Source organism: Amblyomma mixtum, chromosome 3 (genome assembly GCF_055824585.1).
Source record: "Amblyomma mixtum isolate Tamu chromosome 3, ASM5582458v1, whole genome shotgun sequence".
In the NCBI taxonomy this organism is placed as follows: Eukaryota; Metazoa; Arthropoda; class Arachnida; order Ixodida; family Ixodidae; genus Amblyomma; species Amblyomma mixtum.
Window position 1 is genome coordinate 106,271,559 of NC_143014.1, and position 121,389 is coordinate 106,392,947.

Genomic DNA, 121,389 nt, shown 5'->3' on the forward strand with positions numbered 1-121,389 from the left:
ATGCTTTGGCACCCGGAGAAGAGGCACACTTTTTCTCAATGATTTTAACTGTACCAATGAAATGTAGCATGGAGGAAGGAAAAAGTTCTTTCTTTCCTCCATGAAACGTAGTCACACCTGTCGATACCAGTCGAAACGACCAATATGAAATGCACATGTTAAACTTGTTTTCACTGTGATAGCACCGTAGTAAAAAACGCCAAGAAAATAACGATGTTGGTTATTCTGGTAAAACTAAAAAATATAAACACATACTCTGACATGCATGACTGAGCTGTGATTGTGGCTAACGGTGCGACCGGTGGAACGGGTGGGACACCAGCGTTAGTGGTCGTCTAAATTTGTGCAAGCAACACTGAGAAACATCGACCCATGGTCAAGGCATAGAGTTTCTTACTACTACCTAGAGGGAAAGCTGGCGGCGCTGCACTTCAGCCAACATGGACGCTCAAAGCATCATGGGGCGGTGAGCTACTTGTTGCGGCACAGTCGTAGTTTTTCGGGAACACAGAGTGGCAGTACTAAGGCGTTTCATTCCGAAAACGTAGTTCGTGTGTGCGCAGACGACTTTCGCGCGAACGCAGTGTGTAAAAGCCATAGTAGTGAAGACGCGACGACACACGACGCCAATAAAAGGTTTTACTCTTCCGAAATGCCATTAAAAAACCTCTTAAAGTATCTAAACAACAACATTTTTTCTGAAAACATATTTATTTTTAAAAGTGCGCCTGTTAATTACGAAATATTAGTTTTTTTAGTGTTCATCACTTGGCCAATAGGAAAGCTAGTCATGTCTTATTTTAGGCAAACTTTGCACTTAAATGCTTTTCTGCTCGTTTGTTGCAATCATTAGACAAGATATTGAATGTTAGGACGTTTGTAGCTATCAAACAGCTTTATTTTTTTATTATTTTTTGGCCAAAAGTTACAGTTCCGCAACAAGTAGCTCACCGCCCCATGATGCTTTGAGCGCCCATGGTGGCTGAGGTGGTCACGTGGGGTCTCCATGCAAACTCCCATAGACGGCTTGCCAGCTTTCCCTCTAGGTAATAGTAAGAAACTCTATGGGTCCTTGCCATAGAGTTTCTTACTATTACCTAGAGGGAAAGCTGGCAAGCCGTCTATGGGAGTTTGCATGGAGACCCCACGTGACCACCTCAGCCACCATGGGCGCTCAAAGCATCATGGGGCGGTGAGCTACTTGTTGCGGAACTGTAACTTTTGGCCAAAAAATAATAAAAAAATAAAGCTGTTTGATAGCTACAAACGTCCTAACATTCAATATCTTGTCTAATGATTGCAACAAACGAGCAGAAAAGCATTTAAGTGCAAAGTTTGCCTAAAATAAGACATGACTAGCTTTCCTATTGGCCAAGTGATGAACACTAAAAAAACTAATATTTCGTAATTACCAGGCGCACTTTTAAAAGTAAATATGTTTTTAAAAAAATGTTGTTGTTTAGATACTTTAAGAGGTTTTTTAATGGCATTTCGGAAGAGTAAAACCTTTTATTGGCGTCGTGTGTCGTCGCGTCTTCACTACTATGGCTTTTGCACACTGCGTTCGCGCGAAAGTCGTCTGCGCACACACGAACTACGTTTTCGGAATGAAACGCCTTAGTACTGCCACTCTGTGTTCCCGAAAAACTACGACTGTGCCGCAACAAGTAGCTCACCGCCCCATGATGCTTTGAGCGTCCATGTTGGCTGAAGTGCAGCGCCGCCAGCTTTCCCTCTAGGTAGTAGTAAGAAACTCTATGGTCCTTGCCATGGTTGTTAGCGTTGCTAGGGGTGTCGCGAAAGTTGCACGCGCGAAACAAACAGCGGGTTACCATGCTGATTGTGTTTCTGGACTGTGTTTGACGCGCTTTCTTGCGTCTTGCCGTAACGCACAATAGTTTCCCCGTGTTGATTGGTCTTTCAGCATGTTCAAAAATACATTTCAGAGTGGCTTCTTATCAATACTGTACAGCATTGGAAGCAAGCCGCTTCAAATCTGGGATAAGAAGGTAAGATTCGTGCTCGCGCCAAAAGTTTCCGCGGTGCAGTTTGTAGGAAAACAAAAGGCAGTGTATTCGCCGGTAGAATTACCGGGCTGAAATTCCTCCCGGCAGTCGCCCCTGATTGGCTTCTGGGAGCGGTGTTTGAAAAAATTTCTGGCTTTTTTCAAGGCCCCTGATTTTCGGGGCACTTCGTTTAGCCGCAGCCGGAAGAACTACCAGACTGACCCGACATTCGCTAATGATGGGGTGCATAGCGCAGCTTCAGAGTACTGATTCTGCTGTTTTTATGGCCCTTCTCGGTTACCGAGAACATCAGTCAAAAATTTAAAATATCTATCCCCGCGGCTTGACGCAGCCAAAAGCGGAAGCATGTGAACGATAGTCTGCACCAGGTGCAACAAAAAGTTAAGGTTTGGGTTTGTTTTGTGGGGTTTAACGTCCCAATGCGACTCAGGCTATGATCGCTTGTAAAGCTTGTCTGCTTCCTAAACGTAAAGTTTCATTGTAAAATCCCAAGCGTACTAATGTTATCAAAATATTATTCATCAGTTTTTCTCTTTTCGTAAGGGACATTTTTGAAATGTATATTCAAGCTAGGGCAGTGGAATTATTTATATTCGTTTCCCACAATAGATTGTGAAGAAAAAAGTGATTTCTTTTTCCATTCCTTCAAAATAAACGGTGCTGCTTGAGCATTTTGTGTTCTTCCTGCCAGACAAATTTATCTTTAAATAAAAACTTGTCATGCAAATGCTGTGCTGTTGGTTCAGTATGGACTGCAGGCATGTAATAAACTAAAAAAAAAAATCTTGGTCAAAGGTCTTTTGGTTGCAGTGAAAATTTTCTTGCATGCACAAAAATGGGGTTCTCAGAAAGTGCAGCTTGAAATTTGGTCGCACAATCAAAGTGCTAAAAGGATGCGTTCAGCATCGTTACTTTCATACTGCCTATGAAACCTTTTTCACATGCCTTTATTTTCCTTTTCTTGCTGTCTACAGAGGCCTCAAAATCTGCCCTTGTTCCCCAGGTGTTGTCAGTGATTCAGTGCCACATCACAAAACACAACTGGTGCAGCATACTGATTTCTTTAGAACTTAGCAGAAAAAGGAGGCAACAATGCCTTCACATTGTATTTGGAAAGCAAAAAGCAGCTTTGAAGTTCTGTAAATTAGAAAAACTAGCGTGCATGACAAACTATACAGCTGACGGCAAAGCCAGACAGCAGTGCCACGCACTCAAAATTGAAATATTCAGAAGCAGAAACACTTTATGTAGTATTTACTATCAACTTTAAAAAAAAACGTTTTTAATCTCCTCTTCTTTGTTTTCTTCAAGTTATGCCTAATTTTAGTACTGCAATGGCATGTTTGATGCTGCTTTTAAATATGTTCCAGCACTCCTACGAACATGCCATTTAGAGGATAAGTTTCGTCCGGAATTCTGGTATTTTTTAAGAGCAAAATTTAAAAAATCATTTTTGGTCAATCTTCCCTAGCATCACATCTTAAGCTGAGTTTGGTTTGGTTTGGTTTATGCGGTTTAACGTCCCAAAGCGACTAAGGCTATGAGAGACGCCGTAGTGGAGGGCTCCGGAAATTTCGACCACCTGGGGTTCTTTAACGTGCACTGACATCGCACAGTACACGGGCCTCTAGAATTTCTCCTCCAAAGAAAATTCAACCGCCGCGGCCGGGATCGAACCCGTGTCTTTCGGGTCAGCAGCCGAGCACCATAAGCACTGAGCCACTGCGGCGGCTTAAGCTGAGTTCCTTTGTAGTCTGCAGTGGCATGCAGGTGCTCCGAAACCTCTAATTAACTGAACCTGGCCATTGTGTGCATTGTTTCCTGTCCACATTTAGTCTTTTTGCACTTTATTTGTTTTCTTGCTAGGAGTACCCACCCAGTGGACTGCACTAATTCAGTGTTCAATTTGCTGAGACTCGATGCCACAATTTCTTTACACTGTTTTCATGTATTGTAAACTCTAAATTTTGGCATTATTTGGCTCACATGTAGACGGTCTCAAAAATATCACCTAGATACATTTCTGCTTGCAGTTACTTGCAACCCAAGCAACTGTCATGTTTTTATTGATGAAAATTTGCAACTTTTGTGGCACAAAATCTCTGGAACGTTTTCTTTTTTGAAAGACTGCCATCAGAATACCAAAGTTCAGTCACTATTTCCTTGGAAAAATGTCGCCTGGCTTCCAATCAGAGCCAAGTGCTGGGAGAATTTCAGCTTGGTTAATCTCCTGGCTGCCGGTAGAATAGACACTGCTAGAACAAAATATACCGATTTTCATAGTGTTCTGGTAACATCATAAGCCCTTGATGTTCACAGGTTAGAAATGGCCACATCAAAAGGATCACTGACAACGACATCCAGTCCTTTGTGCTTGAGATTCTTGGCACAAACGTGAGGTGAGAGCTCAAGCTTGTTGAATTTAACTGCTATGATCAGTGCCTTTTGCACTACTGTAATTATACCTGCTCAATTTTGTTGCTGTCCTTGTTCTCTTCCAAAACGTTAGCACGACTTTCATCACGTGTCCCGCTGATCCTAGAAAGACGCTCGGCATCCGGCTTCCCTACCTGATCATGATTGTCAAGAATATGAAGAAATATTTTACGTTTGAAGTACAGGTAACTACCGAGAGTTTAGGCTGTTCGATTGATTCTTGATGCTGTGTTGCACTATGCTTTCTGTGTTCAAACTTTTTCACTGCACTCACTGCATTTATGACTGAAATTGAAATGATCAGCGCAGTCACATTCATATCGGTGCCCGTGCTAGGTATTGTCTATGAGTACTGCCAGTGTAAGTGAAATAGTTGCTCTTAAGGATAGTATTTGTAAGTCTAGCAGCTACCTGCATGTTAAACTACACACTCATAAGTAATAATAATATTTAGCTACTATGTGGCTGGTTATTACGATGGGGAGAGTTTGGATATGAAAAGTAAAGGAATTTAATGAAATCGAATGTGAAAACTAGTTTCTACTGTGCGAATTGGTCATCATTAGGGTCTAAAGCAAAAAAAAATTGTGGCATTAAGATGAAGCCCGCCAGTGGCGTAGCCAGTAATTTTGTTTGGGGGGGGGGGGCTCATGTTGCAGCGTGGCCTCCTCATAGAATTTGTGGAGGGATCAAGCGCAAGAATAATAACTGCATTGCCATTGACAATGCCATTGCGTATTAGATAACGCTACGCACTGTCTAGACAAGTGAGATAGGTGTTTCTTTAAAATAAAGAATGCATTCGTATGTCTTAAAAATTGTGGCATACATAACTGATACCAATGCTTCCATGTTTTTGCATATTTAATAAGTGAAGAAATTATCACACGAAGTCTAGAACTATATCAGTCCGAAACCAGCAAAGCAGTGCATGCCGCTGATATGAAAAACGTAAAGGCCATGAAATTAGCAAGTAGAGGACAAATGTTTTAGTGAATCTTTGTCGTTCAAGACTCCTCCTGTGAGCAATTTTCTGTAAGGACGATGCAGTTTTTTTTTTTTTCTCTCGGGTTGCAGGTGTAAAACAGTTATGTTGAAGGCATGCGGCATTTGTGCTTATGCTCAATTGTGCAGCAGCCTCAGCTCAAGGCAGGGATTGTGCGATAAGTTTTGTCTTCTCGGCTTTAACTTTTTCATTAAGTGATGGAATTGAAAAATGTTGCATTCAAACAATAGTTTGGAATGATGCCTTTCCCAGAAGTTCACCACTTTTCAATATAGTTGCCTTTGGTGCGCTGATCTCTGCATACTGTCATGGGCGGATGAGGGCAGTCATTGACACCAGTAATGCACTGAACCTTACAGCCTGGCCCTCACACCATCAAACTTCTTTCCCAAAATGAAGGAACAACTAAAGGGTGCGCACTTTGCATCCAGCAGGGAGGTCACCAATGCAGTGCAACATTGGCATTGTCAACACCTGCCTTAATTCTGTGAGGGCATGCAAGGACTAGGGCACTGGTGCTTAAAGTGCGCCACCACTGGCAGGGATCCTGCTGCTGCAGAAAGTTAAAAGTGAAGTGCTTCTGGCAAATACCAAACATTCCCAACTTTTATTTGAATGTAACATTGTTCTGTCTCGTAATAATGAAGTTAGAGTCCAGGAGGCAAAACTTAAACAGCCCTCATATTTATGCATCAGTGCTGCACCTAGACTGCAAGGCATGATTTACTGGAGCGCTCCAGATTCATTTTGGCAGCCTGGTGTTCTTCAATGTGTGTGTGTGCAGAAATCTCAGTGCACGGGTATTTTTGCGTTTCACCTTTATCAAAATGTGGATGCTGCAAATTAGAATTGAAACCGTGAACCCAGGAGCATTATGAACATAGAAGCCTCAGAGCCAGTTTTGTAGTAGGTGGAACAAGCTTGCCTTGTTAACCATTTCATTGCATGTAAGATTTGCTTTAATTTTCAACTTCCTCTTGTACCTTAGCATGTGAGATTAGTGGCTCAATATGGTTGCTTGCATTACTACTTCCGCAAAAGGGTAAAAACAAGTTGCACTGAAGCAGTAAACATATGATGACAAGTGCCATGAATTGAGCCATGTGGTGCATGTGTGCAAGAGGGTACAGTGGCAAAAAAGGACAAAACACGAGATAAGAAATGGACAGACAAGCACTGGTCCCATCCATTTCTGGCCTCATGTTCTGCTCTGCTTGCAAGTGTGAACACGAAACTGCAGAGTGATTTCTCTCTTGCTGGATCACAGAAGCGCCTTAGATGAGCTGACATCTCATCTAAATGTTTACAGTGCACTTCTTTGTGTACTGAGGAATTAATTTTTATTACAGCTATTATATTGTCTGCAGCTTCAGCATAAATGAAAGGGCAAATTTTTTAGTGGATGGTGGTTTTTAGGCTGGACTAACTTGACTGCTACACTATTCCCATGTACAAAGCAGCAAAGACATGAAAGTTAACCTTGCTCATGTATAAAAGAGGCAGTAGAGTTGCTATCTGGGCTAGTTGGTGAACATGCATTGTAGGAAGCGGAACTGCGGTAAACACTCGCAAAAAGTTAAGGAGGGCACTTAAGATGACTTATGTGCTGTGAATGCGAAAGCATGCACGCGGGGTGTTCGGCTGCAGCAATGGCGTACCACTCTAATGCAGTGGCCAGCGAAGCTGATCTGTTCACACTGCCCGAATGGAAGTTGATGAAGACGACGATACGCAAACCCAGCGCGAGAGACTGGCAGTTTAGCGCATGGGGTGTTGCGCTGCAGTGATGGCGAAATGCTCTAATGATGTGGTCAGTGAAGCTGACCTGTTCGCGCGGGCCTGAGTTCGAAACCCACTTTGGGAGATGTTTTATTTAAGAAATTTTATTTTTTCTTTTGTGATGATGTAGGCACTGTCGATGATGTCATGAAGTCACGTGGGTTTTCAGGCCGTCTGGTGTGGACAACTACGACAGCGCCGAATTTTCTGCCTCATGAGCCATATAATGCTTTTGCATTAATAATTAGTTGCGAGTCTGCGCATGCCCTGTCTACTTCCCTCTTTTGTCCCATGCCTGCTAGTGCAGCACTGCTGCCTACATTACAGAAGGCAATTAGTGGCCTTTGTTCTTTAGTTTGGGTATTTGTAACTGAAAAGGTGCTTATAATGTAGGCAAGGCAGTCAGTTTCAGCTTGTAAGAATTCGGGAAGTTTTTACTGTACAAAATGCACTCTGCAGACCTAATTTACCAAATGCCCAGCTCGTGAAAAGCGGGTATAGAAATGCAGGTATAGAACATTATGCTGTTAGCTGTGATCTTATGTACACTGAAGTGCTTTCGGGTGTGCCATTTGATGTTGCCTTATTGTACAGATCCTAGATGACAAGAATGTCCGCCGGCGTTTCCGTGCTAGCAACTTCCAAAGTACAACAAGGGTGAAGCCTTTCATATGCACGATGCCCATGCGCCTGGATGAAGGCTGGAACCAGATTCAGTTCAACCTAGCAGATTTCACGCGCCGTGCCTATGGAACAAGCTACGTGGAAACATTGCGAGTGCAGGTATGCAGCTGGCTTCCTTGGTGGCATATACCATGGTTGCAACATCACACTTACTCTTTTCTGTGGCAGCTTATCTCATCCAGAAGAGTTTGGTGAGGGGCTAGTTGTTAAGTCATTCAATAAACTTGAGAACTGCGCGAACGACGGAACTTAATAACTGCGCAAAGGACAACGCAGTTTGCGGAACTTTTATGTTTATGGAGCTTGCTTCAGGTATCAAATTTGGTGTGGGTTTGAAATTTTATAACATGTGGCCTTTGTGAAATTAGTAACTTTGATCTTGCGACTTGTGTTTGATCTTGGTTTCTTGCAATAATTGTGGGTGTTATACATATATGGATTTGACTTTTCAGCTTAAACTGAAAAAAACTAAAAGTACACAGAATTCGATTTTTGAAACTCTGTCTTAACCAATAAAGGTCAGCATCTATGACATGCAAGCTGCAGCTAGTTGGCAATTGAGTTGGAGTGCGACTCAAAGAAGAAAATTAAAAAGTGCAGAAGCTAGGAGAGTGGCGAGACAGTGCACTATTGGATTAAGTAGTGCAGTTGTGTGCTTTGCAGTATTGCTTAGCATCACATGCCTCTGAAGAAAAAGAGGCTCCAGCTCATCACCAAGCATTGTTTGCTAGCTTAGCAGTATTCACTGTCATCAATAAAGCAGTTGCTTGGTTAACCCGTTTAGACACTTTGTACATAACTGAGTATACATTGTGAACTCTCAGCTTTTTCTTGGAGTGCGCTTTAGCTATTGCTATCTTCGTTTCAGGTGAATTTAGCATCCTTCACTTTGCAAATAACAGGCTTTTTTATGCCTCTTAGTGTACACAGTAATAATTATTTCATAAACCAGTAAGCTTGGTAACACATCATCTACCAATTTCTTTCTAATAGCTTTTGCCGCCACTAATGTAATTTTTTTTCTGAATTTCATGCATCATGTGCATCTTCGAAAACAAAATGATTCCACAATTTCTAGGGTGCTGATTTCATAACTACTGGTGATTTTTAATCCTGGAGTTCCCAATTTGACAGTTTGTATTAATTTTGTATGTGCGTGTAAAATCAATCATTGACATTTTCGTTCGAAAGCTAACGAATTGACTTCCATGAGGTCTGTGTGTGCTATGTAGGCCAAAAAAATTTTTTGAAACAAAATCATAAATGACATCTCAAGTATACCCCTGTCACACGGGCATTTCGAAGGCCCTCGAACCGATATTCTATCGACTCAAAGGCCATTGAGCGCTGCTACACGGGCGGTTTCAGTGGCCATCGAGTCAGTGAGCAGCGCAGAACTCTGTCGAGATTTCAAGGGCCTTCGAGCGTTGCCCAAGGTTGCTAGCGTTGCTTCGAGCGGCGCCAATGCACACTGTCATGCGCAGTACAAAAGCATGAACAAATGTTATTCTCCTAAACTTTAATGCAAGCAGAAAACTATTAGTCTGTACAATAAATTAAAAACCGTATCGGTCTGGTTTAAAGCACATTAATTTTATACTCTCCATCGCAAAAGACTGTAATGCCAGTGGTATCAGTGTTGCCAGAGAGTTACAAAACAGACAGAAAATCGTACAAAAGGCGATGTCTTTCAAGACAACGCAACTGGCTTTTAATATCAACTAAAAACCTTCCACAACTCCAAAAAAGTGCATTTCAAAATTTAGTTTAGATTTATAAAAATATTTCTGTTATTTGCGCAAACTCTAAAGTAGCGATTGTGGTGCCACGTAAGCTTGGCGTAAAACACGAGAACCATTTCAATGGCCATTGAGATTTTCCATGTAGCGGCGACACAACTCCTTTGAGTTCGATAGTGATTGAGAATCTCAAAGGCTCTCAACTGAATGGCCATTAAAACTGGCCGTGTGACACGGATAATAGTTAAGCAGGTTTCTCCACTGCATGCACGGACACAAACCCATTCGTAAGCATCATGAAAAAGTGCCATGTTCTGGCTAATGTGACGGTTAAGCAGCAGTTCCATTGCTGTCGTCAACACGCAGACCACTTGTTGCTCTGCCCTTTCCCTCAACCCTGTGCCAGCAATGACATGGCGTTGCACATTTTAGAAATCAACTTCCATTTGCGTTTTTGTCTAACGGTTCCATCACTTCACTTCTGTTACTTTATTTAATGGCAATAGCATTTCCGTCTACAAGCACAGCTATAAGTTCTTTACAGTAACGACCATTTGTGTGTTCATTACTGTTAAATCGAATGCTACAAAAGGCAAGGCAAACTCTGACTTTTGTCCACACAGGAATACCATATTATATCACAGAAAAGGCCAATAATTCATCCGTAGGAAATAAAGAGTTCTCTTAAAAAATGAAAACTGCGTTCTTAAATTAACAAAAAATTTGCCGAATTTAAAAAAAAAGTAACAAAAATCCAATGCCCAGTTATGTACCCCTGACTATTATAGCATAGTAGGAGTTGTGTAAAGAGTGACAACTTACTGGGTGAATTGTTTGTAACTAACTGCAGCTGAGCCATTCCTGAGCCGTGTTACAGAGTGCACAAAAGTTGCCGAGTTTTCCGTAAACCATGCAAAATGCTGTAAAATACAATTCTGTGATTGTTTAAAACTGTCTTTTTGGTCTTTTCAGATACATGCAAACTGCCGCATTCGGCGAGTGTACTTTGCAGACCGCCTGTATTCTGAAGATGAGTTGCCTGCAGAGTTCAAGCTGTACCTGCCAGTCCAAGCCAGGGCTAAAGTTTGAACTTTCTTGTCATGCTTGAGCACTACTGTGCCCACTTGTACAGCTTTCACCATGCCCATCATTAAAGAGGGGAGGAACATTTTGCCACCAAGATTCTTGGCCAAATGATAGCTGTGGCACTGAAATGAGTCATCAGAACTAGCACTGCTTTTATACAGAGATTAGCAGAAAACAATTATTTTAATGAATCTTTCTTGAACCACTTCACCTATGCTCCATCTCACAAGTTGTTTGCAGCACCGTAAATGGCAATCTGAGCCAATGCAAACAGTTTGCACATGCACTGCAAAGAGTGTTCCTCCGTGCCCCTCACCCCACAATTGGTGAGGAAAGCGCAGGAGACTCGGCCAACTCGGCAGACGCCATGTTTAAAAATGTTGGTGCGCCACTTCACAGCAGGCCTCCGCAGTGCTTTCTGCTAATTTAACCAGTGAATGAAATGCTTGCTACGCTTTTAAAACACTATCCTGAACTACCTTTCATTTGCTTCAGTAATTGTTTTAAAAGTAGTCATAACACTGCTGAAATATTTGAGGGACTATTTGTGATCTTCCTTGGCTCTGATTGAACGAGAGAGCACTGCCTTTCATAGTGCTGCAAACAACTTTTGAGGTGAAGAATAGCAGCTCTCCCTCAAAGCTCCAACAATGCTGGATGTGACAGCAAACGTACTGGGCTCACCCCTGCCTATTGCCTGCACGAGTACGTTTTTCTGGTGCTCTTGCTTTGTTGTGCATTCTATTTCGTTTAACTGTCTCGTGTCCACACCTAAAGATCTTCAGCCTGCATCACTGTCTGCGTCTATGTGTGAAGCATCTAGCACAATCCAATCCAGGAGAACACTGCATGCAAGGGTGTGGAAATAAAGGGTGGAAGAGAGGGAGATTTTCAGTAGCACAAAATATAGATTCATCCAGTGCAACCATCATTGCTGTTGTGGGTGCCTGCAAGGGGCAACTTTCTTTCAACCATTTTATGGACAGTGATTGTGAGACAAGCCAGATGTTTAAAAAAAAAATGAAAATTGGTTTTGTGGAAAGGTGCAGTAACTTTTGCTTCTGTTTTGGCTAGGTTGGATTCTTTGTCGCGTGGATGACTGATAACGCATTCAGTGTTGCTGTGTATTCTGAGACAAGCCCTCGTCAGGTATCCACTGAGCGCCTTTTGCCTCATCAGTCATGGCAGTACTACTCTGCAAATTTCCTGCGACTGTATTTGCTTTGTACACACCAGTTTAGTCAAAATAAACAAACTGTCTCACCCTCTACGGACACTTCAGCCATGCTGTGAGGTAAGGGCTGGAGTGAAAAAGAGGCACTGTAGTAGAAAGGAGGATTAATTTTGACCACCTGAGGTTCTTTAATGTGCACCAACATTGCATGGCACACAGGCATCCTTTGCACTTCGATGTTTTGAATTTTGCCTCCATTGAAATGCAGCAGCCACAGCCAGGATTTGATTCCACGTCCTCATGATCAGCAACCTACTCCCATAATCACTGGGAGCCCACGGATGTCACTGAAAAGGCAGTGCCTGAAGCCTGACACTAAGACCTGTTTACCCAACGAAATGTAAACAAAGGTCCGAGCTGCATTTGGGATGAAGGAAAAAGGAAAATATCTTCATCGAACACTTAATGGTGCTGTTCAGCTTTCTTTACATTAGCTAATTATTGTCTCACAAGAAGCACAATGAAAAAAAAAATGCATCAATATTTTGCACAACACCCAACAGCAGTCACATGGTTCCATTCCTCCCAGTGCATGTTAGCTAGGTACCCCGTATAAAGGTCCTGCTGCTCTGCACAGTGGAGAGCAAAAGCCCAATTATTGCAATATCCATATAAAATACTTTGATGGGAGACTTGGCCAAGTTATATTTCTTAGCCACCCTTTCTGCCATCTTCAACTATGCATTCATTGGCATTGCATTGGCCTCTTTTACAGAAAAAGAAGTAGTTGCGCTAAAGCAGAGGATCCCAACTTTTTTGCCTCAAGGAACCACAACAGCCTTCTATATTCGTGTCGATGCTTTGTGTGACAGCTTCATGCCAGCGCTCACACAGGCAAAGCGTCGCAATAGGTTGGTGTTGCTTGTGAGGAATTGAAAATTGGTTTTCGTGGAAAGGAAGTGGTGCAGTATCTGTCTCGCATCTCGGTGGACACCTGAACTGCACCGTAAGGGAAGGGATAAAGGAGGGAGTGAGAGAAGAAAGGAAGAAAGAGGTGCCCTAGCGGAGGGCTCCGGAATAACTTCGACCACTTCGGGATCTTTAACGTGCACTGACATCGCACAGCACACAGGCGCCTTTTTTGCGTTTCGCCTCAATCAAAACACAGCCGCCACGGTCCAGTACGAACCCGGGTACTCCAGCTCAGTAGCCGGGCGCCCTAACCACTGGGCCACCACGGCGAGTCCTTGTGAAAGGACCCTTCGTGCTTTTTTACACTTCACTTTTGTGAGCATATTTATTTGTTTCCTTGCTTTCAGCAATCAATCTCTCTCACTCATGCTCAGGCCTCTAACTCCAAGACGAGAATGCAGAAATATAGTCGCAAGGAAAACGTTCCACCGCATTTGCTCGCACTCAACCGCCTGCACTGAACACATACCTAATCACATGAGGGTTCGCCCGGTGTGCATGCGCAGATCGCCTTGAGGGTGCCAATTGTCGGCCAGCTGTACTCTAGCCAGCTGCGCAAACGCCTGCTATGTCGAAACTAATCAGCGTGTGCGCACTGGCCGCGCTTTGCTAACTGTAGAGACATTATAGATTTAGCACAGCATGATTTGTTTCCGCGGGGAACCACCATGCATGCACAGGTCGACAGATCACCCTGAGGATGCCAGGTACCGGCCAGCTGCGCCTGCTCTGTCTCAACCAATCAGCGAGTGCGCACTGGCCGCGCTTTGCTAACTGTAGAGACATTATAGATTTAGCACAGCTTGATTTGTTTCCATGGGGAGCCACCATGCATGCACAAGTCGACAGATCACCCTGAGAACGTCAGGTACCGGCCAGCTGCGCGCATGCCTGCAGCGTCTGGACCGATCAGACACGCGGAAGCGGATCATGCATTGCTAAATCTCTCTACGCATATGCTGATTGATCCCGACGCGGCAGGCGTGGTGGTGGTGTTGGTGGAAACATTTATTGCCAATATTACAGATGGTGGGAGCGGAGCCCCCTACAAGGCACTTGGGAGTCCTCCCCGTGTAGGAAGGGCCCCCTTACAAAGCAAAGGATAGCCCTTATTGGTCTGTCCTAGAGAGAGCGCTAGTAATGACCTTGTGCTGGTCCCGATCGGAAGTAGGCGCTCGCAGTAATCTAGGGCCACCTCTGGTGTGGGAGGATGTGGGAATGAGTAGTAAGCATAGAAAGTCTCCAGGTTTGCCACAGAGCTTGCAGGTGGAGGGAAATTGATCAAGAAAGCGAACGTGGAGGAGGATGGGGTTTTGCGCGTATGTAGTCTAGCTGTGCCAATGGGCCGCTTGTGTGATTGTGAGAGTTTGGGCGGGGGGCTGTATGTTCTCCTATTTTCGTGGTAGTATGTAAAGGACAGCAGGCCTCCCCAGCATCCGAGGACGCCCGTTCCTCCGCAGCCCGGAAAGTGAGACCTCGGGCCAGGGAGTGAGCCTCCTCGTTACCTGGAAGGCCCGCATGTGCGGGTGTCCAAATAAGGATGACGGATTGTCGGGGTTGCCAAGAACTCAAAATGCAGCGGGTGGTTGGGGACTCTATAGTGTCCCCAACCACGTTCTTGCCATTGTCAAAGTTAAGGACAGCCGTTTTAGAGTCCGAGATGATTATGGCGGCGGGCATGGAGGTCATAGCTAGCGCAATGGCTGCCTCATCTGCCTCGATTATCCAGTTGGTGAGGATTGAGTCAGCAGTGAGAAGTTTTGCATGATTGTGACGGCTATTACTTTGTGATGGCCGATTTAATAGGTGGCTGCATCGACATGCTACACTGGGGTTTTCTCCAAATTGTCTGTGTAAGGCTTGTGCCCTGGCTGTTCTGCGGTTCCCGTTCCTTTCTGGGTACATGTTTTTAGGGGGAGGGGCTGCTAGAATTTTGGATCAAATTGCATGAGGGAGGGGGGTGCCTCCCAATGGGAGTCCTATTGGCGATATGTTTGGTTTTGTTTATGGGGTTTAACGTCCCAAAGCGACTAAGGCTATGAGAGACACCGTAGTGGAGGGCTCCGGAAATTTCGACCACCTGGGGTTCTTTAACGTGCACTGACATCGCACAGTACACGGGCCTCGAATTTCTCCTCCAAAGAAATTCAACCGCCGCGGCCGGGATCGAACCCGCGTCTTTTGGGACAGCAGCTGAGCACCATAGCCACTGAGCCACCGCGGCGGCTATTGGCGATATGTGTAGAGAAGAGAGTAGTGCGTAACTGGCTGGTGTGCACGAGAGGCGGGCCGTCTGGGCTGTGAGCATCGCCTCACAGAGTTCTTCATAGGTGTTATGGGCTCCAGTCTTGAGTATGCACAGTGTAGAAGTGCTGGGAGGAAGGTGCATAGCTGTTTTCAAGCAACTCCGGAGTAAAGCGTTCACTCGATTGCGTTCTTTGCTAGTGAGAGGTAGGTAGGGCAGAGCATATGTGGCTCTGCTAGTAACATATGCTCGGGTAAGGCGAAGGGTGTTTCTTTCGTGAAGGCCTGTTCTTCGATGTGCTACACGACAGATGAGTCAAGTAGTTTGTTGAGCATGAGTCTGGAGGGCTTTGATTACATCTCCATGAGCTACATGAGAATAGAGTGTCATTCCTAGCACTCTGATTTGTGTTGCTAAGGGAATGGGCTGTGTGCTGAGTGTCAGAGTGATAGGTGGGCTCTTAAGGTAAGTGGATTTGGGCCTGTAGAGAAAGAGTTGGGATTTAGAGGCTGAGCAGGATAAGCCTCTCTCCTTCATGTGTGCATCAACAGTGTAGATGGGTCTCTATGGTGGCATCACTGCCTCGGCATGCCCAGACAGTGATGTCATCTGCATAGAGACTGAAATCTATGTCTGGAGAGAGTTGTTGAGGGAGAGCATAAGAGCAATGTTAAAAAGGACGGAGGCCCGCTCCTAGAGGGATTCATGTGTGGGGGCATAGTGTGAGGTTTGCTGTTTGGTTGCTGAGGAAGGCCCTTATGTAGTTATACATATGGCGGCCTACTTGTATTGTTTGTAGATTTTCAAGAATGGCAGAGTGCATTACATTATCAAATGCTTCATTGAGATCTACCCCAAGAATGGCGCGTGTGTCGCGAGTTTCGGATACAAGGATGTGGTGTTTTAGTTGGAGGAATGTGTCCTGGGTGTTGAGATCCAGACGGAAACCAAACATGCAGGTGGGCAAGAACTCCTGTTCCTCGAGGAAGGTACAGAGTCGTATGTAAATTACATTACCAGTAATTTTCCCACACAAGAGGTGGGAGGAATAGGTCGGAGGTTGGTGGGCAGAAACGGTTTGCCTGGTATTGGGGTGAAGACCACTTTTGCCTCCTTCAATTAGTGCGGCAGGCTGCCTTGTTGCCAGCATTCATTAAAGTAATCGGTTAAGGCTGTTATGGACGGGATGTCTTAGTTGCGTAAAGCGTTGGTGATTCCATCGAGTCCAGGAATTGAGAAGGTATTCATGTTCTGAAGCCCTGCCATTACTTGTTTCAGTGATAGGCTGACTTAGAAGGTCATTGGGAGTCCTTGATAGTTCGGGTGGAGCGTGGGTTGGAAAGGCGGGAAGATATACAAAGTCTGTTCTGAAAGTAGTAGGACTTATTTTTTTTCTAAATTTTATTCATGAGAATAGTACAAACAATGCAGTTTTTCAAAGTAGCGCCCTTCCGCTTCTACACACTGTTGCCAATGAGATTTCCAGTTTTCATACGCCTCCAGGAACACCTGGACTGGAATGCTGTTTAGCTCCCTCATCACAGCCTGTTGAACCACCTCTACCGATGCGTGATGCTTCCCATTGAGCGTTCATTTTTTCTCGGGAATAGAAAAAAGTTCGGCGGGGCCAAGTCGGGGCTGTAGGGGAGCTGAGGCAGCGTTGCCACCTTGTGCTGGGCAAGACACTTCACTACGTGGAATGCTGTGTGGCTCGGCGCGTTGTCATGGTGCAGCCGCCAATTGTTGGCAATGGCTGGGCAGACATGAACAATGCGTTTTCGCAGTGTTGTGAAGACTTCCACGAAAAAAACTGCATTAACTATTTTTCCGGGTGGTATGAACTCTTTGTGGATGACTCCATGTCGATCGAAAAAGCAAATGAGCATGGACTTTTTCGTGGATTTGCTCATTTGCGCTTTCTTGGGGCATGTTGAAGAAGGGGTGTGCAATTCTGAGCTCTGCCGCTTGATCTCTGGGTTGTATTCAAAACACCCACATCTCGTCACAGGTCACTACGTTGTCCAGAAAATCAGGGTCCTCATTCACATGATGAGAAAGATCCTGGGAGATCACTTCCCGGCTGGCCTTTTGCTCCTCTGATAACGCTCGTGGCACCAACTTCGCGCAGTTCCCTCACGGCTAACTTTTCTATCACGATCTCAAAAACTAGGGTTTGAGGAATGCTCAAGTCATTAGCAATCATTCTGATACTCATCCTACGATCACTGTTCAGTAAATTTTTCACTCGAGACACATTTTTGTTGGTCTTGCTGGTCAAAGAGCGTCCGGAGTGGTCGTTGTCTTCTACTCTTTCCCTACCTTCTTGGAACAGCTTGTGCTACTCTAAAACACCTTATCTACCCATGGCAGGTTCAACGTAGGCCTCCTTAATCATGTCGTGAGTCTCTTTGCCCGTTTTATTAAGCTTTACACAAAATTTCATTGCGTATCACGGATCGAGTAAACGCTCCATGATTCTGCGTGACGAGGCGTTTCGATGGGTTCACAGTACAAGCGACCTGCTCTCTTCAACGGCCGAGTGCCGACTGCCGATTTTTCCCAGCGTTCCCAATATCCCCTTTCACCGATCCTGCGCGTGCAGACTGCCTTCCTTCCGCCCGTTCGCCCAGGAAAAAACTAGTCCTACTACTTTCAGAACAGACCTTGTATGTCTCCTTAAGTTCCCCAAGCAGCTCTGCTGGCGAAGTGGGGAGGTGTGAATTAGTTTTGTGAGGTTGTGCCTTTGCAGTGTCATAGGATAGGTCTATTAGATGTTGGAAGAGGTTCCATGTTTGAGGTAGGCTCATGTTACCATCAAGACGGTTGCACAGGGACTCCCAGTTTTTACTCGAGAGCGTGGCTGCATGTGTTTTAATGTCTTTGTTCAGTCGAGCCAGTCTGCAGCGGAGGGTTCTGTTCCATCTCTGGGATGCCAGTGCCTTTCAAGGCTGGCTCTAGCTTCCCAGAGATGCAGGAGGTGAGTGCCAACGATGTCACTGGGGCAGTCAGTACAAAGTTGTCATGTGACTGCCTGGACATCTTTCTGTAATTGTGTAGTCCATGCAGTAAAGGCAGATGTCCTGTTAGATCTACTTAGGCAGTAACCACTACATCCTCGAAATCCTACTTGACACTCACCTCCCTCACCACCCACCCAGGGGATCCACTCTCACCAGATGGGAATCGCTTCGGCAGGTGTGTGCACAGCTGACCGGCACCAGGCGTCCTTTGGGTGATCTGTGCATGCGTAGTGCCTCCACGCATAAGCGGATTGTGCTATGATAAATCTATTTAGCATAGCGATCACCCTGAGGGCGTCAGGTTTCGACTAGCCGCGCGCATGCCTACCATGTTGGTACTGTGTGCGCACTGGCAGTAAGCAGCCGCCAAAGATATATGGGCATTGCGCGTCCAATGTCCGCGTTTGGTGAACATTAACATACTTTTCACATCTATTGTTCACGCTGGTGGACATGCACGAGATCATATATTAGGCATCTAGTGTCCATGCTTTGTGGACGTGCTCTAGATTTAAAAAACAATCATATTTTTGACGTCCTATAGACGTCTAGCGTGTCCAAACGTGCCGGTGATCTTTATGATGCACATCTAATGAACGCCCCTTTTAGGACATGACGTTTGGATCTTTCCGGTACGTCGAATGGATATTTCTGGTTTCATTCCATTTATTTCATCCTTAAAGGCCCGAGGGCATTACATAAGGAGGGGCTACAATTGATATAAAAGAAGCATAAAAACACATGCACAATGCACACACTATACAAACTTCAAAAGCTAAAGAGCAAAAAAAATATAGAAAAAAAAACGAAGAAAAAAATTCGCTTGCAGCAGCGAGCACAGATGAAAGTCATTGAGCAAACATGGTAAAAATTACAAGTATTCACGTATTCTGAAGATGATAGGCGAGTTCTGTACGAAAAGACTTTGAATCGTTGCATAAAACTATGTCGTTAGGTAGGGCATTTCAGAGTGTTATTGCATTGGGGGAAAATGAACTATTCATTGCTAATGTACAGGTCTTGATACTGGCTATGGGGTGGCTATGGCTAAGGCGGCTTGAAGTTCTTATCGGGGATTTTAGAAGTGGGTGTCTTGAAGCTGGATGGTGGAAGAAGTGGTGAAGCAGGCAAAGACGTGAGATTATTTATTTATTTATTTCTTGTACACCTCAAATGCCCCTCAATAGGGGTATTACATGAGGAAAAACAATACACAAAATGAATCTGAAATGAATGACATGGGGTTTAAAACAACATTTTTAATGGCTTTTTTAAAATGGACGGGGCTGGTGTGGAGTGCGGCATCGGCAGGCAGGCCATTCCAGTCTACTGCAGTCTAGGAAAAGAAGGAATGAAGGTGCGCAGTGGTGCGTGCGCAGGGGGGATAAATGGCTTTGCTGTGACTGGTGTGAGGGGACACGTGATGAGCTGGTTTTAGATCTGCGAGGGATAAGTGATAAAACTTGTGGAAAAGGATGAGTCGGCAGATTTTGTGTGGCAGCTCAAGGTCAGGCACGTTAGCTTTTGATTTCATGGCAGTCACACTAGAATGATAAGAGTAGTCTGAATGGATGAATCTAGCTGCACGGTTTTGCACTGATTCAAGTGCTTTAGTTAGATAAGAAATGTGAGGGTCCCAAACTGCGCATGCATACTCCAGCTTGGGACGAACCAACGTTATATAGGCGAGAGTTTTTAATAGACGAAGAAGCTGCTGGCAAATTACGTCGTAAGTAAGACAGGACACGATTAGCTTCATTAGTAATGGCAGTGATATGGGTGGACCAAGAAAGATCATGCGATATGTTAATTCCCAGGTACTTACATGTTGATGTCGGAGAAATAACGGAACCGCAAAGTATGTAGCAAGGAGTTGGGTAAGTGCGTCGCCGATGAAAAGAAATTAACAAAGTTTTTTTCACATTCAGGGACATTAACCACGTTTTGCACCAAGTTTCTATGTGTGAAAGGTCAGTTTGGAGGGCATGAGCATCGGCGTGATTGTTAATAGGACGGTAAATAATGCAATCGTCGGCAAATAGGCGAATGGGAGATGAGATGTTTGAAGCGATATCATTTATATATATTAGAAAGAGTAGGGGACCAAGGACAGTACCCTGAGGCACACCTGAAAGTACGGGAGACCTGGAAGAGGCGGTACTGTTAACATACATAAACTGCTGGCGGTTAGTTAAGAAATCACATATCCATTCATATATGTGCATATCAAGGTTAAGACACGAAAGTTTTAAAAATAGTCGTTTGCGAGGAACCTTGTCAAAAGCCTTTTTAAAGTCTAAAAATATGGCATCAATGGGATTGATATTATCGAGGCTAGAACTAAGATCATCAATGAATAATGCTAGCTGAGTGTCACAAGAGCGACCCTTAGGAAACCCATGTTGGTTGGGATGAAAGAAATTATTAGATAATAGAAAGTATACGACATGCGAGTGAATTACATGTTCCATCAGTTTAGAACAAACACAAGTGAGAGTTATGCGGTGTGATTCAAGTGATGGGAGGGAAAGAGAGCATTTGAGTGCAGTGATACTAACTTCTTTGGCATATTCTGAGGTGATAAATCTGACGGCGCGATTTTGGATGGCCTCGATTTCGGCGGAAAGGTATGCTTGACATGGATGCCAGATAGATGATGCGAATTCAAGTTTGGGGCAGACAAATGTTTGATAAGCCAGTTTTTTAACATCTGGAGATGCTGATTTCAGGTTTCGCCGGAGATAACCTAAGACACGTGAGGCATCGGAACATATCGTTTGGACATGAGTTACCCAAGAGAGTGACGATGTCAGATGTAAACCAAGGTACTTGTAGGATGTTGTTGGAGCAATCGGTTGGTTGGTTGGTTTATGGGGTTTAACGTCCCAAAGCGACTAAGGCTATGAGAGACGCCGTAGTAGAGGGCTCCGGAAATTTCGACCACCTGGGGTTCTTTAACGTGCACTGACATCGCACAGTACACGGGCCTCTAGAATTTCTCCTCCAAAGAAATTCAACCGCCGCGGCCGGGATCGAACCCGCGTCTTTCGGGTCAGCAGCCGAGCACCATAACCACTCAGCCACCGCGGCGGCCTGTTGGAGCAATCGGAACCGTGTTAATGCTGCAAGTGTGCTGGATTATAGTGTGCTTGCGAGAGAATGACAAGAGTTGGCATTTGTCAAGGTTTAAAGGCATGAGCCATCGGTCGCACCATGTAGCTATTGCATCAATGTCTTTTTGCAGGAGGTGACTGTCGGTGGGATGACGAATGGGGCTGTATATGACACAGTCGTGTGCAAATAGTCTTAGCTTGGTGTTTATGTTAACTGAAAGATCGTTGATGTAAATTAGGAATAGCGATGGTGATAAGCCTGCACCCTGGGGGACACCTGATGTAACATTAGTGAGGGGTGAGCGGTAACCATTGCTTGAGGTAAACTGCATGCGTCCATTAAGAAATGTCTCAATCCAGGTGATAATGTTGTCAGGAATGCCTAGGGAAGAGAGTTTTGTGAGCAGGTGTGAGTGCGGAACACGGTCGAAGGCCTTTGAAAAATCTAAAAAAATGGTGTCGATTTGAAGGTTGTTGTCCATTATGCGAAGGATATGTCATGTGTGAATTCAGTCAGTTGCGTTTCACAGGAGTAGTGTTTACGGAAACCATGTTAGTGAGGATAAAAGAAGTTAACTGAATCCAGATGGTTCCTTAGATTGGACGATATAACATGTTCAAGTAATTTCGAAAGAATGCTCGTTAAAGAAATAGGGCGATAGTTAGAAGGATTTGTGCGGTCACCTTTTTTAAATATTGGTATGATTTCGGCTATCTTCCAGTCGTCGGGGATTTCTCCAGATTCTAATGATTGTGTAAATATTAGGTGCAGTATCTGGATTGAGACTAGACTAGTGTTTTTCAGGAGTTTACTGATTATGTGATCACAGCCAGATGATGAAGTCTTGAGGGAACTGATTAGATTTTCTATTCCCGTCGCGGTGACTGTGATTTGAGGCATGGGCATTGTTGAGGTGGTTGGGGAAATATTTGGACTGCAAGCAGCTGAGGAGAAGACTGAACAAAAATATTTATTTAGAATTGTTGCGCACTCTTTGCTGTCTATTGGATAACGATCAGCGTCTAAAAGTTCAATTCGATTTGATCGTAATTTAGGGGAAAGAATGCACCAGAATTTATTCGAGTTGGATTTGAGGATAGAATGTAGGTTGGTGGAAAAAACTTTTTTGGCGGAGGCTAATTTTTCGTTATATTCTTTTGTGCATTGGTGGTACCGTTCCCACGCTGCGGGCCGGTTATGCAAGTTAGCAAGTCTATAAAGCCGTTTTTTCCTATTAATAAGCCTTTTCAGTTCTTCATTAAACCATTCGTTGTTAGAATCTGATTTTATGCAAAACGATGGAATGTGCTCATTTTTTAACGAGAGGACAGTGGTCTTAAAAAGTTCCCAGTTGGTATTTACCGAGCGAGTTCGAGTTTGATAAGCAGTCTGGAAGGAGCTGTAAAATTCCGATAAAGCGTCATTGATGGCATCAAAATTAGCATTTTTTGTAGTCGGTGATTACTTTTTGTGATGAGGACCGTTTTATAATGGGTAAAGAAAGACGAATGTGAAGTAGGTTGTGATCGCTAATGCCTGGTAGAACGGTTATACCTTTTACGTCATGGGGGGAAATTGTCAGGAGTAGGTCAAGAATATTGTTTTCTTTTGTTGGGCATGTAATGACTTGGTGTAGGTTGAGGTCAAGTGTTAAATCAAGGAATTGTTTTGAATCGTTGGAAAATGACCTATTGAGCACTGAGAGTAAGGGCCAGCTAATGTTCGGGAAGTTGAAATCGCCATACAAATGAATAAGGGAGTTACGAAATTTATTTTTGATATTGTTTAAGGCACGGCCAAGCATGTCACAGAAGGATGAGTTGCTATCCGGTGGCCTGTAGCAAATGCCGAGAACAATTTTCCTTGCTTTGTCATTCAAGCATACCCACACGAGTTCGAGGGTGTCGTCGGTGCTGTTTTGAGACGATGATAACATGTTCTTAATAGCTATGAAGAAGCCACCACCTTTTCTGTTTTTCCTATTGTGCCGGTATATTGTGTAGTGAAGATTAGGGGAAAAGATTTCGCTGTCTCTGATATCCTCGTTCAGCCAGGTTTCCGTTAGGAGCACAGTATCAGCGTCGATATCAGTAATGAAGCTCTCAAGTGCGTCACGTTTTGGGATGACGCTCCGGATATTCGTGAATGCAATATTCAGATCAAGGCATAGCAAAGGACGCCGGATGAGTATGGATGATAGCACCTGTTTTTTAGTGGGTCATGCCGTGGTTCCTGACGCGCTCTCGGTGGGTGGTCCTGTGTTACATCGCGCGCTAGCTGCTGAGTTAGGGGCTTCCAATACACTAGCAGTGGCAGGGTCGTAAAAATAACATTTATTGCCAACATAAAGCTTGTCAAAAGCAAGTTTAAACGCGCACTTTTGTGGCCGGATGAACTGAAGTAGCTTTGAACGTGCTTGGCAAGTAGGAAATTCAATGTCTTCTCTGATGGTGTAGTTTGTCCCCTTAAGTTTTCGCCCGCAGGACAGTATGTTCTCTTTGGTTTTGAGCTGTGCAAATTTTACAACGATGGGGCGTTTCTTGTCGTCGGAGTGGTTTCCAATTCGGTGAGCATGTTCAATGCTGTTGCTGTCGAGATGAAGATCGAGGTGATCAGCACACAGGGTCACAATTTTTTTCTCCGATTCTGCCCATGATTCGTTGTTTGTGTCATCGAGGCCTAAAAAAAGCAAGTTGTTGCGGCGCATTCGGTTCTTGGTGTCAATGTTTGCAGCTTTCAAGACAGCGATTTTGCGGTGTATTTTGTCTGTTTCGTTTGAGGGTTTGCCAGGGTTCGAATGATGGTCTGATGATTCAAGTTCCTCTAGATGATTACTTAAAGAGGCTATTTGTTTTTCATGCAAGGCTAGAGTGACCTTGAGGTGATCAACTACAGAGTGGATTGCTTCAAAACTTTCTTCTAGCTGTTGCATGCGAGTTTCAATGGATAAGGGGTTGCTATTTGAGCCAGGACCGAGGTTTAGTTCGACGTCATCGGACAGTAACAGCGTCACTAAATATGCGGAAAAAACCACGCCACTTCGAGTCGCGCGGTGTTTTTCGCATATTTAGTGATGCTACTGGGTAGCGACCATCTGCCACTCCGGTGGCAGCTTTTTGTTTGTTTGTTTGTTTCAGCACAAATGGACTCGGTTGAGGCAAAACTTGGCCCCGGCGCCGCCGACACGCTTGAATCGCCCGGAAAAACGGTCCATGCGGGCCACGTACATAGCATGGCGAAAGACCGTAGCCCGCAAACATGGAGGAAAACACTGTGCACTGTGTGGAGGAAGGAAAACTCGGGAGAGGCCCTCGCTATTCGAGCTGCACGCCAAAAGGTGTGCCGGAAGTCACGCGCTTTCGCAAGGACCACTAGTCTTTGGCCAATGGCGCAGCAGCGTCGTCTGCTGCAATGCCTGCTGCGCATGCGCACCGAGATGGCGGCCAAGTATGGGGGGAGCAAGTGGGAAGCGGCTTCAAAAAATGTTAAGTAACCACCTCTTCCGAGTTCTTTCCTTCCTCCATGCCCAAGACAAAGTGTCACCTGACGTCCCACTTCCGCTCCACAAGGTTAAGGCCTGGCTGGCAATACTGATGAAAACAGAGTGGCAAAAGATCGTGGGCATGCCTAATCCGCTTATCGCCACCTGCAAATGCGGAGGAGTGGCAATAATGCAGATTAGACATGCGCGCAGCCTTTCGCCGAACGCGGGCCAGGCGTAGGCGTCATGGAGCGGAACTGGGGCGACATGATGCCTCGACCACAGGCGATTGGTCCGTCATATGTGAATCCACCTTCAGCCTGGCCCGCGGGTTTGCAGAAAGTCTGCACGCATTGCTCTGGATCATCACTCCTCCAACTTTTCAGGCGGCGATTAGTGGTTTAGGCGTGTCCATGGTCTTTCACCGCTATCGCGAGCCAGGCGTGAACCCTGGGGAGCGGAAGTAGACGTCACGTGACGCCTGGTCCGCGGGCCAATGGTCCATCGTGTGAATCCAGGGGGGACGACCAGTGTGGTTGCACGCGGAACAGCCCGCGGAACCCAGGGAATTTAGTTCGCTAAAGCAATTCCCAGGCTACAAGACCATTGCTGTCGATTTCACTACACGTGTTTTATAGCTACATGTGGGACTTTCTCTACGGTACGTAAATAGCATCCATACACACAGTACATGTCATAACCGCAAACTCCTATATTCTCCCGCTGGCCAGAGGAAGTGTTACTCGGGTGGACCTGAGCCACAATCATGCCCCAAGTGAAGTGTGGGCTAGGAATGGGCATTTCCGGGAAACTCGCCCAGATGCAGTTAAGGAGGTTGCCAGAAGTGCACCTACTCACTTGTGCTCGAGCAGAATGCCATGACCACTGAGCTTACTGAGGCACATCCCTTTTGAATACATTATATCACACGACAGGACAGAATGGGCATTTTTCCAGCAACGTCCTGCGCATGTGCCAAGCCTCCTCGTCCGCCATGTTTGCTCTGCTTCACGTGTTCATCCACGAACGATGTTTCCTCAGTAAAGAAAATGACGAAATGCGGGACAATATAATTAGGTAGAATGTTAGCATCTTCTAGGTCCTCGCAGAAGCACACATGGCCCCCACACGCACCTGCTCCAAGAAAGAAGACTCGGACGCAGTCATGTTCGTCAGCTTCCTTTAGTCACAGATTTAAAAAATCAAATGCAGCGCAGAATGTGTGTTCACAGATGATCACTCACCCTTATCTGCTCTGGTTAGGCGAAGCCAACGCTGCTTTTTACAGTCCGCAAAATAAGCCCATCGCACCATTATAAAGGTTTGGTTTATGGGATTTAACGTCCCAAAGCGACTCAGGCTATGACAGACGCCGCAGTGAAGGGCTCCGGAATTCTACCATCTGGGGTTCTTTAACATGCACTGACATCGCACAGTACACGGGCCTCTAGAATTTCACCTCCATCGAAATTTGACCACCGCGGCTGGGATCGAACCCACGTCTTTCGAATTAGCAGCCGAACTCCATAACTACTGATCAAGCTGCCGCGGCGGCATCCATTTGAAAAGGAATTTTCACAGAAATGATGCAAGGAAGCTTTGCCGATCTGACCAGGCAAACGTCTTCGTCTGGCGGCCGCTAGAAAGACGCACTACTGGAAAAAGGTTCACTGAGAAAATTGCCCTTGTGTAACCCACTTAACCATACTGTTGAGGAATGCCACAGCCATTAACTACAGCACTGCCGTCATACACCCTGCCTTACATGTGCAAAAGGAGAAAATTAAAACTACCGCTCCACAGTAGGAAAAGAAAAAAATTCACAAAGTCGAGAGTAGATGTAAGCATGAAATGCATGGCAGGAAAGGCATGCGGTAATTTAGGACAGTGACACATGCGCTGCTCCAGCGGCACGTAGGAACAGGCTAACTGAAAGTTTCGCCAAAATCATTTAGGTTCGCCTCCGCGTTTTCCTCCGTTCTGGCACCAAGTTACCGAGGCGCATCAATGGGAAGCATTTGATGCTTAAATAATTAGCACGCGATCATTCAAATACAAATCGATATGCTGTTATTCGATTCATATCCGATTCAAGAATTTGCGAATATTCGGCACCGATCGAGTACTGCCGACTGTCATGAATCTAACTGTGGCAAAACTGCAGTATCTGCACAAATTATGCGAAGATCAAATATAAAATACCAGGAAAACACTCAGACATCCTCTACGCTTTCTTGAACATTTTCCGCCTGGGCCGGTCACATTTGGACGCTTCTAGGCTTGGAACTCATGCGCCAATTCCGCAAGTGAGCTTTCCCACAAATATGATGAGAACAAGATGGCCGACCACAAGCTTCGAACAATCATGCGATTTTTAGTTTGATCCTTCCATAATGTGTTACATACTTAATGTCCACATCCATTGCACTTGTCCGGTAGCCTTCACAACCCGCGTAGTTTTTGTTTCTGAGCTTCGCCACCCGCTCAAGACAACGGAGACTGTCGGCCGTGCATTTGCCAGCCATCCGAACCAACTGCGTACTACTTTCAGACGCAGACTGTCACTTCATAGGTAATTCCTCTTTCTTTTTAGAAGCAGTTTTGCTGTCCCATGCCAATGTGCGTTCCCCTCACTTACGTCCTCATTGGGCCTTAAGAACGCAGAAACTGTGCAGAGTGCCTGCTCTTTTTCAAAGCAGCCTCCTCACAAGGCTTCATCACATTTTTGGCAGTTTTTTTTCGAAGGCATGGAGGAGCATTTCATAACTCGACCTTCGGATACTGCGGACATTTCTTCCGGTCCGGTCCCTTTTAGTTTCCAGCAGTGTGTCAATTCATGGATTTCATTTTTTTTTACTTATTTTGCATGACCACATTACAGGTTACATACTGTTCCACTGTCTAATCAAAGAGTATTCATTTCTGTACCCATCATTTTTTTTTCCAAAGACCATCCTCAATTTTGAAAAAAAAAAAAAAAAAACATTTGCCCCTTCATATTTTTCTGAAATTTTTTTTATACTGAAAAGTTATTCAACATCCAAAGGCAATTTTTTCATAATATTTGTATTCAATTCGTATTTGAACATTTTAATATTTGCACATCCCTTGAAATAAGTGCATCACCCCTTGCGTAGTCATAGTTTGTCTTCCTGGGTTCGATTGTCCGCTATCATTCAGCATTATTATTGTTTCCATCATATACATATCTTGTATTGAGCGCCAAGGTTTTTTCTTTCATTTTTTGTTTTCGCTTCTACGTGCATGTTGTTCACTGTTAGCCGTGTTTGATCACTTCATATGGTAACCTTGTCTGGAGCTGATTGTACATAGTTTGTCCGCAGGTAGACAAATGAACCACTGTTCTACCAGATTTATCTTTGCATGTGTTCTTGCCGCATTTTGAAATTTCCTTGTGTTGTGTGATGTAGTTCTTGCCTCAGTGTAACTGTTGTGTATGCCCACCTGCTAGGGCCCCGCAAAGGGGCCTGCAGTATTGAAAATAAATAAATAAAATAAAAATAAGACATCGTGTTCACGGCAGTACAGTTATTAAATTTTGTGCATTGAAATTCACACAACACACTAATAAGAATTTATATGTTTATTAAAGTTTTAATAATGCATAACATTGCAAAAACAAAGAACATGCAAAATGCACAGATTCTGCAATAAGAAAAAAAGAAAATCGATACCGCTATACATGGAGGATTGCAGTCTTGCAATTTATTTAAAAACAAAACCAATGCATGCACAGCAGCTCCAAGTAATCACAGTCCTATGGTATATGAGCGGCCACACGGATTGTGAATAGTTCCGACTTCTGGCTTTACCACAAGCCACTCGTACCAAACTTTTCGTTGAGTGACACATCGCCAAAAATGCACCTCCAGTGTTGAGCCCTTGTTAAGACGGAGCGGTTCCTGTTGACAGAAAGACAACTGTGGTAAAAAATGCCACAGAATTCCAGCAGAAATGCCACTGTCCAAGAGTGTGCAGGCAAAATATATTAGAAATCATGCAATCAAACAACCAACACTGAAGTACAGCTACCACACAATTAAAAGCACTGCATTAAATAATATCAAATTGTACAAAGAATTATCTGCAAGCTCTCGTGACTTTCTCACACTGCTGACTTATTACAAAACAACAAAAATTGTTCATATTGAATCCCAGGTCATGAACTTGATTGCCAATACAAACTGATTAGAAACTTTGATGCCTTGAGTAGACCAGTGGGACCGAAGAACACCTGGAGCCTTAGTATGCCAACAAATGCTCCACATGGTATGAAAGCAGACGCTAAACTATAACTATCGAAGTGCCACTGACCGTGCTTCACAAATGTCTGCTTACAGTCGTGATAACCCACCCCCCAGGGCTTCCCCATGGAGCACAAGTCTTAATCTCTTCATCTACAAGGCTCGCACGGGATAGGCTTTCACTGCAGACGTGATTGTCTAATGGCAGTCACCTATGAAAGCCACGCACCATGAGCTTTTTGCAAGCGTGAAGGACGACCTGGAGAAAGAGGCTCATGGCCAAGCGACAACAGTTGTGTGTACAAAGTGTAAAATGGGCGCCCATCCATCAGCACAGCATAGGTTGTGGGACTCACCCGGCTACCTTAAGTCAGAAAAAAGCACCTCAAGGTCACCCCATACCGTGAATGCACTACACCAAGTATCGATCGATGCTTGGGCCCAGCCCATGCTATGCGGCAGGCACTGTCAAATGTAACCGCTGTTACTGCTCGTGCGACTTATAACAACTGGTTGCCAGCAGTGGGATGCTGTTATCCGAGTTGTAACAACTGGTTGGCAGCGTTGGGATCCAAAGACTCAACAACTGTGGATCAGCTGGGGATCTGAAGCTACAAGCGACAAAAACAGTCAGCCAGCGAGAGTGCAGCTGTCTCGGGACATGATCACGTGTGTGGGTGAGTGCTTGGCTTTTCCTCTGATGGGGACCAGGTTCTAAAAGAGGGTTAAAATTTAGAACTGGTAGACACCTGTGCTTAAATCCTAGAGGTCTGGTATTTTTGCATAGTTGTTTTGGAAATAGCTCAGACTCAGAACTACCATGGACCTACAGAAATTGCAGAAGCCGGACCTGTTGCTGTTGTGTGAGGAATTGGGGATTGATACAAGGGGTTTGGCACAAGAACCCGTGATCATTCAGGCTATTACTGATTTGGGGGCAGATGATGAGGAGCTCAGTGAAGCGTGGAGCCTCATCGAACAAAAAAAGGAAGAGCAGCTCAGACAGCAAAAAGAGCAGGAAAAAGAGCAGCTGAGACAGCAAAAAGAGCAGGAAAAAGAGCAGCTCAGACAGCAGAAAGAGCGGGAAAGAGAGGAAAAGAGATGTGAGCGTGAACGTGAGAGTGAAGCAAAATTACTGGACTAAAGGCTGAGCTCAGTAAGTTAGAAATGTAGTTGAGCAAGAGGTCGGGCGGCTGTCCCCAGCTAGTGGTATCTCTTCTCAACAAGGAGGCAGGCGAGACGTGTGAAACGATGCCGCAGCGGGAGATTGAGCTCCATAAGTCAGGAATGGAGTTGAGCAAGAGGTCGGGCAGTTGTCCCCAGCAAGTGGTACCTCTTCTCGACAAGGAGGCAGGCGAGACGTGTGAAACGATTCCGCAGCAAAGCCTCCGCGTGGAGAAAGAAGAAAGGCGAAAACTTTGCGAGGCGAAGTCTAGTGAGAGACGGGCTGAGCGAGAGAAACTACGCGAACAAGAGCTGCAGGAGCTCACGCGTAAAGTTCAGTAGCTAAATTGGGAAGGAGCGAGAGCTCGATTGAGAGTTTTTCGAAGAGGCGAAAGTTTCAAAGTTCATGACGTCGAGCGACTGGATGAGCCTTTTACCCAAGGCCCAGAGCGTTCGTTCTCACTTAGGGCGCTGGTTATATACCCTAAGGCTCCGCCCCTTCACCAGGTGGCAATTCAACACGACGCACAGATCGGCACAACACAACACAACACGGAGGCACCTGGTGCAAAGTCCACGCGTGGGAACTGGCGAGGAGGAAACGTAAGTCTGCACCTCTTTCGCACTGCGGTGCTACATTACTGCAAGCAGCACGTGTCCATCGAACACAGGTGTGGCGTAGACATGCTGGCGCCGCGGCCGCATCTGCGCCGGCTTCCTCCGATTCGTTTCGGTTCCTCTCAGACGTGGTGAATCCCTTCTTCCCCTGTCTTCCGTCCATCGTCGGTCGCTTCTTGCGTGGACCAAAGGGAAGGTCGTTGACGCCGAGCCGAGTGTGGGAAGAGCTTCATCGGCCACTTCTCAGCCAGTCATCCTTTTCGGTGGGGTCATCGTGGGGTCAAACGACCTTTCGAAATTTCCGCTGTTGAATCCGCCACCGTGATCATCGCGGGTCTCAAGCTGAGTCGTGACACTGCCCTGTCTCTCACTTCCCCTCTCCCATGAATAGGCCTTTGTGCTGACCCTCTTTTAAATACTCAATCATTCAACTTACAGCTAGGAGTTTATTTTCCGGAATGCCGACTCTCATAGTAAATGCACTGCAGCAGAGAGTACACATGCCTTGAGAGTCACTGCAGTAACCAGCAGTCTTGCTACTTACGTGCATATCTGTAGCCATCGACTAGTATGCCAGTTCAGAAAATTGGGTTTATTATTTCACACACACACACACAAAAAAAAACTTGCAATAAACTTATTGAAGATAGTCTATAGACTCATAATGTTCAACTTAACACTTTCATATTAACTGGGGCGACTTTAGTATGTTACTACGACTGAACCTGCAGCATAGAGCAAATTCTATTATTAACACCTTCACTAGAAGTACATGGCACCTAACTGCACTGGATGCACCACTGGTACTGCAAAATGCCTTATTCTGTATTTGGGACAGGGCTGCATTACATCTGCTCTATTGAGCAAAGAATTGCTGTAACATATTTCGGGAGCCTGGCAAAATTGCTGGCTCTGCATGAGAGCATGGGAAGGCACAAGAGAAGGCGAAGCGAAACCTCCAGTGGCAGGATGCGCTCCTATATGCACTGTGCCAGATGCCCAAGTCACTTGATACTGCACAAGCCACTACTCCTGTAAACACGGCATGTGAGAAGCACTGATGCCCGCTACAGTTAGGGCATGAACGCCTGAATGTGTGAGTACATCGCAGATTAGGTATCTGAGCAGCACCACTGCCGTGTTGTGCAATGCAGTGGCATTACAGGAAACTAATCGCCAGCGGTGATGGCATTCAACTTCAATTTTTTTTGCCTAAAACAAAAGCATCTCCAATATAAATTGCTGAGTATAATTAAAATTATATTAGCTATAGAATGAGCCGCATTTTGTATTTTTACCTGAAATACCTCACTATAGAATTTAAGGCTGAATATGTGACAAATCACTTTTCTGAGAGTTAGAATTTTTTTTTGCTAACTTATTTCATTTTATTTGAGTTCAAATATTTTTGTCAAGCAGTACATGTCTCAGACAGCCAAAGAAGCATTTTATATTGCTCCCGAATGTCACATACGTTTTCTGAAAAAATTGTAAAAATGGTACTTTTTGAGCTAAACTAAAGAACTAAAAAATATGACTTTCCGGCTGGCAGTTTATTTTTGGCTGATACCAAAGTGCAATGCTTCAACACTGTTCAGGAGAAATTTTGATCACAGAAATAAAAACAATTTTTGCAATTTTTTTTTTACTGCGACCTGGTTTTGCACTCATCTAGAAAATTTGAAGGGCTGTCACATGACCGGAAATTTTTCCAAAAATATTAAGGGAAATTACTTTCGACAGGGCGTCAAAAGGCCATCTATTTTCTAGAAGAAACTGGGGAGGGCTGAGCACAAACTCTGGTGCATTTGGCATGGAAATACCCTGCTATTTGCATGGTTTCTTTCAGCTTTAATTTACTGTAAAAAACAATATTTGCATCCATTTCATCGTAATCATCTTCAACCGGACTATGTCCATTGCTGAAGAGCTAAGGCCTGCCCTTTATAAAGACCTCCATTTATGTAATCGTGACCCATGCAAGCCGCAGCTACTCTCCCAGCAAACTTCATAATCACATCTCTCCACCCAACTTTCGGATCCATCAACCTATCTTGCTTTTTATGCCTGCAGCAGGTTGTCTATCAAGGTGGAACTTTTACAAGACAAACTGCAGGACACACTCAGAATTTTTTTCCGACGTGTTCAGCAGGTTGATACAGTAAAGACATGGATGAAACCAGGAAGCGGAGTAGCAGAGAAAAAGAATGCAAAGCTTCAAGAAAACAAGACACTGTCTGTTGCACTACCTATCCTTTCAGTATGTACTGCAAAGCCTCGACATAGCACGCATATGCGTGCACTTGAGGATTAGTGCCAGATTTGCTACTCTTATACAGAGGAATGCAAAATGAGGTCAAATGTAAATGGAAAAATTCAGGGGGGTACTTTGTTGACCTAAAGTGCGGTGAGGCGAAAGCCTTAAGCGCGGTGTTGCTGCTTGTGTCACTGATATTATTATTGTGATTACGTGGGGTGTGGTTAAGGGGGGACGCGACCTTTGAAAACCGAAAAATCGCGAAAAAGTAGATTTTTGGAAAAGTATATATTCCGGTTATATATGTTATAAACTACCTTTTCTGTAATTATCAATGTCTAATTCACCGTAAAAATATTGAAAATTAGAAATGTAACAAGCCACGGCAGCCCCTGAGCCACGAGCAAGCGCCGAAAATGCCCCAACTTCGAGCGTGCGCAATTCGCCCCATGCTGAACCGAGCGCCGCCATTTTGGTCTTGTTTTGTTCGTGAATTCTTGCGCATTTCTTTGCTGCCGGCGGCGGCGACGGCGGCAGCGTGCTTGAGGTGTGGCTAGATTTTGATTGGGGGCCTCACGGCTGCTTTCGAGTTTCCTGCATCTGAAATCCGAGGCTACGATTGGACCAAGCGCGCGCTCCTCGAGAACGCAGGGGAACGGGTGGCTGCTATTGGCTGCTGCGTGCGCTGACGCGATGGTCTCCGCTGGCTGCCCTCTGCGCGTCGTCTGCTCCGGCTGCTCGCTCTTGTTTGTGCGGTGTGTTCGCCTTTCGTCATTTTTGTGATTGCCGTCTACACCATCTATGGCCGTGCCCTTTGAACAGTGTCGTGCAGCTTGTTGATCGTTTCGCGGTCGGTCACGATGCCTACGACGAAATTCAAGACGCGACACGCGTTTGATGCACGGACGAATTCTACGAGGTCCATCCGAATGGCGACGCGCGCTGCCGACGACTGCATCGACGCTTCCAGCGTCCTAGATATGTAGTACGGGTCAGTCAGCGGCGGAGAAAGATGCCCTGCGCATGGGCAAGGCTGAGGAACCGAATGAAGTGACAACTCAGAGGCGGCAAAAAAAAAGAAAGCACGGAGACAGCTCCAGCTATTCAGCAGGATCATTTTAGACCTGGAAATGTCTCAACTTTCGAGGGCCATTTTCTCTGAATTATTTATTTTTTTCCTTGTATGGCTGCTCATCCCAGCATATCTCACAAACCACACATCGGATTTCTGTGTGGTCTTCTTTTTATCCTATACATAAATAAATTTTGGGGGGCAAGAAAAGCCCATTTATTGAAGATATTGTGTTTGGAATTGTTGATAAATAAAGTTTGGTTAATTAGTGCATGTCTAAGTAGTAATTAAATTCAGTGCTGTGCTAAAATTTTTTACCAAAGAAATTTCGAAGGGCCTTGTTGTTGCCTGAGGGGCCTATTCAGGAATTATCATAAATTAACTTCATAGCGCCAACACATTCTGCAAATTCTCCTGGCCTGTCCCAAAGAACCTATGTAAACCACCTCGATATACTCCTGTAACTTCAGAACTAGCGGGCACAACTCTAGGAAACTTGGTAATTCTTCATTTGCTCATGCTGTGAGCCTACCCTGAAAATTTCATCAAGATATCTCAAGAAACAAAAAGTTAGTGTTCTCTCAATCTTCTAAGGCCATTTTCTCAGAATCAGTATTTTGCCTGGTGTGGCTGCTAGTGAAAGCCATATCTTGGGAACCACTTATCAGAATTTCATGTGGTTTCTTTTATAACATACCTCAATAAATTTCTGAGGGCAAGACAAGCCCGTTTTTTTAAGATATTGTCTCTGGAATTTGTAATAAACAATTAAAATTTGGTTAATGCAGGTCTAATAAGTAACACTACATTCAGGGCTGTGCTAAAATTTTTCTGCAAAGAAATTTAGAAAAAGGGTCTTGTCTTGCCCTGGGGTACCTATCCAGGAATGACTATGCTGAATTTCAAAGTGCCAGCACATTTTGCAAATTCTCCAGGCATGTCCCAAGGAACCCATGTAAACCACCTTGATATACTTGTGTAACTTGAGAACCAGTGGGCACAGCTCCATGAAACTTGGTAGTTCTTCAAGTGTTTGTGCTACAAGCTTACCCTGAAAATTTCATCCAGATATCTCAAGAGTTGATGCTCAAGGGTAGCCTCCCCCCTTAAAGGGACACTGAGGAGAAATTGAAGTTGGCTTGTATCGACAGAATACCAGCTCCTGATTACAAAAACGCCACTCATACTGACAACAAAGCTCTTGTAACGTAGAAAAGAGCAAGAACCAAAATACAGGTATCGCCGCCACAGGCCAAACTCGCAAGTACAAGCGTCATGACGTCATATAACAAAACAGTGTTGCTAGAACCAATGGTTCTAGCAACGCTAGGACACGAGAAGCACAAATCACTGAGGCGCAGCCAATGCATGCGCAAATCTCCTTGACGTCGCCAGATGGCGCCACGTGTCGGGCAGCTACGCGCTCGCCTGAAGCATCGGGACCAATCAGCGCCTGCTCGCCGGCGTTAGGCAGGCTCCCGGTATTCCGCTAGCGGTATCAAGGTACACGGTATGCTAAAGGTGTCGATTTGCGAGAACTTCGTTGACGACTTCGAGAACGAGATCCATCGTAACGCTCGCAAAACGCCGGTGCAAACGTAAGCGAAGCGACTGTAGCGACGGCCGCAATAGCCGATAGATGCCTTCAACGTGCGGCCGGCGGTAGCTTTCTTTTCGGCTGCTGCTAGGCCGCACTGCCGGCCGGCAGAAATCACGGAGTCTGCGTTACGTCATGTCACGTCATGTTTCACGTCACTTAGTCCTCTGTCGTCATAGCCGAATCCCAAGTTTGAATCACAGCGGCGGGAAAAACCTTTTCAACTTCGAATCCAAATTTCTTAGAAATAAATGCATTTTTCGCTGCCGGCCAAGTGGCAACAAAGCCATGACATGCCGAACTATCGGATTTTGCTATAAAAAATATATTAATAGTGCTCTCCTCAGTGTCCCTTTAAGGTGTTAAGCTTCGCCTCTGAGAGCGGAACGCGACAGCGTCTTGCAACGCTGCCAGGGAGTCCATTGAACGCCATCGCCCGTTCGGTTGTACGCCTTGCTCGTCGGTAAATTGGTTTTTGAGGAAAGGAAATGTATCTGTCTCTCATATCTTGGTGGACACCTGAACCTCGCTGTAACGGGAAGGGAGGAAGATGGGAATGAACGAAGACACCGTATTTACTAGACGCGCCTTTGTTCATTCCAAACCGTCGAGCTGGCATGGCAGAGTGGTAGCGTGCTCGTCTCGCACTCCGGAGACCGAGGTTCGATTCCCGAGCTCGACCAATTTCCTACTTGGCTTTATTTATTTATATGGCCTGACTAGGAAAGTTAATTAGGGTGATTGGGTAATTAAGCAATTAACTCAGCTCAGTCCCACTTACTTGGAGCATCACTATACGATCGCTTCAATTAATTGCGTGGTTCTATAGCCAAAGTACAATTGGGCCCGTTTGAAATTCGCGCACTGTGACGTCACGACCGTTTCGACCAATTGAAAAGCGTGACATTTCTGTCGACAACTCCTGCTTACAACGATGAGGCATTAAAGGCTTCCGCCTTAACAATAAATTTTTGAAACGAAACCACAATTCAGTTAGCAATAAACCCAAATATTACTTTCAAACTGCGTTCCTTTCATACTATGTTCAGTATTGAACAAATTAAATCTTTCAACTACTTACGGCATGGATTGCTTTCTTTAGCCTTCAACGATCCAAGCACACGCATGAACCGACTCACTAGATATTTACGCGATCATGTGACGTGAGCGTGCAAGGAGAACGACACTAGGTGTGAAGCTGAAGAAAGCCATGACTACCGTATTTACTCGAGTAATGAGCCCACTTGTATAATGAACTCACCCACCAACTTTTGTCATTGAAAAATAACATTTTTATTTTTAACCTCCCATAAAAAAAAAACACACCTCAACTTCAGGGCCAGTGTTCAGCATGTTCGCGTTATCTCGCTGCAACTGACCAGCGCTGTAGACTAGGGTATTACAAAATCATCGGATCGAGCCAGGATACGCAAACACCTTTTGAAGCAAACATCAGCAACAAAAACATAGGGCAACTTGTCGACCATGCACTTTTTTGTTTATAATGGACGGATGGACAGACAGATATGAAAGTTCGACTATTTGATGAGCTTTGCTCCCAAATCGATGTCAACTTTTCAGGAAAAAAAAAATGGGTTCATTAAGCGAGTTTGTTAAATTTGTAGAATAAATACTTTACAAATTACGCCTCATGAACATGCACCCCAAACCTCTTAGTTGGATCGAATATTTTCTCATTAACCATTCACAGTTCCATGGCAGCTAATAATCTGGACTCTCATGTTTATTCTGGCGTTCCCCAAGCCCTTGGTCCTCTTTTTTTTCTAATTTATATCAACGATTTGCTGATGATTGTGTAGTTTTTCGGGAAATAACATGCAGCGATGACCTAACTATCCTTCAATCAGACCGGAATGCTACTTCTTCGCGGAGTAAAACATCGGTAATGGAACTTAACATCAACAAATGAAAATCCTTTCACGTATCCGGAGCTTGCAATAATACCCCCTCTTATTCTTTAGTAACAGTCTGTGCATTCGTACAAGTACCATGGTGTGCATGACACTTCAACTCTCACTTGGTGAAAGTTGAAGTTAAAGCTAGCATTGTATCAGTAGACACAGCTAACTGCTTTGATAACAATAGCCCCATTCCGTATTTTTTCTTTGTTGTGTTTCCTTTTATGCCTGTAACCAAATCCCTTTCAAATGCCTATGACCCTGGGGGTACAAAAAATAAACAAATAAAAATGTCCCATAAGGAGGGGGTATCACTGTCTTGAGCAGTTGTGTGCATTCAATGCTGCTTGTACTCACCAGAACAAGAAGGAGTGTTGTAATTGATGCTAACTGAATTAGTCATCATTATCAGCCAGATTACGTCCATGGTAGGACAAAAATCTCAATTCCCTCCAATAACTCCTGTCCAGCACCAGCTGTGGCCGCACCTACCACAGTAACCTTTCTGATCTTACCTCTCCAACCAACTTGCAGCGGTTCCCAGCCACATTTTCCTTCCCTTGGAATCTACTCTGTTACCCCAACAAGCCGCGGTTTCTGACCTAGTCATTTTTTCCTCTTGATTTCTGTCAGGATATCAGAAACTTGAGATTATTCTTTCACCCATACTGCTCTCTTTCTGTCCCTCAAGATTACTCCTATCATTTTCCTTTCAGAAATTTAGAACAGCATAGCATACTATGGTATGCAATGCTGGCCTAAATTTAACAATTCCAAGCTTTTTCGTCAGCCTTCACAAGTTTTTGCCCCATAGGTGACTACTGGCAGAATGCAAACTGTAACGCAGCTTTCTCTTGAAGGACACTGGCAACCTGTTCACTCACACGATGACCGACGGACTGGATCACGCCACCCACTCGCACAGTCTAAACCTGTCAGCGGCAGCAGCTGTTCCGTCCAGGGGGGAACGCTAATGCTATTGCGTATACTCTGCTGCATCAATCGCACTGATCATCTATAACTTTTTAAAATTTATTCATTCAGTGAATCGCTAGAGGCTCTCTTCTAAGGACATTGCAAGGGTGGGAGGCAGTGACATTCACAGCAACATGGGATATTAACAATAACCTCATAAACAAAATTCCTCCAAAAAGAGGAATGTATGGAAAATATAAGTTTGGACGACAATGTGCCATTGATGACGCCTAAAAATTGCTCGCTCAAGCAAGAACCCCCTTATATTAGGCAACCAAGGATTTCATTTTTTGTCCTGCTAACAGTTTTCGTTTTCTGCGTGCATATATCCGAAAAAAAAAAAAGAAGAAAAAGCCTCCTCAGTCTCTCTTGCAAGCCTGACATGTTGCTGCTTCATACCTGTCAAGACACAGCCCCAAATCCAAACATCACTCCTAGAAGCGTTGACAACACAACTGCCACTGTGTAGGGCAAGCACTTTCTAAATGTTTAGAAGCACAACATAAAAAAAAGTAAGTGCCCCAATACTGGTTTGTTCAGTATTTGCTTATACAGTAAAAGCTCTTTAATTCGAACTGCTGGCTCGGTCCCGGTCAACACCTAATCAAGTCCATGGCGTCGTACGCTCATCGATTCGAACGCTATGGGTCTAACACCGGTTAATTCGAACGGGCTCCCGAAGAAAGGCCGTGCCCACATATGACCGACGCGGCAAGAGATCGAAATAGCCCTACTCAAAACCTAAATTCTATGCTGCAGAGCCGCTAGCGGACCGCGCACCTCTGACAATGGCGCGTAATGGCAGATGTGATGATGACTGCTTAGTTTCAGTTTCACATTTATGATCTTCGCACCAGCCCCCACTGACTGCGGCTCGACCAGCCAGCTTCAGCCAGCCAGCATCAGCCAGCCAACAGACCTTTCGGACATTGATTGGTACGTCTCTGATGTTTTCGTCCAACCCCCTTGTTTTCTTCGTCCCGCTTCGCTTCAGCACCACTGAGCGTTACCTTCGCTTCCGTCCACGTGGTTTCGTTCTTCCAGTCCACCAAAACTGCACGCTCAACACGTCCTGATCGCAGTGCATGCGGTGAATCCTCACATGCAATGATGCCACTTGTGAGGGGTGTGATGCATTAGCAGTGGAGCTTCACCACGTCTCACCATGAAAGATGCCGTGGAGGCCTTTATGATTTTAGGGCAATTCTGCTTTGACGCTCCCAACTGTATGCCCACAATAAAGCATTGATGGAAACGCGAGAAATAGTGACTGCTGCGGCGTTCTTATCTCAAAAGCAGGCACCCTTTGCAGAGTCTTTCCTATCACTATGTGATTCACTTCTCTTTTTTTTCTTTTTGTTGCTCCAGTGTGTGTGCGTCGGCCATAACGTTTCGCAAAATGTTAGATGCTGTGTTTAGTAACTTTCGAAGGCGGGATTTTTCTTGATTTTTTTTTTTGCGGGGTTTGCTACATGTGCATTTTTCAAATACCAGTTCCTAGCCTTTTTTTTTCCTTTCTCTTATTAACTTGTACCTGCCTTCTTAACTTGTTTACTTCTTTTTCAGCCATTTGTATCCTGTGTTGTAATTTGTTGTTTTCTTTAATGAATCCCCCTTTATGTAATGCCCGCATTGGGCCTTTAGGGTATTGAAATAAAAAAAAAATAATAATTTACCGCGATGCAAGCAGTTGACAGTTTTTTCAGGGTCATTTGATAATTCAAACTTTTGGATAATTCAAGCATTTCTTCTGGTCCTCTAAAGTTCGAATGAAGGAGCTTTTACTGTAGTTGCCTGGCTTTACATATGTCATAAAATGTTGAACTTCTTGTTTTCAAGCACTTGTAAAAATGTGCCTCAACACTATATACCATTTTCGCAGCGAGGAGGAAATCCTCCTCTCTGATATGCGCAGGTAGATGGCGGGCCAAGGCATGGTACGCAGAATACATATGTGCTACGTAGCTTTTTGCATGACAAAGTAGTCGGAAAGCATTTTGTATTTCAATATTGCCATGAATCGAGACTCAAGGCCATCAGGCTAGCCCTACATTTCTGTTGGCTGCAGTAACAACTACCGGAAGCGTAAAAAAAATAGCCATGTGAACTGCATAGACAGTAGTGCCACATGTATGGGTGCAGCTGTTTTATATGCACCTCTTTCCACCGGATGAAGAGAAGCAGACTCTCTGGATTGCAAGCAACAACAGAAGGGATTTGGTCCCATCAGCCACGTCTCGTGTGTGCTCTGAACACTCTGTTGGCGGAGAATGGATGGTCACAAATCCAGTACCCATGCTTAAGCAGGGCTATGAGCGGAAAATACTTGTGCATGTGGCCACGGTGTAAGAAATGTTTCAGGTGTAGTAATAGCGCCTTCGCGGCCGCGGAAATCTTTTACCAACTTCGACGCTTCACCGTGAGATGGCGCTACTGTACAGGAGGCTTTCCAATGTGCGCCGTGACGCGTGCCACGGTGTAAGAAATATTGACGCGTGCTATCAACAATTCTAGCGTTGTCGGTGATGCGTCACCTGTGCGAAATGAACTTATTTTATTTTAATGATACTTTTCAGCGAGGCTGGTCAGCTAGACTTCCAGGTTATGACCTGATGTTACTTTAAAGATGCGATGGCATCTGAAACTGCGATAATTTTTGGTGTGTGGTCTGCTTTTCCTCAGGCAACGAATGCCTAACATGGCCTGTTACTGTGTAGATAAAAAAGCCCAATCAAGCTGCAACAATTATATCACAGCTAGCCATGTCTACCAACATCCGCTATTTCGATCGCCACTTTTGCTTTCCTTGTGTGTGTGTAGAACAGCTAGACACTGATGTACATAGCTTGGTAACAGGTCATCATTCTTACAGAATTTAGAACCAGAGGTATTGGATGTAATACTGCCGCCCACAAAAGTACTGACAAGTAGCATGTGTGTATATTTTTTCTATAGCGCACAAACGGCTTTTCACTACAGGTAGGTGTTTGTAGAGCTCGGGTTAAAAAGAGGGAAGCAGCTGCAAGAATTTAAAAGGCATATAGAACGCACTTCAATTTATTCTCTGAAAACACAAGCAATGAAACGCACCAATTCATTACGCAGTTATGACAACAAACAGGCCCTGCGGGCGGTACTTCACTCTGTGACAATGCAACGAAAAGAGAATACTTCAAAATTTCAATGAGGATAAAACAGTTTTAAACTAGCTTCGATAGCTTGCGCAGCTTTCGTGTTTTGTTTTCAGCATTATTTTTCAGCTGCTTGCAATACTGACGCATGCGTAGTGCTACGTAATAATGCACGACTTGTGCCATTATGTCGACTTTATGCTCACTGCATGGAAATTACATCTTATGATTGTCTAGAATGTAGTAGACAGTTATGTCGTAGACATTCTTATCAGAAGCATGTTTCTGAAACTGTTTCTCTATTTCATTTAAGAGAGAAAATATGGCAACATTTGCATGTAGCAGCCCGCCTCGTGTTTTCTGCAAAGCTAAGGCTGCTTCAGGCCTGGTCACGTTTGCAGAAGCCGTTAGCCCAGTTTTGCACGCTGAGCAATCGGTGCATTTCAGCAGTTTCCTGTATAGAAACCCGGTCACATAATAAATTATACAATCGGTTACACTACCTGAGTCGGGTTCGTTGTGAATAAAGTCCTCACATTCATTCTCTTTCTACAAGACCATCAAGTTTGGGCTTCAGCTCATTGATACGTGGCTCGTAAGGTTCTTTGAAGGCTAGAATCATGCCGGACAGGCTTATCAGACGCGAGTCTTCATTGTCATGTACCGTCTTTGTGAAAAGTAACTAGGCTTCATGGTTTGCTTCTAGCTTGTATAGTTGAGCCCTTGTGGCTTTCCTAAAGACCAAAAGTTGTTGGAAGGTAAGAAGACCCCCAGTCCTTCTCTTTAACTGCCATTTGAGCTTCAGGGAAGCTGTAAGGGTTCCACTGTACGAGCTAGAAGCAAACCATGCAGCCTGGTTAATTTTGACAAAGACAGTACCTGGCAGTTACCATACCTTGGAGGTTTCAACAAGCTGTACACAGAAAGCATACTGTACCGCTGCAAGAAAGTTGATAGACACGGGTGCTCATTTTGCCCAACTGCTTGGCGGATAATACCAAATAATTTTTCAAGCACATCTTGGTTAAACTTCGCAGTTAAAACATACTTGAAATTGCATTTCTCCAACAGGCACTTGGAAAGTTGCATGCTTGAGAGAATAGTCACTCTTAAGCCCTCGGCAGTTGAGTTTTACAGAAAATCTCTGTGGTCAATACGTCCTGCCTTCACTTTTTTTTTCCATTCATTGAGTCAATTCAGAAAAGATTCCAGAACAACAAAATCTTGACTGTGCAGTTTTAACCCTTCCTTTGGATGTTTCCGATTCAATGCATCGAACAAATTGTTCATTTTCACAATAAAATCAACAGTGCCTTTGAAATTATCTAGACCTGGCGTACCTCTTTTGGAACAGAACTCTAGCCCATTGGCAACACTGAGGCTGAACAGCTGTGTTGCCAGTTTCACCCGCATCTTTTCAGTATTTGTTGGGTTTAGATGTGAGTATGAGAGTTTAGGACAAACCCTCAATTTGCCTTCATGCTTAGTGTCTGCAACGTATAGCTTGTCATAGTGTGACCAGAAAACACGGGTACTGTTAACACAAAGCACTTTTTCCCCATTTGTATAGCCTTCAAAGAGACGACTTGACTACACGCATGAAGAAGATAATCCTTGGCAACCAAAACACCACCCCACAAGTGAAATCATCACGAACAAAGCAAGACACAAATGTGAAAAGGAAGCGCAAAAGCAGCAGGCTACGAGCACAGCGTAAGGTGCCAAGCCCCCTCGGCCCTAATGCCATCTGGTGGCGTGGGAGGGAAATGGGTACTGATTTTCCTCTCTGGCCACCGTGTGGACGGCGCGGTGAGCTGTAGCACCTGAAATATTTCTTACACCGTGCATGTGGCTATGCGAAACAGAGTGATTTTCTGGAAATCTCGAATCCATATTAAGCTCGCTGGAAAATAGGCATGCAAGAAGGCAACTTTCGCTCAGGCCAAAATTGGCAAGAGACACGCACTTATGTCTCGACGTCTATACGTTTTGTGCATGCCTCCGCATCGTGTTCTTCATAACGTTTTCCATGAAAGATTTCAGTGCATCCTTTTGTCACTTTAAAATTGTGCCGCCATATTCAGTTCACATAAATATTGGCCTAGAGCTCATTGCCCACCATTGCTGCTTGTTTGTTTCAAAGAACAGAGTTGTATTCTATACTTTAAGCCCAGATCTAGAGTACCATGACTGCTTGTGCCTTATTTTCCGCTATGCCATTATTCGGCACGACTGTTTACTTGTGGCTGCAAGATTTATATCCGGAGAATGATGCCACAGGTGAGATGTAACTTGTCACTTATCCGTGTTGGCATTCACGAAACAAACTCATCGCCGTAGCAACTCCTATAGCAAACTAAGTGTATGACCACTCAGCCCGCTCGACAAATATGTATGACTGACGTCGCACTTATAACAATCATCAAGAAACGACTAAGTCTGCTAGTTTTCAACAGTCCTAGAACTTAATCATCATCACCAACCTGACTACGCCCATGGCAGGACAAAGGCCTCTCCCATATCCATCTAATCAACCCTGTCCTGTCTCAGCTGTGACAACCTTATTGCTGAAAACTTCCTAATCTCACCCGCCCACTTGACCCTATAACGCCCCTTTACCTTCCCTCTCTTGGAATCCATTCAGTTACCTTAAGGGACCATCAGTTATCGCCCATTCGCACTACATGCCTTGCCCACACCCATTTCTTTCTGACTTCTAGTATATGTCATTAACTCATATTTGTTCCTTTACCCACTCTGTTCCCAATCAGTCTCTTAGGAATACACCTATCATTTTCTTTTCCGTAGCTTAGCTCAATTTTAGTTCAACCCTTTCAGAACTCTTTTTGTTAGCCTCCATATTTCTGCCCCATAAGTTACTGCCGCTAAGATACAGCTGTTATATACTTTCTCCTCTTGAGCCTTGAGGGATACTCCTAAACTGCCATTCATAATCTGAGAGTACCTGCCAAATGCACTCCACCCCATTCTTATTCTCCTATCTATTTCACTCTCGTAGTCCGGATGAGCGGTCACTATTTGCCATAAGTAGATGTACTCCCTCACCACTTCCAAGCTTCGCTGCTTATTGTTACCTTGGCGGCGCTCATCTACTGAACCAAAGCACCCGGATTCGAACCTAACTGCCGCGGCCGCGTTTCGACGGAGGCGAAACGCAAAAGGCGCCCATGTGCTGTGCGATGTCAGTGCACATTAAAAATCCCCCCCCAGGTGGTAGAAATTATTGCGCAGACCCCCACTACAGCACATCTTTCTTCTTTTATTCCTTCCTTTATCTCTTCCCTCACAGTGCGGTTCAGACGTCCACTGAGATAAGCGAGACACTTACTGTGGCACTTCTTTTCCTCAAAACCAATTTTAATTTTTTTCATTTTCTACCCAACTCAGTCTGATATCATGGTAAGTAGCTTTGCTATTGCTCTGCATCGCTTACTTAACTGCCATTGCAACCACTGGTACACCACCGCTACTTTTCACCACATGGATTACATGCAACTCGCAGCTTCCTTGATAAAACAGTCTGTACTCTCTTCTATATTTCCCCAACATCAAACGGTATTCAAACAGGACAGAAATTGTCAGTTCGTAAAAACTACCCAGTTACCGACTATGAAAAATGAAACAAATGAACACAGGTACAGACAAAGCCGGCAGAATTCCCTGATTCTTACATCACACTCTTCTATGCCTCGCGCTTGCAGTTTTCAGTTCTTAGCATTATATGCTAACCACAACTGCTAAGACTGCAAGCAGTAGTATTGTAAAGTATGTGGCACTCCTGCTCTGCCGAAAAATGTAAGACTTACCTTGAGGGGGAAGAATATGGGAAACCAGCTGAACATGTCAGGTGAATGAGTATCTGGGCAAATACCTGGAAGGGTAGGAAAGAACAAGCCTCAATTTTAGGGATGTGCGAATAGTGTTTTTTAGATTCAAAGTGAATTTGAAGCGAATACCAATTTTCTCTGAATAATTTTGAAGCAATTATTTTTAATACTTCTGGCACACAAAAAAAAAAGTGGCAGTGTTTTGACCTAGCTAAAGTGAGTAGACGTGAGAGAGCATGTGTTCATTCTTCGCCTCTTTTTCTTCTTCTCCTCCCATTGGCTAGAGCTGGCTCAGAGGTGCATGAGCTTCCTCCTTTGGCTTCACCTTTGCGACGCTCCTCCGAACTAACCTGAGCTTCCCCGACAAGATAAGACGAGATGCTTGCTTGGGGTTGGTACATCTGGAGTAGTGCTTTCGCACGAAAAGGTTTCGCACAATAGGCACTTCCATAATAATGTATTTTTCAAACACGCAAAACCATTACATGAAAAAAAAAATGCATAGAAGCTTTGTCACACTCATTGAAGCTGTGTCGACTTTCTGCAAAAATGGTCATCGAAAATTGGGGGAGCCGACCTGCATGTGGTGCTGAAGTATCTGCAGGGTGCGAGACCTATATGTGGGGCCTCCGACTGCTGCTCTTGTGACTGCGTCGGTGCACGGCTGTTGGTGTGCACCGACGAAAAGAACGCTAAAGGGAAACAAAAAGCTACGCTAACTTGATAGCTCACCCTTTGAGAACTCAACAGGTGTACTTTGCAAACAAATAGATGGCTCTGTTACTAAGGAAATCATAAATTTAGTCTAATTTCTTTCCACACTTACTACCCACACTTGAGGCAAATCAAAGGTGCCCGACAGCAGAAAGGCAATCTAAAACAACACTGCAGTGGCAAAACAAACAAGAAGGCCCCGACACCAGCAACTACAGTGTGCTCTTCACAAGGACATTAAAATAAAGCTCTAGGTAAACAAGCTGGCTTACTCTTCACTGACACGAGCCCTTCAAAGCGCAAGATACTCCTGAGAAACACCTTGCTTCGAAAGCTGTATACAAAGGCATCCCACAGGCAGCAAAATGCACAGCCAGCAGGCCCTTGTACCTCGCCTTCGCATTACATGCCTCTCCGTTTCTTAACGTTAGACCTATCATTTTTCTTTCTATACCTCACTGCATTGTCTCCAACTTAAGCTGAACCCTTTTCGTTAGCCTCCACGTTTTCTGCTCCATAGGCGAGTACTGGTAAGACACAGCTATTATATACTTTTCTCTCGAGGAATATCGTATTGGTAAACTGCCATTCATGATCTGAGAGAACCTGCCAAATGTGCTCCAACCCAATGCTTATTCTTCTAGTTATTTCACTCTCGTGATCTGGATCTGTAGTCACTACCTGCCCTAAGTATTTTACCACTTCCAGAACCTCACACCAATTGTGAACTGCAGTTCCCTTCCAAGACTGCTGAACGTTCCTTTGGTTTTCTGCATATAAATTTTAGACCCACAATGCTGCTCTGCCTGTCTAACTCACTGATCATGTTTTGCAGTTCATCTCCCATGTGACTCAGCAAGACAAAGTCGTCAGCGAATCGCAGATTACTAAGGTATTCTCCATTAACTCTAATCTCAGACTGTTCCCTATCCAGGCCTCTGAATACCTTCTGTAAACAGGTGATGAATAGCATTGGAGAGATCATGTCTCCCTGCCTGACACTGGAATTTTATTGCAGATTTTATGGAGGACTATGGTATCTGTGCCCCCGCTATAGATATCTTCCAGTATTTTTACACAAGGCTCTTCGACAGCCCGATTCCACAATCCAGAGTTTTCCTTCCTCCATACTGCATGTCGTGTAGTCAAGAGAACCACATCAGCCTCTTCTGCACCATAAAACACGAGCTGAGTCTTTATTTGCTGCATCAAAAAAATGTGCACTGTGGGAAAGCCAACTTAGTCTTTAAATGAACTTTTTTCATGTTCAATACCTTGAACCACAATGTTGACTCAGAAATTCTAATTTCACAATATAACCTTGCACCTTAAAGCCAATGCAGTGGGGGCTTAGGTCAGTGCATAGACGGCGGCAAAACCACCGCACCGAAACACAGTCCCTGGCCTGTCAGGATCAGCAGGCTCCCGCTCCGAGTGATCACAGTGTGGCTAGACTTATGCCCTTCTTCTTCTCACCAAAAACAAAAAGTTGGTAACTTAATTCTAGCTAATTAATCATCTTTTACTTACACTTTGTCACATACATGCTTGCCTGCCATGCATACCATGTCAAAAAACTGCACTAACATATCTTTCCCATTTTCCGGAAGAAAAAAAAAAAACACTACGTATCACAAAAGACAAAATACTTACTCAGAGTGACATCTTTGTACAGTACTGTGTCAAAGTAGCCTGCAAATCCATGCAAGATGTAGTTGTTATGGACTTTGAAGCGCAAAGACTTGTAGCGACTGTTGTCACGTGTCTTGTCTGGAAATAAATTAAACAGATTTCTAATCAGCTTTCTACTTCTCATCACAGCCTTAGCAGACATGCAAGGTTTTTCCATTCAAATACAGGGTGATTCAAAATTATTTAGTTATACCTTGCAATGCTCTAATGAGTGCAACACACTAAAAAAAATATGGTATGCCATGGCATGTGGCGTTCGTCCCAAAGCTGCACACAGACTATGAGAGACTGTGCAGTGGAGGGCTCCTGATGAAGTTTGGCCACCTGTGATTTTTTTTTAATGTGCACCGACACCAGACAGTACACGGGCATTCTTGCATTTTGCCTGCGTCGAATTGCTGTCGCTGTGGCCAGGCTTTCATCCTGCAACCTTGGCCTCGGCAACTCAACACCACAGCCACTAAGCCACCACGGCAGCTGGTAGCATAAATATTCCATTGTAAGAAACACTTCGAACCCATTAACTCCCGCCTCAAAGCCATGTCTATGTGACACAGCTTTCAAAGCGTGCCATATTAATGAAAATAGCAGCAATAAAACAAACGAGTCCGTGCGTGATTGTAAGGAGATAGCGCCATCCAGCGGCGTTCGTGAGGAGAAGAAGACGAAGCACGAGGAGCGTGTGCGGAGGGGAACGCGGGGCAGGTCGAACAGGATTACGTGGCAGAGAAGAGAAGAGCGCGGTGGGCGACGGACGTGGACGAGTTCTGCTGGCTCCCCGAGTTCCGGGCTTGGGCCTTAGCCGCAGACGTCCGGGCCACCAGACCTGGACATCCATCGTCGAGAGCCTCAACCACCAGGCCCAGGCGCCACTCTTCTCCGTCCATCCGTCAGCTGCTCCACACAGGCCGCTTCTGGCGCCTACGTGACCTTTTTCCGGGATACCAGACCTGGGAACCGTGCCGGGAGCCCACGAACGCTGACGCTGCGGTAGCGTTTCATCGACGTTGGAACGCCAAGAGACTCCTTGACTGCCCGACACCCAGCCAGTCCTCCCCGCTCGTTGCTCGAATAAGACAAGTAGTGTGAACTTTCCTCTTTGACTCTTTTTCCTGCATTTATCATAAGCACTTTGTTCTGTTCCCCCGTGTGTTTTTCCCGTGTATTGTTGCGTTGTTCTCTTGTTCCTTTCCTTTCTTCTCGCTCATATTGTAATTGGTTTCCTTTCCGTTAAAAGCCGCCTCGTTTATTGTTTGTACTTTGGTGTTTGTTGAAAATAAGACCTGCAATCTCACAGAGCCCTCACAAATTTGGCGTCCACTACGACAGGACGAGGTCGGTTATTATTTCTTTGCCTGTTGTGTTAATTTAGGCACAGTATGAGCGCGTCAGATTTGGTTACTTTAGGCGAGCGCATGGGCTTGTGCGGCGCGGAGTTACGAGCGTGGGTGGAGGACGAGCTTCGTAAGGCACGGGAAGAGAGAGCCGCTGAGCGTGAAGCTGCGAAGCAGAAATTGGAGTTAGAGCGAGAAGCTACGAAGCAGAAATTGGAGTTAGAGGCACGGAATTTAGAGACGGAGCGTGAAGCTGCGAAGCAGAAATTGGAATTAGAGGCACGGAATTTAGAGACGGAGAAACAGAAATTGGAGTTAGAGGCGCGGAACTTGCAGCTACAAATAAGGCTCATGGAGGGTGGCGCAAATCCTCCAAGTGACCGTGGAGAGCGTAGCGTCTCATCGACCAGCTCCATTAACCCGCACAGCCTCATACCACAGTTTAATGAAGCGCGGGATGACCTCGATGCCTACTTAAAGAGATTTGAGCATGTGGCCACGGGGCAGGGTTGGCCAAAAGAAAAGTGGGCAACGGCGTTGAGCTTGTGCCTTGGCGGCGAAGCACTTAGGGTCTTCGGTCGGCTCTCGCCTGAGGATTCCGTGGATTATGATAAAGCGAAGCTTGCCTTGCTTCAGAGGTTTAGGTTCACCGCGGAAGGGTACCGAGAGAAGTTTCGACAGAGCAAGCCCCAGGATGGAGAAATGGCCTCGCAATATGCTGCCAGGTTATTTAGCTTCTTTGACCGTTGGGTCGAGATGCGGGGAGAAGGCCGCACTTTTGAGGTGGTTCGCGAGATGGTCGTGAGCGAGCAATTGCTGAACAACTGTCATTCTCGTTTAGCCCTTTTCTTACGTGAGCGGGAGGGCAAGACAGTTGCCAAGCTGGCGGAGGCTGCCGATCATTTTCTTGAAGCACAGCGGCAAAATAACTTGTTGTTCTTCAAAGAACAGGGGGAGCATACGATGAATAAAGCCAAGGACGAGGTTTTAGGTTCACAATCTCGCCTGCGGTGTTTTCTTTGCGAGAAGATTGGGCACAAGGCGGCGGATTGTCGGACGAAGCCGAAGCAATCGTATTGCACCTGGTGCCGCGAGGTAGGACATGATGCCCAGTCGTGCAAAGCTAAGAGGCCAGGAGACCGTGAGGAGTCCTCCTGTTGCATGACACCTCGATATTCACATCCCGATAGCACTGCAGTGGTAACGCGCGTAGAGGGCCAGTTGGGGGAGATGGTCTGTCCTTCCAACCCGGTGGAAACTGCTATGCCCGTGGCGCACGGTGAGGTGTTCGGCCGGCCTGGTTCGGTTTTACGGGATACGGGCAGCACCGGCATTGTTGTGCGTGAGTCCCTTGTACCGGCAGCGGCGCTTACAGGGAAACAGGCTACATTATTCTTGGCCAATGGGACTCGTGTAGAAGTTCCGGAAGCGGAGGTGGTGATTTCTTCTCCATACTTCTCGGGTAAGGCCATCGCGCGCTGCTTGTCTACACCCTTGTACGACATTATAATAGGCAATGTCCCCGGGGCCAAACCTCCATTCCCGGTTGACCCGCCAGTTCTCACTGATCAGGCAGTTTCCCTTGCCATGACGGGTGCGGTCGATGTTCCTTCCCTTATGGTGACAGCAAAGGTTTCAGAGAGTAGTAAAAGCCCCACTCTGAACACACTCCACTTGTCACGGCCGGAGTTTCGCCTCAAACAGGAAGAAGACCCGACCTTAGAGGTGTGTCGCAGGAAGTTGGGGCAAATATTTCATGGCAAGGGACAGACCGCCCACTCCTTTGATACAGATGACGGTGTTCTTTTCCGGTCGTACCAAGTGTGTCCCGGCCAGGTCGTTGAGCAAGCGGTGGTACCGAAGGGCTTACGCACGCAAGTTCTTAAGTTGGCACATAAGAGTGCATTATCCGGCCATCATGGAATACGGCAAACAAGAGCTAGGGTGCTCAGTGAGTTTTACTGGCCCGGTGTACAGGCTGACATTAAGAGTTATGTCAGATCGTGTGACATGTGTCAGCAGACTGTGTCGAAGGCAAGGGAGAACAGAGTGAATAACATCATAGGACGGGAACATGTAAAATCATGGTGGAAACCGAGGTCGGTTTGGAGAAAACGGTTTCACAAAGGAAAACGGAAGTACTAGCCGGAAAAGTTCTCGCGACGGTGAAGTGGTTCGATGTGAACAATGGAATACGGAAGAATGTAGCCCACACCTGTTCTTGTTGGAATTGTTTTTGTTTGTTCATGTTTGTTTTTGAGTGTCGGCTATCTACTTTTTATGCTTTCCGTGTTTCTTCGCCCTCTATGGACGCTTTACGTTGACTTTCCATGTGCTCTCTGTGCTGTGTGTGCGAAGGTCTGTGAACGCTTCGAACATTGACGACCGTCGTATTGTGTGTGGTGTGTAGTGTGCGCGCTGTGGTGCGGTGTTCTGTGTTGCGATCGTCGAACGCGTCTGGTGTCGCTCTCCTGAAGTTGAGTTCTTTCCCTTGGAAAAAACTTCCGAAGAGGGGGCCTTCTGTAAGGAGATAGCGCCATCCAGCGGCGTTCGTGAGGAGAAGAAGACGAAGCACGAGGAGCGCGTGCGGAGGGGAACGCGGGGCAGGTCGAACAGGATTACGTGGCAGAGAAGAGAAGAGCGCGGTGGGCGACGGACGTGGACGAGTTCTGCTGGCTCCCCGAGTTCCGGGCTTGGGCCTTAGCCGCAGACGTCCGGGCCACCAGACCTGGACATCCATCGTCGAGAGCCTCAACCACCAGGCCCAGGCGCCACTCTTCTCCGTCCATCCGTCAGCTGCTCCACACAGGCCGCTTCTGGCGCCTACGTGACCTTTTTCCGGGATACCAGACCTGGGAACCGTGCCGGGAGCCCACGAACGCTGCGGTAGCGTTTCATCGACGTTGGAACGCCAAGAGACTCCTTGACTGCCCGACACCCAGCCAGTCCTCCCCGCTCGTTGCTCGAATAAGACAAGTAGTGTGAACTTTCCTCTTTGACTCTTTTTCCTGCATTTATCATAAGCACTTTGTTCTGTTCCCCCGTGTGTTTTTCCCGTGTATTGTTGCGTTGTTCTCTTGTTCCTTTCCTTTCTTCTCGCTCATATTGTAATTGGTTTCCTTTCCGTTAAAAGCCGCCTCGTTTATTGTTTGTACTTTGGTGTTTGTTGAAAATAAGACCTGCAATCTCACAGAGCCCTCACAGTGATCCAGTTTCATCAATGTGAATATGGCCACGACACATCTGCACTGTAGAATGAAAGCACAGGGTGCTCAGAGTGTCGGCGGTCAGTACGAGCAGCCCAAAAAAAGTACAGGATGCTTATGTGAACAAAGCAGCGCAAGTGAGTGAAGTCTTAGAGAATAGCGTTACAGTAATCATTAAGTGCTTTCAATGCAAGCCATGTGTGTCAGTGGTGGTGCTGGTGCTAGAGTTAAACTAGTGCACCTATAGACTACAGCTGGGTGCATTTTGCGACAACTCTTGAACATGAGGTCAAGCAAGTCTTCATTGTTCCATTCATTAAAAGGTCCCCGTCCTTTAACAAATGGCAGAAAATTTTTAACGACAGCTGTCACAATCGAGTGACTTCACTACATTCCTCTCTGCTGCGCCCTCTCCAAGGCACAAACAAGGTGACCAGCCTCCGCAGGCAAAATGTCCTTTCCTCCTCCACATTTAAGGGGAGGCACGAAGTGGGTCGGATGCTGATGTCACAGCCATACCCATTTTTTCTTCCTTTTTGCTACCTCCCACATTGCTGGCAGCCCTTCCAGTGGCACTCACACAGGTTGCCACCCCATGGGGGCATGATCACGTGACCAGCCTGTGCACATAGCCTGTGCCTTGTGCCTCGTTTTAACCTTCCCAAAACATACGCTAGCTGTTTAGGTGAAGCTTCCCAGGCAACGCGTGTTCGTTGTTGTCATCGTAATCATAAGTGCAAAACTAAATGAATTAATTAACCATCCACTAGACGCATAGTTGCATTATCATAAATCGCATTGGCATTTAAGCAACATCATTTCATCATGGTTTCGTTTTATTGCAGTAGCATCTTTGTCTGCAACCATTACAGTCGAGCCCACTTATAACAGCCGCAGATATAACGAACGCTCGCTTAGTACGAACAAGGGCGGTGCTACCGTCAAAATATATATTGGGGCAATGGCACAGTGTCTCACATAGAACGAACTGTTGTGGCCTCAACACTCGGTTAGAGCGAACGCGAAGCTGTCGGGCCCCCGTAGTTGACCGAGCCGGCGGTGTTTGGCGCGGTTTCGCTTGACTTCGAACCCGCGGCATGAGAATTTCGCGCACTTTGTGTTCCCCTGACACGACGCGGCAGTGGCATGGACGGCAGTGACCGGCGGCTCCCTTTTGTCATCGGCAAGTCACGTAAGCCGCGATGCTTTGGAAGCTACGTGCCCGTACGCTACAGGAACAATACAAAAGCCTGGATGAGTCGTGACTTATTTGCCGAGTGGCTTGTCGAGTTCGACCGCGACATGGCACGAAAAAAACAGGAAGGTCCTGCTCGTGCTGGATAACTGTGCGGCGCACCATGTGCAGCCTTCCTTGAGTGCGGTGACAGTGCTCTTCTTGCTTCCCAATGCAACCTGCAAAATTCAGCCGCTGGATATGGGCATCATTCATGCGTTCAAGGTGTGCTACCGGCGGCGCGTCATCCAACGCTTGTTGATCGCGATTGATGCTGCCATGCCAGTTCGCATCTGCTTGCTTGAAGCCGTGGAGATGTTCAAAGCTGCGTGGATGGAACTCACCGCGGAGTGCATAGCAAATTGCTTCCGCAAGGCGGGTTTTATGGGCCCAGGCACTGAGGACGCCATAGATGACCCACCGGAAGGCCGGTCACACGAGGACTTCTGGCAACGCGTCGTTGACACGCAGCTGGCCGGACCTGACGTCGCCTGGGACGATTTCGTTTCTGCTGATGACGACGCCGACATTGCGGAGCCATGCACTGACGAAGCTATTGTGCGTGAAGTGCGAGCCCTTCCTGACTGCCCAGAGACCGACGAGGGCGATGACGAGGATGCTGCTCTACCGCCGGTTGCTGTGAACCCTTCAACCGCGATCGGTTACATCGCGTCGCTTAAGGAACTGGTGTGCAGCAGAGGCCTTGGCGATGAACATATTACGGCGCTGGAAAAATTAGAAACGGCACTGATGCGATCAGCTTTGAAGAAGCATACATGCATCACTGACTTTTTTCAAAAATAAAGTAAACTTTCGTCTCGCTTGCTCTTTTTGCCCGTATTATAGGTGGTCCACTTACTACGAACTTTGGATACAACGAACAAATGCCGCGTGACGATCAAGTTCGTTATAAGTGGGCTCAACTGTATTGCATGCAACTGATCATAACAGCAGCATAGTAACACACAAGACTGTGTGCACCAGCAAGCATGAAATGAATTGTGGTAGTAAAAAAAAGGGGGGGGGGGGGGAAGACAACAGTGTCTGACAGAAATGCAGAAGGGACAGAAAGCAAAGCTAAAACACTTTCTTTTCAATGATGGAAAAGTAATACTAGAAAATGAGCATGGGTGCAGACAGCCAGATGCCGTAGACATGCTAGATATCACCCGTCAATCAAGATAATAAGCCTTATTTGGTCGTTCATGCTTTACAGTCTGCTGTGCAGCAAGCATGCCTGTTTCATTACTAGAGATCGGCCACATTGACAGGGAGTGTGTGTGAGCGTTGGCTAAAATTATTATCGCCTCTCGCAGTGCACATGCCATTAATATTTTATGGTTTATTAGGGTTTAACACCCCAAAGCGACTCAGGCTATGAGGGACGTAGTATAGTGGAGGGCTCCGAAAATTTCGACCACCTGGGTTTCTTTAACGTGCACTGACATCGCACAGTGCACGGGCCTCTAGAATTTCGCCTCCATCGAAATTTGAATGCTGCGGCCAGGATTGAACCCACGTCTTGGCTTTATTTTGCAGAGACACCCAACCTAAACATAGTACCTGTTTTTTTTTTTAAATTCCCTAACCTGGTAACGGGCCTAGTCAGGTAAAATCTCATTAAGAGACTTGACTATACTATTTAAATGCAGTACTTAGAGAGCGTCATTTCACCATTTCACTTTTTCAAGCACTGGCGGGGACCCTGGCTGTTGGAAAACAATGACAGAGACCAATAATACATGCTAGTTAGCCTGCTTCGAAAGGCCAAGTCAGGAATCAAAACATATATGTTGATGTATAAATCATGCAATGCAATGCATGTAATACTAACCTTTGTTTGGGTGCTCAAAAGTAAACAAGCGCTGATGCGCTGCCAGCTCAGTTACATTTAGTAGACGCACCACATACGGCACTTCATAGGCACTCTGGAAATAAAATCCACAGAGAAGGTCACTGTCAATCTCTCAATGCAGACATGCAAGCTGCAAGACCAAATATAAATGAAACATGTCAGAAGCCCTTGCCAAAGTGTTTAAAAATTAAGATAAAAAATGATCTTTTTCAGGACTGATGCCAGCCACGGTGAACAGAATAAAATGGGTCGGACACATTATTTAGCAAGCTTAGCCCCAGTATAATGCCTCAAATAATGCAGTTAGGCAGTTCACTGCACTGTAAATTCACTGCCTCCCATCAATGCACGCAAGGTGAGTTTTAATGCGACAGCATTAGACTCATCAGGAAAAAAACGTGGCATCAGTTGTAAAATTCACTCATTGGTTGGATGGAAGTGACATCAGCAGACTGGATGAGTTCCCATCAGCTGGAGGGAAGCAACGCCACAGACCGGAAGTGAGACAAGTTGCGGTAAAGGCATAAACAGCTTCCAATTCTACTGCACTGCCAACGCAATGTAATTAGGTGTCCCTGTGAATATTTTAGACTGTGAAACATGCAGTTACCCTAGGTGCTGTAGTAAAAGGGAAGTTGGCACTCTCAGGGCATAAAGCTGAAACTTGGCTGGACTTGGCGGTCCACTCATCAGCAGATGCATATCACGACAACGCTTCCCACACGCCTCGCTAAGACAATAAGACGTTGCCCACAATAACCCACCTAGATTGGGTCTCTTCAATTATCTACCCATAACTGCCTGCTTTTCTTTTCTTCACATTCTTGGGTTGCTCAACCTGCAACCTCCATTCTAGTGGCTGCAAGAATGCATTTGTTTACAGGGGTTGGGTGGCCTCTGACTTCCTACAGGATACCAATCTTGACAGGACAATATCAGGCCAACAGTGCTCTGGCAGCTAGCAGACGAGAGGTGGCATGGACTATTTAGCTGGACTAGGAGGTGCTTTGAGCGCAGTTTCGTTCTCCCTCTAGCGCAATGCAGTCACATGTTTTTGCTTTTTTACAGTTTATACCGTCGTATGTTATCTGCAATGGCTTCTCAGGCATCTCTCGCTGTTTATTTCGAGCTATATCACCCCGTCTTACCAGTAACAAGCACAAACTCTTGCTTCAAATTGAATATATTAGTGGAACCCAAATGATATTTTTGTTTTCTTTTTTTTTAACTGACAGGAGAAAGTGTATTATCTGTGAGAACTCATCAAAATTACTCAGGCTTTGAAAAGTGTGACTCAACAATGAGGTATAAAGGCATATACAGCCATTTCCAATCATTAGAAAGGCCTGTCAGTGCATTTTGGCACAGAGCCTGAAGGGCTTTTCTGGTGCTTGCAGATTTCTATCCACATTTGCACCATACTTTGCATGAAAGAACCTTTGAAAGGTATCTGGTTCTGCGACGGCAAGGGTGAAAGCAGCTAGAACCTCTTTGCACCGTCATCACTTTTTAATGCTTTGGCCCATCCCACTCGTGTACCACTTACGTAAAATGTGCCAGTAAAAAATTTATAGAAGATAATATTCTCACGCACGCACGCACACACAAATGACAGTGAAATAAGCACCTAAGAAAGTCCCCTGAAGTTAAAACATAATAACCGAAAAATCCAGCCCCTACACGCAACGTATCAACAGCCACATGCTTGCACTGCCATGTTGTGTTTTACACACCTATGTGTGTAGTCAGCTGCTTGTTCTGCAGTTTGCAACCGCCCTCTATAACTTGATGTTTCTTTGCCACCCAAGGTGCGTATTTTTACCATACGCATGTACTGCAATAGGACCCAGCCACACATTATGTGGCAGATAGCTACTGCCTTCAGGATGGCTTAGGCAGCCTGCATCCTGGCCACCACAATGGCTGACTGGGCCAACTCACTGGGGTTCCAGTGGTTGCCAGCCCATGCGACCATGACACAACTTACTTCCTCTCAGAAGCAAACTTGGTTAATCAAAGAACCCTATAGTCATCCACTGGGCCAATCACGGTATGCTCCAAAGGCTTGCTACAAATTCCTATAGTTAGATATGAGCTGCCAAAATGTATTGGTTGAAAAGTCGAATGGCAGAACTTGGTGAATTAACACCCATCTTTATTCCAACATTTGCGATGGCTGACACCGTGACCATGAAGAGAGAACTGTTTCACCTCAGAACGCCTATGTATAAATATTTGCCGAGCTTTTGCTGAGACACTACATTTCTTTTTAGCTTATGTTAAATTCCAATGGCAGATTGCGGGCATTCAGCAGGATCGCAAGTGGAGCACAGTGCTTTGCAGGATACTGCGCACTTCAAATCTGTGAATGGAATACATACGCTCCTGTGGGAGCACCTGCTAGTACAGGAAACTGTCTTGAGAAGGAACGAATCTGAATGTCCAAATGTTCCTTCTGTTTTTTTGTTTTTTCCCGATGTTCCATAGGTATCCTGAAAATACTGTACCACATGGGTAGATTAAAGATGAATGCCAGCCCAGCAATGACTGTGCCAGTAACTCCACGATTTTGACGTGCCCATAAATGCAAATACTGACCAATTTTCGTACTTGGCATGTTTAAAAAATGATCCAAATAATCTGACAATGCGAAAAATCTATGACTTTCACTAAAATCACTTGGCTGCAGAAAACCAATTACAGAAGAATCGCGAACTTTGCCATTTCCCACTTTCTATTTACAAGGAACAATTTTAGACTGTATCTAAGCTAGAGTCATGCTTCTTTGTCTGCACCACCTCACCTCAGCGATACCAGACTGTGCTAAGAGGCCACAGGTCGTGCCACGAACATGCCGCAGTGTATACCCCACACTGCTCTACGCATACCACGAGACAGAGACTGCTGACAGGGGCAGCGACGCTCACGAAGAACAAGGAAGGGAACCTACCTGGAAGAAGCAAAAGGAAACGAACACCTCCGACTGTACCCCCACCCCCATGTCCCCCTATTAGTCCCGCACCTCGAGCGGCATCATATAAGCTATGGCAAACGCTGCAGCTGTACCGGTTTCAACGTGATCACATGCTCTTCTTTGTAGGCCCCCTCAATGGCAACGAAGAGTGTGAGATTATGACTAGAGAGGCAACAATGAGGAAGAAATAGCTTAAGTATCCTACATGACAGGAGCTAACAGTCACTGAAAACCAAGGAGCATAGGGAATGTCTTTTATTTTTTAATCTGCGGTTTTCCATAAATGGGAGATTAATAAAAGTAGAAGGAAAAACAGCCACATGCCTCCGGTGGGATCCGAACCCATGATCTCCATATTTCGTGTCTGGTGCTCTACCATCCGAGCTACCGTGACGGCTGTCGAATCTTCTGCTTTCGGGGGTATTTATGTGTAGTATAATGTAACCTTGAAAGTGTTCACCAGTGCCACCCTCATCCATAGCAGTGGGCTTAGTACATCCTGTATAACCACGAGTGCCACACAGGAACACAGGAACCTTGAATCTGGCAGTCTTGATGCCATAGATAGCATAAGGGGGTTCTCATACAGCTTCCACCCTCGCCGTTTGACCACATTCCTACCTGTTCAAGTCTACATTAGGTAAGAAAACAAACTTTTGGTAAAAAAAAAAAAGATCTCCGCAGTAATGCTGGCGCCTATTTTAGTCCAGAAAATTGAACTTTTGGACTCCATAGAGCCCGAAATAAGAGTTGTGAATATGTGTATACATTCCTATGAAGTGCACAATGGTTGCTCAGCAAAGTCAGATACTGCACAAGTTTGCATAACAGTGGACTGAAAAATCGGTTGGCTACTGTATTTCTTTGATGGTCTGTTTGCGCTAGTGTTCACAGATGCAGGTGCAAAGCAGTTGTGAACGCAGTGTCCCAGCTGCAATTTTCCACTGGTAAAGGGCTCGGAGTTTGCTCTTTATCCAGCATCCATTACCCACAATCGAGCTCTTTCTTTTAACAAAGTCTTCATTACTGCCAAAGAAAAGAGTTCGCGTAATAATGAAAACTAAGAACGTGAGGCAACCGCTTCTATTTCTGGGTGGTTCCACATAAGATCGAACAAAGGGTGGCTGTTGCCAAATCACTGGAAAGGAGGACAGAGGATAAAGGGGACAAAGGACCAGTTTCTGCCAGTTTCCTCTACCCCATGTGCCTGCCTAAGGACGCGAAAACTAACTCTCAATGCATCGCCAAGTAAAACGAGCATCTGGGGTGCGCGGGCGTATGCATAGTAGCCCCGCTCTCATGGCCGCTATGGAGACAAAATCGTCTCGATATTGACGCCCTCAGTGCCACCGACACCTTTTTGCTACTCCATATCTTTTCTGAAAACTGAGATCCAATCCTCCCTGCATTCTATAGACATAAAAGGCAAGAAATAAAATGCACCATCATTTGCCAATCCTTGCTCAAGGGTCTCATTGGAGGAGTCGTAACTACTAGAGAAACAAAATTATGCAACATGTTTTTAATGATTTCAAAATCTGATATAAAGGAGAACACGTGAGCAAAGTTTAAAAAATATAATTTTTTCTTTACTGTTGTAAGAAGTTTTTACTGTTCTGTGTTTTCTTGAAGTTAGCGCGATCATATCTCTTCGTCAAAAAGACAAATATCAACTTCAGCATTTTGATATGTCTGTTTGCATAGATAACGCATAAATACTGCCACTCTGCTGCAAGCCGTTTTTGATATACAGTCGACGACCGAAAATTCGGACGCCTGATTTTTCGGACGTGCTTGATTATTCGGACTTTTTCGCGGCACCGCGACAAGGCCCATAGAGCCAATGTATAAGAGCGCTTGAAATTTCGGATGCACCGCAACTGACCACTCAATTTTTCGGACCTCGTTCGCACTCACCGCCAGTACCCAAGCCGCCCTATAATGTGTAGAGTGCAACCTCATGAATTCAAACTGCAGGAGAGATCGAAAACTTGACCAAACAAAACGAAATTCAAGCTTAAAGGGAGCCTCTTAACTTGCGATGCTGAAATTCTGTGCGAGTCAGCACATTGCGCCAGCGTGGTTTTGAATTCGTACTGTTCTTGAATGTCTTCCGCCGCACGAACTTGAACCGGAGTCAGAGTTCATGGAACTCATCTGTGCCGAGACTTTCGTCGCGAATTAGGAACGCGAATACAATCGCGGAGTGCTTGATCACAGAGGCTACATGCGCGCCGTGGCCTCCGCGATTGAAGCGCGATTGAAGCGCGCTTTTGGCGCGCCACCGGAGCAGATCCACGGCGGCCACGGTGAGAGCACAGGAGCTTCCAAGGGCCGTCCATGAATGGTGCCCCAGGCCGTTATCATCATCAACAACTTTTTTCTCCGCCGCAATTTTCCGCTATCCACATCGGTATCAGTATCACCAGCTCCAGCCTTTTGTGGCGTGTTAGCGCGTTCGCCGTAATAGTTGTGATTGTGGCTTTCACGTGCTGCCGCCGAGCTTTGCAGTTTTAGCACATTGTGCAGGCACCTTAAGCTACACGGCTGGGAGTTAGCTCTCAAAACACGATAAGTGTGCGGCGAGCAGGAAACTAGACGTGGCCGAGAAGTGCATCTGATGATGGTGCAACCAACAGAGAAGCACAAGCTGCAAAAAGCGCGCTTTCCAAGGCAAGCCGTGCGAGTTTCCCAAACTGGAAGAAGAGCTCCTCCTCTGTGTGATAGAAGTGCAGAACAACGGCTACGCGTTGACAGCAGACATGCTGCCTATGTGGCCACGCCAGATGACTGTGGCAAGGGGGTGGTACACGGCGTCGATGGATTTGGTTTGGTTTTTGTGGGGTTTAACGTCCCAAAGCGACTAAGGCTATGAGAGACGCCGTAGTGGAGGGCTCCGGAAATTTCGACCACCTGGGGTTCTTTAACGTGCACTGATATCGCACAGTACACGGGCCTCTAGAATTTCTCCTCCAAAGAAATTCTAGCCGTGGCGGCCGGGATCGAACCCGCGTCTTTTGGGTCAGCAGCCGAGCACCATAGCCACTGAGCCACCGCGGCGGCACGGCGTTGATGGAGAATTTACGCAAGAAGACATCACGAGAATGCTAAGACACAAGGCGAACCCCGAAATCATCGGGGTCAGAAGATTAGGGAAGGACTCCACGTCAATACTAATTCTTTTCAAAGAAAGCAGAGTACCAAGAACGGTCGTCCGAGGATAGGCCCCACACAGATGCTACCTATACCGGAAGAAATATGAAGTCTGCATGGCCTGTGGCCTGGTCACCGGATTGACGTATGTCTGGACCCAAAAAACGTCAGATGCCGTGGCTGCGGGCAGGAGAACCCTCCCGAAAACCACTCCTGCACGCTGAAATGCCAACTCTGCGGCAGAGACCACATACTCGGAGACAGCAAATGCAAGCTAATACATCGCACACCATACGAAGTCAAGAAAAGATACTGGGAGAAGAAAATGAGAGGAGAGGAGGCCGCGGCAGGAGCCAGCGACCGATCGCAACAGTCACGGGTGCACCAGAGCCGCCCACGCACTAAACCAGGCAGCAAGGGAAGCGGCTATACAGTTCGAGACAACTCCTTTCCGAGGCTAGGAGGAGAACAACGACAAACTTCCCGGGGACGGAGCGCCTCCAGAGGAAAAAGCAGATCCAGGAGACGTTCGAGCTCGAGAGACCGGACCTCCAGCCGGGCCCGGGGAGGATAAACGGCCTGGGGCGGCGAAAGCAAAGGGGTGAGTTTCGCGAACATGGTCTCCCAGAGCGATGCCAGCAATAATAAGAAAGATAAGAAAAATGAGGAAATAGAAAGACTAATGAATATCGTTAAAAATATGAGTGATACGATCTCCAGTCTTAAGAGGGAGATACAAAATCTAAAAACGGCCCTGACTACGGCAGAGGCTAAGCCAACGGCAGCTGTAAGCACTCCCCAAACAGGGACACCATCCCTGGTAGCAGTTAGCTGTAAGCACTCCCCAAACAGGGACACCATCCCTGGTAGCAGTTAAACCACAAACCTCACTAAATAATAGCCAGGAGAGCGAAAGTAACATGGTGGTCGAGGATGCCGTCCCGCCCCCATCCAAGCACAGAACCAGGGAAGAGGCAACTCAGACCTCACTGTGGACAAAAAGCTAAACAAACTAGAAGCCAAAATGGACAGACATTTAAAAAATTTCGCAAAGGAAAGGGATAGAAAACTAGAGGATTTTGCTAACCAAATCCAGAACCAAATGCAGAACCATTTCCATTTAATAACTGAGGCACTTCAGCAGCTGAGGGGGGAAAATGCCGTCATACATGCAAGGCTCGCTAAGGTTGAGGAGAATATCGTCGAGCTTAGCAATGGACAGACCGCGCAGTAGTACCCAAATTTGGCAGTGGCGCTACAAAGCGCCTTGTCGATGCTCGATACAGCCCCGCTAGCAGTTGCGCTGCAAGAGACCGGTGGTCCGGCTAAACTGCAGGGTTATCAGGTTTTCCATAGCAAGAGGGGAGACAAATCAAGGGTATCAACATTAGTCAAGAGAAATGTAGCAACAATATAGCACGATCTAGAAGACAACGTAATCGAAAACGCCTTCGTGGAAATTTTAACAGGAAAGAAGGGAGAATCAAACACTTTTCTCTTAAACATATACAGCCCACCCAACAGAGGAAGGTTAGATTAAGGCAGATAATTAACAAAGCACTTAAAATAGCCGAAAACCAACCCCTCGTCATAGTAGACGACTTCAACGCCCATCACCCGGAATGGGGGTACCTGAAAGAAGACCCAAAAGGGAGACAATTATGGGAGGATATAGTACACAATCTGGGACTTACGATACTAACAGATCCGGAGCACCCCACACGAGCCGGAAATAGCGTCAGCGTGGACACTTCGTTAGAAACGTAGGAACCTCGTTAGAAACGTAGGAACGGCGAAATGGATTAACACGGAACAGAACTTAGGCAGCGATCACTATGTCATAGTAACAGAGATAAGAACCAAGAACAAACAAATAGGCAAGAAACAAACCCCTACAAAGATCACAGAGTGGGGCCACTTTAGGGAGCCCAGAGGAAACAGAGACGAGACAGTCATAAATAATATCAGAGAGTGGGGTGCGAAGCCATTAAGAAGGATGCCAGAAAGGTAACAAAAACGCTAGACGGGGAAAAAGCCCCCGAGATAGCGGACAGCCGACTCCTACACATGTGGGAAGCCAAACAAGGCATGGCGCGCCGACTAAAGAAACAGGGAAGGAACAACCGCAATCTCAAAAGAAGATTGGCGCGGCATAATAAAGAAATAGAGGATTACGCGTTTAAACTGTGCGAACAAAACTGGAATAGCAAATGCAACGAAATGGAGAGGAGCATGAATCTCCCCCAGACGTGGAATATTCTTAGGCATCTCAGAGACCCAAAAAAATCCAAGACGCAAGCAAAAGTTACAATGACCAAAGTTAGACACGCGTGTGGGGAATACGATGACAAAAGCTTCATACGTAAACTAGCTGAAACCGACATAGGAGACACAGACAAAATCCGGCTTCCCGATTATGAAGGAGCTCCGAACAAGGCCCTGGACGCACCCATTACAGTAGCCGAGGTAAGGGCTGAAATAGTCACACTCAAAACCAGATCGGCTCCTGGCCCAGACGGGATTACGAACACAATGTTAAGGAACCTCGACGACAACTCCATAAAGGCCCTCATAGATTACATGCAGGAGTGCTGGGAGAAGGGCGAGATTCCCCCGCAATGGAAAACGGCCACCGTGGTCCTAATACCTAAGCCCGGGAAGCAGCCGCAGATAGGGAAACTCCGACCTATATCCCTCACATCGTGCGTAGGAAAACTAATGGAGCAGGTCGTCCAGACCAGAATATCGAATTACATGGAAAAGAACAGGAAGTGGCCAGATGAGATGTATGGGTTCCGACCCCATCTCAGCACACAAGATGTCATGCTGCGACTAAAACATGATATCATTGACTCCAGAACCAAGGATGCAAAGGTTATCCTAGGTCTCAATCTCAAAAAGGCATTTGATAACGTCAAACATGAGGCAATATTGAAAGGACTCAGCCACGCCGGAGTAGGTCACAAAACCTATCGCTACATAAGAAACTTCCCCACAGAGCGAGCATAACTTCCGAGCATAACTGCGAGCATAAGCTTCCAGGAGATTAAATCCGGGGAAATAAAGCTGGGAAGCAAGGGAACCCCTCAAGGGTCGGTGCTATCACCCATTCTCTTTAACATGGCCATGAGAGAACTCCCGGGTGAACTTGAGAAAATTGGCAACCCAAACTTAGAATATAGCCTGTATGCGGACGACATTAATCTATAGATCAACCGAGGAAGTGATGCAGAGATTAACTCTTTCCTGTCCGCGTGGAAAATGGTGGTTTTCAGGTCATATCATTAATATTTTTTTTTCTTTAACAAAACTTGCTTGGTACAGGAGTGTATGGTACCGTTGTAGAGGAGGAAATTCTCTTCACATTGTTATTAGTCACAGTCAACATGTTTATTGAGTAGGAGATGAAAAAAAAATTTCAGAAAGAAAATTGTAGTTACAAAGAAAAAACAGACAAAAACATCGAAGTTTCATCACAAAAATAAAACAAAAAAATTTCAAAATATACGTTTTTTACAACAGGGATCGATGCAAAATTGCAGCAAATTTTAGTTTGCCGCGAACAGTATTAGCTGGGCTAGAAAAGGAAACAGTAGTCCTAGTGACTATCGTGCCACCGCGCGAAACAGTTCCTTGTTGCCGTGAAGCAGAGGTTGGCCGCACATGTCTCACAGAAAACATTTGTTTTTTGTTCCACCTTTTTTTCTTCGTAGCACAATTTGCAGTTCCGGTACTTTGCATTTTCTGCAGCTTGTGCTGCAGCCCCTGAGGTGAATCACGAGGCGGAAACAGAGGGCGAACATTGGGGTCCTCAGGATGTGGCTCATCAAATCCGAGGAGTTGCTCGATCAATTCAAGTCTGAACGCGAACTGATCAAATCTTGATGTCCTCGACAATTCTGGCGCTTCGGGATGCTCCTGGCGATGCGCGTCAAAAAGTATGAAGCTGTTGACGACCGCGCCACCGAGCGCCGTGCGACGCTCCGGCGCGCAACGCCTAGGTCGACCCCTGGCTGTCTTCGAGCCGAAAACACGACTCTCTGCGCTGCCGGCGGCAAGTAATCCCGCCCGAAAGACGTTGACACCCTGCAGATAAGAGTTATGACCTTGAGAACACTGATCTTTTCCGATAAGCGCGCAGCAAAAGCGGAACATTTCGGGGGAGAAAGCGAAACTTACCGAGGCATGGCTGTTGACATTCCGGGTCGGTCTGACGCAGTTTCACTGTCGGTGCTGAAGTCTGAAGAGCCGAAGTCGTCTTCTGAATCCTCACTGCTGCTGTTCTCGTCCAAAAACGAACTCTCAGGAGCATCAATTTCTGTGGAAACGCGCGGTTTCAGCGCAGCAGCAGCGCGCGACGTCGACGCCATGGTGGAAACAAGGAGCGCCGGTCAGCTGACTCCGGAGGGGCTTCAATAATCACCGCTTGGCGGAAAAAGTCAAACCAAAAGCGAAACTGAAAGAAGAGTTCCTTTATTTCACACTGGATGGCGCTAGTTGTCCAGGAACGCTTCAAAAAGCGCGACAATACGAACTTGAAACCATCGATAGCGGGCTATCGATGGGAATAGGCGCGGACAGGAAAGAGTCAATCAAACCCTACAGGCAGCTGCCAATATAATTTCGACGTATGCAGAAGAAAGGGGCTTAGAATGTTCGCCCGAAAAAACTGAAATATTCATATAGTATAACGATAAGGCTCTGAGGAACAAACCACCCTCAAAAATTCAGATTTCTGTAGGAGGAAAGGAGGTACCCAAAGTGGACACAATCAGAATCCTAGGCCTTTATATGCAGTCAAATGGAAAAAACATGATAACCATCAAAAAGCTTGAGAGCCACGTGATGCAGACCCTCAATCTCATCAAACGTGTCTCGAGCAAAAGAGGCGGTCTTAAAGAAAAAAACCTACTTAGGCTCATACAAGCTTTCATAATAAGTAGAGTCAGCTATGCCACGCCGTACCTAAATCTCAAAGCAGCAGAGAGGAAAAAAATCGACGCTCTCATAAGGAAGTGCGTCAAGAAAGCTCTAGGCCTGCCCATGTGCACATCCTCGGAAAAACTCCTATCACTGGGCATACATAACACGCTTACAGAGCTCGCAGAAGCAGTCCATACATCACAGCTAGAGAGACTCAGCATAACACATGCGGGAAGAGCCACACTAGCCAAAGTCGGACTTAAAACAGACAGGGGAGCTAGACAGAGGGAGGATATCGACATGGAGATTAGGAGCAATCTCAGGATTCCCCCCTTACCAAGGAACATGCACCCAGAAATAAACAAGGAAAGAAGACAAAAACGGGCAGAGGTGACAGACCGCATCTACGGTGACAAGCCTCAGGAGGAGGTCGCCTACGTAGACGCAGCGGGTGATACACATAGTCAGTACACGACCGTCGCGGTAGTGAACGGAGCGGGTAGCCTCATTACGGCCGCAACTATCCTAGGGACAAACACTGAGATGGTGGAGGAGGTCGCAATAGCACTAGCTTGCATCGGTTCCAAAGCTAAATACGTCATAAGCGACAGCAAAGCTGCAGTCCAAAATTTTAGTAGAGGGAGAGTCTCTCCCCTCGCTGCCAAAATTTTAAGACAAGCAACATTGAATAGAACAATCAATATAATCTGGATCCCCGCGCACGAATCTGTCCGTGGCAACGAGGCGGCCCACAAGGTGGCTCGAGATCTCTACCACCGAGCTACACACGACGGTCCACCGCTCACAGATCACGGGAGAGAAGGGCGACTAATCTCCTGTCAGGAAGTTACAGAATATTACAGACAACATCGCAGGTACTTTCCCCCGCCTAGCATAACACTCAACAATCAACAGGCGGTGGCGTGGAGGCGCCTACAAACAGATGTCTACCCACACCCAATTCTATGCAAACATATCATTCCAGAAATAGAGGACGATAAATGCAAGATGTGCGGAGCGAGATGGTCCCTCGACCACATAATATGGGAGTGTAGCCAATCCCTAGGCAGGGCAAACAACATTACAGTCGCCGACCGTTTATTCGGACCTCACGGGGACCGCGGAAATGTCCGAATAAACAGGTGTCCGAAAAAACAAATTCAGAAAAAAAAGAGAAAGAAATCGTTTATTTACATGCACTGGCTGATCCCGGGCTGGCGTTGCATATGTCTCCTCGCCCAACGCCGCCTCTCCTCCTCCTCCTCTTCTCTTCTCGCCCAACGCCGCCTCTCCTCCTCTTCTCGTTCCTTCTTTCACCACCTCCTCTACTTGCCTCCTCCCCCACATCGTTTCGAGAGCCGTCGGGCCTCATCGCATCTGAACCGCTGCGTGCTACCACGGCGCTCTCGCGGGCTTGCTGCCGCCGGCCTGGCGTTGCATAAGTCAGTGCTCACGCGCGCTTCAACGAAACGTCTTGATACTGCTAGTCGGGGTTCAACAGACCCCTGCGATGACAAAACGCCGGCTGTAAGCCGCCCTAGGCTAATATCGCATCTCCAGCGCTGCGTGCTACCACGGCGCTCTCGCGGGCTTGCTGCCGCCGGCCTGCCGTTGGATAATTAAATGCTCATGTGACGAACCGTGTGATACTGCCTTGCTGGCGTTGTTACACAACTCTCTCTATAGTGCAAGCATGCCGAGCATTTAGGTACATCATAGTTTTCAGAATTACTGTAAATTTGTTCACCGACTGTCTCTTTGTGAAGTTATAATTGATGATAAAGTGCCATTTCGTGTTCTTAGTCAACTGAAGGCCACTATAAAATTGCTAAGTTATTCCCGTTAAATAAGGATTTCTCGTAAAGTAGTTGGTGGAGCTAGGCGTTTTAAGTTAAATATGAGCTTTGCAATATTGTTGTTTTTAGTTCTTAAGACGAATAAGCAGTAATTTACCCTAAAGAGCAAAGTATTTTGTTCCTTTTTTTTTCGCTAACGCCTACAACACTGTTTATACCTCATTATCACAATTGTTTTTATGACGTGACACGACTGCTCTTACGTCGCCGCGCACGTGAAAGTGCGTGGCGCGAAACGACTGCACCATGTGTCTGCGCATAGGCGACTTGGTGTAGAGAGAGGAACTCGAGTGAGACACAGCGGGAAGCCTCGTGCCTGCATGCTCTGCCGAAGCGTGATTGGTGGCCCCGAGAGGGACCGTTGAAAAAAAAAAGCTGCCAAAGGAGCTTTGAGAGAAGAGGAGGAGGAGAGGCGGCGTTGGGCGAGGAGACATATGCAACGCCAGCCCGGGATCAGCCCATGCACTTATCCGGTCTCGGCAGTAGGCTTGAAGAAATCGTGAATGCGCCGTTGTACCCCGTTCTGTTTGCGTGCGATGAGATCAGCCTGAATCTCGGAGAGGGTCGTGCAGTCAGTATAGGCGGCTGAAAGCACAGTCGCCGCTTGTACAAGCTCCGCGTGCGACGGCAGCGGCGCACTTGGTGCGTCATCTTCAGACTCCGAGTCATCATCGTTCGGCGGGGCAGCAGAAACCTGACGAATGATCTCGTCGTCGTCGAGTTCTGCGCAAGTCAGCACAGCACTGTCAGCATCTGAGAAGGTGTCAAATGAAACAGTATCTGGAATCGCAATGCCACCACTGCGCAAGTCCCGAAGAACATCTTCGGCGTCAGTAGGGAGCACATCGGACGGCGACAGATCCTACAGATCCTGGGGCGCCACGGCATCCGCTTCATCAGGTCTGACAAATCCAGCGTGCCGAAAGCAGTTCTGCAGAGTGACAGGGGTCACCGCCTTCCAGGCATCTGCAAGCATGTCTATTGCCGACAGAAGGCTAACGGCGTACTGCTTGCCGGCGTCGACGCAGAGGATCATGCGGCTCAAGAGGCGTGTCCTGTACAGGACCTTCAAATTTTTTATGACACCCTGGTCCATGGGCTGGAGTATACTCGTGGTGTTGGGCGGCAGGAATTCCAATTTGATGGACTCGAGACCGTGGATATGCCCATGTGCATCGCAATTGTCTACAAAGACAATTACCTTCCGGTTTTGCGACTTAAACTTCCGGTCGAGTTTGCGGATGTACTCACTGAAAAGCTGCTGCGTGATCCATGCTTTTGCGTTGGCTTCATACCACACGGGCAGCGACTTCACGCCCTTGAAACACCTCAGGTTTCTCGACTTTCCTATCACCAGAAGCGGAAGCTTCTCCGTCCCCGACATGTTGCTGCCTATCATTACGGTGACGCACTCTTTACTATGCTTCCCGCCGTGACAAGGATCGCCCGACACAGAAAGGGTCTTTTCGGGCAGCATTTTATAGAATAGAGCTGTCTCGTCGCAGTTAAAAACATCGTCCGGCGAAAGCTGGCACAACAGCGACTCCAGAGTGTCCGAGCGATAATTTGCAACAAGGGTCCGGTTGACGGCACCACTCTCGCCACACATCCTCTTGAAAGCGAGGTCGTACCGTTTTTTGAAATTGCAGAGCCACCCGTCACTGAACATGAAGCCCTCGATGTTCATCCGGAGAGCGAGCGTTTCTGCCTTCTGCTTCAGGAGGTCTACCGAGACAGGAATCCGCTTGGCGACCGTGGCACACAACCACATGTGGAGAGCTTCTTCGAGTTTCGGGTGGCTGCCGTCTCTAAAATTTTTCCTTTCCAGGCTGGAGGAAGACTTCATCGCTTCGCCGAGAATCTTTACCTTGTTGCGGATGTAATCTGAGACCGTCTGCCTCGAAACACTGAATTCTCTGGCAACTTCACTTTGAGACCGACCGCTCTGGACCTGTTGCACAATGGCGATCTTTTTCGCCATTGACATTATGGTATATTTACCACGCTTGCCGGCTTTCCCCGGCGCAGACTCCGCGGGCACTGTCGGCGCCATTAGACACTTATGCCACGTTGAACCAACGCAAACTCGACTCAAACCACCACCGCACAGTCACGCAGGCATAAACGGCACAAACTAAAAACGTGGCCGAACACCAGCGTCGCACGTGGATAAACAAACAAAGCGGCTCCTGGATTGCCTTGAGATGGCTTACTAAGCTGCGGCCGGAACTGGTGTGGCACGCCACCATGCGGCGCGCTACCGAACCACGCGGAAACGATGATGATGAGCGGGAATTTGCAGTAGTGCCACCTCGCGGGGCAGCAAGGAGGCTCAGTTCAAAACAAAAATGGCGTTGAGCGAAGTGAACCGCACGTCGGTGAGCGTCGGTGCGGCAAGTGCTGCCGGTCGAGTTGGCTCAAGGAGTGTCCGAAAAATCAAACGAGAGGCTGCAAGATGTCCGAACTTTCGGCAGTTGTTATACATTACGGTCTATGGGGAGAGTGGCGGTGCCACGAAGCAGTCTGAATAATCGAGCATGTCCGAATTTTTGGAGTCCGAAAAATCAGTCGGCGACTGTAATAGTAGAGACGCCTGGGAGACCTTGCTCCGGAGCTCAGACCCTGAGCTCCAGCTCACCGCCGTCCGACTGGCTGAAGAGGCCGCCGGGATACAAGAGATCCTGGCCAGCATCTGACGCAGCTACCCCATGCGGCCAGATCTCTCCTGATCCTCCTCCCTCAACTGAGGGTATAGGACAGGGGAGGTCTGGATGAGGTAGTCTCATTCTGTTGGACAATAAATGTTTTTCACTCACTGGGCAAAACCAATTGCGGATCACTCCTTTCCAGTGATTAGGCAACAATATATAAAAATTTCAAATAAATATAAGAGGTTGACCAGCCACCCATCGTTCGATCTTACGTGGATCTTACGTTCGATCTTCTATGCTGATCTCATGTGCTGCTCTTGAGGCAATCATTGGGAAGCTATCAAATGCTGTCTTCGATGAAGCAAACTACAGGCCCCTCTCGACAGGCAGGTAGAAAGTCAAATGCAAGCATTTGTAAGCTGCATCTTCACACTCATTGTCCATGTCAGAACTGCCATCACTAAACTTAGTGCTTGTAGCACCAAAATCCGAACTGTCACTATCGGTAAGCGAAATTAGCAATGCGCGGCTCAACACAGTGTCCATGGCACCCATTGATGTCTTGCTCACCACTGGTTCTGATAAGTAAGCAGATATGGGTGAAAGAGATGCATCATATAGGGTTCCTGTGAAATCAGCCATCAGAGTCCATAAACTTCATCCATATCTGCCATAGGGATTCTACATCAGTTAACAGACCATTCAAGAATTAGAAGAGGGGCTTATGAAGTCAAAACATGATAAATACAGCCTTTGTACTTCTAAGCTATGTAGTGAGGGTCCCTGTAGCATGCATGGCAATCCGAACTTTTGGAAGGGCGAGGACGAGAGCTCCTCTCACCTTCAAAAGATTTGGAATGCTGGCGATGCATAACAAGCCCCACAGCACGACCCAGAAGTACTTTAAACTTTTGACAAAGGATGTACATGCATTCAAAAAGTTACTGCCACATTAAAAGTTAAATAAAAAGTTTTAAAGGGTCTCGCAGACAACACTTCTGAAATTAATGACTAGTGTGAAAGTAATGACTATTTTTCTTGGGAGATGTGATCAAGCTCACCAGAGGGTGTTTGTCCTTCTCCCTTAATCTTGCCACTTCTGTGTACAGCTTTTGAGACTGTAGCGGCGACAGGTATGAGGAATACTTGCAGGGAATGCTGATTCCATCATCTTAAGAGACAAGAAATTTTAAAGCCAAAGAAAGTTAGTGATAAGGAATACAATTACACATAACCAACCGTATCTTAAAAAGTATGGGTGTGCGAATATTCGAAGCAAATCGAATATGTTTGCTATATCCAAGTCATATTCAATTCGAGAAATTGATAGTCGAGAAACTTTTAGTCGAGAATTTCTGAATTTTCAGCAGCGATCGAATACTGAGCTAAATTTCATAAGTCAGGCTGTTGCAAAACCACAATATTCAGGCAGATTGTCAGCAGATCAAGTTTAAAGCGTCAGCAAAACAGTACAAGAGCATCCTCTCCGCTTTCTTGGTTGTTTATTACATGTACCAATCGCATTCGGACACTGCTAGGCTTGGTCCTCATGCGAAATTCCACAAGTCGGCTTCCCCACATATCGCGCGTGATGAGAACAAGATGGCTGACAAACCACTTCGAACAATCAAAACGCGAAAGCGTGCAGTTTTCTGTTTGATCCTTCCATAATCTGCTACTACATGCTTAACGCCCACACCCATGCCACTCGTCCTGTCACCTCACAACTGTGCTTACGTGAGCTATGCCACCTTATTTTGGTCTACTCCGAAGTGCAGAAAAGCCCACTTTTGGAATTTTGTATGGAGCCACCAATAGTCGAGATGAGGTGCAACCAGCGGAGCAAGTGATCATGTAAAAATCCCACCTATTGCCTCTGACATGCGTGTGACGGTGAGCGTGACAGGGATAGGAGGGCCCCTCTCGCTATGCCGAAAAGTGTCCTGGCTGCATAACTCCGCTGCGCGCTGCTTTCGGACACAGACTGGTGCGTCACTGGTCTTTGTCTCTCTCTCTCGCTTTTTTTTAAGCAGCCTCACTGTTTCGACGCCAATGTGCGTCGCTTATAACCCTCGCTTACGCGTGCATTGTTTTTCAAGCATGCCGAACTGAACTCTCATCACCGGCTGTTTGCTGTTTGTGCGATAGAGCTGCCTTGCAAGGCTTCACCGCATTTTTGGAAGCTTTTTGTGCGGGTGGGGGGATCTGCCTGCCTGAAGCCTCGATTGGCAGGTGGCAAAGTGGAGAGAGGAAAATCCCCTATGCCACTTTCAAGAGAAATGAGGGAAAGAAAAAGTGGGGGAGGGAAGACGAGGCGAATATAGGGTGGGATGTGGTGGGCAGCGGGAATTTTTAAAAATGCATTGTAAATTATCTGCTTGTTTCTGAAGTCTCGTACGTGGTATGAACACTTGATGGCCTGTACTTGATAGCCAACGAATCACTTTTAATGCTAATATGTTAAAATTTCGATATTCGCACACCACTACTTTTTAGACAACTTGGTGCTGTGTACAATGAAAGTGAAGACAAATGCTTCATTTCTAAACAAAGTGAATTTGTGGGTTGCAAACACTGATAACCTGAGAACAGGAGATGTCGTGGTGCACAACTATTCATTCGGTAGTGCTCTTACTAAAAGGTTAATAAATTGCATTTGGTTCATGCACTTCCTTGAACTCAGCAAAAGCAAAATAGCCACAATGCTTCTCATACAGCATCATGGTTAGACGATGCAATTCGTTTGCTCCACCATCAGGCTACATACTGTAATAATGAAGTCAAGAAGTATGCACTGCAAGTATTCCATAGTTCGCTGTTTGATTTTGAAGTGTTAAGACGAAAAGCAGGAAAGAAAAGAAGAAAAAAATGACACCTTTCAAGAAACGTTGTGCCCCATCCAAACACTCCGGTGAAAGCTCATTGTCACCAAAGGAGCCCAGCAACTCAGACACGAGAATGTCTGCCTTCTCGGAAGGATCAAAGTCCCGCATGTCACATGACACCACTGTGACCTGCTCTTCCCAAGAGTCAGTTCGCTGTGAAAGTAACCTGCATAAAACATAAGGAAGCAGTCTTTTCAGCACACTCCCGATGTTTACAATGTCTCATTCTCAGAGTAATTTCACAAGGTTGAGGGAGAAACAAGAAAGCCAAATTTCTTAAATGCTTGCTCAGCATCACCATAATCAACCACAGCCCCAGCTCCATTCCCTGATGGTACGCCACTGTGCTAACAGGCAACTCTAACACATAGGACCACATGCACTGACTGGGTGTCACTAGGTGACACTAGGCCATGTAAGAATGCTTGCATTATGAACTTTTGCTGATGTGGGCATGTGGTTGAATTGGTCCCGCATGTATACAATGCTTGACTGTCTATGATGTGATCAAGTTTGAGCCAACATGCAATGTTGACACACTGCCTACTCAATCACTTCCTATTTCTTCCCAAAATTGTATCGAGCAGAAGCACATGAAAATTATGTACGCCTTGCTTGTGCTCAGGTAAATAAATTTTTCAGACAACATTTTCATTTGTTAGCATTTTTAACCCTTTGAGGGTTTTTGCCACATATATATATATACAGCTAAGAGCAGCGCCAATAAAGATGGAAGTCAACTTTCGCAGCCCCTGCAAAGGAGTGCCAGTAAAATAAAATAAAAATCAAGTTTCGTGTGCCTCCGTTGCGATCACGCGGTGAAACCGGAACCACGAAAGGGCTTTGCCGCAGACCGCGCAACACACTGAAGCTAGAAATTATATATATATATATATATATATATATATATATATATATATATATATGGCAAAAACCCTCGAAGGGTTAAAAATGCTAACAAATGAAAATGTCTGCAAAACTTATGTACCTGAGCACAAGCAAGGCGTACATAATTTTCATTTTCAGCGTTTAAAATATATATATATATATATATATATATATATATATATATATATATATATATACTGGGTGTTTTTTTTTAGAAGGTCAAAAACTTTTAAAAGAAGGTAAATTGCTTTAGATTTATTTTAGCACTGGGGCTATACTGGAGGCTACGGCGGGCGCCAGGCAAGAGGAAAACTGCTTTAATTAGTTCGCTGATTAACTAAATATGTTAATTAACTTTTCTAATTTTTGTTTTAGGGGATATGTTGTATTCGCAGAATTGGAGATCGTCCTCTAAACAGTCCAACCGAGAAAAAACAATTTTAATTAAAAATTTTTCCCGCACGTTACGAGGCGCGAAAAATTCACCCTGGTAGGCATCTTCACACCGTAACGCAGCGGCGGGAGCGCCTCTGACGTAGTTCACTCCGCCCTGCGCTTTGCGCCACGCGTCCCGGACTGGCGGCCTGCGCTATCGCTGCTAATCTCGCTTCGCTCCGCGGCCTCACGGAATGCCGCGCTGGAACAAAAACGCATTGACACAAAGTGCAGGGCGGAGCGAGCTATGTCACAGGCGCACACAGACGCTGTGTTACAGTGTGAAGCTGCCTACCAGGGTGACTTTTTCTCGCTTCGTTACGTGTGCAAAAAATTTTTTGATGGAAATCTTTTTTCTTGGCTGGACTGTTTGGAAGACGATCTCCAATTCTGCTAATAGAACATATCCCCTAAAATAAAAATTATAAAAGTTAATTAACATATTCAGTTAATAAGCGAACTAATTAAAGTAGTTTGCCTCTTACCTGGTGTCCGCCGTAGCCCTTTAATAATTTTGGACCTTCTAAAACACACACGCACGCATGCGCACACGCACACACACACACGTTTCCCAGCTAAATGTAACCAAGCTTTTAAAAAACACGATGTCCTAGCCGTCTGAGACCAAATGAGGGTTGTTTAGAGTCGCGTGACCTAGTCTGCAGTATTTTTTTCGTTCTTCAAGGTTGACTAATTAGTTAAGATTAATTAACTAACTTTTTAATTATTGACTTGAGGAACAAAGTGTCAATGGAAAAGTTGTAGATCGTTTTGAGAAACAGCTTACTGAGACATTTGCAGCAAAGTAATATTTACGTAAAGTAGTTTTTTTACCGGCCTTTAACCATAACCCGCACAATAAGAATAAGCTTCCACATGACAATTGTGCCACTTCAACGTCCCAAGACGCGCCTTAAAGAATAAAGTCTTTCTGAAGTTTTCTGAAGTCCTCTCCTCGATGGGACTTTGGATGCTCATTGGGGCAGAGATACGAGTGAGCAGCTAGTCACGTGATAACTTTCTTTTAAGGATAATAAATGAAGCTACATAAATCGTAACTTGACGGAAACAGCACTACTAGCAGTTTTTCGAGGCGATCTAAAACTTTTTCATTTACACTTTCTTCCTGAAGTCAATAATTAAAAAGTCAGCTAATTAAACTTAACTAATTAATTAACTTTGAATAGCGAAAAAAATACTCAAGGCTAGGCCACGCGACTATGAACAACCCTCAGTTGGTTTCACTGGACTAGGACACTTCACCTTTTTTAAAAGTTTGGTTTTAACTGGGACACCCGGGATATATATACGGTAGCAGTTTTCCATCCCGCAAGGTCTTTGCTATATGGGAACAGTTTCAACCCTCTGTTTGAAATTTCACACCATAATGACGATGCATGCTCACTGGGAGGTGCTGCCACCTCCTAGGACTTACAAGCAGCGTTTGAAATTTGATTGTGCTACCGTCTTGCAGAGATAAACAGAACTGATTTCTAGCTTCAGTGTGTCGCGCGGTCTGCGGCAAAGCCCTTTCGTGGTTCCAGTTTCACCGCGTGATCGCAACGGAGGCACACGAAACTTGATTTTTATTTTACTGGCACTCCTTTGCAGGGGCTGCGAAAGTTAACTTCCATCTTTATTGGCGCTGCTTTTAGCTTGTTTATCACCAACACTAACGAGGTATTCTTGCTCTTCTTGCTTACTGAGTTTCCTTCAAGTTCTTCAGATGCATGGCAAAGCGGCAATATGGCTGAATGCACTGCTGGTTCTTTTGACACCGACAGCGATGACTCTTCTGACTCCGATTTTGCTCTATTCACCGAGTCTGAATCGGAAGAGTTTTTCTTCAGAAGACTCATGTTACCAGGAATACCACACTCTGAAATACTACTGAACATTTTGCAGTTCTGAATGATGCTGACACCAAAATACTGTACCTGATGTTATTTTTTTACAATTTCTTCCTGACATTACAAACTTTGTAGATTCCAAATCTACAACAAAGTAATTTGACCATCTGGAAAAGTTTTTTTTTATAAACAATTCGACCCTCAAAGGGTTAAACATGGCCCAGTCAAACTGATGCTAGATGGTTCTGCACAACAGTTATTCACTGAATTATAACTTGTCACCTTTCACATGAACTGAGAATGACTGACTACAAAAATATTTTCCTATGAATTTTACAAGTGAAAGTACGGAGCATTTATTTCATGTCTATCGCGCTTAACGTGACTTGCAACACTTACAATGTGAACCTGACACTCCTGTACATGCAGAGGCCACCTTGCTCAAAAACTGAGTGCACTTAGTTTTTTGATCATCAGCTACCGTATTTACTCGCATAATTTGCGCACTTTTTTTTCCTAAAATTAAGGCTTCAAAAATGGGGTGCGCAAATTACACAAAGATTTTGCGAACACAACCTCAAAAATTTTACAACGGTCATAGTGCGCACTGTATTAGGCGTACTGTTGCATATAGAAGGTATGCACTGAAGCCACGCCACCAGATGGCGCATCGCGGCAAACGCGTCATGTTTGTGGTCGTTTCATGCCAGCTAACGCAGTGTCACGGTACGCCTTGAGGTACCCCACCTGAACTGTTTACGATCCGTAACATATTTGCACGTTGTTAAATGCATCAACGTCCACTTTTCTTTGTGGAACGCTTATTGTGCATGAAGTTTGCAGCAGAATTCTTCTGTGCCATGATATAACTGAGCTGCCTACCGCAACTCAGCAGAAAAACTGACCGCCTGCACTGCATGCAAGACTGTATAAGACTTGCAGCTTTTAATGTCAGTTGATAACTGTAAGCTAGTCATGCAGTACACATCGTAGATAAGCAGCACAATTAATTACCGAAATTCCAAAACTGGCGCCGCAGAAACATATTTCCAGCGGCTGCAGTCCGCGAACTGCTGAAGCTTCATAGACGGTCTTTCAGCAGAAAGGCAAAGCATCATAGCTGCCTTATTTACGAGACAGAACAGTCAAGCAAATACTGTCATGCACTCGCAGCATGAACGGCAGACCTAGTGAGAATGTTTTGCAGTTTGATTGTAGCAACGTAGTGCTGCTTTGAATGCACAAGACCTGCAGTCTAGCGCTTTCGTAGCAATGCGATGTGCAGCGATTCCACTAGATTCAATAGTAACACGTCACTTTCAGCAGATAGAGATGACAAGACAAGCTACAGCTAAGCGAACAGACACTTCGAATTACCTATCCAAAAACGACACTTCGGATATCGGCACCCTTATCACGGCTCTTAGGCTCAGCCGCTTGTCAAGAAATTGCACTCTCTCATATGTTTGCAAGCTTTAATTCCTTGGCCTGTCAGCAAACTTAAGCCGTGCACAAGGTGGGTCTTGATATCGGTGAATTCAACGTGCGGCAGCAGTCCTATACGTCACACACCATGTCGGCATCTCCGCATTCCTGCAGGTTGACGTTTTCACAAAGTGGAAGCTTTTCAGAGTGCCCGCTCTTTTCTGTTTCGCGCATTTCACGGCGTATCCACTCAGTCACATGGTGTTACGGGTCGGACAGAAATTATCTGCGGCGAGACGCGAAATGCACTCGCATTTCCCACATCACCAGCGAGTTAAACGCTGTGGCTAGCTACAGCACACACAAGTAGTGGGCATTTCAATAAATAGCAACACTTCTGCCCCCTAAAAAAACTGCAAAGGAGTGGTACATGAGACACTCACGTGATTACTGCATTGGGATTCTTTTCAATCGCATAAAGGCGAACCTTCTGGCCAGCCATTTCAGCTGCAGTCAGTGCTGCTCTCACAAGGGGACCCCTTCCAGCACCAACAACCATTACAATGCTGCAAACAATGGCAAGTAATAAGGCTCATTTCAAAATTCCACACTACACACACACACACACACACACACACACGTTAAGCACTTGACCTTCTTTTCAAAAAATCACTTTACTCTGGCTGAATATTTTCAATGATACCCCCTTATGAAACAAACATGTCAAGCTGCCATAAGGAATAGTTATGCTATTACCAGCTGTGAGCAGAATGTGTTAAGAGTTTGACAGTCACTGTGCTTTACAGCAGCAAGGCAGTGGTAATTCAATACAAGGGAGCAACAAAGACCAAACAAGAACAGAAAAAAGAAAACTAGAGATGGCTTTCAAAACTTAAATGTCTGTGTTACACTCATCCATATTAACAAAATTTTACAGCTGATGGCTGCTCAGACGATGTTATCAACAGGTTACGAATCCAAAACCATGACACTGATGGAAGCAGTTGACTGGCAAGTGGCTGATGGCAGCAGCAAATGAAACACCTTTTAAGGAGGTTCATTTAACGAGGCCATCACACAAATCATCAGCTGCATAAGCACCCCAGTACCATTTCAGCATTAGTTTGATACAAGAACAGCACAATCTACATACACAATGCTCATCAATCAAGGAAGAGGGAATATTGAATTGAAGCTCAGTTTATTACTATTCAAACCACCCATATATAAGTGAGCTAAGTAAGCATACATAATACCCCTGTCACATTGGAAGATTTAATGCCCTTGAAATCAATTTGCATTTGATGCATCAAATATCATTGGCTCTATTTCGGTACTACACAGTAAAATGTAATTTCATTTTCACTGACGATAGTGAAAAAAAATTACCACAATTAAGGGACAACACTGTGCATAAAAGGTGTGTGTAGTATTTTTAAAGTGGGTGAAAACATTTCTGTGCAATATTATAGGCGTCACATGTTAATTCCGGCCATGCGGCAGCACTTTAGCCATCAAAAACCAAGCCAAGTATAAAGTCAACAACAAATCTCATAAATGCGAAAAAACTAAATAAACACTATGGCTGACATGGCGGAGCGTGCAGTTGACATCCAAAACGTAAAGTGCTCAGTTACAACTTTAAGCATCTCCGAGCTAAACACATGTGGAATGCCAACCAACAAGAAAAATGATCAAAGGTTACAGGCAGCGCCGTGCTTCCCGCTCGACCTCTGCAGTTAGCCACTGCTCAGAGTAATAGCTATCCACAACAGCCTCCAGTGCGAATAGTTTCACATCAAAATTAATGTCTTCTTAGCAGAACTCAATAAATTGAACTTTTAACTCGGGCAGTGCACACATTATCTTTTCCTGTTGCTTGTTTCTGTTCAGTATCTGGAGTCCAGAGTATACATTCGGTTTGAGATCAAATACGAATGAATTCCCCTAACTCATTCAATGGTGAACGTCATTTGAACCTAGTGACATTGCATGTTCCCCTGAAGCAGCCAATTAATTAAATTAGATGATAATGCCACTCAATTCAAATTACATCAAATCTGCAAGTGGGACACGGGTATAAGTCTTGGCATCTATGACGCTACACAATTCCCAATGCACAAATTGGCTTTTTTTCAATTAAAATTGCAAGAACTGGCCACTCTGTGCAAAGATCCTGCTAACCATAAACAAACAGCACACCCTCATATACCTTTCATTACTTTGAGAACAACACTACTAAACCAGTAAGTGCTGCCTAAAAAAAAAGTTGCTGATAAACCTGTCTTCATTAAAAGAATGAGAACAGGCTGCAACAGCTCCCTTCTGAATGCCTCAGATAAAATTTACACAAACAATACTAATACTTTTCAAAGAAAGCAGTCGTCAAAGCAAGATTCGAACACATGATTAGTCAACGAGCAGAGAGATTAATAAAATACAAAGGCACTCACATCTCAGTGTCTTTGCCAACCAGCTCGCCTTTGTCCACTAAAGCAAGGTATATAGCCTGCAGAAAAAAAAAAGAAAATGGCACATTGTTTGTTTGTTTATTGGGGTTTAACGTCCCAAAGCGACTGAGGCTATGAGAGACGCCGTAGAGAAGGGCTCCGGAAATTTCGACCACCTGAGGTTCTTTAACGTGCACTGACATCGCACAGCAGACGGGCCTCTAGAATTTCTCCTCCAAAGAAATTCAACCGCCGCGGCCGGGATCGAACCCGCGTCTTTCGGGTCAGCAGCCGAGCACCATAACAACTGAGCCACCGCGGCGGGGCAGAAAATGGCACATAGTAGACTGACTGTGCCAACCAGTAAACTGCATTAGTATATTTATTCAAGACTTCAAGATTTAGGCCCTACAACCAGGTAAACTACAAGGCAACAAAACAGATGCAATAGCCACCACATTCAAACATTCAATTTCCATTGTGCCTCAAGTCATCGGAAAGGCATTGCACTGAAAAATGTGAATAATAAAGTCCTGCCATTGTGCAGGCAGCACAGCGGTACAACAGCATGCAAGTTCACACACCGTGGCCCTCTTACAGCCCGTCAGAGAACAAGTAAAGCAGCGCTGGTGCTCACTTTTGTTTTGAAGGACCAGATGAGCAGAAAGCAGAATCCAAAAATGAAACAACCAATAAAATTGCAATTAATAATACTCCTCACTTTCTGAAACTCCCTTCTGCTGTATTCCTTTTCTAATAAAGCATTACTTTCTGACAAGACCAAAAATATATATCACCTCTTGGCAGATTTAACGACAAAAACTGCTATTAGTAACAGTGTTTGATTGCAAGAATACATATACACTACGTGGTTTTCTCAGCATCTCTTTTTTTCAATTTCCTTCTAGACCCGATATAACACTCACTTTCCACAAAACAGTGCACTACTAATGCAATTACAAATACTATTTTATATCTGAAGTATACTGAAGACAAAGCAACTACAAATTATGTTTTAATACGGCTTCAAAAAGGCACTAATCAGTCAAGAGGCACCAGCCTGGCTACTACAAGCTGGCAGTGCTTATGACAATAGCATAACACTGGTTCAGCACACCAGCAAGGCTTGCACATCAAAGGGAGCCGCTCTATTTAAGCACAGCCAATTTCTATTACTCAACATCAGTTAATTATTCTTTTCTTCTAATCTGACCACAGCCAAGAAGTATCAGCAGCTGCCCATGCTTCTTTGTGAAGAAAGAGATCATTCATTTGGATTTGAAATGTCAAATGGCAGACAATGAAAACAACAGAAAATAACCAACAATTTGACTAAAAGTGCTACTAATCAGGCAAGAAAGGTTATGTACCAGATAACTTTTTTAATTCATGATCCATGTACCAAGACACGTCCCGTCCACTTCAAGTGGGTCTGCACCCATGGATAATCACAGAGAAAAAGCCCCACCAGCAGAAGGCAGGAGGGTACTAACGGGCTGGGACTGAAAGGGTGTGCTACATGACACATGCTATATAATCTTCTCCTAATCAGTTCTAGTGGAGCACAAGCAGTGACGACAACAAAGATGTGCAGATACCGCGACTAACTATAGCAATACACTTATGTCCACAGGCCAGTTCTCTGCACAAGAAAACAATCCATACCAGGCTTCCCACGCGTATCAATACTGAAAACTATACATAAAGCCACGTTTTTGGGAGCGGATAAAGACCAGACCACTATCACAAGACATATCCAGTAAGTAAAAGGCTTAACTCACTGCAAATTTCAAACAGAATTAATACAAACTAGTTTTGCATGTCAAATTTACGGAAGAAGCTTAACTGTTGGCACCATGGCCATGTCCCACGGTAAACGCCAAAACTACAGAAGTTATTTTGTGGAAGCACTATTTGTGAGCAGTGATAAAAAATGAGACAGCCATGCCAAATGTAGATCAATGGTCACGCAATAATTGTTCTGTCCTGTGATGTCAGCAATGCTCATAATTAAAGGGGCCCCGCAACACTTCTTGAAGGGATGCTGGTTATATTTCAAGTGAATTCTTTACATCACACAGATACGAGTTCAAAAAGAATAACAGTAATCAGTGCACAGGAACATGGAAGTTAATAAATAAAGAAATTTCAGAATAAAAGCGAACAAAATGTTGCCCTCAACTCAGTTTTCGCAAGGCTTCCCATTCCCAATGGCACAATTTAGAGGGACTAATCGAAACAACCTATCTGAGCACGTTGCTGAAGTTTGCGCTCCATGGTTGACCGTTCGCTGTAACTCGTTCTTGCCCAAGCTGACAGCGTCGTTTCCGTGGTTGCACCCTTTTTGCACACGCCCGTTATGCCCATACGTGCCTCTCCTCCTTTGCCCTCTTCCACACTCCACTGGTTGAAAACAAACTGCGATCTTCTACTGCACACGTGCAATGGCAGCTGTCAGGGACACGCCCGCTGTTTCACAGGCACAGTTGGTGTCTCATGGAACCAGATCCCTACTGCATCACCCATGTGCGTTTTTTTTAACCAGTTTTCTGGGTAGCCAACAATCTCCGTGTACACTCCCCAGAGGGAGCCACATCTTGTGAAAAAGGAGGATTCTTAAGAGTTTTCATCTACATCCCTTTTCGCTCATTCTGAGCAGGAAATCTGTGGAGGGACAATCTACAAGCACCTTTACTGCTCAGGCAGCCAGGAGCTATGCAGTATCTCCGGCTCATGGCAGCAAGGAATACAACACGAGCTTAGCAGAACGAATATAAATTTCACCTGCTAAAGATGTGCGCACCAACCAAGAAAGCACAAGGAGCAGACCAGAGCAGGCTATACAGATACTACATAGAGGGAAGCCATATAAGCTATGTACTAGGAAGTAGGATGTGTACAAATAGGCGCAAAAAAACTTTGATGCCAGGTAATAGCCAGTGCCTCTACTGGTGCTTTTTGTATTACTTGCTTTGCAGTGGTTTTGCTTACAGCAAGTATGTTGGTTCTGTCGATATAATATAACACACTACAACCCGACATAATACTTCATTTACTGACAAAGTTGGCAGTGAATTCATTGTTTATCCAATCATCAAATTCACGCCCAATGATGCCATATCCAGAGCAAAAAACCGCCACTGTGCAGTAAATCAGTGCCACGATCTGATTTCTCGAGCAAATTAAATTATTAAATACCAGAAGATATGGTTATGATCAATGATGATAGCACCATAACTCAACTCAAACTATGCAACAACAAGCAAAACGGATGTGCTCATATTGTGCTGCAGGGCCCCTTAAACTCCAGCAGAGGTCGGCAAAAGAAACAGCTGCCACGGCCGAGTAGCCACAATATACCAGCTCATTAAAGTTAATGTGAAATTCTTTAAAGGTAGAAGTAGAGCAAGGACAGATCAGCTGCGTTCTGGCACAAAAGTTTCTTACAGTTCACAATGAGCACTGTACCACCAGCCGGTATACTCAACAATAGACCCAGAAGAAAAGTCACAGGGCAGCAACACTCGAATCATTTCATGCCACTAAAGTGCCCCCAGAAACAGCTGCATAATTTTGCTAGAAAAGTACCCACAGACTGAGCTGCTTGCTTAGAGCTCATGTGTGCAATGACAGCATTAATATTTAACAATAAAACATTAAATTCGCAAGAAAGGCACAAGGAGCACACAAGGTACTTTAAAATATTGATTAGCATGTTCTTACCTTTTGGTACTCCGTGTACTTCACAGGGTCCTTTTCAAAGATCTCATATGTCACTGCCTCCAGGTTATCCATCAACGGCTAGGGTCAAAAACAAAAGTTAGAGCTTAATAGGGCTTCAAGACACCTCTACCTGGAACGAGAAATGCCTGATGTCACAGAAGGACTTCCTACGGACCCGAACTTGAGCAAAAATATTAAAGGTGTATCATTACGATTTTTCCATTTTCCTCAGTTCAAATCTCTCCTGCCTCTCATTTTGTGCCTTTGCAAGCAATGCTGCATCAACCAAGGCCACACAGTCTAGCATGCTCTCTTTTTCAATTGAAAGACAAAGGCAGCTCTACAACTCCCTCAAATCAGCACTACCCACAATAACCTTGCCCTTGCTGCTACCTAAAGGCATCTACCTCCACCATGGATGGTTTGCACTCGCCAAAACTTTGTTTGTACTAATCACTGCATGCTGACTTGCAGCAACCAATAATATCGCTCATTGATTGGTGTGAGTACAGTGCCATGCAGCGCGCAACATAGGAGCTACCAATTAGATGATAGGTCCTACATTCTATGCTCAGCTAAAACACTGATGGAGTGAGGTCCGGGGGCCTTGACACAGATTCATGTTCCACAACCAAGTATCAGTTGAAGAGATATCACCCAGAACTCTTAATCATAGTGGCATCTTCAAAAACAACAGACACTGGTCTGTCTAAAGGAGTCTGTATGAAGGAGACATGAAGGAGTACAATACAGTGGAACACCAATTATGCGTCCCCCGTACATGCGATGACCCGCTTTTTACGATGAATTGGAGCGGACCCTGCAGATCTTCCATAGGGATAATGCATTAAAGGTCTACTGAAGCGGTTTTAGACTTTGATGAGTTTAAGGTTGCCGAATGTGCGAAACGTGCAGGTAAAGCCTGCAAAATCGTTTTGCTCTAGCATTTGGCGTAATTGCCGAATAAAGTCATCGTCAGCGTTCAGGCTTCTCTGAAGTGCACAACGACAAGCAGAGGCCCCGACAATGACGTCACGTAAGACAGCAGTACGTTTCCAGCAAAGAAACGGTTATTACATGAAAGAATACCGACGCCATCAAAGGTGAAGCTCACGATGCATTGTTTGGCGCCATCTGACGACACACAGCAGCATGCAGGTGTACGCAGCGGACATCTGAAATTTCGGCAACAATGACGCCACTGCTGAGCTTCCCCGCACTCCTCTAACGTAATGAGAAGAAGCCTAAACATCGTCGCGGTTTTAATCGATGATTACGACACCATTTTAAATGCTAGGGTAAAAATATTTTTCATGCTTTATCTAGATGCTTGATAGATTAGAATTCTTGAATAACCTCGAATTCTCAAATAACCGCTTCAGCTTCCCTTTAAAAGCCTCGATTATAGGACAGAAAAATATGCACACCCCGCCTCCTACAGCAACCGGCGGGAACCGTCCACAATGAGAGATGGAGGCGGAGCACTTTATTGGCAGATGTGACATCAACCAAGCTGGTTCCAAATGGGAATCAAGACTGAGATGTGTGCGCAACGATGCACGATGGTTTGTAATGATGGCTCTGCTGATGGCTTGGACTCTGACTCCGTGCATACGACCCATGGCCGTGAGAGCGAGGCAGCTCGCTTGACCCGCTTTTCCACGCGTTTCAGTGATGCAAGCGTTAGGGAAATGAATTGCATGTTCATACCAGCATGAAATTATTGCACAGGCTGTAATAAGATTAGACATTTCTGTGATCATCGGTGGCTAATTCGAAAGCGCTTGGCGCTGCGGCTTCAGTGCGGAGCACGCTAGGCTTAGTGACACCGAGCAAGCCAGGAGTGAGCGGCACGCTGTCACTCAGCGGGCTGCTCATCACTGCAGAAAGCACGGCGCTGGTGCATTCGCGTCGCAGGCAAACATTGTTTTTTTTTTTTTTTTGCCTTCACGATGCAAATTTCTAGCAAAGACACTGCTTCCTGCTGTCGTGGAGTGACAGCGGTTCTAAAGGAAGTCTGAATAGAAAAACATGTTGCTGGCATGGTCGTACTCCATGCCGTAAAACTTCTTCGAAGGGTCAGAGCAGCCATATTTCTGGCAAGTGGTCCACATCATAGTTTTTGAGGCCCATGTGACGTCAACTTAACGCACAGGGACGGGAACGCTCGTGCACCTCGTCTAAGGCCGCCTCTTCGATGCTGAAAAGTCTCCATAGTTAGTTTTCAACTGAGTTAACCAGACATACAGTGCCAGAAAACACATGACACACATGAAACTAACTATTAAGCCCATTTGTCCACACGGACAAAAAACTGAAAACTGCTTCCAGCGTTGCATTCTTTCACACATTGTAGTATCTACTCACATATTAAAATTGAATTTCTGGTGGCCCATTTTTTTTCTATTGTTTGAGCAGACAATGACATGATATATACATTAGTATCTCAGGAACTAATTGGCCTAGAAATAAACAAATTGCATATTTGAAATCAGCAGAAAAAACAGAATAAGTCTGTGCAGTTTCATTGCATTTGGTCCGTAAATCCAATGTCCACACTTTTCTGACGTTAAAGGGTTGGTACATGAAATCACCAATAGCATCAGTGAGCATTTCCTTTCTGCTGAAGGACAGGACTTATTAGTGCTTGATACATGCCCACAAGAGCTTCTGAGGCAAGTAATATTTCTTTAACAATATTCTTAGACAATGTCTAGTTAAAGAAACTTTATACACAAGGCGTTTCACCCAAGACTTTCTGCAGTTTCTAAAAATCAGCTTTTTGAGTAAAAAAAAGAGTGCTTTTTCCGGTATAACATTGTCAGCGGAGTAATACATCAAAATACAGCTAAGACGTGCTAACTAGCAGGCTGGTTAACTAATACTGAGTAGTTAACTTTTTAACTATTACTGTTAGGCTCCTTAATAACTGAGAGCTTACTGTAAGCAATATCCATGCAAGTTTTTAGAATTTGAACACGCGGTTACCCTCAGCACTGTGGCCCAACAAATTTTGGCTATTTCGACGGGTTACGTGCACTGGAGAGGTTGCTTTGTCTGCAACCTTCTTGAAAACACATGTATTTTGGTGCAATGTAGACCAAATGCAACGGTTTGGTCTAAGACCTTTTTCCCAAGCATCTCGACCCAGAAGAGCCGAGCATCAGGCCGGGGGAAATCTTGTACCCATTAGAAAACCGGTGGGTACCCAGCGGCACTGGGGATCGAACCCAGCACCTCCCGAATGTGAGGCGGATGCTCTACAACAAGGCCACCGCTTCGCAAAAGAAAGAAACAAGGCGAAAGTTAACAGAAAAAAATGTATTGCTAGGTAGCTGATATGTTTCTTCTGTATTTGTACCATCGCATGCGCTTTCTTTCAAGAAGTCATGAACCAGTGATGTGATTGGCTGAAGCCATTTTGGAGCAGCTTTTTGGAGCAGCCAAATGGGAATTTTGGAGCAGGGAAACAAGCTTTTGGAGCAGCTCAAGGCTCATTGCAAGTGAAAAAATTGACTTTGCGAGAAGTAAAATAGTAAAATAAGGAGGAAACCTTTGGGAACAAAAAGGTGCTGTTCAATAGAATGTTAGGGGCATTTCGATGCGAGCAAAATGCAAAAACACCCGTGTACTAAGATTTAGGTGCATATTAAAGAACCCCAGGTGGTCCAATTCTGGAGTCCCCCACTACGGCGTGCCTCATAATCAGATCGTGGTTTTGGCAATAATTTAATTAAATTAGAGGCAATTGTGAAACATCATATGTTGGCCCAAATAACTAATTTTAGAACTTCAGTGTCATGTAAATTTTTATGCGACCAAGTATAGATCAGCGCTGTGTTATAGCCGCCAAGCACCTATAGGACAGCAGTTATAAATGGACAACAAGGAATTCACTGGAACTTTTATTTAAAAATGACTAGAATGCAGATCACAAGCTTACAGAAAAACAATGAAATAACACTATCAACGTTTCGAACTGAATAATAATTATGTACACGACAGCACAACTTTTCGGCTTCTTGGCCTATCAAAAAGCAGTGGACCTATTCTGTGCCTTTTTTCTGTGAGCAACATCATTCAGTCTTTAACTGCAAAATACTGCCCAGTTGGCTGCCTTAGGCGACATTTTGTCAACAGCAGCTGAAAGCCTTGTTTTTCCTTCAGCAAGCATGGCCTGCCCACTTTCCATATCACCAAAATTCTTCATCTTTATGCCATTGTTGATGAGCAGCTCTGCATTCACCAGCATTTTCTTTGCTGTGTCTACTTCCAGCTTGAGGGTTTTGTCAGCATCACTTGGTGTCATCTTCGGCACATTGGCACGCTGCCGTTTGGCAGCCTGCTCTTCTTCAGCTGCCAAACGTTCTCTGTACCTTTTGCTTGCCCCTCGCACTGCTCTGACAACATCAGGCGTAACATCAAAGTGAAAATACGCGTTTGGCGCAGCTTTGGCGCACAATAACAAAAATGTAGCAGGATGTAGCAGGTTTTGCCTTTTGGCGCACATCGGCGCAATTGGCGCAGCTATCACATCACTGCATGAACCAACTCGTCCACCAGTCAATTCTTCCAAGAATAATGCTTTGCATGCACTAAACATGACCACACGGCATGCATAGCAGAACCACTGAAAAAATGTGGTCTTTTGCAGAAACCTAAACAGCAGCCCAAAAAAGAATGCCATTCCTGAGGAGCACGATATATTTAGCTCAGAGACACTGCTTTACTTTTTACTTTTTTTTGTGATGAACTCACATAATGCCTTAATCTTACAACTAATGATGCGAACTTTGCATCCCATCAGGGAGCGTTGTTCGGCACGCTACAAGATATGTGCTCGCTCCTCGCAGTATGGTTCAAATGTCATCCTAAATAGAGCACAGAACACTCACAGAACTCTGGCCCGAATGTACTTTTATTAGCTAAACATGAAGATTGATTCTGTCACTAGATCAATGGCATGCACATTCAATGGGTAATTTTAGCTAAGTGCAATGCAACTGCACTAATGCATGCTACTAAAGTAGAAGAATCTTCCTTTATAAGAGCCAGGCACTAAGTGTACAGCTAGACATTACAGTAGAATCTTGATATGAATCTCACGGGGGCCACAAAAAAAAAAAAAATTGCATCATTCAGAAATTTGTATCATTCAAAACGTACAATCCGTATGCAGAACCATGGGAAATGCATTCACACAGATCTGTTTATGGCTGACGGGATTTATTTACAGCCTTGCGGCCACAGATCACTACTCACAGTGCATACAGCATGATCGGCGATTGCAAAGTTGGCCATGGGCCCCAGCTCATTGCTCGCGGCGCCGGTGATGTATGGGCAGCATTTCATGCTAGACTAGAAGGTGTGGTCATGGCACACACATTCGCATCATCCTTAGTGATACAGAAGTGTGTTCAAAACATCCAAAATTCTGCACATTGTACACAAGTACTATGGCCTAGGAATTTTATGAATTCGTACCATCCTCAAATTCGTAACACCTGTGTTTGTATCATCGAGATTCTACTGCATACAGAAAGCACAGGTCTGCCTGGGAGCATTAAAAGGTGTCTTTAATAAGTGTTCTGGTGCTTTTCTTTTTCCTTCCTGTTAGAACAAGAGTAGGAAGAAAAAAAAAAAGATATAGCTCACTTGCAGTGGTGTCTGCAGGTAGTCCTCGAAGCCTTTCGCAAATTCAGATAAAGGGTCATTTGGAGGCTGCGCCTGTAGCACAGCAAGAACTCTGGTAAACTTTGAGTGCACTGCAACAGCACCCACATAGTCCAGAAACACAAGCAACTACAGAGACACAAATTTGGCTGTGATCTACAAGAAGCAATACAACATACCTTCTTTTAATAGAAAATATAAAAGAACTATAAAAGCTTTAACAAAGAAACTGTTTCACAAGATGTTGACAAAAGAGAGCGAAAAACTGAGTTCTTCTTCTTCAATAGTTACTGCTGCCTATTTCGTGCCTGAAAATCAACCTTCTATAAAGGTAGGAAAACCTTGTGAGCAGAGGATCACCACAACTTAAAAGTGAGGAGAGAACATACAGTGAAACTCATTCACGGGGAGCGAAACGTACAGCACACACTCATATAGTATGAACCCACACACTGAATCTGCAGGCATTTTGTCAGAGCCATTAATGGAACTACTCTTCAGTGTACAGGCCTGCATGGATAAGCAGTGTGATAACTATGAGCACATTCTCCTCTGAAAACTAAGCATTCATCATCAAATGTAAATAAAAAAAAAGAGAACACTCTTGATCTTGCATTCTATTCACATCAGAACCAGCTAAAGACACCTGACTGGTCAAAGAGCTAGCTCTTTACTATAGCATGACTAGAGAGGCTACAAAACAACGTAACAGTATATTTGGTGTGTGCAACAGCGATATTGCCGCAAATCTTTGTAGCGTTCGTTTGTAGTATTTGTTTGTTCATGCTTCAAGGCTGCTGACGCGCCAGTTTATCGCTTCGTTTGTGACGCAAGACGCGCCTAGATTTATCTCGATTGATCGCATGCGGACGGAGCCGACTCTAGTTTGCGCCAGAAGGTTCTAGTAACTTCCTAAGCTTTATCTCGAATGTTCGCTATCAGTTTTAAAAAGAGCACGGCCGACAGCGGCGGGCATTCTGTTCGACGACCGCCGAGCACGCTTGTTGCTACACCACCGCCGAGTGATTCAATTCTTTGCGGGCGCAAGTCAGCCCGAATAAAGAGTTTCGTTTCGAAGACATTCTCGCTGTGTTCCTGTTCGCCAGACTGCAGTCACCACTACATGACAATATAAGGTCAAGAACGAAGAAGGGAGATCAAGGAGCCATGCTCCGGGGAAAGTGCAGAACAAGAAGAGGGGAGCTTCTGAAAAGTTGGGCTCCCAGTACACACTAGCGCACACCTATGTTCGGGGTGCATACCTACTGTCAGTGTTAAGGTGAGCAGTGTTGTGTGTTTACTCAAAATGCTTGGAGAAGGATTTTAGAATGCTACTGTAAGGTCTGAGCAAACTAACTGCCACTTTGCCATTCATTTCGCCCATTGCATATCACACAATGAATATTAAGCAATGTGATAGACAAGTACTAATTTATACAACTAAAGTAATAACAAGTCATCTTACAGAACACAAGAATGCTATAACACTATGTAGCATGTACCATCTGTGAGCTTCCTAATCAAGCTCACTTGCTGCATGCATTGCTATCTAGAAAGGCAAGCAAAACATCAAGCAAAAATCCTCACAAGGCTGTACAATTCACTGAAAACAGTTTTTTCAAGCACTTACATTGAAAAGGTGGTCAAGGTACTGGTAATAGGCCCTCATGTGCTGATGACGACAGTTCCCATCAATCATCAACTGGCAGTCTAGCTATTGGACCAGAAAAACAAGAAAAAGATAACAGTAAACTTAAGCCACACATTTACCCAAACATCAGTGAATATCAATTCTGTCACTTCGGCCACAGAGCCCTGTCATACAGTCTACACTGCGTTTAAAGTTGCACCTCATTAGATGGGATACAGCAGCTTCGTCCTGCCACATGTGGCATGTAGGTATCATCCAAAGACTGTTTACTGTCGGTGCTGCATTCCTAAAGCTGAGCACAAATGGCACCAAATGATGACTGACAAATGAGGTAAATTATAATAAAATCTCCCGTAAATGTCTAGAGATGAGCATGCCCACAGTACAGCAGAAAAAACAAAACAATTAGAATGCTAGCTAAGGCTCTAATATTTTAACTGCAGTGATGATTACGTTGCAGCACAGAGTTACTCAGCAATATGTTACATCAACTGAAGAATGATTGACATTTTACTGACCTTGAAAAACTGATGGAGAACTGCCTGGTGAGCTTTCGACAGAACAGGAAAGTTTTTCTTGTTAGTCAGGAACACAGACGTGTTTATCACTATACACCTGACAGGCTCCCCCATCCAGCGACGCAGTGTAGCCTCATCTGGGACATTAGCAGTCAGCCTGAGTGCTAGGGCAAGACGCTTCTCTGGGCCAGCAACATTTCTAAATACATTCCACCTGGAAGAATATATTCTTTCAGGCAAATTTGTTTTTAGCCATGCACAATTAGACAACATATCTTTCTCTCTATACCTCTCCCAACCCTTCTCTGCTTACCATTTTTTTTTCTTATGCATGCTCATTAAAAATTGTTGCAAAAGATCATTCTGGTGCTGTAATATATCCCGGCTTTTTTTCATTGCAAAAAAAAAACAAAAACAAATTACACTTTTGCAATTAAAACAGGAGAAAATGGTTCTTGCTACATAATTTGCTAAACCACATGCAAGCACTGCAAACTTCAATATCATACAAGCCTTTACCACAGACCTGACACCACCTGTGTGGCCACAAACACACACAAAAGAAGTCCCTTTGTGGGTACAAACATAGGCTTTCCACTTTCTGGCTTTAACAAAACATCACCAATAAATGTTCATTTCTAAGGTAATCCTTCTGAAAAACTAATTCTTGCGCCCTTTTGCACTGGACACAATCAACACTTGTCCAGAGATTTTATATGTGAATAACAGGTTTAAAAAAAAAAAAAAAGAGGAGCAATCTCCTTTAATCTATCTGTTTAGACCGGTGGTACCGAGGTCAACTCCATCAAATTACTATTCCCAGTAAAAATTGATTCTCTGGCATTTTCTGAGTATGTTAGCATCTGTTCGGCAGCAAAAGATGCATTTATGACTGAGGAATTTGAATTTAAAAACTTTCCCACCACCTAACTCAAACTCATGACGTCCACACCAAGAAAGACTGATTGCCACCATTTTGAAGTGAATGCTGGTGTAGCATAGCGTCTGGGATCATCGCCAAAATATCCGGTGTCGGTGCACGCAGTTTACTTGCGACATCGGCCACTGATGGTGACATCTCTATTTCGTTTTTGGGTCTTTTCTAGTTTATGAAAGCTCCATTTTAAGTGAGAGTGGTCTCTTTGTCGATAGAATGTTGTATCAATGCAGATCAACTTCAATTCGTTTTCAGTGTCCCTTTAATGCTTTGACTGAGAAATAAGTGGAAGCTGGCCCACATGCACTTCGGGACAATAACACCCTAAATATAGTACATCACAATACATGGAGGCACTGTAAATCTTCCAACTTAGACAAGGAAACTTCAGTAGCTTTGAATGTTGGAAGAAGTTTTTTGGCCTTCTATGTTCTTTAATAAGAGCCTAAAGAGAATTTCCATCATGGCTGTATATTGCAGAATAAGCTGTATAAAACAATATTATGCCCTAGTCCAGAATTTAATTTCTTTAAAAACCACAAAAATACAGAAAGTCAAAGGCAGCACTACTGTCACTGACTGCAGTCACAGACTACAGTCATTGACTACAGTCACTGACTACAGTCATTGACTGCTGTCACTGACTGCTGTCACTGACTGCTGTCACTGACTACTGTCACTGACTACTGTCACTGACTACTGTCACTGACTCCTCAACACAATGACTGCATATCATTATCACTATGCTGACTCGAGTATGTTGGTGTAGAGCATACCATTCCCAAGGATCTTCATCGCGACTGAAGTCATCAATATTGTTGTTGTCATCATCATACCGGTTCCCCTTTTTGGAAAGTGAACTGAAGTGGCGCCGACTTTGCCGACTGGCTGGCTCCATGGGTACAAGAATCCAAGCCTGGAACATCAACTGCAGATCCCAAGAAAGAGTGATGAAACTCAGGGGCAGAGGTATAAAGACAGGAAAAAAGTGCACATAATGCCACAATGGCACAAAGCACACATGCTATGTATGAAAAAAGTTTAACAAGTGTGACGCACATGTACCACTATAAAGAAAATATACAAACAAAAAATAAGCCAAAGCAACTAAACAGTATAGAACAGCCACGTGGAATGCACATCTCTTCCCTACTGACCTAACCGCACTGACAAAAAGATCACCAGGCACAAAGTACCGAAATGCTGACTAATGTGTAATGCTCTCATTAGTCCAATCATAATTGCTAGATATCACATCAAAGTTATATCAGGGTTTGCCGAACATTTGCACCTGGGTCTGCACTTCAGAAGTTTGTCACCAAAGGCCACTAGAGCCCTTATTCCAATCGAGAAAAATTCTTTCGGGTTGAGGGTACTACATGCATATCAAAGCATAAAGTCACTTTCCTCAATTGACAAAGTATGCAACCAGCATAAACAACCACTACATGCTTTGTGCACTCTGACAGTGTGGTGTCCAGCTCATCCTTTTTTTTTTCTTCGTTGTTTGCTTTTACTAGTGTTTGACCTTGCCCTTGGCTTTAAGATAACAAGGTTAAAACCTAGCCATGCTAGTTTGGGCAGCAGTTTGGACAGGTACAGACACAAGTTAACAAAAAAAATGGCCCACAAAGCAGATACTAGGCTATGTTTTACAATGAGGCTGACAAAACTAACTCTGAGTGGCCTCTCATTTCAGGTCAGGGAATAGCTTATTCTTTCCAGTCTGATGTCTTAAATCCCACAGGGACATTAATTTTTTAAAACATGAACTAAAGCAGTTAAACGCAAAGCTGAGCTAGGAGGCACATGACCAGAAGTGAAAAGCATGAAATACTAGACGACGGACAACAACGCATTGTCCTGTCTCTCTCATTTGCTGTCCGACATGTTCAGAAGTGAACAGCATGAAATACGAGATGACAAACAAAGCCATGACTTCCCTCTCTAATTGGATGTCCAACATGATTATCAGAAGTGGACAGCAAGAAATATGAGATGACAGACAACAGCATAATGTCCTGCCTCTCTCATTTGCTGGCCGACATTATCCAACATGATCATCACAAGTGAACAGCATGAAATACGAGATGACGGACAACAATGCATTGTCCTGTCTCTCTCAATTGCTGTACGAAATGATCAGAAGTGAAAAGCATGAAATACCGTAAAAACCCGCGTATAATACAAACCCGAATATAATACGGGGCTAAGTTTTAGAGACGCGAAATGGGAAAAAAAGTTTCACCCGCGTATAATACGAGTAACACAAGCTCATAGAAGACATTTATTCAAATTGCATCCCGCACTTCACTTCAATTACTTTGTTCTTCAGTAGCGCTTTTTTCGGACATTTCCTTGTCCGACAAATCATCCCAAATGTACTCATCTTCCGTGCCATCGAGGGCGTTCGAGATGCCGCACTTCTTAAGCCCGCTTCAGCCGCCCGGTTGGCGTCACTGCAGGCTCACCTGAGCGCATCCACTCTGCGTAGCACCGCCTGACTGCGTCCTTGAACGGTTTGTTTACACAACCATCAAACGACCGCGAAAGCTTTGTCGCGTTCCGCTGCACGCGAAAAGGGCTTCTTTCTGTTGTGGCCATCCACGAATGCTTCCTTCGACGACACCAAACTGCCTCCCGGCCGCACCGTTGGCGATGTTCTCCGCAACCAAAATCGCTTGCAAGTAGCCGAGTACTGTTTTCGAGACCGTGACATCGTGCTCTCTAAAACAATATCCACTTCACGAAGCGTGCCTTACATGCGAGCACGTGCGCTGTCAACAGGCGCACGGCACACCGCGACCCCCCGGCGCACCCAACGGATCAACAAAGAAACGACGTCGTGACGTCGTTTGTCGAGAGTAACGAAGCCAAGCCGTAGCCACGCCGCAAAAACGAAACCAAAACTTCGAGCAACTTCTAAAATTTTTGTTCGGATCCGCAAATAGTACGAGGCGAATATTTAGGACGCTAATTATGGGGAAAAAACCTCGTATTATATGCGGGTTTTTACGGTACTAGACGACGGACAACAACGCATTGTCCTGTCTCTCTCATTTGCTGTCCGACATGTTCAGAAGTGAACAGCATGAAATACGAGATGACAAACAAAGCCATGACTTCCCTCTCTAATTGGATGTCCAACATGATCATCAGAAGTGGACAGCAAGAAATATGAGATGACAGACAACAGCGTAATGTCCTGCCTCTCTCATTTGCTGGCCGACATTATCAGAAGTGAACAGCATAAAATAGGAGACGACAGGCAACAGCGCCATGCCTTCCCTCCCTCATTGGCTGTCCAACATGATCATCACAAGTGAACAGCATGAAATACGAGATGACAAACAAAGCCATGACTTCCCTCTCTAATTGGATGTCCAACATGATCATCAGGAGTGGACAGCAAGAAATATGAGATGACAGACAATAGCGTAATGTCCTGCCTCTCTCATTTGCTGGCCGACATTATCAGAAGTGAACAGCATAAAATAGGAGATGACAGGCAACAGCGCCATGCCTTCCCTTCCTCATTGGCTGTCCAACATGATCATCACAAGTGAACAGCATGAAATACGAGATGACGGACAACAATGCGTTGTCCTGTCTCTCTCAATTGCTGTCCGAAATGATCAGAAGTGAACAGCATGAAATACGAAATGACAGACAAAACAGCACCATGCCTTCCCCCTCTCATTGGCTGTCTGACATGATCATCACAAGTGAACAGCACGAAATAAGAGACAACAGACAACAGCTCCATGCCTTCCCTCTCTCTTTTGCTGTCTGATAAGATAAGAAGTGAACAGCATGAAATATGAGGACAGGCAACAGTCCTAAGTCCCGCCTCTTTTACTTGCTGCCTGACATGAACAGAAGTGAACGGCATGAAATATGAGATGGCAGACAACAACACCCTACCTTGCCTCTATCATTTGCTGTCCAACATGATCCTCACAAGTGAATAGCATGAAATACAAGATGACAGAGATCTGTGCCATGCCGCCTCTCTAATTTGTCGTTCGATATGGCCAAAAGCGCGCGGCATGAAACATGAGACACCAGACCATAAGCACCATGTCCTGTCTCTCATTTGCTATTCAGTATGCTCAGAAGTGAACAGCATGAAATACTAGACAGCAGACAACAGCACCATGTCCCGTCCCTCTCATTTACCGTCAGTGAATAGCATGAAATATGAGATGACAGACAACAGTACCATGTCCTGTCCCTCTCATTCGCTGTCCGATCAGATAATTAGGGCTGTATCCAGTACCAGAAATTTTCAGAATATAACAAGTATTCCAGTTCCACTGAAATAATGATAACTGTAATTGATGAATCATAACCATCATAATTGAATCATTTAAGCAGACAAAGAACGGGAATGAGGGGCTCGTTGTAAATATGACAGAAGCCAACAGCCACAGAAACCAAGGGGCACAGGGGATTTTTTTTAGTTAATTTATTTATTTTGTGGTGTTGATCAATTTAGAATATTACTTAATATGTCATCGCTTAAAGCTAATTGATTAGAAAAGCAGAAGAAAAAACAACCACATGCCGCCGGTGGGATCCGAACCCACGACCTCCGAATTACGCGTCCGGTGCTCTACCTCTGAGCTACGGCGACGGCTGTCAAACCTTCTGCTTTCGGGGGTATTTATGTTTACAAGTAACCTAACCTTGAGAGTGTTCATCAGCGCCACCCACGTTCATAAGCGGCGGACGTAGAACGTCCTGATTTACCGCAGGTGTGACGTAGAACGTCATCGAACGGAGAGGGTGGAAGCTGTGTGAGAACCCTCTTATGCTTCCTATGGCATCAAGGCTGCCAGAATCGAGGCCCTCGCTAAGCAATTAAGCAGACAAAGAACGGGAATGAGGGGCTCGTTGTAAATATGACAGAAGCCAACAGCCACAGAAACCAAGGGGCACAGGGGATTTTTTTTAGGTAATTTATTTATTTTGTGGTGTTGATCAATTTAGAATATTACTTAATATGTCATCGCTTAAAGCTAACTGATTAGAAAAGCAGAAGAAAAAACAACCACATGCCGCCGGTGGGATCCGAACCCACGACCTCCGAATTGAATCATGATGACCTTAGGCATAAGTAGCACACAAGCAGGACACAGAGAATACGTGCACATATATTGTTGTGCATTCCTCTTAAAACTATAGGAGCTGGAAGAAGAATGATGCAGCAAAGCAGCGCTGGTATCGCTCACGTCTCTTCTGGTGTCTTATGTTTGCCCTGTTCCATTACGTGTTTGAACCGACTCGCCCAGCTCAAAACATACCAGCAACACTCATACTGAATGTTATCCTTCTTGCGCCATTGTATTCTTTGTGTTAAACTCCACTTAAATTATAGACTGCAGAGAACAGCGAAAGAATAGTGCAACCCAACTTACAGAATGGAAATGTCGACGAAGACAGGTGCTGGCCATGCAAAGAAAAGCAGCGAAACAGCAAAAAAAAAAGCAAAAACCACATGCTCCACACAATATGGCAGCACGCTCCATAACAAAAAACTGTTTGCAACAAAATCTGCCACAAATCAGCCTTATCTGCAGAGTTCAACAACTTTTATGGCTAACTGCTAACTACATGCAAATAACCTGCACACCTTTGTAAACAACTCTCGTACATCTGTTATCCATCCACAAACCAATGCACAGCCTCAGCCCAAATTCTCTAGTGCTTAGGTTTTGCTGTTATGTAGTAAGCCACCTGTTAAGGCGAGAGCTCAACTCACCCTCCAGAAATCTAGAGTCTCAGGGATACCGTAAGTGCCCCACTGCATGGCTCAACAGAAAACCCTGCACCCAAAAACTCTTGACCAAGGCTATACATAAGGCATGGCCAAATGATTTTCTTTTTAGGTTTGAACAGCTCCTGCAACAAGATACCAGTATCTTAAGGTCACAGGGTAAGATGAATTTTAAACAAATAAGATTGTTCTTTTTCTTTTCTTATCTTATTCCTGGTAACCTTCTCAATAACACTTAGGTATATACCTGTGATGATTTTAGATGACACGCAAGGGCAAAATGAAAAGTCTTGCACCCACATGGGAAGAAGCCAGAATAAATTAATCTTTTTTCCAGAACGAGAGTTTTTACTTGTAATGCCTGGCAAACTTCGTCCAGCCACGATGCTCTAACACTGGGAACAAAATATCGGTCAGGATAACCAGCTTCAGCAGACAGGACAATGTGCCAGATCCTGACACACAAACCTGCCTTTCCTGCTGTGAATCTATACCTTATGGCTCTAAACCTTTACCACTCTCTCTATGTTAAGCACTTGAATTGGCACTGTTAAGACTTTCAGTTGTTCAACACTACCAAAAAGGCTCAAAAAGAAAACTTTTCAATAGTGAGGCTACAGAACACAATGGGATAGTGCTTGGAAGTTACAAAAGCTTCTACAGTGGCTGCGCCTCTGCATCACAAGTAGGCACATAACTTTCCATCAGGGCTCAAATCAGTGCCCAATTTTGCCAGTTTTCGAAACCAAGTGGCAAGTGGCCATAATCCTCCCAGTCCCCTCTCCAGTCTCTTTAAGGTTTTTATTTAATCATGGCTCCTGGAATAAGAATCTACTGTGAAAATGAAAAGAGAAATTTCATAATGCTTGGATTTATTAGAAGCCATGTGACATGAGTATACCATTCATTTTAGCTGTGTGGTTTACAAGTACCTTTCATAAAATGAAAAAGTTCGAAGATCGTAACTGAAGTGTCATGTGAAACTCATAAGGCCATCTTGCGCAACATGCAAAAGCTTGTCAAGAAGTGTGCATGCTCACAATGACAAAATGCAACATTCAGTAACAGGCTAGACTTTGGTGAACAGACATCTACAAGGGGCAATCACAGAGCGCTGCATGTGCAGTGCAAAGTACACAGAAAAGATATGGATCTAGTGGAAAACACAAAGAAACACACAGGCTCTAGTGCATTCAACGCCACCATTTGGGTGATTTATGCACAAAGGCATGCAGGAAAGGCAGCAACAGACAAAATTCCAGGAACCCAAATACAAAGCAGTTACACATTGCACTGTGGCTAAGCAAGGTTTACAACCATAACGTTTACTTTACTGAAAGAGGTGAAGCAGGAGCGAAAAGCAAAGAAGCAAAAAATGAACTTATTTGGCTAGAGGCTCTTGAAGTGCATGGCATTTCAAAAAAACATTTCAAAATGTGTTTTTCCCTTCAATGTCACATCTCAAACTTAGTACAAACACATGAGAAAATAGAAGGCCAATTTTCTCCCAGCTGCAGTTACATCCACATGAACACTAAGCTAGGATGGCACAAATTCATTCGGACATGAAAGTTTGTTTCACGATAAAGAAGTAAAAAACAGTAAAATTCAAAAACATCGACAATGTACTAGAGATAATATGAAGAGTCTAAAGATGTACTGAAGTGCACGGCATGCATAGCATATTCCCTGTGACCATAATTGCTCCTTCTACCTCTCTGCATATCACATGAAGGCATTAACATGGTTTCCTGAATTGTTTCAATTAGTTTGGTTTATTGGTTTATTAGGGTTTAATGTCCCAAAGCGACTCAGGCTATGGGGGACGCCGTAGTGAAGGGCTCCGGAAATTTCGACCATCTGGGGTTCTTTAACGTGCACTGACATCATACAGTACATGGGCCTCTAGAATTTCGCCTCCATCGAAATGCGACCGCCGCGGCCGGGATCGAACCCGCGTCTTTCGGGTCAGCAGCCGAGCGCCATAACCACTGAGCCAGCGCGGCGGGGCAGTTTCAATCAGTGTAAAAGAATGACCAAAATAGAATGACTAGGCACACTAAAGATTTCTAGCCACGTACAAAAACACTGATCTTCAAGACCCAGTTTTTATAACATTATAGAGACCTTACCATATGAGACACCTAGTTCACAATGGCTGCATTAGTATCATTGCGAAAACAAATATTTTTGTGCCTCTGAACACCCCCAGCACACACAGCCCATGGTGGGAACACTAATGATTTCCACTGTTAAATGAGTGCCCGCCAGCAAAAACAAGAAAGAAAACAAATGGAAGAATACCAAGAAGAAATTCTTTGTTAAGCAATGCAATTATCTCTGCACATGCTCCCGAGATGAGTTAACAACTCCATTATTTCTACGCCAATATGACACTCGTTCAAAGCCTGAACCGTCGGCACCAACAAGTGCTGCCATTTACTCTCGGCTACCCATGTTCCACTGTTCTATTGACTGATGCGGAGGCAGTGCCCCTTTAACTCTTTCTGTACTGAGCCCACTCAGCACGGGCCACTGCTCACCCATAGATGTTGCGCACTATTTAACCCTTTCCGGTCAGGTGTAGTTTCCCCCACTGACTACTGCACCGGTCAGCATTCTTATGGGCCTTCTATCCTCTTGCAAAGAAAGGGAGTGGCATGACATGATTTGGTTATGAACATTTATTGAAAGCATTTTCTTTTTTCAGTTTTTCTTTTTTTTTTTATTTCTGGAGGTCACTAGCGTATAATTTCCAAGAGTCACTAGACAGTGTGTCTTCAATGCTGATTGAGCCGTCGCACTCTTCACTTTCGCTGTCGAAACTTGTTTGGTTTGGTTTGGTTTATTGGGGTTTAACGTCCCAAAGCGACTGAGGCTATGAGAGACGTCGAAACTTGTGGTTGACTCTTGTGTCAAAGGAGGCGCATAGCTCTCTTCGACACTAAAGTCATCTTCACATTCCACAAAGCCATCAGACAATTTTCCGTAAAACATGCCTGCCGGAATGAAACTCATGTCGCGAGTTTTTGGCGCCAATTCAAAACCTCAGAATTACGCGATCAAAAAATATTTTCCAGCGGTATGGCGCTGTCATCCCTCGAGAGGAAAGCCAACTAGCCAATTTACAGAATACCACAAATCCAACCAGATGGCGCGCAAATTTATTTACAGAAGTAGTAGACCAAACGTTGTGTCGGGCCATGCCCGACAACTGACCAGACGGGTACTTTTCTGCTGTCGGGCAATTCCCGACAGATGACCAAAAAAGGTTAAAGGCCGGCAAATAACGTTCCGACTTGTTAAGCAAGCAGTTATGCAGTCCAAGAAGTCAACTTGCAGTTTCAAGTAATTTGTACCTCTGCTACAAAGTGGCGAATTCGGGTGTGGGACTGAAGAGCGCAGTGCGCAACACTTCTTGGTGAGCACGAAAAACTGCACAATACCAGGACAGTCTTGCAGAACACCTTGGGTTTGCTGTTTTTTTTTGGCCGCTGCGAAAATTTTTTTAAATGCTAGTAGTAGCAGTGCGCCTCAGGATGATGTCAAAAATCCTGGGTTCAGTTTTGACGAAGAATATCTCAAGAAACCAGCCTAAACCATCTACTGCTCTCCACCGGGCAGCATTGTTTTTTACCTGCTACCGCTGCAGTAATTTTTTGTGCCACCTAAGATGTAACAGGGATGTTTGCAGTACAATGGCCACTTTTTGCTTTCTGTCTACATTGTGACCCAAGTTTGGTGCTGCCATCTCTACAGATACAGCTGAAAAAGAACCTGGCCCTCACATGGCAGTGTGCAATAAAGTAGACAGGAGCCAAGATGTACACACAAAAAAGGCACCAAGTGCAGAGGCGCATCACCCAAAGCCTTGCTCATTTCCCACAAAGTTGCCAAGATCCTATAATTGCAATTCTACTGGAGTTATGCCAGCTTGTTTTCTGATCTTCCTCTTCCCAGGTTACAAGGCACTTAACTACTCTTCTGTGCTTGCTGGATATGTACATGCGTCTCTCAACACTGAGGAGCTGTTTCATGCAGTGACATGCGAGCCTTGGTTAGTAAAGGTTTGCTTTTGTTGCTGAAAGTATTATTGGGACACAACTATTTTTATGGGTAACCTTTAGTTGACTTATTTTGGAATATTTCTGTGCACAAGATATGTATTAGCCGATTCTTCCATGATTTTTGCATTTCTTTCTAAGTTTTGCTGCCATCCTCACTAGATTTTTCCATTTTACTATTTATCTTACAGATTACGATTAGTCATTTACTCTTTTAACACCTATCATTCAGAAGGACATTGATGTCAGTAGATGCGCTTGTACTTTCCAGCACTTTTCAATCAAAATATTTGTAGAAAGAATAGCTTTAGTAACACCTCCAAGAAATAGCGGGTTTCAATGAGGTAGCAAACATTTTTTGTAGCTCGAGGTATTTGTCAGTGAAAGCACTGAAACTTTCAGGCGCTTTATGAAATAAAACAAGCAATGTTCTGTATATTCCAGAATTTCTGTATTATTTTTCTGTTCGTGTTATAAGCATAACGTCATATATATTTGCCATAATTTTCACCAAAGTTTGCACAGACAAACAAAATTTCACATTACAGCCTAACATTTATATTTGAAATGCATATTACCAAACAGTACATTTTAGCTTCATTTTGATGTGCTGCATACTAATGCAAGTAAGAAAATTTTTTCAGTCAAAAGCACGGTGAAAGACGTAGCTTAGGTGAACGAACGCCGCCGCCTGCCGTCGCACAATACTATTGTGCTTCCTTCTCACTCGACAGATAGCGCTTCCAACTTGCGCACGTAGCGGCGCCGTTCGTGCCTTTATCACAGCTTCTCCGCATACAGCTTGAGGAAAACTTGCGGCCACCAGCTGGTTTTTTAGGCGTTTGTTATACTGTGAATCACCGTTAACTGTTTGAAAAAATTGTCCACAGATCAGGCCAAGCGTAAAGCCCCTTTATCGACGGCTCACGCAAGACGACAGACAACGCTACGGAGAAGCTTTGGTGGAGCAGGAACCAAGCATGCCAGTATACAATAGTTTCAACTTTTCTCGGTTATAACATGGAACGAGTTTACTTCTCACTAAAGAATGAGGTAGAAGGGCGCATCAGGTTAGCAGTCGCATTTGAAAATCAAGTGGCCACGGTGCAGCGATAGGGAAATGAATGTTTGTGTGTGAAAGCGACTGAACGCATGCCTTAGTGAGGTTATGCGAGAACTGCATGAAATTTCTGTGAGGATGATGAGTGGGTGTTTTCCGCAGCCCAGAAAAAGTTATAACCCAGGTAGAACGTTGTGTGTTTATTTCATACATGAAGCAAAAAGTAGTCACTGCAAACCTGGATTACACACAAAATACCTAAATTCTACTGTTGTGTATACAGTCAAAATAACAAACAGTTCACTCAGCTCGGCTCCTTGTGGTCAAACAAGTTTGGACATTTTACGCAAGTCCTGGCCTTTTTCAATGTGCTTGCGTTTCATTTGACGGCAGTACTGACGCATACGAAGGCTTATATAATAATAGAGTAGATTGGCAAGCATGTCCTCTCTGTGGATAGTACAAGGGAAAGTGAAAGTGAACCTTCTCTAGTAGAGCATCAACTGTTTTATTGTAGGCATCTCTCAGATTTGCGTATTTGGAGAAATGCTCTTCAGCTTCCATAAAAAGCTGATAGAGGTGCATGTTAGGGTGCGTGAGCCTGCCCCTTGTTTTGCAATTCACTAGCTCAGCTTCGGGCACCTTTGAAAAGCCTTTCTGACCCTCCAGTGCTTTCTTGCACGTAGTGCATGAGGTCTGATTGAAAATTTTCCTGGATACAAAACCTGTGACATAATAAATTATACACTCAACAACGCTTGCATCATTGTTATCACACCCAAACACTTCGTCGCACTCCCAGCTCCCTTCATCGATTAGGCCGTCAAGCTTCTCTTTCAGCTGCTCCAGCTTGTTTAGCTCCTTCGATGCTGAGCTGTTATACGCGTTCTTAAAGTCAGCCAAAGTCTGTGGGATCGTCATCACACGAGTGTGACCGTGTGCTCATTAGGTGGCACTTCGCCCACATATCGCGGGTTCGGGCCGGAGCAAGCTGAGGGCACTGCCAGCGCTTGGTGCGCGCCTGCGCTCTCGCTCCGAAGGAAGGAAGGCGCAGTTATTTAAGAGCACGAGTGTTTATTACACAGAGAGCTGCATTACATAACACTGCACTAATCCCCAGACCTCGGTGCAACCCATAGCCCCGCCGCAGCACCCGAAAGCGGGCCCGCGGAGCCGCGCGCGCAAAGCAAAGACTACATACACGCGGGACAGCACAGCTAAGGACGATCGCATGCCGCGCGGCCAACCAAAGGGGTTAAATCACGCGCAGCGCAAAACGAGGAAGGATGGGGCAAACGCGGAGCACATCTTGACGACGCAGGTCGCACATCGATGGCTCATCGCGCGTCGTCACCAGCAATGGCCGGCGATGACGGAGAACCAGCCAAATCAGGCCCTCCCGAATCCGGAGCGCGTCGGCCCCGCACAGGCGGGCTACACGACTCCGGAAGTTCGGGCCTGGACTCAAGCATACATACTAGATGCGCACGTCAAAGCACCCGCGTTCTTGGGCCCCCGGCAAAGGCCGGGGCACCGGGAGCCAAGCTCTACGCACCTTTCTGCTGCCCGAGTCGGTGGCGATCTCTCCGCTCATTTCCCGCTAGGGACCACTCGCCGAAACAACGCCCCCAACTGTCACTCGGTGTGACCCAATGGGGACGCGAGGTCGAAGCGGGAAGAACGGAAGAGAGGGTGATTTACTGCGGTTCTCGGAAGAGCTTCCCTTGCAAGGGAGGACAAGCAGCGCGGCTGCCCCATTCCGCTCGCGGACACCCCACGGGGGGTCTCTCTAACGAACGAAACGGCAGAAGCGGGCGCACACTCGGGTAGCCCAAGAAGCTCAATCCCCACATCCCCCTCTTCTTAAATGCCCCCGTCTCTCTGAAAACAGAGTGACGGTCACTCCACACAGCACAGTATTCCTTTCGCTAGCATCAATGAGCTACCAGCCTTTCGCCATACCTCCAGCCCTTAAACACACCCATACAACAACATTACTGAGAATTCTAATCACAAAACATCAGGCATTCGACACTACGCAATAAAGGCACAAAAGTATTCGCGCCTTACAAAATTACAAATGCGGTCACTCGAACATCACATAATCAATGCACTCTGTATAGACCTTTTTCAGTTTTAGCCTCGCTCCCAGCGCGCCGAAAGCCGCCATGTTGCTTTCCTCCTCTCTGGCTGGTTCGGAAAGGCGGTGTCCGTGCGTCCCGCGCGTTTTCTGCGGTTCTCCGTGTTTACTGTATGCGGTTGCTTAGCTGTAGTAGCCCGATTTCGGTGTATGTGTGATTAAAGCTGCAACGAGGTCTTCGGGAAACCACTGCGCAGTCGTCTGCTGTTCAAACAACTACAGGAAGCGAAGGCGGCTTGAAGCGGAGCAGTGTGAAGAACGCAGAGACCCACGGCGGCGGTTGCGGGCTGTTTCAGCGGCACATACCTTACACGCGAGCACCTACTGCTGATGTCACTAAGATATGTGTCGTCTGTGAGCCTTGCAAAATCAAAACATTAGTAATAATTCGGGGAAATGATGCAGCAGCACTGCGGGTTACGTGAAACATTTCTGTCATAACTGCCAAAGCTATTTGACAGTACTTGAAAGTCATGATGCATTGCGCGAATGCCACAGCTGTTTGCTTGCAGTAAATATCCGCTAAACCAGCAGGACTTAAATAACTGAAAGCCGCAGCTTTGACGTGTCCACCTTGCATCGTGACACCTCATGCTTCGACCAAATACTATTTTCAACTGACGCCGTAATGCAAAGTTCCGATTGCTTAAAAAAAATGTGCCTATTAGGGACGTGCATTCAGCAGACACGCAGTGCCCACCCGACCACACGCACGCGCTTTCTCGCTCTTTCGGCATTAATCAGCGGCCGCACCTGATACGGACCAAGCAGGTACGCCCCTCAGGAACTGTCACAGCAGGCGCACCAGTTTCGAGGGTATAAATTACATCGCGTTCGAAGGCCAGATGCCTCTCTACTACATCTTTTTCCGAGTTTAGCGAAATGTCAGACGACGCGAAGCAACACAACCAGTTTCCTCTGTTCCTGCGACACTTTATTTCGATGCGCGGCGCCGACGGATGCACTGGCGCTCCGAAGAGCGCTGCCACACACTCGCATGTTCACGCTAAGAGTGGACCACAATACATTTGCACGCTTCACCAGTTATTTTACCGTTAGTACGAAGTAATCAAGAAATTTATGCAAAGCCAAAAGCCGCAACAGATTTCTAAGCGCTTATGCACTCCAGCTGTGCCTTCTGCATGTAGCACTACAGAAAGTACCGTTTTTTAGGACAGTGCAGAGGGAAAATGTAGTGAAAGACGTGGTCAAACGCAGTTTCAATCTGTTCGTGTCACCGGCGCAACGCAGAGCAGACCGCTTGAGCGCTTGACAGCAACACTGCTGTTAGCTCGGAACGGAGCGGTTTTTCTTTTATAATTATAACTACAACATAGAAGCGCTCAGCAAGTTTCGTGCTCGCATTAATAAATGTCTCCATTATAGATACCAGAAGGCCGTTAAATGAATTGCGCACACTTGCGTAGAAGCGCACCTCCAATGTCGATTTTCGGCACAACTTGCACGGAGACACCCGCGTCGCCGCTCGCCGAAGCACGGGCCATTTTGTTCACAGCTGCTCAGTGCATACAGTGCAACACTTTGCAGGTCAAAATCATGCAAAAATCAACACTCGGATAAGGCTGAACCGCGCGGCGAGTACTCGCTGCCTGTATTGCAGCGGCGGCCGCCCAAGCCAACATGGCGGAGAAATCGGCCAGACGCAAGACGGCGCTGCAGTCGAAAGATGGCCGCGCGCACCTGAAAAAGGTCTATACATAAATCATAGCTATACATCATTACATAAGTTAAAATCTGACATAGACATACGTGCGTCCATGCTGTCACAATGATCAGAACGCGCACGACAGGGCGCCGGAAAACTTTCCACACAACTAGCCGCCGGAGCCGATATCTCCGACGGAATCGGTCGGTCGTGATGAACGGCAACCGATAAGCTCCGGAAGCAGCTCACCCCGGAGTCGTCGCGCCGCGATGGCAGTCCTCTCCAGGCACCCGATGCTCTGAAGACGGTGTCCCAGCAGTGCTACGGTGCGGACAGCCCCGCACAGGTTGCCTCTGAAGTTCCGCTGATTCGGCCTTGGCACATACCGCCGAGCCTGGGACTCGCGCACACGCACTCAAGGAACCAGGAAGCGGCGGCAGGCGTCCCAAAACTAAAGCATAAACATGGCAACTCCATGGCCCTTGTCCACGGCAAGGCTCCTGACAGTCAATAATACCACTCAACAAGAAAAAGTATTTACAAACAAACACAATTTCCCCCACCCCAGCGGGCGAGCGCCCGACGACGCTACAATGGTCCGGGGTAAGGAGGATTGCGAGCAACTGAGACACTGACCGCGAGCACACACACATTCCGAAACGTCGCTAACAAGCATACCCCTCAACGGCTTCTCGGCATACTCTTTTTTTTTTTTTACTTTCTCTTCCCACATCTGGGCCCCGTTCGACGGATTCATGCTCGCGCACACAGCCTCTCCGACATCTCTAGAAACACTTGGCGAACGATAGGTGCAAACGGCAGCAGCTATGCGGCGACCAGGCATAGTGGAAAGGAGGAGGGCAGCGGCCCACGCACGGGGGAAAAGAAAGCTTTTCACCCCCCACAGCAACAGGCCCTCCCGGCTCTTCCGGGAAAAAAAAGGAACCCCGCACCACCCCCGCACACTACCCTTCGCGCCACAATGAGACAAAGAAGCCCCTCTTCCGAAGTGACCGGAAACGCGGTTGCTTAACTACAATACTACACTGTACATAAGCGAGACAACAAAACACTTCAAAACGCATATTATACAGACGGGAAGTATTTAGCATGAAAATACACTTTGAAACATTCACGGCACTGTACAGAAACGAAACATGCATTCTTCAACTCACATATCGGGCTGAAGGCTCAGCGAAGTAGCTCGCTCCGGGAACGCCGCGGAACGGCCTCGCCACGGCGAAGGCTGGTAAAAGTCCGAGCTCAGCTCTCAACCGAAGATGTCCGATATCAAGCACGGAACAAAACACAAAAGTGAATGTCGTCTGAGGAGGCACCGAAGAGACAACCGAAAGCGATCGTATGCTTCGGTCGTGCCCGCTTGCCAAAACGTGAAATCAATGGACCTCAGCATCACCTATCTCGCTCACAAAAGTAAGCGATCAAGTTGGCAGCGTAATTCTCCGCGTGCTACAGAGGGCACGAACAAGACGAGGGAAAAACTGCGCGTAGAAAGGAAAAATCCTTTCACGCCATCTTGGCCCTGTTTCTCGCCGCGGAACAAAGGTTCGCGGGTATCGCTAGGCCTGGACTCGGCGGATCGGCTCTCAACACCTCGAAAGCGAGAACGAGTGCCTTCCCGCGGTAAATCTGCGTTACTGACCATCAACAGCCGTGGGTCGTGAAAGAACTTGGTTAATTTAGAAAAAGATGCTACGACGCTGTTGGGTGGACTCGATATTTTAGCACGAGCCGTCATGACCCATCAGGGCAAGCCCCGGGGACGCCAGTTCCGTCTGGCTTCGGCCCCTCGGCGCACGCTGCAATACAAGCTAGCGTTCCGGCGCCAGGTCTCTCTCAAGAGACAGAATTCCACGGCCTCATGCGCGCGACGCAATACCAGCGACTTTCCGACGCATTGTCTCCCTGAGACTACCGTGAATTCTAAACGCGAAAGGGGTCACCGCGTTGGGCCCTGAAAAGCTCTTTGGGCTGGAGATAATCCTAGCTACTCCCGAGGAGTCCGGCCAGTTTTGCCACCCTTACATAGCGTCTTACCAAGCCAGGCCTCTGCTCTGCCACTCCTCGGCGCGGCGCGGGGATGCTCGTATACGCGTAGTCCCCTTCGGCGCCAGCGCGATAGCAACCAGGCAAAAGGCGGCTGACTGAATTGCTTTAGTTCCGAATAAAGGTTCCTTTCTTACGCATCCATCGACCCAAAATTACGAATTCGCACGTTTGCTAACCGATCCCGACTACCCGCAACGGAGGATAGAAAGGCTTCTCATGCGCGTTACGACCTGGCTTAACTAGCCCTGAAGCTTGCAACAGAATGCAGTAACTACAAAGGTAGGAACTGCCCAACGTTGGTGCGCCAATTATGTGGGATCGTCATCACACGAGTGTGACCGTGTGCTCATTAGGTGGCACTTCGCCCACATATCGCGGGTTCGGGCCGGAGCAAGCTGAGGGCACTGCCAGCGCTTGGTGCGCGCCTGCGCTCTCGCTCCGAAGGAAGGAAGGCGCAGTTATTTAAGAGCACGAGTGTTTATTACACAGAGAGCTGCATTACATAACACTGCACTAATCCCCAGACCTCGGTGCAACCCATAGCCCCGCCGCAGCACCCGAAAGCGGGCCCGCGGAGCCGCGCGCGCAAAGCAAAGACTACATACACGCGGGACAGCACAGCTAAGGGCGATCGCATGCCGCGCGGCCAACCAAAGGGGTTAAATCACGCGCAGCGCAAAACGAGGAAGGATGGGGTAAACGCGGAGCACATCTTGACGACGCAGGTCGCACATCGATGGCTCATCGCGCGTCGTCACCAGCAATGGCCGGCAATGACGGAGAACCAGCCAAATCAGGCCCTCCCGAATCCGGAGCGCGTCGGCCCTGCACAGGCGGGCTACACGACTCCGGAAGTTCGGGCCTGGACTCAAGCATACATACTAGATGCGCACGTCAAAGCACCCGCGTTCTTGGGCCCCCGGCAAAGGCCGGGGCACCGGGAGCCAAGCTCTACGCACCTTTCTGCTGCCCGAGTCGGTGGCGATCTCTCCGCTCATTTCCCGCTAGGGACCACTCGCCGAAACAACGCCCCCAACTGTCACTCGGTGTGACCCAATGGGGACGCGAGGTCGAAGCGGGAAGAACGGAAGGGAGGGTGATTTACTGCGGTTCTCGGAAGAGCTTCCCTTGCAAGGGAGGACAAGCAGCGCGGCTGCCCCATTCCGCTCGCGGACACCCCACGGGGGGTCTCTCTAACGAACGAAACGGCAGAAGCGGGCGCACACTCGGGTAGCCCAAGAAGCTCAATCCCCACAAGTCACAACGCCGTACTGTTCCTTCTCGAAGCTGAACAGTTACCAAACCGTGGTGGCTTCAGGAGGGAGTAAAGAGACAGCATACGGTACAGTTGCAAGAACGTTGGGAAAGTTGGATGTTCGTTTTGGCCACCTGCTTGTCGAATAACACCAAAAAAACATTCCAACGGGTCCTGATTCATTTTTCCGGTCAGGACATACCTGAAATCGCACTTTGTCAACAGGTAGATTGACAGCTCACGAGCAGATTTGAGCATCACCCTTAACCCTTCCGCAGTTGACCGGCTCAGGAAGAGATCTTGAGGAATTTCTCCTTTTGCAACTTCTTCCTCCCATTCGTCAAGCCAATCAGAGGCACTCTCAAGAACTTTAAGATCATTGCAGTCTATAGTCAGGCCTTCTTCTGGAAAGCGCCGCTTCAGGGCATCAAATAAGTTGTTCATAAAGATTGTGAACTCAACGGTCGGCTCAACATTAAAGAGCCGAGGTGCTCCTCTACGTGCGTAAAACAAAATTCCTTTTGCTACGGAATTGCTGAAAATTTGGGTTGCCGTTTTCACTCTCATTTTAAGCATGTTAGAAGGATTTACATGGTTGAAAGTCAGTTTTGGGCATACCCTCAGCTCAGTTGCGTTCTTGGTGTCTGCTACAAACAAGGCATCGTAGCAAAACCATTTAATGAACTTTCCGCCTTTCTTCAACACTTTCCTGTCATACAGACGATTGCGTATGCACTTGAAGAGATGAGGCGCATCTGCGAAGACATGCACCTTTCGCGATGAATCCAGTGGGTGCTCAAAGGTATTTACAACATGCCCCAGAGCACCGCTGATTCCAAGCTGTCTCCACATAGCTCTATTAGTAGAGGCGCCATCACAAACAACTCCATCAACGAGAAGGCCCGCTTCTTCTAAGTGTACAATGCACTGAAGCAGTAGCTGTGCTAGGACCGTCCCTTTCGTAGGTCCCTTGGCGGCAAACACAGCCACTGGCTGCAAATATTTTTCCCCGAACGGTGCGAAGGCGAAAACCAGCCCGTGATCAGCTAACTCATTGCTTTGGTTGTTCTCACCAAAGTCAACAAGACCGGCATATGTCATTGTTCGTGAGTCCACCGTGATCTCCTTTCTAACTTGAATCTCATCAAAAATAAGGATCCCTCTTTGTTGAAATGCTGGTTTCGAGGCAACTTTCATTTTAAGGGCCTTAAAAAACGCTTCGTCAAAGCCACACTTTAGCCCGACTAAGCTGATGTACTTCCTGATTGTCAAAACACATGGAAGAGGTAATATTGCATTGCTGCGCAGGAAAGAGTACGCCGCAGGGCTTCGGATGTTTAGCAAAAGGCACAGCAGCAGCCAGTCGTCAGTGTATCTCCTGTTCTTCTTCGTAGTGCATTTAGCTGCAGCAATGCACTCCTTTACAAGAAGCAACTGTGCTGCAGGTAAATCCATACTTTCTAGCTTCTCTGCGAGTCCCTCCTCTTTCACTTTTGCGAATTCTTCCTGACAGTTTTTCAACTGTTTCATCAGCAATTTGTTTCATGCTAAAAGTCGTGCTCGAGAGCGCAGTACAGTGGCTTTTGCATGGCGCAACGCGCTGATTCTTTCAAGTTGGGCAGACTGTACACCTTTCCTCAAAGCAGAAAGCCTGATCCGTTGAAGCGGTACCTTTTGCTTTGCCCTTGCCGTTTGGCGGTCAGCATGCAATTGCAGAGTGTTGTGGAGGCCACTGCATGGCCGACATATTCCGCCTGCAGGCGATAATAACGGGCATTTGTTATGTCTACACTTTTTTTGGTTGTCCACATAAGCACATTCGGGCAGCACACAAGGAAAGCTTTTTAAACTTGGTCCGCCGCAGCAAACGTTCACATTGTCAAAAGTTCTTACCATTCTCTCAAGTTCAGATGTTGTTGAGACAGACGGGCTGATTCCAATTGCTGTGCAGTCAACTGGCCTTTCGAAAATGTAGGCTTGGACCGCCATGTCAGAGTTTACGAGCAAAGACTTCTTATTAAATATACAGCAGCTTCCGTCACTGTACACTACGCGAGCATCACTGACCAGAATGTCTTTGATCCCCTCTTCGTCGATCCGATGTACTGCCCACGATGACCTCGGTAGGCACATGTTTGCTACCAAGTCAAATAAGTCCTCGAATGAAGACTGGTTAAGAGCTTCCATGCCATCGGTGTTTTCGTCTTTGTGGCTCGTGGCTGCGGTCTTCGACATTTCCACACCATGTGATGAACCCTCAGGTATGCCGGTGTAATTCGGAGGACGCACAGAAGTTGCCACAGGTTTCTCTATCCGCTTCACTCTTTTTCGGGGACTCTTGATCTTCTTGGAAAGGTAACTCGGTGCTCCTTCGAAAATTGAAGGCACAGCGTCCTTTGTTAGGCCGGCTCTTCTATTCCCTGACATCAGAACGTGACCATCTATTTCGAAGGACCACGTTTTTAGAATAAAATGAGGAGCGAAATGCTTCTCACACACACGGTCCATCCGCTGCAGCATGCGATCTTTGCGCGGGATTGCTCTTCTCCATGCTTCCAACCTCTTGTCGTCATTTGATGGCTTGAAAAGTGATCTTTTCTGCACAAGACTTGTAGCCAGTCTTACAAAAAGGCACCAAGCACTTCCCCATGTCACCAGTGCATCAGTGTGGGGTGAAATTGAAGAGCAAGCTTCAAAACAGTGACTCCACACCAATAAACACGACTCACACAAAAGCGATATCCGGACGGGAAAAGGCGCGTAAATGCCGCTACGCGGGCAATATGAAGCGCGTGCGCACGCATCGGGCCGCAGTTTGGTGCGCCCTCTCTTGAACTGCCGGCCAACTACTGCACTATCCTCTCGGCTCGGAGCAGTGTCTCTTCGTTGCCGTTCGCTCACCTAGCCTACTCTTACACCGTGGTCAAAAGTAATAAAAATAACCTACAAGAAAATGCCCATTTTTCCCAAGGTACTGAAAGAGTTAAACTTTCCTTATAACATAAAACAGATCTGAAATAAAACAAACGCTAATAAAAAATACCAAGCACTTTTAACAAAAAGCGCAATGCATCTAAAAACAACCAAGTAATGTACACTACTCCTGTGAAGAACTAACATTTTTGGTACCAAAGTTTTACTGAACAGCATTACTTTCAATTTTATATGGCTTTAGCAGCCAACTTTTAGTCAAAGTTGGCAACCGCTTTTCACTGCCACCATAATTTTACCACACATTCTAAGCAGTTGCCATTTCATTTAATCAATTTCAAAAACCAGAAATAAAACCCAAGGCCTCAAAGAGGCCCCACTTTTGACACACTGAATAATAGCTTCAGTTTCTCAACATCAACGCTAAATCCCTGAATGATCTCCAAACGAGCCTTCTCACCTCTCAGCATGGGTGGTTTCACTGTTTGCACGGTAACACTATCTTCACACAAGCACAAGATTGCATGGTGCAAGGGATACATAATACTAAAGTTTGCCCACAAGCTTGTTCAAGTCTTATCTCGGAAGGAATGCCCCACTTGCACAGCTGCAATGATTGATAGCATACCTGGTAGGAATGCGAAGCCAAAATGTAGTTGTGCAGCATTCGGGACAGGTTCACACAACGACGGCTGCGCACATCTATCAAAATAGCTGCCACACCCAAGTGGGCTGCATAGCTCATTTCCTGGTTCAGCACCTACGCACAGGATGGACAAGGAGAGGACAAGACCATGATGTTCTCAACTGAACAGCATCAAATATTAACACTAAAAGGTATGGGAAGGTGTCACTGTGCTTCTTTTGCAGTGTCTTTGACCTATGCAAAACACAAAGCTAAAGAAATAAGATTCTGATCTTTTCAAGACCTAGTGCTGCCTGCACAGTGCTTCCTTCCAAAAGCCATGCACAAACAGACTACTCCTGGAGTGGCACTAACACAAATCAATTAGTTCACGATTAGTTAACGTTAAGCCACCGTGCGACACCTACACATTAGTAAGTGGGCAGAAGATAGCCTCATGGCTCTACATTGCACTGAGTGTGGGTGCAAAGACCATGGCAAAGTATTGAGATAAATGTGCAAGTCTAATTCCATAGGCCTTCCATATATTAAAAAATTTGACAAGACATGCACAAGATTGCCATCTATCTCACTGCTTGAGAAAGAAATCATTTTATCTGACTGATACCTTCCAAAGTTTTTTTGCGTTCCTTGTTGGCAATAAGACTATAATTCCTGCATGAATGAAAAATGTACAATTGTTAGCACTGTCATATGTCCCTTTTTACGTGTTCTGCCTTTTGTGCCATTTTTAAATTTCCGGGGATAATTGTAAGTACCGAGAGCTTTTGCATTTTATTTTCCTTTTGTTCTTGTATCCATTCCCCTCTGAACTGCCTGTCCAGCTCTCATGGTAAAACAAGAAGCCTTTGCCTCTCTAAAAACTTACCCACCAGGTAGCAGTTCAAGATCTTATTCGACACCTCAAGGCATCCAGAGCTTGGAAGTATATAAAGCAAATTAGTTGGTTATGTAAAAGTATGCAAGGCGGATAGTATTAATATCAGCAATATTTGCTCTCAATCTCAATGTAGCAATTTGGCTGACATTAGCAAATGGCTGTTTCATGTCTAAATGGCATGTCCATTTTACAAAAGCAGTTGCAGCTGAAAACATGCAAGTAAAGAAATAAAAATACTTGTAAGCATCAAAAGGTGACTAACTATAACAAGGCACTGAAAAAGATGCTGCATTTACCTTTTCAGATGTTTTCCTGAAAGTCTCAGCAGGAGAGTCAACATCAATCCATTTGGAGATTTTCAGGGTCACTAAAGCGCTCCAGTCTGAAATGCAGAATGCAATGTTCAATGTTGTTGGCAACCCATCAAAGGTTCAATACTGCTTATTGGCTGCTACACAAGAGGCAGGATTGTAAACACGGCTACATAAATATACACCTCTGCATTAAATTTCAGACGTACAGTGAATTTACACAGACTGCCATGTGTGTGAAATGAAATCTGAAAAGCTCTGTTAGGAATTAAACTAGCAAGGCTGCCTAGGAGGCAGCCTCATATAACAACTGACACGATTCATTTTCGCACTGCCCCAATTATGAACTATTCATTTCTGAAAATGCACTGCAAAAAAAAATGTTACATTACAAATTTGCACACAAGAATCAAATACCAAATCCAGCAATTTTGAAATTATAATCTTAACACTGAATATACATTTCAGATAAAGCACATGAGCACCAAAAGGAGTACAACAGTTCAACAATTCATGCAAGCTGCATGCAAATGCAGCTGTGAGTACATAAGAATCGAACTGGTTTATGGTTTATGTGGGTTTAACGTCCCAAAGCGACTCACGCTATGAGGGACGCCGTAGTGAAGGGCTCCGGAAATTTCGACCTCCTGGGGTTCTTTAACGTGCACCGACATCGCACAGAACACAGGCCTCTAGAATTTCGCCTCCATCGAAATTCGACTGGCACGGCCGGGATCGAACCCGCGTCTTTCGGGTCAGCAGCCGAGCACCATAACCACTGAGCCACCACAGCAGCTATAAGAATCGGTACTAGGAACTAGGTATTGAGAACTGCGGTGTATCGCACACCACAGCACAGACCAATGCAATGCTTTACAAGGCACATTATGTTAAATCTACAGCCCTTCCTGCACAAAAATATTTTGAACATTTCTATTGAGTGCTTATCTTTTGAAGCGGCAACGAAAAAGCTAAAATGTTTTAAAATAATGCTCTTTCTTTACTGTATATGTGTATAAATTTTAATGTCTAATTAATGCTTTTATATTATTGCACTGCATATTTTTATCACTGCCCCCCCCCCCCCCCCCCCCAAAAAAAAAAAAATCTGTTGACAAGACAGCCTGATCATTAGCAATTCTAGCAAAAAGAAAAAAAAAGCCTTCCGTGTGACACCTGTGTCCAAAGCACCTAAAGGTTAAGGAAGACTAAGACCAATAGGAATTTTTTTTTAAATGAATACCTATTTTAAACTGCTAGCATACTTGAAACTTTAGCAACACTCAATTTCACATTTGTTTGTATTCATGCACAGCATTATTTTTTAAGGCTTCATCATTTGCACTTTAACCACATACAAAAGACGAAGCAACATGAAGTCAGGCAGGTGTATTTTAAATACAACACAAAATTAAAATTCAGACACTTGCCTTGAGAGGGCAACACAAGGTCAGAACGGGCAAACGGCTTAGGGTTTGTTTTGACATCATGTTCAATAAAGTCTCGCCTGGCTCGTGGGTGGCTGGCATCCACCGCCACAAATTTATACCTGAGTGCACAAAAAAAGGCAAAAGTGAATAAAAACTTAGTTTCAATTCCACATATTGAAATGAACACAAATCAATTTAATTCAGAGACAAATACATCATGACATTTACTTCCACGAGGTGCAGAAAAAAAACTCATAGCTCAAATGTCAATTCAAGAAGTGAAGTTTAGCATTTAATTTTTTAATGAGGACCTAGATGTTTAAAACTGCTTATGTTTTCATAACAAATACATTCCAAGACACTGTGCCAAGGTAATATTTATTTTTTCACCAAGATATCAGCAAAGCAACATTTTCGAATTAGCACTTTGTCAAGTTAACCCTTTCTGCACATTAAATGTGCCAATAAATTCTAAAAAAAATATTTGTGCACTGAATACACTTTCCCCTTTTCTGTTACTTCGTCCTTTACAATGTTCCATCATAACATCCATCCCTCACAAATTAAATCAAATCACAGGAATTGAATAGGTCAAATTTGGGTAGCACAAGTGCACTAAGACAATTATTGATGTAGCATGAGCATTCACATTTTTACAACACATTACACAGTTGCAGATCTTGTTCAAGCTACACTTTGCTTATAATTAACAATCCTGTTCAACTAATCAGCTTTAGATAACAATTCTTTGTTAAGCATGACACTTCAAGCATTCAATGGTTCAGCTCGCTAGCTCTTTTACTAAAAAGAGCTAGGCGACAATATCCAACGCTTAAAATATGTTATTTTCCAGTTGCCCAAAGCTTGGAAAAGTCAAATAATGAAGAAACTGCACTTATCTGCCTGATGGTCGCACTGATGGTAACCTCTACATTATTGTTGCCTAGCATGTCTGCCACAGTAGTGAACACGCTGCGGGCACGTAATGCCCGGCGCTTTCAAGTCTGTCACAGCAGTAAACATATGAGTGGCCCATCATAAAGTTCCACATTAAAAAAGTCGTCTGCAAACTGTAATTGCTTAACAAACAGTCAACCAAGGCTGATAGAACAGCACTGTTGTCTTCGGGCTCAACAAAGTCTTTCAGTCGTCGCTAAGTGGCGACTGAAAATGGCACGAATATTGCAATCAGATGCCACACAATTGCAATAATACAGTACTAAGGAAAGCTTGCAGGGGCAACACCGTGCCAGCGGTGCCAGCAGGAATCCTACCATTTCAAACGTCAAGCGAGCAAGCGTTAGCAGGTAGAAGGCGACTGAGTACACACCGCTAGGTACTCGGGGCTAAATACTACTGATTAAAGTTACGATATTTTTATTACGTATCCTTTTTCAACCCAACGCAGCAAAGTTCAGGATGCTGAAATAATAAACACGTGGCTAACATCAGACGAGCATTCATTCAGCTCTCACGAACGTGCACACGAATGAGCAACACTTAAAAATAATAAGCCATTTAGGAACGATCGCACAAACACTTCAGAGTAAGATAATGAAATACCAACCCTGCATTTCTAGCAGAAATTAATCCTTGACGCAGTTTTGTCACAAAATTCAAGTCAACACCACACGACACACTATGCTGTGCCGCCATATTTAAACAAACCGGTGACACCGCCGGTGGTGAGCCGCATGGAGGCATTATGAGCCGCCTGTGTCTGGTGGTGCGGACATGCACTCTGCAGATCACGGTTAGATATGCTGCACTAGCTGCATGTAGTTCACAAAAAAATGCTTGAAATAATATGTACAGAACAGTAAAACGCAATGAACTACCGAAAGTTACTTTAATCTGTTTAAAGAAGAAGAAATGCCTTAGGACACAAGCTATGCATGTCCGCTATGAACCACTGATCTCCACTAGGGGGCTGGATGGCGCATCGGGCGCCCGAAAACATGCCTAAACGGTCTGAAAAAAATGGAGGCGAAACGCAAGAGGCGCCCGTGTGCTGTGCGATGTCAGTGTACGTAAAAGATCCCCAGGCGGTCGAAATTATTCCGGAGACCTCCTCTACGGCACCTCTTTCTCTCTTCTTTCACTCCTACCTTCCTCCCTTCCCTTAGGGCGCGGTTCAGGTGACCGCCGAGATATGTGAGACAGATACTGCGCCATTTCCTTACCGTCTTTTCGCCGTTCTCGTCCTTTTCCATGACAATGCCTACCTGTTGCGCCGTCAACTGAGCGAGGAGAGCAAAGTCTTCGGGAAAGACGTTTCGAAAATAAGGGTCCATTGCATCGCGACGGGACGACACTAGCAGACGACAGGACGTCGCTACACACAGCAAATATGGAGCCTCGTCTGCTCAACTCTGTGTCGTCCTGTTGCGCTAGCGTCGCCAACTCTGCTCTACTACGATGCACGTACCCGCGCTCAAGCCCAAATTACGCTATCAATGAGGATAAATTTAAGAAAGAATAGGTGGAAACCTTCACCACGCAGCCGACTTTGCGGTGACCATTTTACCGAATTATGTTTAGACCGAACCAGAGCGAGGCTATCTGGTGAGTTGCCGGCGGTGTTCGGTTGGTTCACATTAGCGCCCCCGAAAGGTACGGTACTGCTTCTTCAGCAGAGTATAGACAGAGTGTGTCATTTACTGTTTTTTACTGTAGCAAGCTATGCCTGAATGGGCTTTTATTTGTGATGCTTGGTGCAGTCGACTTAATAGCAGCGCTTCTCATGCGCGCCGCAGCATTAGTCTTTCTCGTCAGCTGTTTCTCTCACGTTGTGCAGCTGAAACGTGGCTGTGCTTTGGAGTTAGGCTAAAAGCACGTCTGGAAGGTAAATGGCAACCTAAAGCGATAAACATCACCTGCCATCGATGAGAAGAGTCATCGGCCGCCACCAACTCGAAACTGAAACTGCGGCTACACAGAAATTCGATTTTAAGATGACCAAACCTCACTGTCATTCCACTACTTCTTTACGCTCAGAAGACAAGAACCAGATAAGAACATAGTGTTTAATGCACGTGCCCCTTTGCGCGACAGGGTGAGACCTGCATGCCTGTTTTCTTCGGTTTCTCTTAAATTACAGGGTTCTGCACACAATGATGACATTTCTCGCGTTCAGCTTGCTTGTTCCTTTCATATAACAGCAGACATTACACGAGAACAACGCAAAAAATCTTGAAATGGGTCTAGTGCTTAACACACCACACCACACATACTGTACACTGGTCCATGTGGACGCAGTCGTTTCCTGTGAGTGTCTGGGGAATCTCTTCCGGCCTGCCTCTTCAGCTGCATCCGGTTTCTGTCGGGCTCCATTGCTCGGCTTAAGCAGCTGTGACGGTGGCGGCATTGAAATGCAGGACGATGCAGAAGCGTACGCGGACACGACGAGACGCAGGCCTGACAAGAATGGATATGCAGCGCGTTCGAATACTCCGCGAGCGTGTATATATCTGCCTGCCAAAGGGGGAAACGTCATGAGCTGAAGGCCCAGCGGCCGGTCT

At 45.4% G+C, this 121,389-nt stretch overlaps 3 protein-coding genes and 2 pseudogenes across 11 annotated transcripts; 2 read left to right on the top strand and 3 right to left on the bottom strand.

Annotated features, from left to right (window-relative positions):
• The first annotated feature begins 1,743 nt into the window (after nt 1-1,743).
• LOC149351261 (cilia- and flagella-associated protein 20) lies at nt 1,744-10,851 on the top strand. The gene is made up of 5 exons (XM_089580551.1): nt 1,744-2,009; nt 4,347-4,426; nt 4,537-4,648; nt 7,843-8,031; nt 10,644-10,851. The coding sequence occupies exons 1-5, from the start codon at nt 1,926-1,928 to the stop codon at nt 10,758-10,760; spliced, it is 582 nt and encodes a 193-aa protein (XP_089436677.1). The 5' UTR covers nt 1,744-1,925; the 3' UTR covers nt 10,761-10,851.
• A 17,612-nt stretch (nt 10,852-28,463) lies between these two features.
• csul (protein arginine N-methyltransferase 5) lies at nt 28,464-120,325 on the bottom strand. 8 transcript variants are annotated; one of them, XM_089580550.1, is made up of 17 exons: nt 120,052-120,325; nt 117,869-117,987; nt 116,424-116,509; nt 115,230-115,361; nt 94,413-94,564; nt 92,700-92,913; nt 92,161-92,244; nt 90,513-90,584; nt 84,858-84,935; nt 81,138-81,193; nt 79,128-79,250; nt 74,077-74,252; nt 72,263-72,372; nt 55,624-55,717; nt 47,977-48,093; nt 45,589-45,653; nt 28,464-28,686 (listed from the first exon to the last, which is right to left on the bottom strand). In XM_089580550.1, the coding sequence occupies exons 4-17, from the start codon at nt 115,344-115,346 to the stop codon at nt 28,534-28,536; spliced, it is 1,611 nt and encodes a 536-aa protein (XP_089436676.1). In that variant the 5' UTR covers nt 115,347-115,361; nt 116,424-116,509; nt 117,869-117,987; nt 120,052-120,325; the 3' UTR covers nt 28,464-28,533. The 8 variants fall into 8 exon arrangements, 6 of the variants coding, with proteins under 6 accessions (XP_089436676.1, XP_089436671.1, XP_089436672.1 ...); XM_089580545.1 differs by lacking the exon at nt 120,052-120,325 and adding an exon at nt 119,436-119,837; XM_089580546.1 differs by lacking the exons at nt 90,513-90,584; nt 120,052-120,325 and adding an exon at nt 119,436-119,839.
• Nucleotides 48,607-52,556, top strand: LOC149351263 (uncharacterized). The gene is made up of 2 exons (XM_089580544.1): nt 48,607-49,574; nt 49,671-52,556. Exons 1-2 carry the CDS (start codon nt 49,395-49,397, stop codon nt 51,492-51,494), a joined length of 2,004 nt encoding a protein of 667 aa, XP_089436670.1. The 5' UTR covers nt 48,607-49,394; the 3' UTR covers nt 51,495-52,556.
• LOC149351264 (uncharacterized) lies at nt 94,572-108,586 on the bottom strand (annotated as a pseudogene).
• Nucleotides 108,718-115,223, bottom strand: LOC149351265 (uncharacterized; annotated as a pseudogene). Its single transcript, XR_016290561.1, has 2 exons — nt 109,521-115,223; nt 108,718-108,796 (listed from the first exon to the last, which is right to left on the bottom strand). The product of XR_016290561.1 is annotated as an uncharacterized LOC149351265 (transcript).
• Nucleotides 120,326-121,389: the final 1,064 nt, after the last annotated feature.

Bases quoted from the DNA above. Each gene is read 5' to 3' on its own strand.
- LOC149351261 (XM_089580551.1), top strand. From the start codon at position 1,926: ATGTTCAAAAATACATTTCAGAGTGGCTTCTTATCAATACTGTACAGC. The intron at 2,010-4,346 runs GTAAGATTCGTG...TGATGTTCACAG, and splicing joins TTCAAATCTGGGATAAGAAG to GTTAGAAATGGCCACATCAA. The intron at 8,032-10,643 runs GTATGCAGCTGG...TGGTCTTTTCAG, and splicing joins TGGAAACATTGCGAGTGCAG to ATACATGCAAACTGCCGCAT.
- LOC149351263 (XM_089580544.1), top strand. From the start codon at position 49,395: ATGAGCGCGTCAGATTTGGTTACTTTAGGCGAGCGCATGGGCTTGTGC. The intron at 49,575-49,670 runs GCACGGAATTTA...TTGGAGTTAGAG, and splicing joins AGCAGAAATTGGAGTTAGAG to GCGCGGAACTTGCAGCTACA.
- csul (XM_089580545.1), bottom strand. From the start codon at position 119,572: ATGCCTCCATGCGGCTCACCACCGGCGGTGTCACCGGTTTGTTTAAAT. The intron at 116,510-117,868 runs GCAAGTGTCTGA...TCTGCATTTCAG, and splicing joins CCTTGTGTTGCCCTCTCAAG to ACTGGAGCGCTTTAGTGACC. The intron at 28,687-45,588 runs GTAAGTCTTACA...TTCTGTCAACAG, and splicing joins CCATATTCTTCCCCCTCAAG to GAACCGCTCCGTCTTAACAA.